Below are 111,520 nucleotides of genomic sequence, written 5' to 3' on the forward strand. Positions count from 1 at the left end.
TCGTTTGCCAACCTTTTTTAAAATGATTCTTGTCCACTAGAGCAGAATGCTGCCACAGACCAGGTGAGAGAGAATGATGGGAGATGGAAGGGAAAGGGGATGGAAAGGGGAGGAGTGCAGGGGGAGGGGATGGGGAGGAGAACGAAAGTGGAAGAGGGGTAACAGTTACATACTTCAGTTAGTCTGAGAAGAAAAGCGTGAAATTTTACAAGCGCAACAGTGAAATATTGATCATAAATGGATTAAAAGTAAGAAAGTTATGAAGATTTAAGAACTCGTGAGTATTTGCAAAAGAGTTGTTGAAGTTTCTGAGTTTTAGACATGAACCTGCAATGGAGTGAGCTCATGATCCAATCACCTCATCCTTTTCCATTCATCATGCATACTATTATGTACAATGGTATGTATATATATATATATATATATATATATATATATATATATATATATATATATATATATATATCTTTATCTATATCTATATATATATATATATATCAAATACATATACATTCATATTTATATGATATATGACAAATATTCAATTCTGCTGCTACTAAGGTGTAAAAGGTAATGTTTCTTTTGGCTGACTTATTTCAGTATACTGATCTGTCAGTTATATAAGGATTTGAGACTGGGGAACAACTGTGATTGAACAAAAAAGGTGGAAATGTCAAGGTTTTATGTAAAAAAATATTATAGAAACCTGTGAGACAATGCCATCATCAGCTTTTCGTAAATTCAAAACGACTATTCGAGACAGTTTTTGTAAAAATTAGCAAAACTTCACGATTTAAGATTTCCCCTCATCCATAGAAATGGTCAAATTTTCACGGTTGTATTTGTAAAAAATTTTACTTTCTCTTTAGATTGATGTTCAACTGGTGTGTGTATGTGTGCGTGTGTGCCATGCGTGCATGTGTGTGTGCATACGTACGTGCGTGCATGTGTGATATGAGGGGGGGGGGGGGGAGTAGGGCTCCAGGGCCCCTTCCTGAACTTCTTCCACTGCTTCGAAAAGGTACGGCTTTCTCCTCTCTTCTGATGGTAATATTTCCTAATACAATACTGGACGAGTCAATACTGGTTGAGTCAATACTGGACGAGTGTAGAACAATGGGAAGATCATATCGCTATGGTTGCAATATCAGAATGTTCTCATTTCTTTCATTGTCTATGGGAACTCTTGAAAGACAACTTCAAATACACACGGACCATAAACACAGACACACATGCGCACACTCATACATTTTCCAATTTCTTCTGCCTTCCTCTCATTCATTTGTGAAAATATCGTCCAAACATAAGCAAGAGGATCTACACAAATCAAACGAGTTCAAAAAGGCTTTACAAGTCACAGATACAACTATTTCTTATTTTAATCCAAGGAGGAAACTTCTGGATTAGACTTTCTGCAAGTTACAAGCCCACGCATCACTTGACAACCAAACAAAAAAAAGACTAAGATCGATTCATGTTGGTCACAGTTTTTAATTGGTTATACCATACACATCTCTGAAAAGTATGACAGAAATTTGATCACAGTTTTGTTGTTGTTGTTGTTGTTATAATTGTTATCAAATATTTTAAAACGAACTGATGGTACCATGTATTTAATACAATGTTCAACTGAAATGGTAATTTAGAGTCATATAAATCACACATACACAAAAAAAAAAGATAAAGGAAGAGGACAAGAGGAAAACTCTGAAGCTCTACTCGGGGGAAGGGGATAAACGTTTGGTTGACATTGATAAGATGCAAGGATGGACCGAGACGAGGGTGAGCTCCTTGTGTAAATTGCATGGTCCAGACAACCCAAGACCCAATATAATCGTAGGTCAAGAGCTCGGGGTCGATAGGTTGGCTGATTATGCACATCTTACAAAAACCTGAGAGAAGGAAATTTCACTAAGAGCTTCGGCTATGGAATGTTTTCAAGACTTGCAAAAAACTTCTGATGGAAGCAGACACTACAGCAATGGATAGAGGTGACTTACAGGTGTGTCAAAATACCATTTCCATGGTAAGGAATGCACGTTTCTCTAAACTGGGGTGAAAGGGAGTATTGGGCAGCAGTCATATTAATGCCGTCATGATAAGTAAACATGTTTCAGATGTCTGCATACAAGCAGTTTGTGGAGGGTGGGTCACAAAAAGGACATACAGTTCTACATGTGTAGTTGACAGAACTGTAAAAGCATAACACGTCAGGCAAGGAGCCACGTTAACTTGTAAAATGTTCACTGAACTATTTGATTCAATTATTGATTAATTATAAAAAGAACCCCCCACAAAAAAACAACAACATTAACAGCGACTTATAATGAGAGGTGGGTACCAGATGAAGGGTTAGGTTTAGGGTTAGAATTTGGACTGGGGTTGGGATCAGGTTCAGGATTATGATTGGGATTAGGGTCAGGGGAAGGGTCTGGGGTTCTTGTCCAGGGAGTCACTGTCTTAGAACCCAACATAATAGCTTCATGAGCTGTATAAGGCTCATCAAGATCTCTGAGGCAACTTTGATTTGGTTACGACACAATAAAAGCAGCTACACTTTTTAATGTAGTTGGACTATATCGCTCCTGTATAACAAAGTTGTCCAGCAATTTTGTAAGGCCCGGACAAAGCTTCATTAGCATCAATACCACTCAAGTTCTACCTATGAAGAGAGAGACCTGCCAATAAAAATTCATACTAAGAAATTTGCATGAAGTAACATTTCAGTTTTGCATATCTCAGATCATCATCGGGAGCACGGCTTGCAATTGATCCTCGTACTGAGATTTCATTTTCAATGAATGAAAAGAGGCACAAGGTGCGATAGGATATTACATACCAAAAACTTATATCTTGCGCAACTCTTGAGGGCAACTGCCACTGCATGTTTCAGTGGGTAAAGCCCCTCCCACAACCCTGATGTTCTTGTGCCTTGGATTAACTTTTGACATCCCACATTTCACTTCTATAATACCAAAAATATGAGAGAATACAGACCAGATGAATGTCATCAGCAATCCCAGTTAGCTTGCTATCCAATACACAGGTGTCATTCTACAAGTATCTCTGTGATTTCTCTTTTTTAATTTCTCAGTACCCTAAATCTCAAGTTTATTTCACTAAAAGTGGCAGAACAGTTGTAGAAACTGTACCACCTTGGTACCAGCAGTCTCTGTGCTTCCTGGAGAAAGCAGCTTCAACATGGTTAGAGGAGGAAAGACCAAGTACAAAACCTTGGCAGGCAATGAATTAGTGCCTACTTTCAGGCAACAGGATGCTTTAATCACTTATGGTAAACCATTGCAAACAGCATCACAGCTCCACAGCAAGGCCCAAAAAGATAAACCATACAGCGCGTATCTGTAACTAACAATGGAAAAAACAATTACACAAGCAATGCATCAATAACACAGCTTTACAGTCAATATTGAATTGAACAAGGGAGGACTTTGTGATTCTCAATGTCCTGCTGAAAGATTTCCCCAATAAAAAGTTGTCCTTTGTACATTTACCTTCACATATGTGTTGAGCAGTTTAAGTTTCTTTTGTTTGTTATTTTATTCTTTATGGGGGAGAATTCCTAGAAATTCCTTCACCTTCAAGACAGCAACAAAACTATTATTAGGTCTACATCACTGTGAATATCAAACCACAGCAGTTCACTTTCCGCATCACATGTAGCAAATGCTATGATCGATTCACAAAATCAAGGATGAACTTTGGGGTGTATTTATGGCTGCTCCGACCCACGCCCAATATCATTGCCAAGTCTGCCACCAGAAGAGGATCAATGGAGTGAAAAAACTATGGCACTGACGTTGGTTGGTTGGTTGGTTGGTTGGCTTCCTTATTTCAGGGAGGCCTTCCGTTCTGCACTTTCAGTAAAGGATAATTGATATTTTATAACATTACACATCACACAGGTCACGACCAGCATGTGACATATGTAATAATGTATATTAATAGACTCGAATTGATCTTGCATTATGAGGGAACATAGATACTGGTAATAACAGCTACAGAAAGTACATTGACGTCGGTGGTAGCCCCGCCACAGAATGACTTCGCAATCTTTGCGAGCCTGACCAGAATTGCTCTCCCACCAAGTATAAGTACCTTCTTGCAGTTCAGATCGAATTTCAAACCTTGTGGTCAAGACTGTATTTCCACACAAAACAAGCTTGTTGCGGGACAGCATAGTTGTTGTTGTTGTTGTTTTTATTGAGCAGTTTACTTTGTTGGAAGCATCTGGTTTGTTTGTACTTTAACCACTGGAGATCGTTTGCCTGCCAAATCCTTCTGTGCGCGGAAAGTTCGATGGCTCACTGATTCCAGTGACCAACTCCTTAATCTTGCGGAAGCCTACTGTAAGTGGAACTCCACAACTGTCATAAATGCATTTGGATCAATGCATCACTGTAACTCAAGATAATCTGTGATGATAATCTTATAAAAAAAAAAAGGATATAAAACCTAAATATACAAGTAGATTGAGTAAATGCAGCAATATCAGTAGAACACATTGGTGAAGTTTGAGGAAAATCAGACAACACATATAAACTAGAAATGTCGCTATGGTGACTGGTATGCCTCCGCCATAATGCATGGTGCTTCGAATAGGTCTTTTGCACAATGTCTTGACAATGTGTGATGACAGTTTCACACAACTGGCAAAATATCAAAATGACAGTTTTGTCGCAAATGCATTGAGTGTTCACTTTCCTTGAACTAGGTTTATTTGGATGAATGGCTATACTGTCTAAGAGTGCAGGTATTTAGGGATTTGAGGATTTGTACCCAACTTTTGACCGTTTTATAAGTTTAAAGACGAAGTGAAATTTAGCACTTTCACTTGACCTTTGACCTTTTGACCTATGACCTTTTGGCAAGAAACTTCTAAGAGAATCTGTATTGAGTAATACATGCATACACTAAGTTTCAAGAAAAAATCCTGCAGGCATTGCATAGATAAGAGAAAAATAATGACATTTTGATGAGTTGACCTTGACCTTTGACCCTGAACTTTGACCCATGACCCCTAAATTCCCTGCATAATCACGGCCAGTCAGTTCATGCATATATACCAAGTTCCATGAAGATACCTTGAAATATATGTGAGATATGGAGAAAAAAGTGAAATTTCAACATTTTTACTTGACCTTTGACCCTTGACCTTTGACCTCATGACCCAAAGCTCTCTCTGGGGAATCTTTATTTGGTAGTTCATGTATACAATAAGAGTCAAGAAAATACCTAAAGGCATTGCATAGATATAGGGGAAATAGTGAAATTTTTGAGCATTTGACCTTGACCTTTTGACCTTGAGCATTTGACCTTGACCTTTCGACCTTGAGCATGCGCTCCCAAAAGTTGATAGGCACAACTTCGCTCCCTCATGCATATACATGCCAAGTTTCATTAGGATACCTCCAACAGTTTTTTAGATATGCTGTCGACAAAATTGATTATGGACAGAAGGACAGACAGACTGACGGACAACCCGAAAACATAATGCTTCCGGCGACACTTCGTGGCGGAGGAATAAAAATGCAAACAGAAGAAACTAACCAGAAATGAAGATAATCTATTAGTGGAAAAATGAGCAAAGAAAATGGGATTACGATGCCGATGGAATCCCATTTTCTTTGCTCATTTTTCCACTAATAAACACATATAAAAGTTATGAATCTGTTAAGTTTCGCTGCAGCCGTTGCTGCATGACAAGACTACTACAGTTTGTGACGTTACATATGAAGAATGATAATTTACAAAGAAAACATTAAAAAAAATAAATCAACAAAGTCTCATTTTTGGTGAAAACTACACATTCCATTAACTTGCTAACCACTGATGTATATCACAGAAAATATTATTCCCCCTGCTTTCTGAAAGCGGCAAGTCAAATGCTCTTTCATTATGTTTGAAAAAAGACGATAATAATTTTTATGTTCTTTATACTTTCTTTACATCATTTTTCATTACGTGATGTCCCAAACTGCAGAAGTCTTCTCATCAAGCCATGGCTGCACCAAAAGCTTAAAAATTAAGACCTTTTGAACGGATTGTCCAATTTTCCTAAAACTTTGACTGATGCATTTTACCAATATTGTTGCATTCACAAAATCCACATTTACATTTGGGTTTCATTCCCCTTTAAAATCATCACAGATACGTGTATGACACTTGTTGGTGGTCTCAGTTGACATTATCATCATTACACATTGTCATCAATGACATTGACATCAATTTGTCATCACCGTCATGTGTGTGCTCAGTAACTATTATCCTCACAGGTACAGACAATAGCAGGCGAACACCATGCAATCTTTATATGACACTTGCAGATGATGTCAAATCTACAAAGCATTGGGCATGAGATCCAAAATTGTACTTCCACTGGTGTGTGTAATGATACTGCGCAAAGCAGAGACATAATCGCTGAAACTGAACATCACAACATCCGGTCCTCACTCAACTGTCATTGGATGGACGGAGATTTACTTTTTCATACAATTGCTTTCACATTAGTCTGTCCACTGATTTTAATAGTCTGTCCAATGATTTGCCCCAAGTTGGTTTGTCTCATTTAGACTGAAGCCAAGTCTCCACCCCTTACTTAATGGGGGATTATTAGATTGCTAAGAGAATAGATTGGAATGCTTACAGCTACAGTGTATATGTACGAGTACATCACAGGAGTAATATGAATTGCAACCCTCATCAAGATCTACTATGTATTACTGGATAGTTAACATTGCCTTTGTCTCCTGAGCTATACAGAATCTGAAATAACATCGCTAAAACCTAAAAATATGAGGGCGGGAGAAATGGAGTTACTTGTTCGCTGCATCCCACTTGCTTTGAGAAGCATCGCAAGGTGTGATGGTGGTGATGGTGGTGGTGGTGGGGGGGGGGGGGGAGGAGGGACACTATTCATCTCAGCATCACAGATGAGGAAGAGACATCACCATGGATACGAAGAGATTGACAATGTCTAGGTGTCATGGTTGCAGTCCACAGCTGTGTGGTAATACTACTCTCAGCTTAAAAAAGAAAGAAAGAAAGAAAAAAAAAAGAGGCATGGAGTTCCCCCGAGTGGCAGTCCTGTGAGATAAATTGGACATATCCTACCACGAAGAGGCGGCATTGCCTGGAAAACCACCCCCGTATCAGTCCATCTTTCCATATCCTTCTGTGGTCGGGAGCTGAACTCTCAGTAATTTGCTTTGCTCCTCTTAGACTGCTTTCGGACATTCTTGGGTGGTGTGCACGAGTTATTTGCAGGAGCATGATTCATGCAATTATTTCACATTGGGGAAAACTTACATCTAATATATCCATGGTTTGCTATGACTTTCTGTCATACTTATTGATTAAGGTGTGTGTGTGTGTGTGTGTGTGTGTGTGTGTGTGTGTATTATTTTCATTTCATCTGGTTATCTATTAAACAAAAGAAACATTTTATTTCTTTCAATTAGGAACCTTAATTTCTACTCCTACTGTGCAAAGATACTGTAAAACCAAAAACTTTCATGAATTTTGCAAGCCAGGATTTGTGAAATCAAAATGCATGCAAAAGTTCTTGTCTAAACTGAATTCATGGAATGCCAGTTGTAATTTGTGAAAATTTCATGCCAATTTGCAAAATTTTTATGTCGGAAATATTTCCAGTTTACTAGTAGTACACAGGAACGGAAATGCTATTGCCTATTGAGACCAAATTATGCAATTTTGTTACTTTGTACAGTAATACGAGCTTGAATTACTATCTATTAATGGCATTTTGAATGGAACTGAATATATCACTGAAAAAAAAAGTGCATGTGAGAATGCGTATACTTTTAACTACATGGAAGTATATGTGTGTGTGTGTGTGTGTGTGTGTGTGAGTGGGGTTGCTTTGGATTAGATTGCCATTCAAATCGTTTGTTATACACTGCAGATATGGCAGTTTACTCATTTCGGTTATGTATTTAATGTCAGTAAAAGAATGAATTATGTTTCTTTTTTATCATAAAATGGCGTAGATTGGTTAAGTGTGTACCTTATTCACTGCACTAATTAATCATGAGCCTGTATAAGATACATGTACTAAGTTTTTATATGATTATGCAGGGCTGCACACTGACCCATTTTTTGTTCTGGTCTGACCTGTCTGTCGGACCAGTAGGTACCCAGTTTTTCCATATTTTACTGGTCTATTCCTTAAAAAGTTCTGGTCCGACAGTGATTTTTACTAGTCAGGGACCATCGGACCAGTGCCAGTGTGCAGCATTGGATTTCGTATAATTTGATTTTGTTAATAAAATCTAATAAAAATCATGGAAAGAAAAGAAGAAAACAAAGCACACCGGTGTACTGCTAGTCATTACTCCAGGTAATTCAATCTTTGGATCCCACTTGTCCGAGATGACTCACATATATCAATGGACAATCTAGACAGAACATGAGAACACAAGGGCGTCAATCATCCGCATATTGTCCATTGATAAAATGCGAGCTAGCCAAGTTTAAAAAAAGCAACGCCTCCAGCCCACGCACCCCAAACAGGCCGACCAGTCCATCAATTGCTTGCCAACTATGACTAACACCTTGGCTCTGTGACACTGTGTATGAGAATGGCTACTTGAAATACCAAGGCCCATCTCTGCTGAATGAGAATGAATCGAGTGACCGCCGAGATTTCAAGGAGATCCATGTGAGACTACGGTCTTGGAGTGGGGAATCATTTCATACACAGCATACAGACATCGAAAGTCCCCCTTCATGTGAGTTTCTGCGTTAACGGTTTCCATTCACATCTTTCCAGATCTCCTCAACCAGCATGTTCATTCAGACCTACCTAACCAAACAAGTGTGATCTAAACAGTTTGGAACCCAGTGTTGATGGAGGGCATGGTGTTACTGAGGACCAAACATCCGCAGCTGCTACTGCACAACACCCAGTCCATGCATTCACAGCCAGAGATAAAAAAAAAAATCAAAATTATCCGATGGATTAAAATGGATGTCTCAGCAGACTGCAAAGTGATGCAATAACAAGGCAAATGTATGATGTTGTAACTAGAAATGTTGTTATGACGCCTAGTGTCCCTCCTCCATATTGCATTATTCTCCCAATAGGTCGGCAGCATATCCTGACAATGCCAAATGACAGCTACGCATGATTGATAAAAAAACAAATAAATGACGTATTGGAAAGTTTGGCACAACCAAAAATGTGTCGTGTTTATATTCCTGGAACCAAGTTGAATATGGATATGGCTAAATTATTTACAAAAGAGCAAGTATTCGGAAATTTGGGCCTTTTCACTTCACCATTGATCCTTGCCCTTTGACCCCATGGCTCACAACTTTCTTAACATAATCACAAGCTGGTAATATCCAATTTTCACAGCAATACTTTGAGCTATTTTCAAAATATTGGAAAAATTTTGACGTTCAACATTTTTACTTGACTTTTGACCCCATGGTCCAAATCTTTCCCAACAGAATAATTGCAATAATGCATGTAGTTTGTATATGCCTACATTGTAGTTTAATCAAGTGTATGCCTTGAGTCATCTTCAAGGTAGGGAGAAAATAGTGTAATTTCAGCAATAAATAGTAGAATGTCATATTTTAACATAAACTTTGACCCTTGACCTTTGACCTATGACCCAAAAATCCAAAGAGAATTATTGTCATGTAGTACTATGCATATGTCCCGAGTTTCTTGAAGATACTTTGAGTCATTTCCAAGATAAGGAGAAAAAAAAAGTTCAATTTTAGCATTTCACTTGTACATCAACCTTTGAACCCATGGTCTAAAACTTTCCTTAGATAATTTGTATCAGGTACAGCTTCATCCACTCATACATACATATGCGATGCTTCATTTGGATACCTCATTAAATGTTCTGAAGTCATGCTGTTCCCAAAATCAATCACAGACAGATGGATTGATGGGCAACTCAAACAACATAATGCCTCCGGCGACACTTTGTGGTAGAGGCATAAAAACTGCTTGCTATGATGATAAAAAAAAAAACAAATCAAAGGATAAAATGTTATTACAAGTCAAATCATCTATATCAAAGTAATGACTACACACATGGAGTACATGTACATTCATATCTGTAGCATGGATGACAAGCCCACCAATACGGCATGCATAAATTATGCCAATTGCGTAATTCATAAAATGCGACTATTGAGGCACGTTTGCCGTCCAGCATTCTTGTGCTGTGCAACATCACAGTCAAGAGGGGCTCGTTAAACGTGGAAACAATGGAGGCAAAATTGCGTAGTTTGAAAAAAAGGTTGAACTCTGTACTAAACTTGTTGAAAAATTGTCAATGTCAAAGAATAGTCAGAACCAGCCAAACCAGACCATTCAAGAGAATTAATCCAGTTCTCCCAGCTTGTAACAAAGTTGTGACAAAATAATGTTTCATTTATGAAATATAATAATGTAGGGTTGGAGGATGTAAATTACATAAAATAAAATATTTAGGTGTTACTATTGATTCACAATTGCTCTTGTCAAAGCATATTCAGTTTACATGTTCCAAAGTGTCACATTCAGTTGGCTGCACTGAACGCATATGACACTTTATTTCGTATGAAGTTCTTATAAAACTATATTATGAATTCATATTACCGTATATAGATTATTGCTGCACTGCGTGGGGTGGGTGTTCAAAAACAAACCTCTTTATGGTACAAAGACTACAAAACAAGTACGCCTGATTAGTTAACTCTGACCGGTTGACGTCAAGATGCTTTCTACTTGCCACTCTCAACTGGCAGTCTGTGGAGCAAAGAATAAAGTATCAACATTGTGTACTCACCTATAAGGCATTAAATAATCTGGCTCCAATATATATTCAGTCAATGATTAAAACTACACCTGTAGTTCATTTCATTATTGTACTTGATGCTCATTGGATAGCCCCTAAACGTACAATATATCCCCGGACTGAATTTAAAAAAAAAAAGTTTGTTCAGCTACATTGGGAGTTCATTATTTAATAAACTTCCAACTTCAGTGCAAACTAGTTACTCACTTCCAACTTTTAAAGAACAAATGCAAAAGTGTAATACACAGTCTGTAATAAATTATGTTAGATTTATTTTGCATTTTGTTTTATCACTAACCTATACAGGGCATACATACCCCCTTTTTAAGGTAGGGCGGAGTGGGGGAGTGAGATTATATTAAGAGGGGAGAAGAGACAGGGACTACAGATGGGGTAAGGGAGTGAGATAAAATGTTGGGGGTGGGGTAAAGTTGTACTAACTGTTGGTTAATCTTTCTTTTTGTAGTTCATTTCTGTGTTGTTTATATGTCACATTCAATTATACTGTGAATTGTTATTCGTGTACTATGCCATATTGTATTTTACTTTGTCTATTTCAGGTTCTTACAGGGCATGCTTGTAAAGCAGTTTCTTAAACTGGATGTACCTACCCTGTCATTTTTTCTTCTTTTACAGAAGACATGAAGAAACTAGAGAGGCACCCTGAGAGCGTAGACCTCCCCCAAGCATGCAGCTCATTTCCATCACTGATCTTGTTCTTCCATAGAGATATCAGTGATTTCCACCCACACGTAATTATACTATAGCATGCTGAAAGCGTTTATAATAGTGTGCTGAAAGTCTCCCGATTTCCCAATATAGAAGCCTTTGTTACGTCATAAACCCTCAGCTGCACAGCGCGCCTCGCCCTAGCAGAAACTAGAGCATGCACTTTAGTGCGCGCATGCAAACCTCAAATATGCGCAGCCTGAACTCCCAAGTTCATTGACCCTACCTCCCAAAATATCAAAAATCCTTCATAAATTCCCAAAAAATTCTCGGATCACTATCAAAAGTTAATCGTTTGTTACTTGTATCATTCTAAACCTTTCCTGCAAGTTTCATCCAAACCCGTTCACTACTTTTGGAGTTATTTTGCACACGGACAAACGAACGAACGAACGAATGAACGAACGAACGAACAAACCAATGGTAATGAAAACATAACCTCCTTCCTTGGCAGAGGTAATAAAATATAAACAAATCACATGAAATTGCCTTCCTTGATTGCAAAGTCCTGTAGTATTCGGCATGTGGAATGGACTACAAGAATAATCTGAATATCTCTACAAAGAATACATGAATGTTGATTTTGAGTCGGGACATTCAAATTGGAACAAGGCAAATTGCAGAATACAAGTCAACTACTGACAAGAGGAAAAAATTCAAAGGGAGGACTCTTTCATTTGCTGACACAATAGACGAGATACAAGGCCATACAGGTGTCCGTGCCGAGTGAGAAAGGGTTAAAAGTAAAGACCACCTCTGACGAAATGATTTAAAGTAGTTGTCATCTAAAACAACAAAAGATTTTGAAGAGCTGGAGCAATGAGGGAACAGACAGATATCTTATTGGCCACAGTGAGGCATGGACAGCCAATCATCTCAAGAGGCTGGTAGTAATCATGACTACCCCCCCCCCCAAAAAAAAAAAAATATGTATATATATAAATCATCACAGTTCTTGCAACCACTAAATGATGATTAAAATGTTATTCAAATTAATGACATTTCATTGATTAATTCAGTGATTTTTATATCATTCTGGGGCAATTTTTCAATCAGTTGCAAAAATCAAAATTTTATCTGTTCAAATATGCTTTCAGATGTCATTTCAAACCAGCATTTTTTTAAAATTCCATTTATTGCAATCTAAACTAAGTTTATCCATTTAATTGATTTGTTAATCATTATCTACCAATTATTTACCTAATTCAGGTTCATTTCTCTATACCTAGTGTCCACAAGTGTAACAATTTCTTCTTTCCTTGATTGAAATTAATCAAACAATGTGACTATTTTACGCATGTTTCATATTGTATCATATTTTGTTTTACTCCTTGCTGGATGGAAAAATAAAAATTGAATTGAATTGAATTGAATTGAATTGAATTGAATTGAATTGAATTGAATTGAATTGAATTGAATTGAACTGAACTGAACTGAATTGAATTGAATTTGACATTGGACTAAATTTTGTTCTTACTTTGAAAATTCTTTAGTTCATTTTTCTTTATAGTTATGCCATTTGTTTCATAATTGTACAGCAAAGTGAAATTTCCCAAGAGATGTAATGTACAGTAGAAGCCTTTTTGCACAGCAGAAGGAGGGACAGAAAGAGGCAGGTGCTAGTTGTTCAGACTACATGATTTGTTGTAGAAGTTCTCAGAGGTGCACCAGTATTTCAACAAAATCTGGGACTTCTTGGAACAGTTCCTTTTTATTCTTTACACTGGTTTCCATCATGTAAAGGGGTCGCACATGTCTGCATGAGAATCAGGGTGGAGAGGACAATAGCACCGCAGTTTCGAGGTTCTTTCAATCAACTCGTGAGAACGCAAAGTTTGAAAACACAGAGTTAACTTTGTGAAAAACTGTTGCCTAAATTCTTTTGATATCCTATAATACTGTGACATGACACTATAAATTGCAATAAATTCCAAACCGAATGATTTCCCGACATACGACCGAGGGCAAAGGCTGTTTGACTGACTGTCATTTCATCCACTGTAACACTGGCTGCAGAGTTCAAATAATTCTGTGATTCTCCCAAAGGTACAGTCAACAGGTATTAACCCTTTGTGCATTATGAGTGTCAATTGGGACAGAAAAACCCACAGCACTGTGCACCCTGTCCAAAGTCTCCGGCACTGGAAAGGTTAAAGACCCACTGACAAAGGGGAGATTGGGCAGGACGTCTCATGACTTGGATGAGGACGAGGGCGGGATGACCGCACACAAAGGATGGACATGAATATGATAAATTACGGGACAAATTGCTCGAACAACACAAAGACTGATGAACTTTGCACTGCCCAGCACACGCCACACATTCGCTCCATTGAGTTCCCGTGGGAGAGGAGTTGGAGGAGATAGTCCAGTCTTCGTATTACATTTACACTTTACAAACGGATCACAAAGACATAATTACTTGTGGGCAATGTTTGCACACTGCCCACAGGCAATCTAAGCTGTAATTTGAAGCGACAGGTTTACGTCTAGTGCCGGAAAAGGACACTAGTGTCCTTAAGAGCTTGAAATAACACCAATGAGCAACTAGACACAGATATTTTTTTTTTCCCCCAATGTAATTCATGATTGAATCGTTGAAAGAAAGATTGTTTTCATTTTGCTTTGCTGGTTGGTGTAAGCACTTTTTTAGGTCAATATATTCATGGAGTAAAAAAAATTCCATATCACCACATGCAACATAAGTGAGGTGACATGTCAATACAAATAGCACACAATCCTGCATGGATATTAAAAACAAACAAACATATGCATGAACATATTCAGAGTTTAATACCAAATTTGAAAAGAATCCCCGATTCCTACAGTTCTTTGAGCTAATGAATGGCATTTTAAATGACTAGAAATTGTATGCGTTCGCTATTTTCTAATTCATTTTCGGGGGGGGGGGCGCAAATTCTTCATCATGTCACTATAGAGAGGACATCCATTATGCTATAATAATAGGTCTTTCTGAGTGATCATTGGGGAGCGTAAAATGATTTGACAAAAGCAGGCTGCTTATTCAGGACAGAATTCTGAAATATCGAAATGAGTCAATACACTTCTATGTAAAGTTAAAGGAAGAAAAAGGCTTCACACCATTTGATTAGTACCACAAGATTGCATCTTTTAAAATTAAAAGTTAAGGAATGCTTTGATCTCTAAAATATGTGTGATACACATAAACACATATTTATATATTTCTATATACTACGAATAGAAAGGGGAAAAAAGCTACGTTTCTCTCATCCCCACTGACCACTGAGAGGGAGAAGCATGTAGACCTGGTATACCAGGTTCCCGTGGCATCAACTGATATACAGGAATCTGGTGTACCAGGTTCCCAAAATGTAGACAAGAGTGTCCGTATTCATGGCCTAAATCCATGCTTATTTGTGTTATGCTGCCCAGGAAAAATGGCTTTGATAGAAAGATCAGAGTTTCTTCCATCAATATCTGTTTAGTTTCTTTATGAAAACTGCATGTATTGCGATATTATTTGACTTTTATTCAATGTATGTCCCACTTGTTTTGCTATAAAACTTGTATGGAGATGTACACTGCAATCAAGCCCAAGCTCAGTAGATTTTTGCATTCACTGACCCCATTCAGGTGCTTCGTCTGTGTAAACAAAAGAGTGTGTGAGCCCATCAGTGCACGCTTTATTCATACCTCGCGCCCGATCAATATTTTCACACTTTGATGGCACATGTAGTTGACCGTGGTAAGGGCATACATGTACTGTTTGACAGCTTTCACACAGGTGGATTACCACGATATCCGTTCTCTGTCAACCTGCAAAAAGAATCGTGTTTGGAGGCACTGAAGGCTCTCGGAGAATTACGGTAGGAACGGGATAACTTTTTAAACGTCTCTCTGGGCAGACAGAAAAACTTAGTCAGCTGCAGTGCACCAGGAAGGGTGGGACTTCCATCGCATTCTACCATGGCTTCTAGTTTTTGGGGTGCAGTGAGAATCAGATTAGTACCCCATCACGCACGCAAGTCTCCTCCGCTCATGGTAGATGGGAATGAAAACATGGAGTAACCCGATCTTAGACTTCCTTATGACCACCATCTTGTCAAACGGGTGAGCTGCCTCGGCCCTCCGCCACAGAGCATCAAGAGTGCCCGGAAATTCCAGCTCCGTTGCCCGAGCTGTCATCAAAAGGAAGTGGCTAACGACCTTCCCATGGCAACAACAACGTTAGAAGAACCAGCGAGCATTTTTTTTTTCTTCTTCTCCCCCCCCCCCCCCCCCCCCCCGTCACAGTTTGAAACAATGCCTCTGTCCAGTAAAGTGCTTGCAGCATCCTATACATTTGCAAACATTCCGTAATCTAACACAAACCCATGTGACTGGACACTGTGAATGAGACTTATACTGACAAATGAGGCTATTACTAACAAATGAAAACAACCTCAGAGAGAATGCGGATTACTGGAAGAGCAGTAGTTCTACAATCAAGCACAGTATCATGTGTTAAGAAAAAAATGAAACAAAACCAATGACCTGTTGACAAGAACAAAGTATAAGACAGCTAATGAAATTCAACACATGTACTCTAGAACTACCATATGAAGCATGTACAGTCCTATCTCCATGCAACATACAATGCAGTCTGAAAATAGAGTCCTTCTAAGTGTTTTCCTTGAGAACAAGGAAATGAGTAAAAGTAATAACAATAACCAATGAAAGTAGGTATCTGGTTACTCTCATTAATAATATTTAAAAAAAATGCATCTGTTATCTGTGAAGAAGTCATGAATTCGGCCTTCATTCGCTTCAACGGTCTTTAGAAAGATAATGGCAGATGAGCTACATACACAGTCTGAAACATGGAAATACCACAAAAAAGAACTGGTGTCTCTGAATTTGATCATGGGAACTGTGGGCAAAGACCAGACAGGCTTCAACTGTGTTTGCCCCAAAATCTGACCAAACAAAAGGGTGACGTGACGTGAAATTTGCTTCTTGTGTTACTAGTAATGTACAGCAATAAATTGTTGTGTTTGACCATGACCTCTGACCTTTGACTTCTTACAAACTTCCTCCTTAATCTAATAAACAGAGAATTCCCTACAAAGAAATTGCATCAAAGTACAAGCATAGTCCTTTGACGTATTATTGCAATAATGGAATTTTATAGATCTAGCTTGACCTTTGACCCTAGACATAATTGAATACTCTCAAAACATTAGTCACTGGATTACTTTGTCACATTTTTATCATATTTTTATCATATGTTTATTATCAGCAAAATAAAAAGCTACCACTGGTGACAGGGCGTTTTTGTATGCTGCACCAAAATTATGGGATCATCTCCCTCTGTTTGTCAGGCAAGCAGCTACAGTTAATGAGTTTAAGACCAGGTTACAAACTCATCTTTTGAACAATGCATTTGTTGTTTGAATTATGTATGTTATGATTATTACTTTGTAATGTGCAGTAGAGTATAATACCTCTTATAGCAGCTGAGTAATATAAATGTCCTTTCATTATTATTATTATTATTATTCAATGATTATTTATTAAGTAAGCTTGTTAAACTGTAATGAAATATTACACAAAATGTGTAATCTGAAGAATGTTAGAAATGACATTGAACTTTGACCTCCAGTCTTACCAAGAATATCAAAGTAGCCTCATTTCTTACTATTGCCCAGTTATGCAGCAGTGTTCTAAAATTAAATGTAGTAAAATCTAAAATCCTTACATGAGTTCTTAAATCATTGCATGAGTAGGGAGTTTTGGAAGATGACTTTTTGACCCCTAACCACTATCAATTTTTCTCAAAATACAACAGTTAAAATGTCCTTTCAGACTTACAAAAAAACACAAACAAACAAACAAACAAAAAGAAATGATGAAGGAAGAAGGACCCATAACTAACATGTTTCAGGCACCCCTATTGTTGACATTTAAAACACAGATGCATACATGAGAAACAAGATGTCAAGGCATTGGTCACACATGGCTGAATAGAGTTTCTCGGTCTTGGTGTTTCTATGTTGCCTTCTTTTCCTGTCTTGAAACATCATCCATGCTAGAGCTAAGGGGTTGTAACTTGATGATAATCATGCTTGGTGATTCCCACATCATTCAAAACAGCATATAAGTTTCTCCTTTCTAGTAGAATGACAGGGAACCACTGAGATATCATTAGCCCTATAGTACAACCAGTGCTCAGGTGCTTACCCCCAGAGAAGGTAAGACTGAGATAGCTTAATTATCAATGTATCAAGATGGGGAAAAAAAATCTCTCAAAAGTAAATCTGCACCTGGGAGGAGAGAATGCTTAGAGACTGGTATCCAGTCTTGTGTTTACACTTATCTCTGAAAACCTCCAGCTTGAGAGGTGAAAATGAGTACCAGTACCTGATGTAATGAATTACAAACTTTTATACAACACCTCAGAATGATGTTGAATTCTGATTGGCCAAGAACATGTCACATGACATTCAATAGAAAATACCTATCAAACTCATTGAGAGTGACAGCCATGCAATAGGCCCCTGGCATGGGCCTATAGCACGGCTCGAAGGTACTATAGCACGGCTTCGCAGGGGGCTACTATTGCACGGTTCGCTTCCGCAGGTACGGCGTGACCTGTACCAGCTTGCGCTTAGCTACGTCCTTTCACATACAGGATGCACGGCCGGGCACCGTATCGCGTAGGCTACGTGTGCAGCTGACCTACATTTTGCGTGGTATGGTTTGCAGACGTACTTGTGTGTACAGAGTAGTTCGTAGTGGGTGTAACGTTAGAACCGAAACGTTAGGCCTATTTGTAGCGTCAAGTTTTAGATCATACCATCTTGTGTTTACGTTAGCGTCCTAACTCTGCAAAATGGCGACCAACTTTGTACTACTAACTGACGAGGAATTAGAAGGTCTTCTGGATTGTGATGCTTCGAACACGAAGAAAGTAATAAGGTATTCACTTAAAAAACTCGAGGAATTTGCCAAATTGGTTGGATATAAATCGATCGACGTTGTGAACAGTTTGACAGTAGTGGAGTTGGACAAATTCTTGTGCAGGTTTTACGCTGGCCTCAGGAAGGATGATGGTACTTTGTATACAAAGAAGAGTATGCAAAGTATCAAGTACGGGATCTCCAAGCATTTCATCTCAAGAGGTGTGGACACTACTTGTTCTGAAAGCTTCCCTGAAAGCCAACAGTGTTTCAAAGCCATGATGAAAAAATTGAAGCAAGAGGGAAAAGGCTGTGTAAAACACAAGAATCCGATCAGTAGGGAAGACATGAAGAAAATAGCTGAAAGTGGACAACTTGATATTGATACACCACTTGGGTTGCAGAACAAAGTTTTCATGGACGTCATGGTCTACTTCGGACAAAGAGGTAGAGAGTACCTCCGAGATATGAAGCCTGATGACTACGTCTTGAACACAGATGAACTCGGAAATTGTTATTTTCAGCGTCGCGACACTTTCACAAAATCCAGAGAGAAAATGAAAACGAAGAGTTTGGAGGTCGGATGTACGAACTCAAAGGTTCTCGTAAATGTCCAGTCAACAGTCTAGTCAAGTACAAGGAACTACTCAACCCATCTTGTACAGCATTCTAGCAGAGACCCAAATCTAAGCCAACAGAAGTGGGTCCGTGGTACGACAACGCTCCTCTTGGAATAAATACAATTGGATCCAAGATGAACAAAATCGCAGTAGGAGCTGGATGCATCACCAAGTATACCAACCACAGTCTGAGAGCCATGACCGTAATTTCGCTGAACAATGCAGGTTTCGAGAGCCGGGATATTATGACCGTCACTGGACATGAGGCCGAATCTTCTCTGAAGCATTACGCCAAGACCAGTGCACTCAGGAAGAGAGAAATGAGTGCCAACATAGCAAAGGGCCTAGCAGAGGGCGGAAACGAAAACGAAAATGCAAGACCAGGGGATGTTGTGTCACATGCGGGAACGGTCGTTTCGGCTGTGTTTGACCTACAGAAAGTCCAAAACCAAGGTGCTGTTGATGCCGACGGCGAAGGACATCTGACACTATCCCAAGAACTGCAGATGCAGTCCAACATGAACATTCAGTCGTCATCTTCATCGACCACCAAAATTGGCAAAAATACGGTCCAGCACTTTCATTTCAACCGGCCAGTGACTTTCATCAACAAAACTTAATTTGGGGCTGAAGGAATTGTGCGTAGTGTACATATGTTGACTTTGTTTTGCTTTCAAGTTTGGATTTCAAAATAACTGTTCATACTTCATATGAACTAGAACTTCAGCTATTAAGATTGAGGTCTAACGTTTGTGGTCTAACGTTAGAAAGACTCTAAATATGTTCAGCATCATCAATATTTTCACATGGATCCTGGATTTTTACTATTGACTTGTTAGATCTTGGATTTTTAGACCCTACTTGGAATTGACTTGACATTGGATCCGCTACATTTATCATGATATGTGGACTCCTAATGGCCCAGTGACCTCAATACCAAGCCTTCGTCAAAAGGTGAGAAACTGATTTGTTTTGTTTTCTAGTCTAAAACCTCTTGTCTATGTTTTCAAATATAAAATCATCGGAAATGGGCTATTAAAAGTCTATAGACGGTGTAGGCCTACACGATCTATTATTTATTTACAGTTAAAGTTAAGTTAGTGTTAACGCTAGTTAGGCCTAGACTACTACTAGAAAAACACTACTAGCAAGTTAGAGTAGGACCCGTCTAGTGCGTTCTCCACTGCACTAACGTTAGAATTTAGAAAGTACAATGTAACAATAGTCTAATAAAGAATGTCGCGGCTAGATCTAACAGACCAGGCTCTATTGATATAGGTCTAATAGAGATAGAGTCTAGACCAACTAATTAAAGAAAAAAAAAAACGGTGGGACAGGACAAAGTGTTGTATAAAACGAATAATTTATGATTTTGTTCGTGCATTGGGGCACGTAATATCGCACTCGGCACGAGATTCGCCACTGGTCTATTCAACGCGGCGCTGCGCGCCTTGTTGAATAGACCAGTGGCTCATCTCGCGCCTCGTGCGATATTCGTGCCCTATGCACTCACAACTCATAAATTATTCGTATAATATTACACAAACAGCCAGACATATTAGTGTTTACGACCTAGAAGGAACACACAGTACTTGAAATGTTTGGACACTTGCCCTCAATCAGAAAAAAAAAAAAAAACTAGAAATGTCGCTTTGGCGACTGGTATGCCTCCGCCATAATGCATGATTTTCCCAATAGGTCTAGATAGTACATGTGGACAATGTGTGATTACATTTTCACAAAATTGGCAAAATATTGAAATGACAAGTTTGTCACAAATGTGTTGAATGTTCACCTTCCTTGACCTAGGTTTAATTGGATGAATAGGAGAGCATGTAACTAGGGATTTAAGGACTTGAACTCGACTTTGATCCATTCATACATTTAGGCAATGAGTAATTTTCAAGGTACAGGTGTGGAGAAAAAGTGCAATTTCTGAATTGAATAGTAAATTGTTACCATTTTCATCTGGCCCTTGACCCTAAAATTCATAAGATAATCACTTTCAGGTAGAACATGCATAATATGTACTAAGTTTCAAGATAACTTGAGCCACTTCCGAGATATGGAGGAAAAAGTTAGTTCAGCACTTTCACTTGATCTTTGACCTTTTGACCTTTGAGGCAAAAAAAGAAGAAAAAAAAAACTTTCCAGAGAATTTCTATTAGGTTACACATGTATGCATGTATACACCAAGTGTAAAAAAAAAAATAACCCTGCTGGCATTGCATGATAGGAGGGAAATAGTAAAATTTTGAAGTGTTGCACTTGACCTTTGACCCCTGACCTTTGACCTCATGAACCCTACATTCTCTAGATAATCACTTTCAGTCAGTATATGTATATACTATGTTCCATGAAGATACCTTGAACAATTTTCCAAGGTATGGAGAAAAAAAAAGAAGTTTTAATATTTTTACTTGACCTTTTGACCTTTGACCTCATGACCCAAACTTTTACCAGAGAATCTTAATTGGGTAATACATGTATACACTAAGTTTCAAGAGAATATCTTCAGGCATTCAATAGATATGGTGGAAATAGTGAAATTTTATGTATTTGACCCTGACCTTTTGACCTTTGACCTTTGACCTCATGACCCAAACTTTCACCAGAGAATCTTAATTGGGTAATACATGTATACACTAAGTTTCAAGAAAATATCTTCCGGCATTCAATAGATGTGGAAATAGTGAAATTTTATGTATTTGACCTTGACCTTTTGACCTTTGACCTTGAGCATGTGCACCCAAAAGTTGATAGGCACAACTTCACCCCCTAATACACATACATGCCAAGTTTCATTAGGATACCTCGACAGGTTTTGATAGTTACCTTGTCCACAAAATTCATTACGGACGGACGGAAGGACGGACGGACGGACGGACGGAAGGACGGACGGACGGACGGAAGGACGGACGGACGGACGGACGGACGGACGGACAACCCGAAAACATAATGCCTCCGGCACCACTTCGTGGCGGAGGCATAAAAATCTACTTGAAAGAGTAATGAGCAGAAATACTCACTAAAGTAATGCACCTAATGTCACCTCTTCAAGATGAGAAATGCTGAAGCTTCCATATTGCCCGCACATGATCACCCCCAACTGCCCCTTGACTACCTCCTAATGTTTGACTCTCACTTGTTATTCTATGCTGACAACTTTGGGATCATCTACGATGTACAGTTCATGCAGTACCACAGATTTCTAGTAAAAATCACACGTTGATGTGTACACCATATTCATATGTTGTAGTGTATTGGTTTTGCGCCCATTTCTAGAGCCGACTGATACTTCCAAAATAAACAACTCGCAAAAAAAAAAAAAAATGTGGCACCTCTGATTGGAAATTTCATGTGTGTAATTTTGAAGGTGGGAGAGCACCAAGTTCTCAGTTGAAAAGGGATATCCATCCCCACTCCTCTTTGGTGGTTCGTGATAGTGAGTTGATCACTTGCAAAATTACCTTTCCAGTCTCCATTCGTGACTTGTGTGACACACAGAGTAATTGCAGTACATGATGTCATTCTGAATTTTCACCCTCTTGTGACGTCATTAACATGTTGAGGACGGGCTGATATTGCTGTAACACGCGTTTCACATAGACACCTGGCCGAGTATACTCGGGACTCGTCTTCAACGGGTTAAAGAGGAAAAATGCACTTCACCTGAGTGATATTATTCCATTTGTCTTATTCAAAATGCCATTTCAGCTCATCACCACAGAATTATTTGGATATAACATGGCATCAGAAGTAAACTGCAGACGGTTTATGACGTCCCAGTGCACTTGGGATTTTCAACATAACAATGAAGAGGAGTGGATACCTGCATTTGGACTACAGAAGATAGCGATGCAACTCACAGATGAGATGGAGAAGGTTCTTGCCCCACATTCCTACACGTACACTCGGATGCAGCCCACACTTAGCAACTCAAAACAAGATTGCAAGCACCCCATAGGCAAACTTCGAGGCACACTGCACGTCCAAGAAGATACGGACTCTTCTGCACTGAAAATCTTCATCATGTACAATGATCGCATGGTGAATCGTATGAGATTGGACGGTGAGTTCTAAGAATACTGCCCGACTGACTTGAGGAGCCTCATTACCAACTGCGAGTTCAGAAAAATTGCCGGTTCTCTCTCGCAAAAACCGAATCATGTCTGGATCAAATGGTAACGTCCTTTGAGAGATGTTCAACGTGATAATCTTGTCCTGCAGTACTACATCGCTGTGTGCGTAGTAACAAAAGTTATTGCAACGACTTATTGCAACAACTTTCCAGACAGACGTATGCATCCAATGATGTCATCTTTGTCAGGAAGGGCCGTAAATCGATGGGAAAACACATGTGCGGGGCAACACCTGCAGACACGTCGGCACGAAAAATGGGGCAGCGACTGAAATCGCATGTAATGCAGCAATGACGAATGATTGAGCCCACATACTACAGTGTGCATGCATTGCACCAACATATGACATGCCCAAAATAGGAACTGTTGATCGCGCGGACAACAGAGGAGACTTCTCGGGAAGCCTGCCAAAAGGGAAGCTGGGTGAGGGCAATGATATCACGACGTCCGAGAAGTCATTGTACGCTCCAGACAGCGATAACCCTTGGATACCGGAGACGAACTAATGGAGGAAAAACACTTAGCACCACACCAAAGATGGCATTAAACTTAACATGATCTATATTGGAACCATCTTTGAGGAAGTGAAGTCCTCAATCGAGTGGATGTAGAAGTGCACCATAATTGATGTCAGGGTAGATTCTAAACTTGACTCTGACTCAAACACAGACAACGTATCTGCACAGATCTTCAAATATGCCAGACCGCCTCGCTACAAAACCGCTAGAACTAGACCTAATCTAAACCTAGTTGTGACATTTCTGTAGAGTAAAATATGCACTGATGCACAGTAAAACTTCTTCTGAAGGCAAAAGAAGAAAATCACAAATATGGTAATTCCAAATTGGGAAGACTGCACATATGAAAGGAATATCAAATCAAGTTTTAGAAAAAAACAAATACTTTATTTGTTTTATCTTATTAATTTATTTACTGTTAGCATCAAGAGACACAGTGTGGCCTACCTACAATTTTGATTTTACAGAAGTACTTGGCAAGTTGAAACTCCACTACTAAAAAAACAAACAAACAAACAAACAAACAAACAAACAAAACAAAACAGAGGGACTACAGTGATGAGAGCACCGATCTGTACATTATGCTGATTATAGCAACACTACAAAAACTTGTGAATATATTTTTCTTTGATGGGGCGGGGCAGGAAAAAGAGGATATTACAGAGGACCCAATTTTTGTCACATTTGTTATCATATAGCAAAAAGTCTAAATTTTATACAAATTTGAACTGTCCATATTCCTTGGCCTATTACTCTACATTCCTCTGTGTAAATGTTCAGATGTAATTTACAGGCATTTGAGTATGCAAACGCTTCATACAGTAACATTCTCTATTTTCAGCAGATGTTCCAATGATTTTGAGACATAAGCTTGCAGTTAAGAAATCAGAATCCTTCTGCAGAATTTTTTTTTTCTGGTTTGTCCAAACATTTTTAATTCTACTTTAATATTTAGCTAATAATTTTATCACAATCCTTTGGCCTAAAATGTAACATTTCATTTTCCATCTGTTCAACTAGTCCCTGGAAGCAAAAAATTTGAAGCAGTGTTTTGTCAATGGGTGAACATTTGCATCTTTCCACTGCTTGGACCTTCACTCGAGCTTGCTGTTAAGAATTCAAAATCCTTCTGGTTTGTCCAAACAATTATAATTTTACTTTAATCTTCAGCTAATCATTTTATCACAATCCTTCGGACTAAAGTTAACATTTCATTTTCCATCTGTTCAACTAGTGCCTGGAAGCACAACATTAGGCAGTGTTTTGTCACTGAGTCAACATTTGCATCTTTCCACTGCTGGGACCTTCACTTTGAGATAGGATCTTTGTCATGTTTCCACTTATTTGCTCTGCGCCTCATGGACTGCAGACTTAACGACAATCAATCATTTCTTTCCAAATCAGAACTTTCTTTCACCTCTGGTTACCATTTCCACATTGTTTCGCCCTCATGCATTTCGCTCGAACTCAGTACGGTCTTATGTTGTGGTATGTCCACAACTTTAATTGCACTGGAAATTGCGATTTTAGTTCTCCATTTCATTGACAAGTAGCAAGTGGTACTTCCATGATCACTTGCTTTCATTCCTTCATGAAATTGTGAGCACACTTGTTTCTTATGTATGACTTTTAAGCAGTATTCTCAGCTCTGCAATGACTGAAAATAATGAGCCGTTTTGTAGGGAAGTAGAAACTCCTGTTATGTCTTACATTCACTGCATATACCATGGCCTCAGCTCTTGTAGATGGATTTTGCCTGTGAAACTGGGAGGAGACCTTGCACAAAAGAAGATTGCCGCTATTCATTTCATGCTGCCTCTCTACTCTTAATGCCAGTCGAGATGCAAAGATCGGTGGATTCCAGCAGGAGTCATGTGTCTGCTCAAGATCCCGTCGTCGTGTCCGATGGCTCCGCACCAGCTCTGCCTCTCTGGGGCGTAAAGAGCCAGTCTTCAGCGAGCACATGTGTCATGGTACCCTCGGGGGAGGAGTCCAAGATTTGGAGGGCTGTGTTGAGGTGATTCAAGATGGGCTTACCCTAGAGGAGAAGAGGAAGGGGGGGGGGGGGGGTAGGGGATGGTGATGCACAAAAAATGTCATTAGTTGCGCTCTATGCCAAACTACACATAGTTTGCTTCCCGATAACTTCCAGAAGTTTGAACACGGAAGTTAAGCAGGAAGTTTCGTTGGTGACTTTTCAAGAAGTTTGTGGTCACACTGCCAAACTTTGCGAGGCAAAATACCACGTAGTGAAACTATGCATACACATAGTTTTGTGTAGTGTGACTGTGCCTATTGTGATTTTTGATCATTTTAAAGAAAAAAAATACTTATTGTCGTAACACATTACAAAACATACATACTGGAATATGGCTGCAGAATCATTTTGAAATTTAATGTTACTCAACAGTTGCTACTCTTTTTTTTTTCTATTTATACCGTTACACTGTGGAGCACTGTGACTGCCATTACTTAGTCAATTGGGATCATTGGGGAATTTCTCGAGTGGTTAAATTTGCAATTGATAACTTTAGTATAGAAATGAGGAATGAGTATTATTCATTTCAGGGGAAATTTATCTGCAGCACATTTGTGCTACAGCAGGCAATATTATTGTCCATCATTGTTATTATTTGTGGTGCTGTAGAAAAGACTCCTGACTCCAAATTGGAGGACCCGAGTTTGATTCCCACCCTGTGCTGATATCCTTGGACAAGATGTTTTTACCCACAATGTCTCTCTCGACCCAGGTGTGTATATATGGGTACCTAGCAATGCTAGGGTAAAAATAATGGCACAGCCCTCTGGCAGAGCAGTGGCAACACTAAAGAGGCTACGAAGAAGACCTTCGCAGCAGCAACAGCAACTACTAAAATACTGTATCATTATTATTGTAAAAGTGGAAATTTTCGCGGTGTTGAAATTTTTGCGCATTTCGCACAACCAGAAACTATCGCAAAAATAAAAGCACGCGAATATTTCTGCTGCTCGTATGTTCCAGTCATTGCTGTCTTGATTAAAAACACGCGAAAATCTTCTTGCCCGGTCGAGCGTGAAAAATTAGTCTCGCGAGAATATCCACTTTTACAGTATTACTTCATATCGGTTGATGACTTGCAAAATTTGAAAAACACAAGATGCTGCAAAATATTTCATTTATTCAGCATTCTTCTGTCTTTTGTGATCTTGGTACCATAAACACAAGGCTTCATAAGAAAGGGATCAAGGAGATCTCTGACTGAGAATTGGGGAAAAAACAAAGAAACAAGGGCATCTGCATACCTTGACATTAAATGAAGTATTGAGAAGGATCTCGTATCCACCATCGTTTCCTTGTCTGCCAACTTCCTCCAGCAGCGAGTGGAACCACGGTTCACCTTCCGGCGAGACCGTCTGCAGTCTGCAAAGCACAGTTTGATTTCCAAGAGTATAACAATGAAGAAAATGACTGGCTTGAGATGGAACATACAGAATGATCCTCAAGACAGGTTGAAATACTGTTACGGGAATTAAAAAAAACACAAAAAAAACACCTCCTTGAAAGAGCACTTAAAGCCCATCAGACATACTGTAAAAGTGGTTTCTTTCACTTACAGAAACTTTCGCGGTTTCCATCGGTGCCGACTTTTTCGCGTGTGTTTGAATTCGCGGTCAGTAATGATGGCGTTGTAACAAGCCACGAGTTCAAAACATTTTCGCGTGATGTTAAATTCGCGGTTCAACCTCAAAGCGCGAAAATAAAACCACCGCGAAAGAAACCACTTATACAGTAGCTCTTATAGCCACAGAGCACTAAAGATTGGACAGGCTCTATTATTCCCTCCAAGACTGCAAAGTCAGAATGTCCTACTAAACAGGTTGGTTAAAGTACTATGAGAGGATGTCAAGTTTTCAACTTGAAAACCTCACAGCAGCCATTTTTGCAGCATCCGGGCACAAAGGGACTAACCTGACCAATGTCACAGGCAATTTAGACTTCATGGTACAGATTTTGTAACTATCAATCAGTGATGACAAAGGGTGCGTTGAAGTGCTCAAACTCTCCAAATCTGGCATGATATCGTACGGTACGCAGTGGTTCGGTTCACTTTTGAGCACTAAAAAAGGCTATAGAGACCTGTTATTATTATTATTATTTATTCGGCAATTCAATATACAATACAAGCTGACATAAAATGCAAACAGAAAATCGTTATTACATGATATAAAAATTGTGGTGGTTCCAGGTGCATGCTGCTGGCTGCCAGGGGAGGAAAAGGCAAACTTAATCACCGAGGCTCGAGACCTTCCTCCCCAACCAGTGCATGCACCCAGAATCAGCTACATGTATATCAATGTAAAACAGATACAAACATTATCAAGAATAATACATTACTACACAAAAATGCTCTGAATTCAAACACAAATATGACTTAAATTATAACTGAATATAACTGATGCTCTACCCTGACCTGATGGTGTTAGCTCATCCAGCAAAACTAGTGATTTGATGTTCTTCCCCCCCCCCAAAAAAAAAACAAACAAACACACAAACAAACAAACAAATGTATCAATGTGATACCATGGCAGCACATTGCCCAAGGATGATCAAAAATATATTCTGCTGATTGTTGATTCTTCAAATACAGAATTCATACCTTGGCATGTAGGAATGGATCTTTCATGAATAAATAAGAACAGGAAAGAAAGTTCACTAAATTTATCACACAGAATTTGGGGGATAATCAGCCACATTTAGCATCTCTTGGGATTTCAAGTGTCTGTGAAGGCACTGCTGCAGATAAATTTACGACATCCTTACCTTGCTGTGCCATCATAGTGGGTAATGGCTGGAAACAGCTTCTGAGCTTCAGCCGTCAGGGGTGGGGCAAATGACATGTAAGGGGAAGCCCCCACCCAGTCCTCTGCAGATGAGCCCCCATCTGCTGGCAGGCAAATCGGTGAGTCCACCGTCTGCACCAAAGGTGACTGGGTTCCGTCCCACTTCAGAGGAATGTCTGAAGATGGGAGGAAAGACAGTGTATTTTGATATCAAAGAATTAGACACTTTGCACAACATCAGGAAGCACATCCACATCATATGCCTCACAATTTGGTGACTGTAAATGGAATCAAGAATCTTATAATACCTCAAAGGAATGGAACTAGTGACAATAAAAATTTTGATGACCATGATGATCTGATATGCATCATTATCACCATCACCCTCAAACAACTGCTACAGTAATGATGATAATATAGTCAATAAGACTTACTTTGACTATGCTAGAAGTATCACTACCAATAATTCTCAGCATGGTGATATTGTAATTATAGGGCTATCTAATTCTCTTTTGGGTAATCATCATTGGTTCATTCCCTGTCAATCTTAAAAGCCGGACAAAGCAAACTAACCGGAGGGCCAAACCCCAAAAAGTCGCTTACTTAACGAGTGAGTTGCACTCTCTCTACAAACTAAGTAGACCATGCTTATTTTCAAGTTTTTATTGTAACAAACAACATTCCACTGGTCTACCTCAAAAAATTTGTTGCGAAAGCCTCCAAATCCAAGATGGCGTCCAAGATGGCCGCCATATTTACTGAATTTGTTATTTGAAAGATAGAGTTTGATTGAAACATCAGATTTCCACAAATGTGATGTCATATGAAAGAGAATAAAATTTTCTACAAGTTGATACCATTTTTGTGGGTTATTGTGATAAGTGGATTGAGATCTTAAGGAAAAAACACTCATTTTTAAATATTTTTCTGAAAAAAGGAAAATCATGAAAATGCTTGATTTAGCATAAATCAGAGAAAGACTAAAGGATTATCTTGAAACGTTTCAAGAATTTTGTTTGACATTTAATTAATATTTGGGGAAAATTAGGGGTCAGTACCAGTTTTGGTTCAGGAGTTATAATGTCTCAAACTTGAAAACTCATTATGTAAAAATGGCCACTTTAGTTGTGACAAGACCTTGTTGGTCGTAAAAAGAGCCTGCGCGCGCCAAGACTACTACACGCACCACTGACACTGGCGCTTGTAGCAGTGCTAGTGGTGCGTGTAGTAGTCTTGGCAAACGCAGACATTTTCTTTGACAAACAAGGGTTTGTGCCTGCAAACTAACTATTCATACCAAGTGGTAGCTCAGGTGACGCTGATTGCTATTATTTCAAAGTAGATTGTTCTGAAGCAGATGAGATGAAGCAAAAATATCTTTCAAATAGAGGTAGAAGCTTGAAACAACCTTGCTATAGAAAGTTTAAAACAAAATCTGGATCAATCACTCAAAAAATTCAAGATTGCAGGCCATCAAAGCTGACATAGTATATTGCGCCAAAGTAAATGTATCATTTCGATTTTGATACAATTTTGTCTGTTTTGCTGTCTATTTATATGGTTTTTATATATTCTGAACATTTTAATGCTATTTCAAACCATCTTAGGTTTTTACGGAGACATTTTTTTCAGAATGCACCATGAATATTTCTCTAAAAAGTTAAAAAAATTAAATTAAAAATGTTTATGAAAACCATGCAGAAATTAACATCTTTCCCATATAATCAATATTTGGAGAAAATTAGAGGTCAGTATTGTATTTGGTTCAGGAGTTATAATGTCTAAAACTTGAAATCCCATTTTACATAATATGTATTTACACGCATCTGTTCCCAAAGACGTCACAGAGGGTCAAATCCAAGATCGTGCTTACTTTTCGAGTTCCACTCTCTCTATAAACAAGACCATACATAATATTAAGCATACTAAGCAATGTTCCGTAAGTACACCTCAATAGATTTGTTGCAAAGACCTCCAAAGTACAGATGCGGTCCAATAGGGCCGCCCTTTTTATTGAAGTTAACATTTCAAACATAAAATTTGATAGAGACATTGGATATTGCAACAAATTTGATGTCATATGAAGGAGAGTAAAACTTCCCAAAAGTTGATACCACTTTAGCTGTGTATTGTGATAAATTGGGGGGGGGGGGGGGTGTTTGCTTCTCTCTTATTTTTTTTTTTTTTTTTTTTGGGGGGGGGGAGGATCCATATTTTTATATTGTTTTGAAAAAAGGAAGAAATGTAAAATTGCATGATTTATTATTTATCAAAGAAGAACTGAAGAATTATTTTGAAACCTGCGACTGAGATTAAGATTTACTGAGATTGAGACATAATTCATATTTCTGGAATTACAGGCAATATCATACACTGTTGACAAGCTCACATCTAAAACTTGAAAAAATTACATTTACGCATTATAAATTTGGCATACAATGTGTTTACATGGTCACATGTAATACTGTAACGGTCTAGTGACATGCAAGTACCTGCAAACTAACTTTTCATGCCAAGTGGTAGGTGACGCTGGTGGCTATTGCTGTAGCATTTCATCATAGTAGATTGTTCTGAGGCAGATAAGATTGAACAGAAAGTATTTTCCAAAAAGAGAAAGGAGCTTGGAATTTGGCACAAATTTTGCCAATGTGTAATATTTAGCGATAAAAATAGTATCCACACAAAATTCAAGATGGCGGTAATTACTCGAGTTGTCGTTCAAGGCATTATTTACCATTAGTGCACATAAAACAAAAACCCAGCTTTACTTAATTCCTCAAACTAGTTCTAAACTGTGAGTTAGGGATAGAGCAACTAATGTACAAACTTAAATCAGTATAATTAATGCTAAATATTGTTAGATATACTAAATAGATCTGATCAGAATGTTTTTATATACTAAATTGTCAACAGTTATAGTTATGGTTTCTTGAAAAGAAATGGCGATATCTCCGTATGTTTTAGGCTTTATTAGAATTTTTTTACATGGTAGAATGTTTTGTAATACAACTAACCTGCACATATAAATCGAATGTGATATCTCTCCCAATGGTAGAATACCTTTAGTGTGTTGCGTCAATAGTTAAATCTCAACTTATTACTTATAATTTGATATATTTTTTCAATCTTCTTATATTACTCTCTATTACATGTTCCTAAACATCTGAACGATATTGTACTAGTGTAAACCATATTGACGGTCTTTTTTTTTGGGGGGGGGGGGTGGAGCTCATTCCAGTGTTTGGGTAAGGCCCAATCTTTGATAAAAAAGAAATGCTTCTGTATCAAAGATATGCTTTTTTACTTGTATGTTACTCTGCTGTTGTAGAAACGTGAATGATGATGGTATATGTGTAATAATGTCTGATCCGTAGATGTCCTTGAAAGCCCTTCTGATCCGAACGCCCCCCCCCCCAAAAAAAAAAAAAAAATCCGACATGGCGGCAATTTCTCAACTTTGTTGTGCGAAATGTGTTGTGCGAAATTACTTTTCAGTATATTGTTCGAATAAAATTGTCCAAATTGATTATTCATGCTGTATATTCACATTTACAAATAAGCATGCTGAAACTATATTTTCTGTTATCAGATTTTTCTTACATTGTTTTTAGGCTGATTTCATGTGGGTTATAGTGTCACAATTGATCTGAGCTTATGCCATTGGTAGATGCTTTCCCATATTAGATATCAGGATCACTCGAGAGTGAAAATGTTCATTTTCATTCATTTTAGAGTGACCTCGGGGATCACTCGAAGAGTGACAAGTGATCCCTAAAGGCGGGGCTCGACACTAACGGTGGTCCGGTGGTCCGGGGCCACCAAATACGCACGTCGGGCCACCAAAATGTCAGAAATGAAGAACATAGGTGGCCTGATCGGGCCACCAAAAAGGTCGGATATTAATTTGCCTTTGGGCCACCAAAAATAAAAGTTAGTGTGGAGCCCTGCCTATTAAGGTCACTCTAAAATGAGTGAAAATAAACATTTTCACTCAAAAGTCACTCCAATTTTACTCTAAATTCACCGTTTTCTTGTTATTCACTCCTCACATCAAAAGTAAAAACTTCCACTCGATTTGTTTTTTTTTTTTTCTTTTTCGGAGAGTAGAATATCACTGGTTTTAAAAATGTGTCCATAAAAACCTAAGACGGTTTAAGATAGCACAACAGACAAAATTGTATCAAAAACGAAATAATACATTTAATTTGGCGCAATACACTATGTCAACTTTGATGGCTGTCATCTTGATTTTTTTTTTGAGCAGTTGATCTAAATTCTGTCTTAAACTATCAATAACAAGATTGGTGCCAAGTTTCAAGCTACTACCTCTATTTGAATTTTTTTTTAGCTTCATCTCATCTGCTTCAGAACAATCTACTTTGAAATAATAGCGATCAGTATCACCTGAGCTACCACTTTGTATGAAAAGTTAGTTTGCAGGCACAAACCCTTGTTTGTCAAAGAAAATGTCTGTATTTGCCAAGACTACTACACGCACAACTGACCCTGCTACAAGCGCATTGCCAGTAGTAGGGCAGATACGTAACAAAAATTGGTCGAAATGCTCACATCCGGCGGAAATTATGAAATTTTGCATATAGGGGTATTTTGGGGCGCTGATTTCAAATATTGCCGGATCCAAGAGATTTGACCACGGGGTCGGCCGCCATTTTGAATTCCAATATGGCCGCCATCACAAAACAAATTCAAAGATCCCTATCTTCAGTTCTGAATGACCTTTTGCACCAAAATTTGGTACACATGAGCGTTTTGACACATTGAATTTGATGACAGATTGATTCGGAGTGTCTGACAAACATCGAATGGCCGCCATTTTGAATTCCAATATGGCCGCCTCGACGAAATATTCAAAATCTCTATCTCGATTTCTAAGTGGTGAGTGACTCTGAAATTAGGTGTAAACAAGTATTTTAACATACTGAGTTAAACTATTAACTGATGTGATGTGTCTGACAAACGCAATGCCTGCTATTTTGAATTCCAATGTGGCTACGAAGACAAACATCACGACTAACATTCACGGGCATGTCAAAAAGTGCAGCAAAAAGGAAGCATAATGCACCTTTCACTGACGTCACAATGTAAATACATCAGCGCGCACTCTATCAGTTACAAACGCGCGCTCAATCAGGTAGCCTAATTTACAAACCCGAGATAGAGATTTTCAACACTCCAACATGGCAAATATGTATTAAATTCAAATTGGCTGCTGTGCAGCTTGTCAGACATATCAAATAAGTCTGTTATTGAAGTCATCATATCTTCATGCTTTTATATATCAAATTCCAATGGCTAATGTCATTCAGAACTGAAGATAGGGATCTTTGACGGCGGCCATTTTGGAATTCAAAATGGCGGCCGACCCCATGATCAGATCTCTTGGATCCGGCAATTTTTGAAATCAGCGCCTCAAAATACCCTTATATGCAAAATTTCATACTTTCCGCCGGATGTGAGCATTTTTTTCACATATCTGCCCCACTACAGTGCCAAATTGAATGGTGTGTGTGTAGTAGTCTTGGTGCGCGCAGACTTTTTTATGACCAACACGGTCTTGGTCACAACTAAAGTGGCCATTTTTACGTAGTGAGTTTACAAGTTTGAGACATTATAACTCCTGAACCAAAACTGGTACTGACCCCTAATTTTCTCCAAATATTAATTATATGTCAAACAAAATTCTTGAAACGTTTCAAGATAATCCGTCAGTCTTTCTCTGATTTATGCTGAATCAAGCATTTTCATGATTTTCCTTTTTTCAGAAAAATATCAAAAAATGAGTGTTTTTTCCTTAAAATCTCAATTCACTTATCACAATAACCCACAAAAATGGTATCAACTTGTAGAAAATTTTATTCTCTTTCATATGACATCACATTTGTGGAAATCTGATGTTTCTATCGAATTCTATCATTTAAATAACAAATTCAGTAAATATGGCGGCCATCTTGGACGCCATCTTGGATTTGGAGGCTTTCGCAACAAATTTTTTGAGGTAGACCAGTGGAATGTTGTTTGTTACGATAAAAACTTGAAAATAAGCATGGTCTACTTAGTTTGTAGAGAGAGTGCAACTCGACCTCTGTTTTTAGCTTTTGGCCCCCCGGTTAAACTGTCCCATGCCACCAAAGATGAACTGAGCACAACCATGAGCAAACACATACTTTTCCCCACATCCAGATATATTACAATTCTACCCAATAACTTTATGTCATGTATACAAGGGTGCCACAAAAGTTGTGCTGTAGGAGAGGAAACTAAATATTCCCTGAATAAAGCAAGACATATTGAAGCAGCACGGTCTGGCTCACTTTGCCATGATACGCCCTGACATGGGATTGCTTCATTTGAGACTAACTGTGGCCAGCGAGTACCATCATCATAGCATGATGAATGATCCCATTTTACTTCGAATAATCCAAGTTATTCCAAGTAGACTTGGCATGCTACTCATGGGGCAGCAGCTGCACGCTGCTTGCTTTGCTCACTTTTCAGCTGCTTCTTTCTCCACTCTCGACTGGACTCCCGGCCCAAGAACATGCGAGCCGCCGACCTCTCGGTGACCGCGGGACAGAGAGGGCGGAACCACTCCCGGGATTTTAGCCTGTTGATCTCTTCCTTCAGGGAGGCCCGATTTGGATAGCACACTAGGGACCGGTGGCCGAGAGCTCTGGGCCCAAACTATGTGGTTAGGAGGAGCAAGACACAGAAAGAGTTTCACTCTCATAAACAGATCAAGGTGTGGCCAAATATGAATAAAAACACAACAGTTGAAAACAAAGAAATGCAAGTATTGTAAGTTCTATAAACCAAATGATGAATATTTCTACCATTTCATTTCAAAATCTTATTAAAGGGAGAAGAAAAAGAGTAGCAGAGGGAACGCTGCACATGAAAAAAAAAAAATTAAACCTTATATCATATATCATACAGATGTAATATGCCTTTTGTAATAGCTTTCATGCTAGAAGATTTTTAGCAAAGCATATAGAAAAGACTGTAATGAAGATATACTGCTCATCCAAATTTCCAAAACAGTTATCTAATGGATTGCATGCTTCCTATTACTTTGGGTAAGATTTTATTTGGGGTCAATACACTTCTTTTACTGGCAATCACCATTTCAAATTGAAAGATTTTAGTGGCCTGGGTGGGCCATCCGAGAGAGAAAAAAAAGTTTGAGTTGATCACTGACATATATAACAACATATATTGGCAGAATGGAAGCCATACTGTAAAACATGATATATTCGCGGCATGAAATTTTCGCGAATTGGAGCCGACAGCCTTTTTCATGGCATGAAATTTTCGCGAATTGCCACTGGCGTTCAATGCATGTAGTGTAGACAAGAACTTTCGCATGCATTTTAATTTCGCGAATTTCGGCGCTCGCGAAATTCGCGAAATGAAAATGCGCACGAAAATTCCTCGTTTTACAGTACCTCTTGTCGACCTTTCACGATTCCTATGATTGCCCCTCGCACTAGCAGCCCCGCAACCTCCTTCATAGATACTTTCCTTGCTCCCCGTTTCTTGGCCGAGGACTCCAGGAGGTTGGCATCAAGGAGGGGTAGACCGGCGTACTGGAGCGGTTCCCTCACGCTGGGACTGTGGGAAGTCCAGACAAAAAGAGGAGCACCATCAGAAGTCAGGGTTCTATAGGGAGTTGCTGTTTCTATTACTCTCCTCACAGAAGTTGAGAAGGAGCTCTGTTGCGATTGAAGTCACTGTTAGATTTACCGCATACACCACTAAACGTCTGTCATCAACCCACTTAAAGTAGAACAAATTTTCATTATCACTATATGAGCTCACTGCAAGATTCCTCTCATCTGAGGTCCCCTCACATTAGTACAGTATTGATAAAAAAAGAGAAATTTGAGAGATAACATCTCATGCAGTTAGGCATATGAATATTTTTGTATGGCTGACTACACAATAAAGTCAAATAATTGTCATATTTTTTCCTGTCCTCTAAATTTTGTCAATATTTCAATAAAATTTCTGTCACTTCTTGTAATACTTTAAAATCATTGGTCACACAGTGAGTCCATGACTTCATTTCATTTCAATTCAATTCAATTCATTCAATTCATTTATTTTTCATTCTTCTTTTTCCAACAAAACATAACGCATAATGAATTTGGAATTACATTATAAACATACACATTCGACTTTGTAAAAGATAAATGATACAGATAAACAAAAGAATGCATACTGGCAAAAAAGTACAAAATTATGCTTCAGTTGAGAAAAAAAAGAACTGAGAGGTCCACTAAAAACAAGCTTGTATGTTGTGAACCACTCAAAAAATGAACAAACTTATGAATTACTTATTTACAAATACTTATCACAGATATAATCAAAGACAGAACGGAACATGACAAGAGAAATACATTTCATTTCATTTATTTCTATGCTTCCTACAAGAACTATACACAATCAAAAACACAACATGATTATCTGAATACGAAGTATTTAAAACATTTACATCTGTATGTAAACTGTATGTGACTTCATCAGTCACATAGCCCACTCTTCATGTCTTACACAATCACTTCTAGCATTTCATTGATAAAATTTGCCCTGAATGGGGGTATCTGTGCTGCTGCCAAAAAAAATTTGCATGCACACACTTACGGTTGGATGCACCAGGCGGCACCAACACTTATACCACAATCATTGGGAGCTGATGCCACGTGGACGGGGTAGCCAAACTGCTCCACCACCATTTGGTTGGCATGAACATTCTAGTAGATAAAGATGAAAATGGATTATTTTGTGGGGAAAGAAATAAATAAAACGCAATGAATTCAAACAAACTGTAACAATGACCACAGTATCGGAACCATACATAAAAAAGAATGTGCTTTCAATGAGTATTGCCTGTACATTTGGAGTCATAAGCCATCTACGAAATTTCCCCCAAGAGCAAATATTCACAATACAGATGTCATGGGTACGGAGTAGCAGGGATGATTTAGAACAGAATCCCTGACAACTGCAATATTGACAATCTAACTGTCGATAGCACACTTTCCATACAAATGTACCCATTACAGAATGAAAGTGCCCATGTTCATTTTGCTGTCAATTCATGCTGCCGCTTCGCTGTTACAATTGTATGTTGTGACCATTTGGTATCTCAATCTTTAAAGACTGCACAGGAAGAATGTTTGACAACTCAAGGGGGAAAAAATGTCACTTCATCTATCAAATACAACATAGTTTCAGTGACAACAGTTACTCTGGTTCTGCAATCAATGATCCAATGAGTAACTACTTTTCATCAACACGTACCATCTCTCAAAATCTTATGCAGAATGCCTGCATTTGTCTAAATTTCACATACTTCTGTAACATCATTATCACAAGATTATAAGATACAATAATCATATTGATAATAATGATGATAATTATAATATATTCTAATCATATAGTACGTAATAAGGGTTGCCTTGGTCAACCTGTCTGTAAAGACCACTTTTGATGTTTCCCCTGAGTATTCTCTATGACAGGGTCGGCTGTATATTGTATGTACATTAGGGCCAACTCTCCTCCTTCGCTCTCCGGCTCATCCCCCCCTCCTCCCTAAAAACAGATTAAAAAGGAAAAAATCAACATTTGAAAAGTCTGGTTAAGCATGATGATCACAAGGGGTATCATGGGCACTAGTTTGGAAAGGCTACTCACTCACCAAGGCACACCCTCCTGTGAGAACAATACCGTCCGGGGCGACATCATTGGACTGGTACTCGTCATTCAAGACTTGAGTCGCCTCGTCGAGAAGGATCTGGGAGAAGACGTACTGGCTGGTCGCTGCTACGTCACGCGCGACTGAATTCTCCAGGGCATTTGGTTCACAGCTCTGCCATCAGAATGAGAGGATAGCACACAAGGGAGCATCAAAACTTCAACACTTTGTCTCATGAAATGACACACTAAGCTGAATGTTCCATTCAGGTATCATAAAGAAAGTAACACATGCTTCGATTCATATCCAAGATGACATAGCTAATGGTTCATCAGTTTTACTGCTTGTTAACTGGATACAATTTCTCATTGATTAAGTTTCAAGACTCATTAGAGTTGTGTTAGACATTAAACTGCTTGGTTGTTCATCACCAATGTAAAAAATTCCTCTCTGAACTGGGGAGAACTAAAACCATTTTTAGGGGCATGAATTGCCATCATCCAGGAAATATCATTTGCCCACAAGAAATTTCAGCTCAGAAACAAACTCTCAGCATGTGTGAAACTGTTTGAGGGGTACTCATATATATAAAAATGATTTCACAAGATTCAAACCTTTATACGGTATCTTGGTGTTACACAACCACTTTCTTTTCTCTCAATTTCTGAAAAGTGTTCCAAATAAAATGCCGCGGAACTTCAGTTACGAGCGGATAGATGAGGTAAGGATCAGCCAAAATTTCCTGCAGAAAGAATGCTGATGTAGATTGTGACCTTCCATTCCTAGTCCAACACTTTGCATCCAGTGTTGGAGATTCTCCCCTTCCATCCCTAGTCCCACACACTACATCCGGTGTCAGAGAACCTACCACTCCAAGCCTCTCGCCCAGGTTGAAGAGTCCCGTCATGGGGATGCCAAATCGGGTGTAGTACTCAAAGAAAGCAGGCACCCAGGCTTCCTGTACGGTTCCCAGAGCAGCGTAACCCATCACCTGTAGACACAGAAACAGAACTCAAGTAGAACGGCAAAGCTGCCTTTACAACCAAAACAAAACAAAAGAAACAATAACATTGGAACTACAAAACTCTGCCGATGTGGATATTGAAAATCATGAGTATTTAACAGTCTTTGTATATATATCAATCTTGCATCAAAACTGTATTGTGATGTATTCTCAATTTGTGCTGAAACTACTGGCCATCTGGGCCCCATTTCATAAAGAGTTTATTTGATGACAATTCTTTGCTGGAATGACTATTGTCATGGTAACAACAAGAATACAGCTTCCTGATTGGCTATTTGCTGTGGAAAGTTGTCATTCCAGCAAAAGTTGTCATCCTAACATCTTTTATGAAATGGGGCCCTGGTGAAGAGATGGCAATTAGACTTTTACATCACCAGGAGCTAGTCTGGAAGCAATCCTATTTTTTTTAAGGAGATGAAAATGCTAACAAATTTTGATTCTTTTGAAGACAGTAGTGCATAATACCAGGTCCATGATAATACAATCACAATTTCAGTCAACATCGATAGACAGGAAATTCAGCTGACAAGTACTAGTCATGAATTTCTATGCCAATCTGAATACAGAAACACCTAGGACATTATAATCAACCCAAAAGATGCTCATTGTTTCATACACAGGCGGCTGATGGGTAAATCAGCAATTCACTTATTTAAAACGACCAACATATTAATCATTTAATCAAAATGGATGCAGAAGCTATGCCTTTTCCCTGGATCATGAGTGATAATCACTTTAATAAAACGCTTTCACACTGATCGATGAGCTTGACTCACGCCCACTTCACTGGCAAGTTTTGGTGCTAACAGTAACAAGCTAAAGGCTAGAGACTAACATGTTGTTATTGGGTGCATACACCTTATCTATTAAAACTCTACAAACAAGGCATGAGTGCCCACTCCATTACCTTTCCAGAAAGGGCTAGGGGCGCATGCCTCATGTAGGAAGTAACAACTTCCGGGTCATGAGGCTCACCTGTGACCTCTGACATTGCCAGGGCAATATTCCTGTATGGTGCTCCCAGATTCAGATCTACCTGTCACATGCAAAACACACACACCAAAAAAAAAACAAGCAAACAATAATCAATAACTTCAAATTGGCTGGCTTATCATCCTACATAGTCCATTACTTATCCTGCAGACATGACGGTTGTGATTTATTTTTATTGGAATGTATGTTTTTATCATCAATTTTCCTACCACATTCCTCAGGAAGGTTCTGGGAGATACTTGTGCATTACATTTGGAATATGATGTATTTCATAAGGTTGCCATGATGGAATTGAGGCATGCTTGTGAGCATGCAACCACCAGACAAACACTTTAATACTCCTGTCTGATGGAATAGGTAATGAGGAAAAAATGCCTCGCCTGGGGCGCAACCGCTGCAGCCCAGGGATTTGAAAAAGGGACCTTATGATTGATAGGCTGTAGTCCTATCCCTCCATCAAGTCACAACAGTTCCTAAGTAGGATATAATGAATCCCAAATCAGAACTAGATATATCGCTACGGCAACTGATATGCCTCCGCCATAATGCATGGTTCTCCTAATAGGTCTATAGTACAGTGTCTTGACAATGTGTGATGACAGTTTCACACAACTGGCAAAATATTAAAATGGCAGGTTTGACACAAATGTGCTGAATGTTCACTTTCCTGGAACTAGGTTCAATTGGATGAATGATTAAAATGTCAGAGTGCAGGTATTTGGGGAACTGATGATTTTTACTTGACTTTTGACCCTTTCATAAGTTTATGCATTGAGTAATTTTCAAGGTATTGAGAAAAAGTATAATTTCAGTATCAAATGGGAAAATAGCATTATCTAAACCTGGCCTTTGACCTTTGACCTCACAGTTCCAAAGAGAATCACTGTTAAGTTGAACATGCATATATATGTAAGTTTCATGACGATACCTTGAGTTACTCTTGAGATATGGAGGAAAAAGTGCAATTCAGCACTTTCACTTGACCTTTGACCGTTTGGCAAGAAACTTCCCACAGAATATATATTGGGTAATACATGTATACATCAAGTAAAAAAAAAAAAAACCTTCAGGCATTGCATACATATAAGGAAAGTAGTGATATTTTGAGGAGTTGACCTTGACCTTTGACCTTTGAACCATGACCCCCAACTTCCCTAGACAATCACTGCCCATTGGAACAAGCATATATACTAAGTTTCATGAAGATACCTTGAACCATTTGCGAGATATGGAGAAAAACATGAATTTTCAACCTTTTTTTTCACAAAATAACCTGTGACCTTTGACCTTTGACCCCGTGACCCTAAAATCCAATCAAAGTATTATCCCCCAAGGATATACCCTCATACCAAATTTGATGTAAAACCACCACACAGTTCTTGAGATATCAACAAAAACAAAACGGGACGGATGTACGGACGGACGGACGACCCGAAAACATAATGCCTCCGGCCACTTCGTTGGCGGAGGCATAAAAATTTATATTCTCTTATCAGGGCATGAAGGAAAGGCCCTTAATCTTTTTTTTTTACTTTTTTTTTTTTTTAAAGAAGGCATTGCAGAGTCAGGGAGACCACAAACACAAACCTCTGCATCGTTCATTTTCAGAGGCATTTTCACACCAGAATTACAACCGAATGTCATAAATACTAAAAAGAAAAGATTGTAAATATATAGTAAATGATACATCAACAAAATATTATTTTTGAGAGAGAAATAATGATATGACAAGTTGTTTCATAACTGAGCTTTAAAACAAAACAATTTATTCAATACAATGCCCTCACATTGAATCCCATTCCAAGCCTCCATGAATGACTTTCTCAGAGAGCACCAGAACAGCCCGCTGCAGAGACCAAATCAAAAGTGAGCGAATCATGGCGCTACCATTGCAGTTCATTACTAGTACCTCTTCTGTATTGAGCACAACATATTTGAACAGGAGAGGGAGAAATTTAATCAAGAGAACTATTTTTTTTTCCTCGAACTCTACTCTTTCTTCGAACATTACAGCCTTGCCTTTTTCAGCAGCTTGATACCCTCGGTCCTGTCGCCATGGTAGATATTGAATGCACCATCGTTTCCTCCCCCGTCATACGATAGGATGAGGGCGCTGTTGAATGGCGAGTCATAGAAGCCTAGTGCGGTGTGACAGTTGTGGTGGTCTACAGCTACCCATCTGAACACAATAAAGGGAAAAACAGCAACAAACACATACTAAAATGCGTTAACATGGAAGTACAAAAAAATGAAGGCTTCTCAACATTTTTTTTAGAAATATGATGAAATAGACTGTACTAGAGTAGACGTGCCAACACCACACTATCCATCTGTTTATTTGAGTTGTTTGGAACTATGATTGCGATCGAAGAGAACTCTTCACTATCACTGTTTTAATAATATCTCAAACTCCTTGCCCTAATCATTGAACTTTGGCCAGACTTTGGCCAGACTTCCTGTAATGATACCTATTGATCAAATGCCTTGACATTATATACAATTGAATGAGTGTCTCTTCTGTAATTTTGCCTTAAAAAAAAAAAAAAAAAAATTACAGACAAATCATAAATCAACTAATGCAACACTTAGAGCATTTTTCTTGCCTCTTCCTGCAGGGAAAAAAAAGACATTTTGACACAGCAAAGGAAAAGATGTTGGCCATTCATCAGTTTGATACTTTTTACTGTAAAAGTGGATATTTTCGCGCGACTAATTTTTCGCGCTTGGCCCAGTGAGAAGAGTTTCGCATGTTTTTAATTCCACGGAATCAAGACATCACGCACAGGAACATATGGCAAGTGAAAATATTCGCTTGCTTTTATTTTCGCGCTAGTTTTTGGTTGCGCGAAATGCGCGAAAATTACAACACCGCGAAAATTTCCACTTTTACAGTATATCAATTCTCATACATTTCAAGAATCATAATTTTACTCATAACTCTGTTGACTGCACTTAGAGTCTAGCTCTGTTTGTTTTTTTCCTTTTGCCAGAATACATCAAACAGACTGATGATGACTGGGATACAATCTCTAACAAATATGTATCTTAAATGGATAGTGCAGTATTGGTTGAGATGAGGATGTAGCTTTTAACTTTGTATGAGATACTTAGAAACCACCTTATTATGAAATGTTAATGAGCACACAATTCTAAAAGGAATTCATAGTTTATTTGATGAAGACTGTTTTGAAATGGCCAAGATATAAAAAAACAAAGTAAAACAAAGCGATCCTAATAAAAGGTGGATCCCACCTTTTATCAGAATCTCTCTGATTTGTATATATCTCAGCCATTTCAAGACCAATTTCATCAAATAAACTTTGAATTCCTCTTAGAATTATATGCTCTTTCATATTTCATAAGATGTTTCTCAGTATCTCACCAAAACAGCTGGAAACCTAAAATCCCATCTCAACCACAACGATACCATCCCTTTAAGGATACATAAACCTCACAGCTGTTTTTTATATCAATGTGCAAAAGGACATGCCATATCCATCTTGAAATATTACAGGATGAAAGTGGTGTGCCAATGCACTATAGTATATCCTTTAAAATTAAAATTGCTCTTTAAATTTGATTGTTCATAAAAGTTAACCTTCAATAGTATCACATTTCTCTTCAACATCAATCACTTCAAGGAGTACTTACTTTTTTGCTTGGACCAAGCTTTGGAGGACTGTCCTCTGTGATGGTAGAACCCTTTAAAGAAATAAATAATGACAGATGTTCAAGATTTGATGTTTAAATATTCAATCACTGCCAAGTCAATATTACGACATAGATGATTTATGGGGAGTATTTACCACACCTCCCCCATCACATTACAGAGTTTTTGAATTTATATGTAATACAACTTGAAATTTTCACTCTAGTTTTGTCAGTCTGAATGCCTGCATACTGATTCATCACATGCATTTTCATCATATATACCACAGGGCACAACATAAACAATGGCCTGGTAGCCTGGGGCCACTAAGGATTGTTGTCGGGCCACCAAATTCATCTTTTGGTGGAAACTAAGATTCAATATAGATTGTTAGTTTTTGCTTTTATTTTGGGCCACTAGATATCTTTTTTCAGGCCCACAAAATTTCAGATTTAAAGATTTTAGTGGCCCGATCAGGACACCAGACTTAAAAGATAAAGTCGAAATCTCTATCCATACCTCAAAAGTATGTGCAAATTCTCTACATGAATATGAATGCCTTTAGAGCTATAGGGCTAAAATCATGTCTATCTGGGTGAAATGACGTAATCTACAGAATTCCTAATAGGTTTCAATGAATAACTTCATAAAACACACATCATCTGGTTCTTTGTTGAGACATTTCTTTCAGTACTTGTAGCTGCAAGCCCTGTTGTGAAATGATTATTGTTCTAGGACAGCAGTTTACTGAGTCAATGACAGCACTCACCAGCTGGTCACACCCACATCAAAGGTTGAAATTCCAGTGTATTTTGTGATGGTATCCACTGCTTTTGTCCACTGTTCTGTAAATAAGGATTTCCTCCTTGAAAAAAAAGAAAAAGAAAAAAAAAAGGCTGAACAATTTTACACATTATCTGATGTCACTCTGTTTTACTAGACTGGTCACAAAATGTTCCAATACAGATATGTAAATCATTTCCATATTTTTTTCCAATTTTTTAACTGTTAAAAGTGAAATGCACAAGCTGTGTGAGAGTGCAACTTCAAAGTTAAAAATCACAAAACGGGTCATTTACAAATACATACAGTGTATTTTGTAATTACCGTGAAACGATACATGAGACATACTTCTTATTTTCTCCCAAGCCCATGGCATATGACAATTTTCAAGGGGATTTTTCTTGCATTTTCTACAGAATCAACTTATCACAGCATTTCTTGTGAGATAACAGGATAAAATAATAGGAGAAATGGTGCCCTAAAATGCAGTCTTGATTGAAAAACATCTCTCTGCCTCCCCTGCTTTTGATTCATCAAACAAGTATACATAAGTTCTTGATTTGAGAACTTCTCACCAATACTTTGACTCTGTTTATAATACCCACTTTACAGATATTCCAAGCTTTTGCTTTCATAGCATTCTGGTTTTCAATTTATAGCACTATGTTGGTTTGCTTTTGTAATGTTTTTGCTTTTGTTTTTGTTTTTGTCTGGGTGTGTATGTGTGTGGAGGCAGGGGTGGTAAGAAGATTAACACTTACTGTGCACTGCAGAAGTACCGTTTTGCAAAGAGCCCTGGGAAAAGACAGGTATAAAATAGACATTGATAGTAAAACAGTTAGTCTCTACATCATGGGGATCTAGCAGTCTGGAGAATGGGGCACACTACTGTTAATTAGATATGATTCAAATCATCAACTGTAGTCTTCCATTAGGCATACAGGTTGCATGGTGAAATCATAAAAACAGAGGAATGCTTAAGATGTTTTCATTATACAAAAACTTAGAGAAAAAAAAAATCTTCTTTGAATATCTTCAGAAAGAAGGGACTGTAAACAACTAACTTTTGCTTTGTTCAGCCCTACACTTACAGTTCAGCAAAAAATATGCAACCACAAAGGTATCTCAGTCACATGATTTACTGGCTGAAAATGGCAAAAGAGTATAAAAATGTGAAATATATTTATCACATCAAGTGAAACTAGCACAGAAAAATGCAACAATCAAAACCTCCTCCTTTGCGCTGTGCAGTAGACTGTGGCTCATGTAGTCGTACCTTATGCCCACTTAAAATGTGGTATCTTTTCCCTTCTGTAGAGCGCTAATAGCATCAATTTGTCTTCTGGGGATTAGCGGAGAAAACAGTGCCATTGTAGTCAACCATACATTTGACTGTTGGCACTGTAAATCTTTTGTAACGATCCATAACTCAGAAAACAGGCTCCAAACTCATGGCCTCTAGTGTTACTGCAGCTGCATAATGGTTCACCCAAAGTCACTTGTTTGATATCTAAAATGGATTACATAGAATGCCTCGAGAGTCAGTAGCATGTACAAGAATGCAATAATTATGTTATTCTCAATGCACACTATCACAGTGTCGAGTTCATGCCACCGTAGTCTTCTCTGTTACTTACTTTCCAATTCAAGAACAGCTAGCAGCTTTCCATCTTCTGTGATGCACACATTGGCATCGTGTAGGGTATGAAAAGCAATGACTGTATGGCCAGGCATTTTCCACAGCACAGCTACCATGCAAATAGGGAGTAAAAAATTGAAAGGTAAGGTTAGAACTGAATACAAAAGCATAGCTGGGATGTATTATGAGAGGTAACAATACACGTCTACAGTTGCTGGAGTGTCTCCATTCATCAGTTGGTGTAGTAATGTCAAACTGCAAAACTCTTTGAAAAATTAGTTGTGATTTTCACGTTAAACTGAGCAACAAGTAAACTTTACTACTACAGCCTACTGAAAATATTTGAAATTGTTTTCACTGATCTGGATTTTATCAAACTATTATCAGTCAATCAAATAATAGTGTAGACAGGGCTGCACACTACTGTAAAAGTGGATATTTTCGCACGACTAATTTTTCGCGCTCGGCCGCATAAGAAGAGTTTTGTGTGTGTTTAATTAAGCGGAATCAAGATATAAACTAAGTACTGGAACATATGTCAAGCAAAAATATTTGTATGCTTTTATTTTCGCACTTGTTTGTGGTTGCACGAAAAGTGTGAAAATTTCAACACCGCGAAAATTCCACTTTTACAGTAACCGAATATTTTTTGTTATTTGTTTGTTTGTTTTTTTTTTTACAAAAGGTACCCAGTTTGTCCATTTTTTACTGGTCTATTCCTGAGTAACTGGTCTGACAGTGATGTTTACTGGTAACTGGACCGTCAAACCAGTGCTAGTGTGCAGCGTAGGTGTAGACATACACACATGCACACAAACATACAGTGTACATAGCACACACACACAGATAATTCAATCACTTAGGGTCTCCTTTTTTTTTTTTTTTAATGAATCATAAAGAGCATTTATCTTACACATTTCAAAACTATATTTTTGCAATCTAATCTCAGCACATGCACCCTCCTCCTGTAACAAACACTGCCTAGAGGCTAGGGCTAAGTTCTGCAAGAAGCTTCTAAGTTTAAAGGAAGCAGAGAAGACCCATTAAGATATGAAAAGATAAATGACGAATACAATAGGCCATAAACAAGATTCAGTGACATTCTTATGCCCCCCCCCCCCCTCCAGCCCCACTGATTTTGCCACAAATGTAGCTACAGTACAGTTAGTGATCTACTTTCGTATCCATGTCCGTGACCATGTCAATGTCAGATGTAACCCTGAGCTGAGGTGCGGGATGAATCATTATGAGAATGTAGATATCTCAGACAAATTCTTATTTTGCGAGATGTTGTCTACATGGTCATGATGGATGATGAAATCATAGATCAGCTATGTAAAACATGTGAGAATATTATTCTGTAACCCGCAAAAGGCAAAACATCAATTGGAATAATTTTGAGGTCAAAACTGTGCGTGGCCAGTATCTCTCATCTAGATGTGAACCCCTGGCCCTGGATTGTTTATTTTGGTATTTTTACTTTACAGTCATCTATTTCTAGTGGCGTAGTGCCCTGCTGATTTTGCCACACCACTCTCGCTCTCGACACTACCCTTCCCTTGCTCGCAGGGATGCACGCACTCACACACACATTTGTTTATTTGGCAAGTAGTAGTGGGGTATGAATCTATGAGTGGGGGACATGAGGAGAGCTCTTGTCACGCTAACTATACACAGCCCTGTCGCTGTACACAAGTGTTGCTAGTGTACGGCGTCTGGTCGGGTTATTGTCACACCAGCCCGACCAGACGCCGTGCGAAGCACGGCCAGCGCCTCTCGCAACACTTGTGTACAGCGACAAGGCAGGGCTATGTATACCTAGTTTAGCGACAGTCACACCACACACAAGACGTAGCACGTGGGACTAGTATCACGCTTCTTCACATTCTGATCATGGCCCCAGTCTAACAATAATGTAGATGTCTGCATTTCTACGCCTGATGCATCACAGGTATTTCATGATCATTTAAGCCTCTTCAACTGTCTCTTGAACAGAATAAAATCAGAATCGTACTTGCAATGCTTACCTCGATCCCGATGGCGGATGCAGGGACACTGCGCAAGAAATAAAGCCTTATTGGAGAAGTGTAAACAGTTGGCTCAGTTGTCAGCTATCTAGCAGCACACACGTGCGTGCAACGAGAATGCAATGCCATAAAAATGATGGATGTTGTATGGATGTGCTGGATGGATGCTAGCACGGAAATAGCATTGTTCATGAAAACAAAGGCGAGAAAACTTGCATTCTAAAGATGATGGACGTGATGTCAATAGTACAGTAGTAATACGATCGGAAGTCGTTTGTGTGTGCTGGGTTCGTGGATACAATCGGATGCGGCAAGAGCCTTAAAGTTCAGAGACGGAGATGAACTGGCTGTCCGCATAGCTCCTAGGCCTCATGAAAGGCGCTATTTAACACCTTAGAAATTTCCAATTGCATCCATGTATTTCATCACAAATCATCCGAGTGGGGCCTGAGGCGGTTGAGGCCGAAATTAATCAAATAACTAATTTGTGTCTTGACAGATCGAGGCCGGACGTGACTTGAGGTGCATGGTTGTGGTGTGTGATGCGGATCATGTGAAAACCAGGCTACTCAACTCTCGGATGTTCACTTATCCCGCCGAACATGGAAAGTCGCCATTTGATTATCCTGCCACCACAGCTAAACTTCATCTTTGATGCTGGTCGGGCCGGATGCTTGACATCTGATTAAACTCAGAGACTCCAACTCTCCCGTTTTCGACGGGAGATCTCCCGCCGAAAACCCATTTTTGCAAAATCTCCCGTTCTTCCGCTTATGATTTAATTTCTCCCGCCCTGGCTCTGTGTCTCCCGTTGGAAAGGATTTCTTACTTATTGCTATCATATGTTGAAAAATAAGCCTTAGCTAGCACTAGAGTCGAGAGCATCTAGAACCTGGGAATTTCGCGCTTCGCACACATCACTTGGAATCTCCCGTCTGCTAGGAGTTTCAGGCGGGAGAATCTCCAGATCAGACTAGGTGCTTTGGGTTGGAGTCTCTGTAAACTGTGTTCGTAAACACTTATACCTTGCCCCGAATGGAGGACTGTATGTTCTACACTTAATTAAGGACTGAATCTCATATTGTGAGATTACAGGATTTGCGGATTGAAGGACAACCTTAGCATCCAGCCATGCAGCAAAGTAATACCTGGTACTGCAAAACACATAAAAAATGGGGATAGCACAAAATGAACGTGAAGTTGACAGTGCAAATCATGAGCTCATCTGTCGCCAGATGCCAATGGTGGCAGCGATGCCATAGATTTTTGCCGGGATCGGACTCCGGAGGTCTTCTGGACTTGCTAGCTGTTACCAGATTCTGCTGGTAGTGAGGCCACATGTGCATTCATTCGGAGGATGGACAGACTTTTCGACTATCTGAACTCAAAGTCAGTAGTAGAATGGGAAGCAGGCCCATGATCGACAGAGACATCTCAATACACGTTGTTCAGGATCTGCGAGATGCAACAAAAAGAGCAAAACTCTGCTTCGGCAAACGCAAAACAGCATGGGTTGGATTAGTGGTAACCATCACGTCAGTGCTTCAAATCTGCTTCGACCTTAAATTCTATTAACCTGTCAAAGAATCCAAACACGTGCTAACATACACTCTACCGTATGTCTCAGGAGCACTTGGAGCCATTTTTCATCAGAATGAGAAGGTGCAACGGCTGGATTCACGAGCCAACTGCAACATTGAACAGACGGTTATGGGTCTACCGTATCCAACGCGCCCCTTCTTCATCTTCCCAGGTTGCTGACAACGAATTGAAGAAATGTGCAGACTGCATGCAGAGCTATAACATTTACTAGTAGTATTCTCAGGGCCTCGGGGAGGTGAGTCTCACCTCCCTGGCATTCTTGAGCAGCCAAGTGAATGTTATGACCACGTGCTGCATTATGGCAGGATATAATCTTGATATTGTCTCACGGCGTGCTCCCTCGCATATTTATAGGCCCAACGCGTATTTTGGGATAAACAATAATGAGACAGATAATAACTACTGGCTATGACTTATTAGCAATGCATGTATTCATCGAAAATGTGTTCATAAAATGATGCCAAAAAATGGTGTATTCTGCACGACGCGTCGTTCCCTGGGCCCCTATGTGATCTTCGTAAGAATTGATGGAATAACAATTGCAGAGTATAAGTAAACATGAGTTTGGTTACAATAGCCAAACATTTCTCGACAAACTGAACAGAGATCCCTCTGGGCCATTGAAAATGTCGGCCCTCCAAACTTCCAAAATGGTTAACTTTGTGACCCGATTGCGCTATACTAAGATCTCAATGAACAAAACATCAAAATGATAATAACCATGCACGTATAAAACGAAAGGACTCTTACTACTCTTTTGTACGTATTGTGGCGAATGTGGCTCTTATTTATTTTTTATTTTTTATTTTTTTTTGGCGACGAGGATAGGATGATCCAGATCACAGTGAAAAAGCCACGTAAGGGGACACTTCGCCTGAGTCGTTTGGTTGTGGAAACAGAATGGTATATGCACGTGGACGGAAAGGAACTTCTGCAAGAGAGGAAGGTGTTAACCCGATACTTTCACCGCGAGCCGTAGGAGAATTTGTTCGACTCTTCATCTGTAAAGAGAATGTAACATAGAGTGTTGGTTATATCAGTATTTTTCTAGTTCAAAATGTATTATAGTGTGTATAGTTATCGTATATATGCACAGGAGTAAAATTATAATAATATTCACAGTATTGTATACAGCGAAATCTGTGAAGTTTTGGAAGAACAGTATACGTGTACTTGCAGGCGCTTTATGTTAGATGAGTAATTATATGGCGGAAGCATCCATGAATGATTAATGCAGATTAGAATGGCATGTGCACGTATATGCGTTAAAAGTCACGTGTACAAACCTGTGTAATGGTTGTAGTTGGGTGGAGCATCCATGAATAGATAGCACAGATTATATGAGTGACAGCAATAAGATTCTGCTTGCAATCCAAGTTGTGAATCAATAGCAGTACAGATAATAACTGTATACATGTACACAAATGTATTTTAACTGATGTGTATACATCTCATGTTACTGTTGTGTATTGTGAGAACATTAACCATTTACTGATATATTCATACAATGTACCACAGATTAAAGGTACAAGGAATTATATGTCATGCAGGACCTCTGCAAGGAATGGATACTGCAAAATGAAGTTTGAAGGATATTTGCACACTCCATGAGACAAACACACATATCAATTTCGAGTGAGGAGTTGATAATCTTACAATGTATAATGTGTTGTGTACATATACACCTACTGTGTAAATAGGGTAGTGTATAATGAGTAAAAAATAATCTATGCGTCCTACGATCGCTGGAACAGCGATTACGTGGAGGGGGACAATGTGGAAAGATGGAGGAGAAGCGAGACAGAGATGACAGAAAGAAGAATGCCAAGACAGAGGAGAGGCGAGACGACAGAAAGAAGGAAGACAAAAGAGCAGAAGAAAGCGGAGGCGGAGAAAGAGAAAGAGAAGGTGGAAAGGCGGAGGAGAAGCGAGACAGAGATGACAGAAAGAAGAATGCCAAGACAGAGGAGAGGCGAGACGACAGAAAGAAGGAAGACAAAAGAGCAGAAGAAAGCGGAGGCGGAGAAAGAGAAAGAGAAGGTGGAAAGGCGGAGGAGAAGCGAGACAGAGATGACAGAAAGAAGAAGCCAAGACAGAGGAGAGGCGAGACGACAGAAAGAAGGAAGACAAAAGAGCAGAAGAAAGCGGAGGCGGAGAAAGAGAAAGAGAAGGTGGAAAGGCGGAGGAGAAGCGAGACAGAGATGACAGAAAGAAGAATGCCAAGACAGAGGAGAGGCGAGACGACAGAAAGAAGGAAGACAAAAGAGCAGAAGAAAGCGGAGGCGGAGAAAGAGAAAGAGAAGGTGGAAAGGCGGAGGAGAAGCGAGACAGAGATGACAGAAAGAAGAATGCCAAGACAGAGGAGAGGCGAGACGACAGAAAGAAGGAAGACAAAAGAGCAGAAGAAAGCGGAGGCGGAGAAAGAGAAAGAGAAGGTGGAAAGGCGGAGGAGAAGCGAGACAGAGATGACAGAAAGAAGAATGCCAAGACAGAGGAGAGGCGAGACGACAGAAAGAAGGAAGACAAAAGAGCAGAAGAAAGCGGAGGCGGAGAAAGAGAAAGAGAAGGTGGAAAGGCGGAGGAGAAACGAGGCAGAGATGACAGAAGGAAGGATGTTAAGATGGAGGAGAAGCGAGAGGACAGGAAGGAGGACAAACGAGCTCAGGAAAAGCAAGGTCGGGAAGGAGAGAAAGACGAAAGGAAGGCTGAGAAGCAGGAGAGCAGAAAGAGAAAAGCTGATGAGATCGATGCTACAAACCTGCCAACCATCAGTCTGGGTCTCGACCATGACGAAAGAAGCCTCTAGAGCCCCAGATACCACACCAGGTTCACCGGCACTGTCAGAGTCGTCGTCTTCCTCATCAAATGCTTCATTTCCAGCATCATCAGTAGGGTCAGTAGTTCCGGGGGGGGGGGGGGCGTTTCATCAACGAGTTCGTCGGAGGTTTTCACCGACAAATTTGCTATCAGCCAATCAGACGCAAGGATTTCAGTACCTTTTAACAGTTGTCGGTGTAAATCACTGACAAAAAGTTTCATGAAACACCCCCCAGATGAGAAGACGTCGGACAGGGACGTAGAGGAGGTGAATGAGGACGGGGTGATCCAGATCACAGTGAAAAAGCCACGTAAGGGGACACTTGGCCTGAGTCGTTTGGTTGTGGAAACAGAATGGTATATGCACGTGGACGGAAAGGAACTTCTTCAAGAGAGGAAGGTGTTAACCCGATACTTTCACCGCGAGCCGTAGGAGAATTTGTTCGACTCTTCATCTGTAAAAAGAATGTAAAATAGAGTGTTGGTTATATCAGTATTGTTCTAGTTCAAAGTGTAATATAGTGTGTATAGTTATCGTATATAGATACAGAAGTAAAACTATATTCACAGTACTCAAAAAAATAAATAAATTAAGAGCCACATTCGCCACAGTATCAACGAGTTATAACGAGATTACGCGTCCTTCGAGTATCAAACTTGAAAATGTAAAAATCTGGAGCGCAGTGACGACTCCATAAAATGTGGCATCTCAGATGACAGACTTAACCGACTGTAACTACAGACAACAATGTAGATTCTGTAAATACGTGTAAATGTTATGGAAATTCTTGATAATTGCGAAATTTTGAGCTGCATGCATGTGTTATCTTATATTTTGGAAGTTGTGAATAAGTTGTAATTAAGTCTATACAAAGCAGTTTCGCACTTGATACGATTCTCATAATCATGTGCATATGATAAAACGATATCTGTATAATTATAATACAATGCATTAATCATCAAGATGATTATCGAAGTGGTAGCAAGATATATTCATATTTCGATAATGATTTATTGTCATCTGTCAGGCTAGCACTAATGATTTTAATTCAAAGTGAAATACAACAAGACAATGCTTGTTTATAAGGCAGCACTTTCAACATTTCAAAATTGACCTTTTTTTTTTTTTTTTTGGGGGGGGGGTCTTTTTGTTTATTTCGCATCATTGCATTTTCCCCGAAATTTTGAATGTTTGTAATCAATTTAAAGGCCCGAATGGACTGCCAGAGAAGAAAAGTTATAAATATAGTGTGGAACCCGGCCATATGCAGTGGCGGATCCAGAGGGGGGCGCAACCGGCGCACGCCTCCCCCTTATTTCCTTTATTTTTCGTTAAAATGAAAGGAAATGAAAAGAAAAAAATAAAAGAAATAAAACCCGGAAGTGGCACTAGAAATATTAGTTGCCCCCCCCCCCCCCCCCTTTACAGAATTCCTGGATCCACCCCTGATATGTGTTAAACTTCCAACTCCGATACCAATGTGTGCATATGTGTATTTTTTTAAACTGCTTATAGTGGTTTTATAGGCCTATAGATATTTAAAGGACACTGTAGGTGTATTTCTATCACATATGCTGCATGGTGATCACACCAACCAGTACGTTGACAGGGCTTTGATAGACTGTACATGCTAAATGAAGAAACATTACACGTTATTTCATCAATAATATTTCCCCTTTTTTTGTAAGTGTTTTCATTCCATTTCATTTATTCAAATGTTAGTATGAAAGATAAAGTGCGGAAAGATCATGATTTTGTTATCAACAGCTTCGGTTGTACAGCGTATAGCTAATGACTGGTTGTTGTTGTTGTTGTTTACAATCTTCTCAGAAGTAACAGCTCTTAAGTGAGCATGAATACATTTTTCCTGCAATGATTTCTGTTTTCTTCCATCATTATTTCCGAGTTTATCTACAGCAGAATGTTTGTACAATGTATCATGTTATGCTTCCGCATGGACGTGGCATAATTGAAATTGCAGCAGATTTGGCGAAACAAATGCATGAAATAAAGTTGCTAAAACGGCATAAGATTAACCGATGATTGAACTGCGTCCTGTCATTAAATTCAATCGCGACTGTTTTCTCTCTCCTCCTCACTTCTCTGTGTTGTTTTTGTTTTGTTTTTGTTTTGTTTTGTTTTTTGTCTATCAGATTCACCTAGGCATATCCCCCCCCCCCATACTAAAACACTGCATTCGAATTTGTGTAATGAAACGCGATAGGTTGACATCTGGTCGACATCATTCTCGTATCTATAACAATATGTTCTCTATGTCAAACACATTAATGAGTAATACAGTATTTTATTCTTGTCACATTTGATATCTATAGGCCTACTGTGCTCCAGCAACGTCACAATAGTCACAATGGTTTAATATTCTTGCAGTCTACTCGACACTACTCTCTAAAAAAATCGAGTGAAAATATTCACTCTTAAAAGAGTGAATACAAAAAAGAGTGAATTTCGAGTGAAATTGGAGTGAATTTCGAGTGAAAATGTTCATTTTCACTCGTTTTGGAGTGACCTCAGGGATCACTCCAAAATCTTCGAGTAATCCCTGAGGCCACTCCAAAATGAGTGAAAATGAACATTTTCACTCAAAATTCACTCCAATTTCACTCTAAATTCACTCTTTTTTGTATTCACTCTTTTAAGAGTGAATATTTTCACTCGATTTTTTTTTAGAGAGTAGGATATAATGTCGAAATGACATAACATTATCGTAAAAACCAATATCTAAACAATAAAACACATTTTGTATCTGAAAAATAAAATGTGGTATAAAAAAAGGAAACCTGATGATTATATGAAAAGATATGACTTGAACGTAAACTGTGATTTAATCCCGGATCAGTCCGTGCGCTCCGTCTTCCAATTTCGGACGTCTCGTTATTTACGCACGCGTGAAAATCTGGCTGCTCATTATCTGTATATAATTATCATGGCAAAATGATTTTACAATCTCTTTGCTGTATGGTTCCTAGCACACGTTCTGCACCTTGGTTGTGCGTGTGGTATGGTATGGTTGTGAGAGATGCTATTTTCATCTTTATTGTAGTTATCCGAGAGCTGTCGGTTGTGTGCATCCACGAGCTCGTTAATTGTTGTTTTTTTTTCTTTGTCTTTATAGTAGTTTTCGTTTTTATGTTGTCCGCTTTCGTTTGTTCGTCTCTTGGCTTTTATAAATGTGTGTAGGCCTTTTCTTCTTTTTCCACCTGCTTTTCGTTTTTTCTTTACTTTGTTTTAGTTTGTTATTTCTGTCTGTTCGGTACATGTATATATTGTTTTATCGTTTTTATATGTTTTGTTTCAAAGGTGTACAGTGCCATGACCCCCACATATATTGTTTTATCGTTTTTATATGTTTTGTTTCAAAGGTGTACAGTGCCATGACCCCCACAGGTGTGAAAGTTATTATCGCCCATGCGCAGTCATTGTTGCACGCCCTCACGCAATATTATTGTAGTCACTCATATACCATGGACCAGGGAGGTGGGAGATGCTCCCTGCATGGACCTACTACTATATAGTAAGTCCATGCTCATACCCAAGTGACAAACTCTGTGTAATTGAGTGCATTAAATATGAAACAAGTGCTCTATACGTAACGTGCAGTGTAATGGCAGCTCTTTTAGATTAACTGACTGGGAATTTCCGGGAAGAGAAGTCCTCTACAGTCTGCTGAGCACAAATCTGATGCGTTTTAAATGAGAGCAGTACAAATAATGTTTCATTTCCCTCTAATAATGTAGGCCCTTCAGGCTTGATGCTCCATGTAAAACTGATCAAACATACAGATGAGTATAATACATACGCCTGTAGCTGTTCAATTACGATCAGACAGAGTTAAAAAGCTGGAAATTATGCAGGATCAAACGAAGAAAATTCTACCTCTTTTAAAGGTCTCCTTTTTATTGTTTGTCAGAACATGAACAGTTATTGAAACTTCTGGCCTGTTTGTGTCATTTTTACTATATATTTCAAAGTAAATTTCAACTTTGAATGACCGATAAGGGCCTATCCATCAATATCCATGCTAGCCATCCCCTCATACACTTGAGATCAAAAGGTAACTATGGAATAGTTTCAAAGAAATTGTGAACTGTATTACACATTCCGCAATTCTAAATACTTGCTGTCGTCAAGTGGAAGGGGAGTGATCATAGTATCCACAACCACTTTGAGGATTGTCGAAGGGAGGCACCGCAGGATCATAAGAATTATGAGAAGCATCCAAACCGCATGCTGGTTACCTTTATCTCCCTCTCAGCTGATTTGGATATATTATACTGTACACCATAAAGTCAAACACGTACACGTCATTCAGCTAGTGCCTTCCAGCTATCTATAGATTATAATATACGTGTATTCGCATATATATACAGGGTGGCCCAAAAAGAACGGAACACCTAAGATCTTTAATTTCAGCAATATTGTTGCAAATATGTCATTGTTTTGCATACTATTAAAGAGGCCATTCTTTTTCCGATACAATGACACCAAGTTCTTTAATTTTGGTTAATGTGTTATGATTTTTTGTCAACCCTTGCAATTTTCAAAATGTGATCATTTTGCACTCTCAGAGATACTGAAACCAGCGACAATTCGGCTTGTCATAGAACCAGTAGCGTTCACAATGTGTGGAATGTGGGGCGGACAATGACAATCACACAGTCCGCCCCACATTCCACACACTGTGAACGCTACTGGTTCTATGACAAGCCGAGTTCTCGCTGGTTTCGATATCTCTGAGAGTGCAAAATGATCACATTTTGAAAATTGCAAGGGTTCACAAAAGTGGTCCTAAAATCATAACACATTAACCAAACTTGATGAATAAACTTGGTGTCATTTTATTGGAAAACGAATGGCCTTTCTATATAGAATGCAAAATAATGACATATTTGCAACAATATTGCTGTAATTAAAAATCTTAGGCGTTCCGTTCTTTTTGGGCCACCCTGTATATATATATACACACACACACGCACACACACACACCCACTATTGTGCTAAAATGGCGTAAAATTATGCAAAATCAATGCATGCTCACGAATCATTCATCAAACCGGATGTTACTCTTATCGTCAAATTTGGGGTTAAACAAAATCAGGTAGGCAACTCGACAGAGAAAAACTATTTATTGCACAAACAGATAGTCCTATATCACAATGATTCACTTTCTCTTATACTAAATCAAAATTAGATAATAAACCAGCTGTATCAAACATGAATCTGAAAATCTATCATTTTTTTTTTTTTAGCTTGATGTTTAAAAACTACACTCATCACGTTCTGTCACATATGAAATAATACCATCTTCCTTCCATGGGCTGGATTTACAAGGTCTCGGGATGAACGCACATCAACTTGAACAATATTCGTTTGCTCTTTTTATATACAATATCCATTATAAGGGCTACACAAGTAGAGAGAGAAAGTGCTGAAAAAAGGAAAGAAAAAAAAACACCTTATACGCATTCATTTTCACTATAGGTCCAAAATATGATTATTATTGTGAAGTCATATCTACCTAGAATATACCTCATCTCAACAATTCCCATGAAAGATGTCTCCATTCCAATAAGATATCAACATTTCTATAAAGTCCGTTCTCTCTACAATTCGATGACGATGAAATGATAAGGATGTGTCCCCAATCCAACAAAGATTATACATATATATATATATATATATATATATATATACCTTTTTCTCATATCGGAGATAATATCTTCACTCACAGTATACTTTTAGCCAGTTGATGGCATCTAAACATTGTAGAACTGATATTTCTAATTTGTGACGACAACGACACCACTGCGTCAGCAAATTACAGGGATGGCATAGTATTGGTAGAGGTGAGAATTGGGCTTTTAACTTTTTTGCGAGATTTCAAGAAACCGTTTGTAAAATAGTACAGAGCGTACCTTTCTAACAGGAATTCAAAGTTTATTTGATGAAAGTCGGTTTTGGAATGGCTGAGACATCCAAAAATAAAGTAAAACAAAGCGATCGTAAGAAAAAGTGGGTCCCACATTTTATTGGAATTGCTCTGTTTCGGGTATCTCAGCCATTTCAAACTCAATTTTCATCAAATAAACATTGAATTTCCTTTGGAATTACATGCTCTTTCATATTTCATAAGAGGTTTCTCGTAATCTCATCCCAAAATGTTAGAAACCCGAGGTTAGGTCTCAACCAAAACTATACGATCCCTTTAACCTAATAAATTTGAAGACTCTAGAGGCGAGAATACGGTATAAATATACAAGTAAGATTGTTAGCGTGACAATTTAAAAAAAAAAGTAATATTTGGTCAAAAAGCGCAGACGCGCTCATGCTTGTTTAAATTTTCACCTGTCCAAAACTAAATGTCTTCGATTGATTGCGGATACGTGAATTAATATTGATTTTCTACAAGCATGTCTATTTATATCCATTGAACTCGTCACGATTCTTGACAGATAATGGACAAAATGATATCAAACCATTTAGTACTGCATAATATTATGCCTAAAACTGTTTTGGAATTAAACCCGAAATTGTTCCAACATTAATGGTCTGAGATTAAAGGTAACAGATAAATTATGAAGAGAGATGCACACTTTATTTGTACTTTTGTTATCAAAACATCGTCACAAATCACTTTGAACCCATTATTATTATCAATAGCTCATCGAAAAATTAAAGATATAGGTACAGTGAAAAGATAGATAAAAAAGACAATTTTGATGCCTTCAGTTTCAAAGCATTATTACAGGCATAATTCTTAGAAGTGAAAACGACTGTTTGTTGTGTGTGTGTGTTTTTTTTTTTTTTGTAAGTACAATGTACATGTAACATATTTGAAAGAGCGTCTACACAGTGTTTTACCCTGATATATATAGTCTCTATGCGTGGGATTGTTACTTTATACTTAAATTTACAGTAGTATAAGGGTCTCTTAAATGAATCCAGACAATCTAACACTTGAAACCTGGCGGAAGTGGCTAATTCAAATTAATCAAGCAAGAAAATTAAGGATGGATGCATGACTGTAGAAGATTTTTGTGAAAACACGGAGTTCATAATAATTTTTCAAACGTTTTAAATGTCCTTCTTGAATCAATGAGAGGCAATTAGGTATTCAAAGAAATTTCAAGATGAGTTTTAAAAAAATGCTAAACTGGGGTCCCTTTCATTAGACGAACCGCTTGCAGCATCATGGCTGGAAAGTGGTGGATTCTACATGTATTTTCATTCTGCGTATTTGAAGGAATTACCAAGATGCAATATCTTATTACATTCTGCTCGATTTATTTCACTTCACACAATTGATTTGATTTATCAATACACAAATTGTCTCATTCGCTAGAGCGGCGTTTAGAATTAATTTGAAAGGGATGCATATTGAATCATACAAGTTTTTATCACGATTATTTTTCTATACTCTTATCTATTCTATTGTTTCTCGTCAACTCGATCCGTGCTCCCCGATTTCCTTAGTTGCTACTTGCCGTGTCGACGCTCAGACTTCGCTGATTTCGTTTGATGCCGAGTACGTGAAGAATTTGATCGAGAGGGACGTGGTGAGAAGGGCTCTCCTGCTTGAAATTCAGCAAAATTTTTCCATCTGACATGGGCAAGGAAAAAAAAAGCATACAAAGACAAACAAATACTCCCAAAATGTAATTGGGCATAATGCATTGTAACAAATATACATTATTAGTAGTATATAGGTAATATATCAGTGCAGATAGTTCGAACAAAGTGTTATATATCAGTTCCTTGTAAATTAACAGTCATCACTTATAAAAATTTACCATATTCAGCCCGGTCTTTCCAGTGACATACTTGCGGGAAAGAGGCTTATTTGCCCAAAACCCCTCCCTCCCCGGTAATGCCGAAACCGTATGTGTAGGAGCAAGTCGGCCTTTAATTGCTTTTCCTTAACAATATTGATAGTGATGATTACATCATCAATAACCTCATAATGTTATTTTAATTTACACAGAAGAGGAGAAGAGAGAAATGAAGATGCTAAAGGAAAAGATTGAGAAGGAAAGGGAAGACATCGAAGAAGAATAGAAGAAAAAAAAATAGGTGAAGAAGGAAAAGAGGATGTGTTTGTTTATCGTATTATGTGTTATTCAGAGTAAGTTTGAGTTGCCTGAACTCCGGATTGAATGTATTATTACTGTAAATTTTTTCTACTCTGAACACAGAGTCAAACATAGAAAGACACAAAGGTGAACACACACATACACACACATATACATGAGTAAAAACGTACACAAACGCAAATGCTTCTTCTTCTTCTTCTTCTTCCTTCTTTTCTTTTCTTCTTGTCTGTTTTTTTTTTCATATTATCATTATCTTTACTATTACTATCGTGTTTTTTTTCAATTTTTTATATTTTATCAGTGTTATCATAATACTATTATTCTAGTTTTCACAAAAAAAAAAATATATCAAAACTTAAAACGCACCCTTTCGGCAGACTGGATTGGGAGTATAAGAGGGGTACTTTGAACGAGTGTTATTCAGTGATTGGCGATGCTGCCCATCCTCCGGTACAACCCAGGGAAAGATGATTTTGTAAGACTGTGAAACTTTGCTCTGATCAAAATATTGATTGTGTTCACGTGTACGGAATGATTACAACTTAATGAGATTAGTAATGTTTAATCACTCTGTTGGTGATGTTTCACAGTATTAACAAGGGTGTGTCTGTGTGTGCTATGAGCAAATGTAAATGATCTTTGAAATACAAATACTTTAACTCTATATTTCAAAGAAAGAAATCAAGAAAAGTATCCCGTTCAAGTAAATATTCTCCAAGAAATAAAGAATAACAGAAATTCTGTATAATATAAGGCTTATTCATTAAGAATTCAAATCATCACACCTTTGTCGACTATGAGCGTTCCACCGATCTGAAGAGAATCTCCGGACAAGTTTCCAACGATACCTTCTTTATGCGCCTGTGAGTGTAGATCAAACAAACAAACAAACACGCTGACGTTTGATGAATAAAGCCCACATTTTCTCAATTAAAGACGAAACAAAAAAAAAAATCATAATTATATAATATGAGAAATTTGGACTCGGCTGAGAGGCTTCTATAGTACTAAATCCTTCGTTGTGTGAATCAGTGTGTCTACGCCTGTGTATGACGCGAGTGTATAGTAATCAAATACAATAGCAGCCATTCGAGGTGTCCACAATGTTGCAAGCAAACAACAATTAGCTGTGCAAAGAAAAATGTTTTACGTAATACATAAATTAAGGCGAGGACACAGTCTTGTAAGAGCCTATAGCTTTCACCTGCGAGACATTAGAGTCTGTACATTTACCAAGCTGAAAACTTAGAGGATATTTCTTTTTCTTCGTTGCTGACAGTGCCTGTTTTAGTAATGACAATTGAAAATGTACCAACAATACCTGCATGTCATAGAATGATAATGATAATGAATAACATTTATATAGCGCTTGATACTGATGTTTCTAAGCGCATATTATTATGCAGGCTATACTGGCAACTTTATCATACCTTAAAAGTCAAATAAAAGATACGAAGTATACTGTATGGTACTGGTTATCATACACCGTATCCACACTCCTTGTATAATGTAACAAGCACAGGTAAGGCATATAGACTTCTATACACAAACATACAAAATATGTTAATTACTCTTTTGTTAAAGCAAGTAATTAGGTAGGAATGTGTGCGTTATCTGCGTCATTGTAATTTGATGTAGCTGCTATAACTTTATGGAGGTGTATGACTAAAACAGTAATTCAAACCTTTATACATTCTTCGATTTGATCCAGGTAGAATTACCCCCCCCCCCCCGAAATCTTGCGATACATGATGAAAGGGGAAATCAAGTCCAAATATAAGTTAGTCTGGTAAGAAAAAGTAAAATATTACGAGTTTGACGATAAAATGTTGATCGAATTGGGTGATGAATAAAGGAGATATGAATCATATGGCAAAATGAGCATAATCCTCTGACAACTTGCCATGTATAGTTTGTACATAAAATTTTGAAATTTCCAGTTTTTCATTCAAGCGCAATAATTATGCCCGAGGCTTAAATCCTGGTATATCTAACTGATCACTGTTCTAAAGCTATTCAACTAGGAATAACATCATGTCTCAGACTTCAATGAGAGAAACATTGAATTTTAGTCATTTTCTTTTTTATTATACGCGATTGATGGAAAATTGTGAGGTTATGACATGTTAGCCTACTCATTTGCATATTCATATCCACTGTACATGAACTGTTTTGCAGAAATTCCCAAACTTCAAAATGTCATAACTTCCTTATTTTTCATCCGATTTTAGTCAAATTTTTATTGTTGAACCCGAAAGACTTTACTCTTTTTTTAATTAATAAACTTTATTCGAATGGATTTCTATTTTAAATCAGAATACCTTAGAAATGGCGTCTACCGTCTCCGGAAGAATAAGAGCGCGCATGATGTTCAGCACATTGTAGCGCTTGAACTTCAGGTCGCTGTAAGTCTTCTTGTGCATGTCAGTATAGAGTTCTGTATGATAACGGGGGAAAAAACGCAGAACAAGAAGACGGGTAATATCAAGTAAATTATCGTCACCATCATCGCTACCCAGCGATTGACCTCCACCAGGCCTTTAGTAGCAATGATAACACCGACAGAGCATTCAATAACTGATGTCAACATTGGATATTACATCAAATGATGATGTCAATATCATTTTATAAATAGCAATATTGGGATAAGCTATGACGATCATAATGAGTACACAGATTGCGATGTAATGTAAATTCAATATATCTAGAATCTAGAAGTCGTTCTGGGATCAACGCCGAACGGTGTCGACCCAGTGATCGCATAATAGCATCACTGCGGGGAACACATTAGCGTGAAACACAATGGCTTCAAGTTGTTACTCAAACAATCTCTTCAAATACCCCCCCCCCCTCCATATATCATGCATCTAGTCCTTGATATTACTGCCTGCGCCGATGACCAAACCGTCGACGTCGTCACTCACCCCCTTTCCAGTAGCCTGTGTTGAGGAACTCCTGGGCACCGAGTTCTTCGTGCCCGATCCCGACCAGGCGGACATTGGCCGAGTCGAGGAGCGGCTTCAAACTGCTCAGGTCTCGGGCGCCCATCCGACACACCGGGCAGCCAAACCGACGCATGAAGTGAATGACACAAGATGTTCCTCCTTCCCATAACGTCGACAACTTCACCGTCTGAGCATTCAAAGATAAAATGGACATTGTGAACATGATAGACACTCTAGCATGTAAAACAATGGAATATCACTCTCTAACACAAAACACAATAACAGCAGCACCTAGAGGGAGGGAGAGAATTGTACGAATCGCCACAATGTAGTGTCGAAAAGTGTAACAAATTTAAAGTTCTCAGAACGTATGCCCATCACGAAAGAAAAATGTTATTTGGCTGGAAAGAATTGCGTTAAAAGTTTAACTAGCAATTGTGAAGCTTTCAGAACAATCTATAATCGGGTTTTTTGTAATCTTACTGTTATCATTATCATCATGATAAACCCAAATTTAGTGTTGGATGAAGTAGTGCAATCGTTATATCATTCTGATGTCGTAATTACATTTTGTAAGGTAGTCACTACTGTCAGTGCAATCACGCGATTTTAATAGGCCTATTTGCTGCGATGTGAGTACTTGAGTATTATTTGATATCAACTTTAACGACGAAAAATAAACATCATGTCATGAGTAGCATTAACGATAATTTTGCTCCTGTATCATTCAATTTTTTTCGACAACAAAATAAGTAAACATTAAATCGGCCTAGAACTTCGGTAATGAACGAAAAGAGGCTAAATGGCGACAATTCAATAGAAGCATGGGCTACTCACCTCGTCGATACGCACGTTTTTGATGAGATTGTTTGCTATTTTGCTGGATGTCTCCATCACTGATTTGCCTTCGCCGATGATCTACGGTTCCCTTTGCACTAAAAGGTCTGAAATATTCGCCACGATACCTACTCAATAATCCGCGGTCTAAGGCGGCCTTCATGCAGTATGGAGCTCTCTGTGCCGAACAGCTCTTATACTAAAAGCATTTTCCCACAAGTTGTTAATTCACATGAAAGCGAGGCGACAGCTTTTAACTCCGTCGTGAAATTAGCGTTACGAAATCCACGAAAAGTAGGCGGGATTTCGTGTTCAACATATTCTTAGTACGGATTGCATTGTCACCGAACTTGCGCACGCATTTTATGGTTGACAGTATACAATGTATCCAGTAATATTATGCGGTGAGGTATTAAAAAAATGCTGCCATGTTCTAACATACAAAGTATTATATAATCAAAGACTTAAACGTAGTTAATGAATGTGCATCTTACCGCAATATCAAGATAAATCAAAATTTGTGGGTGATGAATGTATATTTATTTCGGCAGTAAACTACGACATTTTACTCATTATGTGATGTGTGGTCACTTTTATTCATCAATTCAAGCTTTTGTTGTATCCTTCTCGACGAAACTAAAACAACTGGGGCATGATGAACTCTGGAGATCAGATTAGAAACTAGAGAGAAGATAGCAGATGACGGTCAAATCATGGGACCGAAGGGATGTATGGTATAATTGACTGGGGAGAAATCATCGGACGCCAAACTCGGCTGCGGATCTGGCTGCTTATCGAATTGCTTACAACGTTATTACCATTAGCGCGTCTATTATTTACGTAATAATAGGTCATTTTGATGAGCGCGCAGTTGGGTCTCACTCAAGTCTCACTACGCGACGCCTGTCAGTCTACGTAACAGCCGGTCTATGGCAACCACCACGCCTGCCGTCAGCAGACAACAACAAAAGTATTTAGCTAAGAGTAAACTACACAGTTAGCGTGAATAGCCTTTTGCAATGACATTATGGTATTTTCAGTGTTAGAAGACCACGTAGATATAGCAAAATGAAGAAAAAGAGATGCAAAAAACATCGTGGCGGAGGCAAATCGAGGTTCACGTCAGAGGAAAGGAAAAGTAGAACAAATTCGACCACAGCACATTTCCGCCATAATATCACCAAACTATGTTCTTGCGTTGGTAAGTGAATTACGCAATAATGCTGAGAAACTATCTGCAAACATGTCCAAACCAAATGGCTAGCACGGAACTACTCGTACTTTTCTCAAATCTTTATCAAACAATTAGTGTTCTCCTTGTCCATATATGCATGTTTACATTTTCTCAATTGTTTGAACTAGGCCCTCTACCTGTAAATCATAAGACCTTTTTTTTTTGTTTAGACTGCTATGTTTTAGTTGTTATTTACGTGCACAAATTTGACTCTAATGTGATTGTAACTTATGCTGTTCATTTATTCATTCCCCCTCTATACAAATGGTTAAAGTTCCTATTCAAAGCGCTTGGAGCAAGTCCAAGACAATGAAAGCCATTCGTAGTTGAAATGATGATGATACACCATAAGAACAAAAAGACTGACTAGCTTAGATCGTTTTTACAAAATCGCCATCTTTTTGTAACCCTCGATTATTCACGCACTTACAATGTACTAAGCATTGGCTGTTGCATAAGATGGTGGAGAATAGAAGAAATTGTCGATGGTGATTTGCGCCATTCTGCCTCTGCAATTTGTCTCTAACCATACAGGCAACCAAAAGACGACGAACCCCAGTTCGAGCAGTCAAGACGACAACATGCCAGAGTGTATTTTTAACCTGGATAGACATGAAACGTACGTTGATCACAAGGAGCATACTTCATAACACAGAGCTGTAATGTTACCAGCTGATAACTGCTAAAGTGGTCTGTTTCATCATCTCTTGTGTACGTTTATTCCGCATTCTTATCTCTCCAACTGATCGAGACAAGTGCTGATCCATGTATCCTGTATGTTTGCACTTTGATGTCTTTCTTTTGGTATAGGTATTTAAAAGGGATATGATTTTAAGCCTTATTTCGATTGGGTTGCTATACTCGGTAGTTACAGATGTCGTTAGTTGGGGGCATGTAGAAATTAATGAAGGAAATATATGCAACATGCTTGAAAACACTGACAGGGAGAGTATGTAAACGCTGTTACCATCGACAGCTTGATTACCTGCAAGTCAATGGCATCTGATTTGGCAATCCTGGAGAATCATTTTGAACGTTTAAGTAATCATTGCCATCAGTTGGGTGACTCCATTAGAGTCATTCGACTTTGGAGTCCCTTGTATATCATCTGTTGTCTCGAGACAATCAAGTCTTCTGCTTCTTTTCACTAATATAGAATAATTCTCCAAATATATCACCCAGTCTCTCAGATCTATCCTTCTTCGTAGCTACATACTTTGAAAATCCTCCTCTGTTGTATATTCTCTCTTTCTTTCTCTCTTTTGTTTTCTTCCTTCTCTAATTTTCTGTAAAATATATCTCTTGAAACAATATCATTATAGGATACCATTCTAAATGTGTCAGTTGTAAATGACTAACACATCCAAGACCGCATCAAATCTGTTTGTTTTATCATCAATTGTTAGTTCATTATTCATTAACATTATTACCAATGTTTGTTTTGGTCGTGTGCTCGTCAGTTCCTATGTCAAAAGAGAAGTAAAAGACTAACTGACTTAATTGTCACGAATTTCAGCGTTTACAGAGAGCGCACCGCCGTGTGCTTGCAATCCCGTACCACGGGCGAATCTTCGTCACTCTCACACGATGAAATCCCTTGCTGCGAAAGTGTGACTGCCGACATTCACCAAATCATGTAAGTACACAAAGCTTCATCGATGTAATTATCAAAGTCAACAAACGAACAAGCCATAAGTTACTTACTGTTAAAAAAAAAACAAAAAACAAAAAAACCTGTGTGATTGACCGCGCAGCAAATATAACGAGCAAGAAACAAAATTGGTAATGTCATCCTGCTTCGCAACTCCGGCGAGTTCTTAAAACCTGCAATATTTTCATTCATTACTCGGGCAAAGGAAACTGGCACTGTAAATCTTAATTGATGGTTGCTATGGGGACGTATGCTCCCCCACAGTATCATCGGAGTCCAGTTGAAAGGAAACAAACATAGCTATGTCAACATCAGTTCATGGAAATTAAAGATAATGGCAAGGACAGAAGAGCACTTACACACAAAAGTAATCAATAACTGTTTCGCCATCAAGCGCGGAAAACACACTTCTGTGTTTTGGTTTTAATCGTTCACTAGTAATTGCGATTTGTAGAGTTCATTGTATTCATTAGGAATGGAAACACTTGTCTTTGTATTTCAATTTTGGTACCTAACCTATTTTTGTTGCTGATGTTAATAGGCTTGTAGTCTTAATATTTACATGAAATACTTTAAATGACAACACATTTTAAAAAGTTAAAGGTGCTGCTTCTCTTTCAAATTTGCATCTTTAATTTTCAAAAATGTCCATGTGATCTCTGTGTCTGTGTATTATGTCTTTCAACTTTGTAAGAAAGTATCTATCACTACATCCGTAGTTTATCATATCTATATATATGTATACACAATATATATATATATATATATTTATTTATTTATTTATTTATATATATACACATAAGGTATGAATAGTATGAATGTAAAAAGAGATAAACGACTGTGTTTTTCTTTTTTCTTTTTTCGGTAGGGCTATCATGAAATAGAAAAAAATCTTTGCAGTGAAACATAACGAGAAATGTTTTTGAATTATTGTTTTTAGAATTACTATACACATTTTAATCCAGCAGCCTTAATAAATAGCTGAAATTAATAAAATTGATATTTGTTTTTGCATTTATATTCTTCTTGTATTTGCCATATGTTTTGTGTATATATATATATATATATATATATATATATACATATGTTTTATATACATACATATATAGAGTATACATACATACACAAGTATTTCTTATACCCAAAATATCGTACATGCATTATCTCACAAGGTCTCGGGTGCCGGACTCTGACAACGCTTACCCACCTTTGGTAAGGATCGGTTTATATTCCAGTAAAATTTTTTAGGTGTATTCACGAACATTGTTTTGCATTTTTCGAATTCCATTTAAAATGTCGATTAGAAAATTGGTAATGAAATTACTCTTTTCCTGAATATAATGTCAACAAGGTTGTAGATGCATATGAGATTTGTTCCTGATTACTCGACGAGTTAACTGCGCACAGTGAAGTTTCGAGGCAGCTTCCATTCATGGCAACAATAATTATCAATTAGTGAGAGTCTTGTCCTTGCTTTTTGTGTGTTATAGTTCAGATTTCAGCCTGAATAATTTTAATTGAAAAAATAAATAGTGAAATGAGAGCTAGCAAAAAGCCCTGTTCGCACAAGTACAGCCTGGTACTCAAGTGTGTACACTACATGGGTGTGTAGATATGCCACTGTAACGCGGGAGATACAACGATGGCTCTGATTATGCACACAACACTAAGATTGAGTGGCTAAATCTTCTCTTTGCGGCGAATATCAATACGCCATCTTGTGATCAAAATTGCGATTCTGACGTCCTTTTCTCGTACTGGTATAACCCCTACATGATCAATAATATATAGTGTGTGCATTTATCTTTCAGCAAGAAGCAACAGACGGTAGAGAAGCCCCTTATTTCGCCGCATACCTCCGAGAGTTAACGAAATATCCCGAAGAACCACACTTGAGGCGTAGTTTTGCAGCCGAAGATCACGCCGAAGAACTGGCTCTCCCGCGGATGTCAGCGAGGACTCGAAGCGATGGCTCAATATCTTTGCCAGGGATCATAAATGAGGGAAACGGAGAGGGGACACAAGAAGCATCCAGTCTACGGGATGAAATTGCTGCCGACATAGTCAAGAGTTCCGATTTCTATCAACTGGCCTGCGACGAATACAATGACGATTCGTGGCTAACATCTGCATACGAATGCATGACTTCAGAGGCAAGAGTCGATTTGATAGCAAGAGATGAGTCCTCCCCCTCTGACAACGATGAATTGTATTCTTCTTCCGTTTATGTAGATCTTGACACTAATGAGGCGGGAAGATACAAAGTGTCGCCTAGTAGGGAAAGTGAATCGGAAGACATGGAAACCCGAACTACAGATGACATATCATTTTGCTCAGAGACCGACTTGGCATTCATTGGGCAGAGAGAAAGTGATAGCTGCAGTGAAGAAACTGTTGTGGAAGCTTTTGCAAATGCCACTTGTGGGTCACCAGAAATAGAAAATGAAACAGGTCAAAGTTATGTCGGACGTTCAGACTTAGAGTTTACCAACAGCAGAAATAGAACTAGTGACACCATCACCCGAAACAGCGTAACGGGCATTCGCTTGGTGGACGAAGTGAAGACATTGATCTCAGAATTGATTGAAGTCTGCACCCGGGAGAAAGGGCGCGTCCGGATCCCTGTTGCTGCGCATGGCGACCAACCGCCAGCATCTGCCATCTCCTCGACAGGAACACAGACCGAAATAGAGGAGAGCTCTGTCTGCCGGCCTGCACAAAACGTGCCTGGTGATGGACAGACGTTGGATCATTCAGAGATTAGTGACCATCTCGAATGTATTTTGGAAGAAAACGAAAGCTTAGATGCTGTGAAGGAGGAAAGATTATCTGCAGCAGCTCGGGAGGAGGAACCCGCGATGGCTCTTGAGAAACCACTCATTGCAACATCATCGACATCCACAGAACAAAATGAAGATGACCCGCACGAATCTACATTTTCACCTGATGTCACTGAGAACTTTCCGACTGGGTTTCACACAGAAACTTACGTGGACAGCGACGTTTCTGATACTTATATCACAAATCTAACGTCTTCATGTTCAGAGGAAGAATTATCATCGAATTACGAAGCAGAGCACTGCGGAAGTGTCATTTACACCGATAATTCTGCTGATGATTTTCGCGTACTACAAGAAACTGAACATGCTTCAGCATCTATCGCCAGCGAAAACGGCATCCGCGACACCACCACCCCCAGCAGAACAACAGGTAATAATTTGGTGGACGAAGTAAAAACATTTCTCTCTGACTTGACTGAAATCTGCTCGGTGGAGACAGGGCAGGTTCGGGTCCCTGTCGCCGCACACGGCGACCAATCGCCAGCTTCTGTCATCTCCTCGACAGGAACACAGACCGAAACAGAGGAGTGCCTTGACAATCGGTCTGTAAGAAGTATCCCTTATGATGGACAGCAGTTTGACCAATCAGAATACAGTGACAGTCTCGGCGGCATATCGAAAGAAAATGATACCGTAGACGCCGTGAGCGAGAAGAGATCCTCTGCTGATCTATTGTCCGTATCCACTTCGGAGATGCAACCTGCAACGACGTCTGATGAACCGGTCTTGGTAATATCATCATCAACAGAATCAACGGAAGATGACCGATACCAATATGCATCTTTGCCTGATGTCTACCCAGACCAATATCTGGATGAACGTGTTTCAGAAAACGATAGCAGCGATAGCAGCGACGAAGAATACGAGGAAGTCAGTCCAAACTCGCGGGATGACACAGGAAGATGGCGGATAGTGAAGATTGTCGGAATTGATATTTGGGAGCGGAATGAGCAAGAGAACGACATGACAAAACGCAACTCATTCGAACTTGCTGACGCGAAAGTTATTGCTATCGACCAACAGCTGGCTACAAACGATATGGATATACCCGAGCATACTTCAGTTAACGAAGAAGGGGATTCTACGAAAGAAAACAACGACTATGACGACACCCGAGATAGAACTGAATTCACTTTTGAGTTTGGCGAGGGAGCCATCAACTCTTCGAATATTGACGGAAATGGAGATGATGTCATTACAGGCCCTACTGCTCAGTTAAATAACGAAGACGAATTTGGGGGCGATCAGGCCGTCTCATATGATCTTCAGCCTCCGTATGAAATGCCAAGTATGTTTGATGCAGGTGGAAGAAGAATGACTGAACACACTCCATTCCAGAATGGCGTGATCTTTGACGGTGTCTTGTCTTCCTTAAGCACTTCGCTAAATGATGGAATTGGTGTCACATTGACCTCCGACAACTACATGATAGATCAGTACAGTGAAGGCGGCATTTGCTGCAGTTCCTCTTCTTCTGTAACAGAAAGCTCTTCTGATTTAGTCTTAGAAGATCAGGTTCCCGGTGGTTCTTCACCAGAGGTAGCCAAGAGTGCTGAAGAAACAGGGGCATGGGAACATGATCAAACACTTCCCCAAGATGAACCTGAAAGTGAAGTAACGCCGTCCGAATATGACAGTGCAGATGTCATCGTCAACAGTGTAGTTGTCTCACCAATGCCCTGCTTACTTCAGGAACCCATCAAAGTACAAGTTCCCAAGATCACTGAATATGACGATGGCTTCTACCCATTCCCATCTCCCAGTGATGCTGATGATAACTTGATCAAAAACCTTCTAGACAACATCAACATTTGCGAAAGCAGCCTCAGAAACATAATCGACGAAAATCCATCTCCACCATACGCTAGCAAGAACACCAATAACGATCTTGAGAATCGCAATCCATATCCATCTGCGAAGGGGTCCCTGAAGATTCAGGAGGTTGAAGATATCCCGCGAGACGAGACGTGTAAGCACATATTTTCTAAATCCTACCCTGACGTGCTGCTACAGGAAGAACAATCTTCTCACTGTAGGAGAATCGAAGCAAATACCTCGACGGAAGAAGACGACAGTGAAATGCAATCCACAGAGACTCTTTCTTTCCCTCGGAGAGCAGCCAAATTAGAAGCTGTTGATCAAGAAGACACTGCCGACATTGTCATGTTTTTAATGTCGCTCGCTATCATCTCTACCTTCATTGCTTACAATTACACCTCGAAGATCAAAAATACAATAATGAGATGGTTGTGGGTTTGCCAGCTAGTAGTAGAGTTGCTTTCCGAGGTTTCTGATACATATTTTTGAATCGCTTAAGGAAAACATTCTTGAAATTGTCCAAAGCAATATGCATTCTTGATCTGAATCTTGACAGTAGCTAATGAAACAAGAAATTTGGCAAATACAATGCTAATTCCTACGTAACGTTTCAGGCCAGCCTCAATATCGGTTTACCAGGCTTCCAAAACACACCCACCTTCTTCTTACAATAAGGTGATTTTCACTTATTATAAGCTAACTGGGGGAACTCGTGCTACGCACAAGGAAAACCGAGGCAGGGGAACTAGACATAATTATGATGATACCTATGCCAAACTTTTATAAGTTGGAAGAAAATGCAAATCGATGAATTAAAAGCTAAGTTTTCTATAAAACAAATCCGATACCTCGTGCTTCGTGCTGTTGAGCAATCTGTGCTTCTTGTTGAAATTTGGTCGTACTATGTAAGGCTGGAAATGGTGTAAGTCAGTGGTTGTGGACGATGAGTTTTGGAAGGTGATTGATGTTTTATGTCATCTCCATACTTAAAATATTGAGGTGGAAAGACTCTCAACTTCCCTGCTTGAAATATACACATAATACAAAGATACACATACTCACACACACACACACACACACACACACACATGCACACACATTCATGTACACACGTCATTACCAGTGCGCATACACACGTGTGTATCAGTGAGGTGCATAACATCCAGGATTAAATCCTATTCGCATTCGCAACTTCGTTATTCTGTCATGTCAACAGATAAGTCACAGCATGTCAATATGCAACTTATTTACACGTCTTAAAGAAACACTGTCACTGACACTGACCTAACTGGAATCATTGAAGCAGGAAACACGTCTCATGGGAAGAACAAATACATACGAATTTATTTGTACAAATTTGATACCATTCTTTAAAAAAAAAAGGAGCTTTCACACACATTGATAGCAATACCGTTAACCATTTCAAATAAGTTATTTTGACCCAGTCTTTAACTTCCCACGGACCAAACTCTATTAAATCAGAAGTTGGAAAGGGGTTAACCAGTTACTTGGACGGGAATACACATGAGGTTCGGATAGCATGTCAAAAAATAAACCGTCTCCGAGGAATTTCTCGCAGGGCAACGTTTACTCCTAATTAAACGGAAGCTTCCTCTGAGCCTGGGGTACATGAGTGGCTTGTGGTGGTGAATCTGCTCCCATTATTTCATGAAAGTTCTATTTACACATGACTGAAATCGCGGAAAAATCAGCTGCTGTAACCACGTGATCGTAATTAATCATCACTAAGCTCGGTATAATAACATTGCACATTATTGAGCACTGATATGAAATGTTAAAATGTTGACTAACACGTGTCTATCTTCGGTTTCTTAAATATGAGGTTACTACAAGTCTGTCATCCATCGCAGAAAGAACAGAATACAGGTTGTACACAACTGTAATGTAGAAGGGTACATAACTGTAATCATTGATTTAAGAGAGAGAGAGGTCGTCTCAGGAATTCCATGAAAACGTTCTTCCCAGCAACGCCTCGAGTTGCATGTTGTATGGTCTGTAAAATTCGCGCAATTTTTGCAGCACACTGCTAGTCACCTTCGGGTGCGTTCTACCCTTAGACTCGGCCTGACAGCGACGCACAGGTCTGGCCAGACAGTAGAAACCTTTTATCTCATCGAAGTAAATGTCACTCTGGCTGAAATGACTAGATACACCCAAAAACGATTCAATCGCCTTGAGCTGTGGAAGTGGGTTCCGAACAAATTCTTCTCCGTCGATAATGAAAATTTGTTCGAGAGGAAACAACTTGAGCCATTCTCTTAAATGATATATGTAAATGCCAGTAAAAACAAGAGCATTATCAGTATTGACCTCTCCGTTAATCTTTAAAACACTCTCCTCGAAAGTCTTGTTGATGATGTAATCGATGTTTCTATGGGGATAAACTGGCCTGTCCATGTGGAATTTATGCAAGTCCTCATAAGGTAAATGCGGATACCTCGTAACGACATGAGTGTAGTCCGAGACAGCGCGGGCGACCGGGTCTCTGAGAATGAGTAGAAGCTTCGTGGACGCCGAAAGTTCCCGTGCGATATCCAAGGGCACGCTGTCTGCAACGAAGTAGGCCGGGGATGTTTCCATGGTAACTTGGTACTGAGAAGACACGGACATCATCCTGCGGTACCAAGCCAACCCCTTGGCCTGATGCCTGTCCCAGAAGTGGACCTCTCCTCGAGTACTCGTGACAACGGCGGGATGAGTCTTGAGGAAAAACCTCACCGCACCCGTACCACACTTTTTGGCGCCGATGCAGAGGACTCGAGGAAGACGCCGTCTGCAGTCGAGGGTGACGGTGCCAGTATTGAAGCTACCTGTTTGATTACACTGGATGTTTGGGGGATAAGTGATACGCGATCTCCTTGTCAGATTTTGCTCTGAAACATTCTCGAAATGTCCAGCTTCGTTCGATGATGATCCTTCTCGATCATTCACGTTCTTGTCGTCATTTGCCGCCGGATAAACTCTTGTTCGTGATCGCCAGGGGCCTTGCAGAAAACCGCTCGCAGATATCGTCACCGCAGTTTGACCGGCGAGCAGTATGACTAGTAGAAGCATTGTTGTCATGACACACAGCACAAGAGGGCGACATTCCAGCAATCTTCCTCGAGCTCTCATGATGGACGACTGATAGGATGGGAGGAAGAGAGAGAGAGAGAGAGGGAGAGAGAGAGAGAGAGAGAGAGAGATAAACAGATAGAAAGAATGGTAAACGACATATAAAAAGATGGAATTAAAGAAAGTGGAAAGAGAGAGGACATGTAAAGCCAAGAAAGGTTTGAATTAAGTATGAGAGATGAGCTGGTCTCGTGCTTTCACAAATAACCAATCAAGTTCCAGCAACTCTATATTACATGGCAATGTTCCATACACATTATCTAGTATTTAGTGTGTCATAATTCAACGAAATAAAAAATGCCTAACTTGTAATCGCAAGATTCGAGTTTAATTGGCAACGCATTCTTTGTGCGTGTCTGTGGGGGGGGGGGGGATTCTCTTTCACTGGCATATTGTTGTAGATTTCTTGGAGACGTACAGATTAAATAAATCTAACAAGTTTTCCCTAATCTTTCTCCAATATTAGATAATGTAGGGAATAGCGAAGTATCAAGTTGGTATGGTGACGAGGTGATGATATAGTGAAATGACTTCATAGAGGGATTCAAGAGCCAAAAATATAAAAACAACCCTTGAGTCAACTCAGGCTTTGTTCGTCAGGCAGGCAGTGAACACTCATCAACTGTCTCTCACAGAGGAGTGCATTATTTATTGGTAATTAGAGTGTAATATGGACTGCTGATATGAGAAATGTAGACCCCTTGACAAAAACTTGGCGTCCTTTGCAGGCTTTCTGGGACTATAAGGGAAATAGATTGGACTGCTAATCACCTAAAGAGAGACATTTAATTTTCTCTCGATATGATTATCATTTGCCTATAGTAAACTTTCTACTAGATATAATGATACAAAGGGCAGAGAAATTAGAGTCATAACGGGGAAAGGGATGGAAAGGACTGATGGGGAAGATGAAAATGAATAAGTAAGCTTACATGTATATCATTTTTTGTATGTCTTAAGTCTGGGCAAATATTGTTAAACGACCTAATTATTGTTTAAACTTATTTGCGATAACAGTATTGACATTTCGGGTCTGGCATTTGCACTTTGAAATTTGCACACTCGAAACACAGTGTCGATAATACAAAGTTGCTATGTTACGGTACCAAGTATTGCCCAAGGTGCGGTATTTTTTTTAACATAGTCAAGATCAATAATTCACTTGGTTTTGCAACAGCACTCATGAAAATAAATTTTTCGTCCGAATAGGAAACAGGACCTGTTAATTTGACGATCAACGGGGCAAATTGGGACAGTGTCCATAAAGGTCAAGATTCAGATTGACATCTCATCTTTCATACTAAACTGCAGTGCCTGACCAGATGATTTTTTAAGTAGCCCTCTCTAAATTCGAGGAGTGTACCTGATAGTTATCTAATGTGTCCTCTACTTATCTGCGACGCTCAAGAGCGGGGGCAATGCTTCGAAATCAGGTCATGCGACGCAAGATGGGAATAAGAGCCCAGTTCGAGGCACATACGGAAACTAACAACGAATCTCGAGTTACTTTTGTGATTCGGAAGGTCGTTGCCTGCTAATTGACGACACTCGTTTGCTATTAAAGCTACCATACGAATGCAAAAGAAACAAACAACAACAACAACAACAACAGCAACAACAACAACAACAACAACAACAACAACAACAACAACAACAACAACAAAACCAGTTCAGATGTACGGGGCCTGAAGCGATTTACATGTTAATGATTCATTCTCATTTTTAGTAATTTTTTATCAACAATCACTCTGTTATTTCATGTCACTTCTGTCATTTATAATTACTTGAAAGACAACATTATACAACAAATCTTAATTTGATCACAAAATATTTGCCATAAATCATCTCGTACTCAACGCGAACTATAAAGGGACTTTAGATATTGCACCCCCGTTATAACGGACCCGGTTATAACATAACTATCGTTTCAACAAAGTACAAATTTTAGGTCCAAAAATTATTACCTACAAATCGTTATAATAGTATACTCTTTTGTTATCACGGGAGTCAACTGTATATGTTTCTTGGGAGCTACATTTTATGTGGGACACGGTGGCAGAGAGCATGTGAGTTACACCTCAGGAATAGAGGGGAAGGAGAAGGGGGCGAACAACCAGAGAGGGAGAAAGAAAAAATAGAGGAGGGGGGGGGGGGTAGAGACATTCGGACAACCTGTTGAAAAGTTACGAATATTTACTTTTTCAGTTTATTCCATGTGCCTCCTTCTCTAAAAATGGAATACATGTATTGTACAATAATCTTTGATGCCATAGTAGCAGAACAACTGAAGAAAAGAAAATGAATTTTAGGCTAATTTTCCGATATTCTATGACCTTTCGCTGAGTGTTCAATTACCCTTTTCTGCATTCGCCGAATCCACCTATCATTTTTGAAAATCCCTCTTCAAGAAAGTAAATTCAATAGAACTCAAATTTTGCTCCACTCGATTCCACCGTGGAGCTACAAACTTTAGCTACATGAATAAACAAAGGAGCGGTCTATCATCATGATTCCGACCATGGAGCTACAAGAGCTCCATGGTTTTACCAAGGAGTTTGTTTTCACACGTTGAGAGTGTGCACGCTTCACAAATATGTCTCCTTGACGTCATATAATAAATAATTATTGAGTTAGGAGGCAAGGTACTGATTTAAATACACCGGAGTTATTGTCATGGCAACACTCATAGCAGTTTCGCCCTGATAGCGTGACAAGCAGATATCCAAGAGGGAGACATGAAACTTATTTCCTTGACGTCTATCCATGGGTGACCGAGCGTTCACTCCACCGACAAATATCGCACTTGACATGTTCTCGAATGACAAACAGTCAGGATCGGTTTGAAGGTTAATTGCATGGAATGGAAGATGTGGTGATCGTGATGAAGTGTGGGCCAAAGGCAGGTGCGGGTGTAAAATTGCGGCATATTAATTCTTCTTCCACATCACTTGTCTATAGTTACATAAAGTTTTCCTGACTGCATTTTTTCATAGTATGGGGCTTGAACCAAGCGCATTTTTTTTTTTTTTTTTGGGGGGGGGGGGGGGGGGGGTCGTGCATTTCCTGCGCAATTTTCCGGCGATGCGAAGATAGCACGAGAGTTGGGAATAGCTAAGAATGATCGGTATTGCTAACTTCAATTTTACCGTTGATGTTGGAGCAGTGATTACCGAATATTTTGGAGATCACACCAGCACCAGCATGAGTACGGTATACTTAACGCTCCTGAACCGTGGTACGAATTTTCCCTTGATAGATTGTTATTAGTTTTGTCTCTCCTGTTTTGCTTTCAACACATTCTCGGGTGTGTTTGTGTGTGGTGGTGGTGGTGGTGGGGGGGGGGGGATAACGTTCATTAATTTTGTATATTTATCACATTGGCGATAGCCATGTTTGTATAGAAAATTTGAATATTATTTTTTTTTAAACAAAACCAATATGTACAAACCGGTCACAATTTCGTCCCGGCTCCATGAGGACAAACTCCGGATATGCCAAGTAAAAAATACACACCGACACACCGACACACCGACACACACACACACACACACACACACACAACCAATGTATAAACTTATAGTATTGACTATGATTTCTGATTCTTTATAGAGAAAGAGATTCTCTCTGATTTGCAATACTGGGGAATTCGAAGCGCCTGATGGGGATCACCCAAAGAAGAATCGTACCACATTTAACAGTGGCTTGTACCATGTGGCATACTTGAAACTACACTCACAAACGTACTTTTATACTTATCATTTCTAGTTCTACAGGGAATATATTTTCTAAAGACTCTCAAATTCGGGGGTTCCCAATTGGGCCATATGGTGCCCAAATACATATTCTCTCACCCGATCGAGATAGTAGCCGAGTTTGGCGAAAATTTGAACATGCAGATGAAAATGTGAAATTGGTCCCGATTGGTCCACTAGTCACTGGACACTGAGGGGACGCCCGAGCTGGATCCGCCATGAATTGAACAAACTTGAATCTATGCAGTCACCTTTATATTATCAATAACACTTTCGAGGCTTAGCTTTGTGATATCTGGTTGTGAAGATATATGTATATTATATATATATATATATATATATATATATATATATATATATATATATATATATTATATATATATATATATTATATAATATTGACGAACTTTTAATCTCGGGGATTTTTGTCCATCTGAACAATAATTGAGATCCTGTCACCTTCAGGATGCTACCTGCTAAGTTTGGTAAAAATCAGTCATGCGTCTTTTAAACAGCTGATAATGGAGAATAAACCCACAAAGGACGACGAAAGACGTCCAGACGACGCATGACGAAACAAAAACAAACAAACAAACAAACAAACAAACAAACAAACAAACAAACAAACAAACAAGGAGGAGTATCTAGAGAGCTAAGTAGGTGGTATATATTTCTATACAGGCATCCGGCAATATTTATTGCAGAAATTTCATTTATGGCCCAAGACGGTTCGTATTAATTGACATCGTCTACATGCAGAAGCTATAAAACACACAAGAATGATTAATCTGTATTTTGCAGTACCAAAAACTGTGCGTGGCCCCTATATTATTGCTCGGCGTCGACTAATGCATAGACCCTATAAAACTCCTTGGTAAAATGGATGCATTGGTACTGCCTTCCAACGAATAAAATGTAGGAACTGTAGACTACACTTGTATATAGTTGCGTAATACAGGCGTCACACTATCCCGAAATTGAGCAAATATGGACAGACGATCGTGCAAGTAATGATAAAATCCCCCTCTGATCGTAAACATCCGGTCATTCGCGGTTAAGCCATCGGTGGAGTTTTCCCAGGAACCAACTTTGTGAGCAGAGGCAAAATCTTTTGCAAAGGCGACGAAAAAAAAAAAGAAGAAAAGAAAAGTGCCAATCAAGACTAAGCGGAGTTCACATAGCTATAGTGACACCATCCTAGAAGCGCAACCACACCAGGGAGTCACGAAGATGTGTATATACGAGGAACACCACTTCATGTCACGATCATGCTCTTTGTATCATCATTAATGGTCAATTACCTCGATCAGTACCATTCATACGATTTCCAGAATTTCAAGGAATATTCTGCCATTCTGCTACTTTTTATAATATTTTCACTACGGCTTACAGAAAATAAACTTATTCATTATTGTACGTTATGGACTCTTGCTCCATGACTTCTCTCTCTGTTGCGTCTTTGGTTAAGAGTGATGATATATCACACGTTTATTAATCAATAAAAGTGATAACTGTACTTTCACTTACCTTAATAAGGTGAGGTGTCGTGTGGCGAGAAAATTTTACAGTTCAGTAACGGATGATAAGTGACAAAAAGAGCAAAACAAGATCGGCACTCTAATAGAGTTTGAGTCGATGCCGGGAACGGTCGTCATTTGCTTGCTTCGCCTTCACTAGCATCTTCGTTCGGCAAGAGACAAAATAGCGCGTCGCCCCTCATCGACGAGTTGAGCCGGAGTGACGAGATTCGTGGTGTGTATTCACTGCACGTGCCCACAAGTACACGGCTCGACCCAGGAAGCAACTGAATCGATTAGAGAGGGGGAGGGAGCGGGTGATTCCATCAGCGTGTCTCATATAGCGGGCTGTAAGAACCATTAATATGTACAACCAAACAAGGCGGTAAAGTCTCTCATTGGTTACAACTATGCAACTACATGTATACCACACACATAGACTGGATCACGGACGTCTATAGTAGTAGGGTCCATGATTGGATGTATCCAGAATGTAGGAAAGTGCAAACACACGACTATGTAATAACACAGCCGCAGAATACACGTATTGCTGTCACTTGTGCATGTAATGTACGAATTATAATATTGCGAGGTTTTACCATGTGTTTTGTTGCTCCATGGTTTTACCAAATCAGAGGATGTAAGAAACTATGCACCCACTCCTTCACGCAGCACATACACAATTGCTAAAAAAGAAGAAAATACATTAATTCCACTCAACAGTCCTTATTTGTGATTTTCAAAGTTATGGACATTTATCGTCATCAATCAAGAGTGAGCAAAGGCTTGTGATATCAGGCAGGAAATAAAATGAAAACGTTTGCAAGAATTGTATTGAAACCTTGATCGATAGGTTTACAGACAAACACCGCATTGGGATTTAGTGTTTATTGGAGACCCTGCACCCTGTAAACAAGACTACTCTCTTCTCCCTTATTTGCTCCTTTCTTCCTTGACAAATTATTGCAGTTACTAGTGAGAATTTAGGGGGATATGGTGATAACTATCATTTTTCTTTCATGATAAGTTCAGCCGGAATCCGAAACGGGAGAGCATTTCAATTCAGTATTATATTGTCTCTCTGTGTGTGTGGGGGGGGGGGGGGGGTTGTGACTCGAGTATTCTTCTGTTAGAATAATCAATCTTACTGGCATCTGGGTTTCCCCCGAGTGTTGTGTTTGGTGTAAATTTCTGTGCATACATCCGATGGATTCACAATTGCATACAGTGGCACTATTTCTTGGGGCTTGAGGTTTCCATCTTTTTTATTTTGTAAGAAGATTTTAATTTTCAGATAATGAGAAACCTAGAATACGAAAAAGCACATATATTTCTAAGACGAATTCAAAGTTTATTTGAGGAAAATTGGTTTCGAAATGGCTGAGCTACTAAAAACAATATGATACTAATGAAAGTTGGGACCCACCTTGTATAAGGATCGCTTTGTTTTACTTTGTTTTCGGATATCTCAACCATTTCATTTTTATCAAAAAACTTTTAAGTCCCCTTAGAGTTGAATGCTCGTAACATTTCATAAATTTTTAGGTATCTCACAAAGATTTCAAGGCTGAATCCTCACCTCAACCAATACTAAACCAAACCTTTAATGGCTCGAACAGCCCACCATAGCCTCATCCACTTCAAGTTCCACGACAAATATAACGTGACTCTCTCGCTGCTAATAGAATCTGATGAGTTAGGAATTTCTGTAGATGGAAAGACCCATGCAACGCCTGATCGGAATTCGAATCAGATAAGGGAATGGAAAGCAACATGATTGGCTACAACATGTGCATCAAGCACTTCATTCTATTACATGATTAAACTACCAATACATGATGAACATATCCATGCACGTATAAGAGCGCAGCATGAGCCTAGTAGTGGGGTGGCTTAGTGACAAATATACTGATAATCGTGACACGCCGGACAAAAGTGTCATTTTTTCCTCAGAGATTGGTATATATATGAGGATCAAAATTAGGGGGTGCTCCAAGAAATCCGCTAACAGAAAAAATGAGAAAATGCCCTTAATTTGTACATAACAATAATGTCTGAATTCAAAGACTATACACAGGGCATTCGCCAGGTTTCTGTACAATGCAATGCAATGTACATGGTTGCTAGTCTTAAAATTCAGACCCATAATACGACATATTATGTGCATGTTTACAGTAATACACCATTTTTACTGGTTTTCCTATGGTAACAGGTGGTTAGTCTGTGTTGCAGACCTGAGGGAGGTGTGTTGGAATAGTCCAGTTTTCTTAAGCACCTTTTCATTGAATAATTTCATATAATTTCTTGTAAAGGATTTTTTTAGTACTGTCTACCTCCTGTAGAGAAATGGCAAAGAGTGACATGTGACTCTGGCTCAGATACTTTAAATCTTGGGCAATGACTGAGCCAGGTGTAGGACTATGTCACAGTTCATTTTTTCTCCCAGAACTACTAGTTTACCAGTAGAAGAGCTGCATATTCCATTGAGAACTTAAGGTTTTGGGTATTGCCCTACATATTTCCTAACAAATTTAACCCGTTTCCTCCAAGATTGTGTGAATTCCATAGGTTTGGCGCAGGGATTACCTGGTTCCCGTAAGCAATTTTTATAGTCCGCACCTCCCCTCTTTATATGTTTCTTATTTCTTATGGGGGTTATTCAAATGTTTAAAAAAGTTAAAAGTCTGCTTTCATAGATAAAGTTGAATTTAGACAATTTGAATATTTTTAAAGATATATTGATATTTGTAATTTCACTCATAAAGACTTAAAGCGGTTTGAATATTTTTGGTCTGATAGCTATGTATAGACATGTTATTAAAAAGTAAAAGCAATGTTTGATTGGTTCACATTATCCAAAGAGGGTGGGATGTAGTTGGCTGGTGAACAAAGTCTATGGGGAAGTTTAAAAAGTTGATAGAAATAAAACAAAATCGGCATAGAGCAGAATCTAAATCACAATATGATATGACAAAATTCCCGACCCCAAAGGCGGTTGATTCTATGATGCTTTATGTCAAAATACATTCCACCCAAAAATACATGTGATTGATAGGAGGAAAAAGTATAGCACATTAAAAACAATATAGTTCAACTAACCCCATTAGTCCAGCAGCATAATGAAATGATTGTTAAGTTTTATCGCCTTGTCAATTGAAGATGATGTTACATAATGACAATTATCAAAGTCAGGTAGATCTACTAGTATATCAAGAAACCAAAAAGAAGGGGTGGGGTGGGGAGAGAAGAATGAAGTAAGTTATTAGTATCTGTAGTTTTGGTTTTCAGTATATTCATTTTAATTTCCTTAATTTCCGTTAGGTCATCATGGATTGGAGCATTTGTGTACTAGTAATCTGCCAGGAACAAACACAAGAAAAACTTAAAGGTCCTATATATACACTTTTGGGAGAGTGACTTGAAAAAAATGTTCAGGATATCACATTTTATGCATAATATGTGTAGGTCTGGGGGCATTTCATGAAGCATTTTGTCCGACAAGTTGTCGGACAAATTTGCTCTCTGCCAATCAGATGCAAGGATTTCTGTAGTTTGTAACAGTTTGTCAGAAAAATATCTGACCAAACTGCTTCATGAAATGCCCCCCTGTTGTATCACAAGACATCCTACCATATACAGTTTTTGCAATCAAAGCAAACATATAAAGAGATATCAGTATTTTTCTCATTAAAGCATAAATGCGGACGGTTTAGTCTGGAAACATGTTATCATAGAAATATTGTTCACATTTTGTGTTATTAACAATACTTAACATTGATTATACAGATTCATTTTTTTTTTACAGAGGTTCTTTCTATCCGTAACTCACACTTAAGAATAATTTTCAAGCACTAATTTTGGGTTTTTGCCTTTAATTATCCACAAAAAGGAGGACTCAATGCATAAAAGGTGTATGCTTTATTTTTGGAAAATGTTGAGGAGATCAGGAAAATAATATATATTGATGTAGATTTTGGACCTGAAGGAGCAGTTGAAGCATTTTTAAGAAACAATGCCTTGTGGCATCGTTCTTATCATCAAAAATTAATAATGACAAACTCAAATGAAAATTGGAGGGGGGAAGAAAAGATGAACATAATGACATGAGACAGCTTGGTAAAGATTAAACGCTAAAATAGACAATGCAGCCTCTTTTCTCAGTTCATACTTATCCAGAGTGTGTGCTTTCTTTCCAGTACCGGTATTATTATTTAGATAGGTTAGGGGAATCCCTTTGAATTGTGTGATACATCATTTTAAAGCTTACAGTCTGCTCTTTCAGAATCTGTCCTTAAAGGACAAGTCCACCTTCATGCGCACGTGGATTCAGTGAATACAACAATATTAGTAGGACACATCACAGAAAGCTTGGAAAAAATCGTACAATCCGTTCAAAAGTTATGATTTTTTAAGGTATCTGCACAGTCGCGGCTGGATGAAAAGACTACCACAGTGTATGATGTCACATGCGCACATTCTAAGGAAAATGAAATGAGAATTTCACAAAACCATACTTTTTGAATAAAGTTCACATAGTTTCTTTGACTTGCTAGTGACGTATGTCAAGGGTAATATTATTCCCCCTGCCTTCTGAAAGAGAAGTCGAGTATCCTTTTGTAAGCGAAAATAATTTATGTTGAATTTTCTTTATTCATTCTTTTTATCGTTGTACACATGTGATATTACAAGGTATAGTAGTCTTCTCATCCAGCCTCGACTGCATGAGCAGAAACTTCAAAAATTCATAACTTTAGAACGGATTGTCCAATTTTCCTCAAACTCTCACTGATGTGTTCTACTATTGTTGCTGCATTCACTCAACCCACATGCTATAAAGGTGACAAATCTTTGTCTGGCGACTTTTTTGTTGATCAATAATACCAACCCTGATGGAAATCTCTTCAAATTCATAAGTTCTGAAGTCTCCTTTAAGTTTAACCAAAATCTATATATGTAGTTGCCATGGCAACATACCACTTAACACTAATGAAAAGTATTTCAAACCTCTATACATCCCGTTGATCAGTTGTACCTATTCAAATGGAATCTCTTCCAAACTGGAAAATAGCCTCCTGTAACTAACTTCAATTAAAAACCCTAGTTTTGGGTTGCCATGGCAACGCACAAATCAACAATTATATTTGACCCCTGGTTTATACTCTTGGTACCTTCTATACAACGTTCATATCAAATTTTGTGAAAATTGAATCTTCCTACCTGGAGAAATAAACAAAAACATGATTTTTAGAAAAAGTTCATTGACCTTTGACCTTTGACCTTTGGAAATTTCACCCCAAATTCAATCAAAATATTTTACTTGTTCTCAATATTCTTCCTGCCAAGTTTTATCCAGATTGGATATTCCTGACCTGAGAAATAGCCAAAAAACCTATTTCACAAATAAAGGTCATTGACCTTTGACCTCTAACCTCCTTCCCAGCATCAATTTTCTTGGAGCACCCTATTTTTTGAGAAGGTACATCATGAAGTACCTTTGGTGAAAAAATCATGCTTTTGTCCGCCGTGTCACGATAATTTCACTAAGCCACCCCACTATAGGTGGTACCAGCTCAGGCCTAAATACTATACTTTTTTTTACCGAAGAGACAAAACCAAACACAACGTGGATATTCTAGGAGCTTAGAGATTGCCAGGATGTTATGTAACAAAATCGTCGGATGCGAAGATGCGAGTTCAGCAAGTCGAACCCAAACAAGTCAGGCTGATTCGATCAAGCCAGCAAAAATCCGGATTTGCGGCATCGTAAATGCCTCCTGATAAAAGTTTTGGTGTCATGGAACGTCTTTTATGTGTAGGTTAATGCTGAGTGTATTCGAGAATATGCCACTTTTTATATGGTATTTCTTTTTCTTTCAAATTCATGATCACGGTTATAGGCTGATTGTGATTCTCACGTTTTTAACCTTAATTTTACACTACACGTGTATCAATACACTATCTATAAAGCCGTCCATCCACGTACCCATCTTTTCTTTGTCTTTTTCTTTGTGTTTTTTTTTCTTGCGAGTAATCAAAGTGCAATACACGCTACTGTATCTTCAGATTGATAGCAGAATGATTTCAGAATTTCAATCTTCGTGAGCCTTTATTATGTGCATAGTATTATAATGATATATTATATATAAAAACAATTTGTTTCTCTGGTGGCCCGTTCAGGCCACTCAAATCTTTAGATTTGAAATCTCAGGGGCCCGAAATTTAAGGAAATAAACAAACCATTGTGAATATTAGCTGCCCAATCAGGCCATTGTCGATATGAAGATTCCATCGAGTTATGATATACAACATAATTCCATTGGGCATAGATTATTCAGTAAATCATAACCCTGTCGTCTTGCTGGTGCATCATACTCCACCGTTTCTACAGATTAAAGGAAACCAAAACCCAAAGAGAAATGTGGATTGAGTGAATGCAGCAACATTAGTAGAACACGTCAGTGAAAGTTTGAAAAAGATCGGCCAATCGATGCAAAAGTTATGAACTTTTACAGTTTATGACATCATGTGAAGAAATTTCAAGACACTTTCACTTTTCTAGCTTAATGAAAAAACATTTGACTAGCCTCTTTCAGAAGGCAGTGGGAATAATGTTACCCTTAAAGTGATCGTACAGTTTTGGTTGAGACTTAATTTCAGGTTTCTAACATTTTTTGGTGAGATAATGAGAAACCTCTTATGAAATATGAAAGAGCATGTAATTTCATGAGGAATTCAACGTTTATTTGATGAAAATTGGTTTTGAAATGGCTGAGATATCTAAAAAAGAGCGATTCCAATAAAGTGTGGGACCCACACTTTATTACGATCGCTTTGTTTTACTTTGTTTTTGGATGTTACAGCTATTCCAAACCCGATTTTGATCAAATAAACTTTGATATCCTCTTAAAGTGGTATGCTCTGTACTATATCATAAGTGTTTTCTTGGTATCTCGCAAAAAGTTAAAAGCCCAATTCTCATCTCCACCAATACTGTACCATCCCTTTAACATACGTCAATAACAAGATGATGGAATGTGTATTTTCATGAAAAATTAATTTTTGTGTAATTCTTCATCTATCTTCTTTACATTGTTGTCCAATAAACTCCAGTAGTTCATAACTTTTGCATCGATTGGCCGATTTTTCTCAAACTTTCTCTGATTTGTTCTACTTAAATGTTGCTGCATTCACTCAATCCACATTTCTCTTTGGGTTTTGGTTTCCTTTAATCTGTAGACACGGTGGAGTATGATGCATCAGCAAGACGACAGGGTTATGATTTACTGAATCATCTATATGCCCAATGGAATTATGTTATGTATCATAACTCGATGGAATCTTCATATCAACAATGGCCCGATTGGGCAGCTAACATTCACAATGGTTTGTTTATTTCCTTAAATTTCGGGCCCCTGAGATTTCAAATCTAAAGATTTGAGTGGCCTGAACGGGCCACCAGAGAAACAAATTGTTTTTATATAATATATCATTATAATACTATGCACATAATAAAGGCTCACGAAGATTGAAATTCTGAAATCATTCTGCTATCAATCTGAAGATAACGTAGCGTGTATTGCACTTTGACTACTCGCAACAAAAAAAAAAAACAAACAAAGAAAAAGAAAAAGAAAAGATGGGTACGTGGATGGACGGCTTTATAGATAGTGAATTGATACACGTGTAGTGTAAAATTAAGGTTAAAAACGTGGGAATCACAATCAGCCTATAACCGTGATCATGAATTTGAAAGAAAAAGAAATACCATATTAAAAGTGGCATATTCTCGAATACACTCATGTCATAAACTGAAGTAGTCTCCTTATCCAGTCATACCAAAACTTTGAAAATTCATAACTTTTGCATCGATTGTCTGATTTTTCCTCAAACTTTCACTGATATTGTGTTCTACTAATGTTGCTGTTTTCACTCAATCCACATTTCTCTTTGGGTTTTGGTTTCCTTTAAGTTCTCTGTAGACACGTTGGCGTATAATGAATCAGCAAGACGGTAAGTGATTACTGTCGTCTATGCCAAATGGAATTATACATGCATTATAATACAAGTGTACAATAGAATCTTCATATCGACAATGGCTCGATTGGGCAGCTATAAGATTCAAAATGGTTTGTTATGTTTCCTTAAATTTCGGGCCTATACATTTCTTTTTTAGGGCCCCTGAGATTTCAATTGTAACGATTTGAGTGGCTTACATGGGTCACCAGAGAAACAAAATTGTATATTATCTGAATACCATGTACATAATATAGGACCTACGAAGATTGAAATTCTGAAATCAGTTTACTGAAAATACTTTCCTAAAACTTTCCCTGATGTGCTCTACCAATGTTGCTGCTTTCACTCAATCCACATTGCCCTTTGTGTTTTGATTTCCTTTAAAGGGATGGTACAGTATTGGTGGAGATGAGAATTGCGCTTTTAACTTTTTCCGAGATACCAAGAAAACACTTATGAAATAGTACAGAGCATATCATTTTAAGAGGAATTCAAAGTTTATTTGAAGAAAATCAGGTTTGGTATGACTGAAACATCCAAAAACAAAGTAAAACAAAGCGATCGTAATAAAGTGTGGGTCCCACACTTATTAGAATCGCTCTTTTTTGGATGTCTCAGCCATTTCAAAACCGATTTTCATCAAATAAGCGTTGAATTCCTCATAGAATCACATGCTCTTTCATATTTCATGAGATGTTTCTCACTATCTCACCAAATAATGTTAGAAACCTGAAATTAGGTCTCAACCAAAACTATACGATCCCTTTGATACGAAACCTCAGCTGTATGCTTGTTTATCGATTTCATTCTTAAAATGACGTTTAGTGAAGGTTTGTGTGGAGTTCATTGGGGGGGGGGGGGATTTGTGCACCTTATCACATGAGTGATAGTTGCCATGAAATATCACTTTTTGGTTGAAATAAAAAGTGTGAAATGTGAATAGAAATTTTAACATTCGCTGTTTTGATATTTCGTGGGTATTTCACAGCATTGCGCGTAATGTTGATTACTTTATCTACCTATATATATATATATATGCAGATTTAATTGTGCCTTTTTACTGGCAAGTTCTTTAAAACGTGAAGCCAAATGACTGTTTATCTGTAGATGTACAGCTGTATGATATCAATCTTTTTTCATAGTCTTACACCAATTCCTGATCCATACAACCACCAATCTGTCAATACTGTGATACCTGTCCCATTCTCCTCTCTACTCTTCACCGGTATGTTTCTAGAATCTGTTTCATCTCCATTTCGCCTCCCCTCCTCTGTCTGCCTGTCTGTATCTTTCTATCTCTCTATCTATCTATCTATCTATCTATCTATCTATCTATCTATCTATCTATCAAGCTACCTATCTATCTATGTATAGATTTATAATGATTAGGGCCTATGTGTGTGTTCATACATTGATCCCAACCAGTACGGAAATCGGAAAGGCCTGTCAACAAATCACTACCTCATCCAGTTGCTTCACCAAATACTAACAAATGCTGAAAATTCAAAGGCGATATCAACTATTGTTTTGACCGATTTTTCTAAAGCATTCGATAACATAGACCATAACATCCTCGTACAGAAGTTGCTTGACATGAGTGTAAGACCCTGCCTTGTTTCTTGGATCGTGAGTTTTCTTGAATTTCGTTCTCAGTGTGTTAAGTACCATGGAAAGCTATCGGACTGGAAAAACATAAATGCAGGTGTCCCCCAGGGCACTAAACTTGGGCCAATTTTATTTCTGATAATGACCAATGATGTATGTTCAAATGTTCCAGTCCAGCATTTAAAGTATGTTGATGATATGACTTTGATTGAGAGTAGGAAAATGACTCAACCATCCAACATGCAGCATGCGTTGGATGAAATTAACCAGTGGACCAGACACAACAATATGAAATTGAACCCCTCAAAGTGTGTATCAATGACAATAACTTTTTGTAAAAACCCTCCTCTGCATAATGCTTTGTTCATTGCAGACGTTGAACTAGGTACTGTCACCCAGACAAGGATATTAGGTGTTGTGATTCAATCAAACTTGAAATGGGATGGTCATGTTACTGAGGTCCTAAAAAAGTGCAACAAAAAGTTATACATGCTTCGTTACCTCAAACGTTTCCACCTCCCCACAGCTGATTTAGTTACTGTATACTCAGGATACATACGTCCTGTTCTTGAGTATGGCTGTCCAGTGTTCAGTGGCTCCCTCACAAAGAAACTTGAAAGTCAGTTGGAAATGATTCAGAAAAGAGCCTGCAGAATGATATTAGGCAAAAACTACATATCGTACATTACAGCTCTTGAAACCTGCAAGTTGGGCACTTTAGCTGAAAGGAGAAGACAGCTGAGTCTAGAATTTGCTTGTCGGATGGTTAAAAACCCGCTCGTATCCCACTGGCTACCTGCTAAACACCAAGGGCATCAATACACATTGCGTTCGAACACAAGGTACCAGCAATACAAATGTAAAACAAAACGGTTTCAGGACAGTGCAATTCCATATTTCATTAATCTACTGAATAATAAAGATTAGAAGTTTTTATGCATTTGTATAAGTAGCATTTCAAGTATGATGTTTTCCGGCTGTATGTTCATCAGTCTATTTGCCTGTGTTGTTTTTGATATGGTATTATTTGTAATAGAAAAATATATTGCGGATTTGAGTAAATGACCGGATATTTGGTACATATGAAGTAATAGTGAGAATTTAACTGATCTTATCAGTTTTTGAGCCATAATTTTTATGATTGTTATAGCAGAGACGGGTAGATTTCGCTTTTTTTTTAAATTTCGGATATTGTTTTGTTATAAAGAAAAACAATGAGTGTGGATTGAGTTGATCTCTTTTTCATTTCAGATTTTGATTTGAGATATAGTTTCTTTTTTTCTGATGGATGTAGTTTTTTGATATGTAGGCCTAAAAGATATGTTTTATTTATGTTGAAGGATGAGCTGTCATGATGATAATAATTGTTTAAAAGAAAAGAAAGAAATATTGTTTGTTTTATTGAAATTTGGCACACGTGATTAATGTGATGTGTAGGTGTGATCTTTTTTAAAATCAAAATCAATATATGTAGATGAAATAGTAATGGAAATTTTTTAATGATTAGTTGTGTAATGATATGTTGACAGTGAATTTTTTCCCTTTTCCTCATTTCTTCTTTTTTCGTTTTTCTTTTCTTTTTGAAAAAGTAGTCTGAGTATTGATGGGCTGGTACCCTCACTGATTTTATTATCAGTTGTAATAGTAATGATTTTTTTATTCAGTGTTGAGTAGTGTTGCCATGTTGACAGGATATGTTTTTATCTCCTTTTTTCTTCTCGTTTTTGTAAAAGAAATTTCAGAATTGATTGGGCTGGTACCCTCATAGATTGATCACTTCTTGTGATTTACCACATGTGACCACTGTAATATTTGTTCTTTTTTATGTCATGTCCTTATATCATTGTTTGTACAGAGCACCGAAATAATCTGTCTATTTTTGTAACTATGATTGTAAAACATGTGCAATTCAGCCTTTGGCTGCCAGACATGATTTCTAATAAAACCTGTTCAATTAAAAAAAGTGTCTGTTTGTGGTAGTTTGTGTGAAACACTTAAAATTGTCAAGCTTCGCAAGATTATTACCTTCGTGGTTGTTTTCTGAATGTCGAGCGTTTAATACGTCACGCACCTTTTTTTTTTCACTACAGATATTCACCTAGTTGCATAATACCTATTGTTCTCTATACATATGGTTCTCTTCGAGAGGAGAATAGCAAGCATGTATCGAAGGCATCACTGTTATCATTAGTTGCGACACCTTAGCCTTATGCATCATTGAACATGCTGTGATTAGAGTGTGAATTAATGACTAGGCTGGGGAGCGAACATGCCTTCAGTGAGTAACGCTGTGTTGATGAGGCAATGAAGCGTGATACGACATCGGTCTGGCTGTATATCTTCCTATCGCCACGACGTCCGGAGCCCCTCGGGTCATATACGAATCTCTGGTCGATTTTCGTCGCGCTATAGGGACGACGGTGTCTCGCACATCCGGGGACTCGAAGGAGTAAAATGCTCCCACTGATGAGGCCGTGAACTCCGGCGTCTTTCACTGTCGCCGAGACTCAATAAAAGGGAATGCATTTTTAAGCCACCTATTTACGTACACACTGCGTCGAAGGACAGAAGACTGGTCGCGTCATCAACACTCTACTTGGGTTCATCGCCCTTTTTGAGTCGCCGCACGCTGAGTGATTAACTGATTAGTTGGGGCATACATAGTTAATACAAAACACCTACACAAAGGCATGATAACATCATTAGGTCTATGCACTGCAAGTTAACATCTTTAGGCCTATATGCACTGCAGCTCTGCCCTTATGGGCAGTATCTGTTGTCTTTTTCCACACTTTCTTTATTTATCATGAGTACTAAAAAAATGGTAAGACTAGTCTTATTAAGTGGCAGTGGTAATTTACGCTGGGTATAGTCAGTGAGACGACAAAGCGCAGGTGTCTTTTGTCATTTTTGCTAACACTACATTACATTTTCCTATACATGTATCCTGTATTTTGATTGAGAGATAAGCATCGTTGTGCATTGGTGCCATTTACGGCAAGGATGCCAGACATAATTACAGGAAGTTCATCAGTTCTGATGAAATGTGATGTGTTGGTTGTTTCCGTCTTCTCCAATTGAAACCTTTTCCTGTTGGGATTTGTCACCAGTTCGGTCTAGAATGAATGAAAAAAAAAATGCAGCTGCAATACTACATGCGTACACATACACACACATACAGTGCATTCCCGTTATAATGAACACGGTTATAACGGAGTTCTGGTTACAACGAAATCAAAATTCAGGTCCCAAATCTATCATATGCATAGCTTTATTCACTATAGGCCTACTGTTCGGCTATAAAGAAATTTCGATACAGCGAAAGAAAACCGGCGGTCCCGCGGACTTCGATATAACGAGGACACTGTATTGCATTTTCGCAGGTGATAATGTCATACTGTTATACCACGCTGCAGATCTGTATAACTGTTAAGTTTGTGCATGTGGAAACCGGAAACACATACCAGTATACATCCTGTAATAAGACAAATGCACATCTGTATATCCAGGGAGGTGGGAATTCGAAGAGAACGTGAAAGCATTATCAATGTGTTAGAATTGCTTTTATTGAGTATGATGATGACTATATTGTAGAGTTTGCACATACAGGGTGAGAACAATCAAAGCCTGAAAAAAAAATCACGTGGGTCAAATTATATCAAGGTGTCAACGATATCATACTGAAAGACTAGATAGTACACAGGACTAAAATAATTATCGAACAGAAAATGTGAGAATGTGAAAGTTGCTTGTTGCAAACACGAAGAACACAGCAGGACATCAGCACATTTGCACAAGAAAAAGAATGGCACGCTCATTCCGTCTGAAAATTTGATGAAGTCATTTATTTTCATGTCGAGCAAACACGTCAAAATGTAACCTCAAGCATGATTCGAGAGGCCGTGCTCTCTGAGGAGCTGGCGAGGCACAAAACTGGGGGAGGAACAAACCGTGCACTTTGCGTCTATAGTTCATCAATGAATGGCACTAGAATCTTGGGGCGTTACAGAAACACCTTTCAGATTATAACAAAACCAGACACCCAGCTCAGGCCACATCCAACCAGTTTTACCGGATGGCACAAGGCAGTATGTTACAGTAAATCCAATTCTAAAGCTCACATGTAACCCTTTTGCATCGGGATGTATCTATAATATTGCAATGTCAATCTCTGCAAATTGACACAAACTGTGCATTTCACAATGCAGTCTGAAGATTCAATTAAAAAGATGCAAAGATAGTGTTGGGTCTCTTTTTCGTTTGTTTGTTTGTTTGTTTGTTTGTTTGTTTGTTTATTTCTTTGTTTTATACAGAGTGTGTGTACGTTTTTTTTTTTTCATTCACCAATTCCAAAATAATCGAAATACAGAATGTGTTACGGGGAATAAGACCCATGCAAAGAAATACACGCAGCACCAGGTTTATACATTCACACAGTATACTCACATAAACAAACATGTACCAGTGATCACGAGCCATTCAGGAGCCAAATCCTGTACAAAGACAAAGTTGTAGTCATCTACTTGAACTGATTGACTGAATGAAAGATATTACCATCGCATTAGAAATACTTTACAACAAAATCATCGCCAGTCAAGAGAAGAAGCACGAGTACATCATTCATTACCCAGAGGGTGTTCACGGAGCTATGTGTAGTAGGTCCGGTTAGAGTTCGTTATTCGGAAGGTTCTTTATTCCGAAGGTTCGTTATTCCGAAGGTTCTTTAGTCTGAAGGTTCATTATTCCGAAGGTTCGTTAATCCGAAAATGACTCAAAGCTCGTTATTCCGAAGGTTCGTTACGGACCCTATTTCATTTCGGATCAACGAACCTTCGGAACAACGAACCCTATTTCATTTTCGGATTAACGGACCTTCGGAATAACGAACCATATATTTCATTTTTGGATAAACGAGCCTTCGGAATGTCGAACCCTATTTCATTTTCGGATTAACGAACCTTCGGAATAACGCCACAAATGTTCGGATTAACGAACCCTTTTTCATTTTCGGATTAACGAACCTGTAGGTATAGGGAATTTGTGTGTTTCGGATTAACGAACCTTCGGAATAACGAACCTTCGGAAAAAACGAACCTTCGGAATAACGAACAGCACCCAGTAGGTCCATAGTGTGCTTCATAGATATAGGGAATCTAAGAAGGTTGATGCTTCTCTAAATTGGATTTTGGGTAACATTATTTTGTAATAGATTCATTCAGTAGGCCCTGCGTGCAAAAGAAAATCACCATCAAGGTTTCTGTGTGACTCTCAGAAATCAAAATAAAACATACCGATACGCACACTGAAGGATTACATAATTACTCACGTAGCGAGGTGTGAAAGGGGTCCATGAATAAAAACTTGATAATTGTTAATAATTGGACAGCATAATGATGAAGAGCTTTTAACGATGTTAAGAGTGCAGGAAATAGGTGGTGCGATTATAGGGCGATTGAATAAAGATAACAAAAGGGAAGGGACGGGGGCATCATAAGAGGGCTTGGGGTACGTTTGGGCAATGGACAAAGGGAATAAAGAAAATAAATGCGAGAAAGTCACAATTTTGTTTTCATATAGAAACAGCATAAGTTTGGAGGGCTAGGAGTTCGTGTTTGAGGAAGACGAGTGGTGTTTATTGTCTAGATTACTTTGATTGCACAAGTCAATTTTAGGAACAATACGTGAGAGTAAACTTCCCCGTATTGCAATATATTTTTTATTCTATCAATACAAAGGGTTGGAAGGAATATCAGCGATTTCTCGGTGGAAAGAAAGGAACAAAATGGAGGATATTTGTAAGCGGATCAGTCATATTAGGATTGGTGTCAATAGACCAGTTCGTAATTCCACTTTGCGCATGAGCAGAAAAAAGGTCATTTGTACCAACAGGCATTTTGGTTTATTAATTCACTGACATAAGTATATGTGATGAGATGATTATTCATGTGATCCTTGTTTAAATAGTGCTTGCCAGCACATCCACCTGATAGCAAGCCTGGTATTTGGCAATGTGAAAAGAAAAAGGTTGTTATTGCATTCCATACGAAATAATGAATTAGATGGCTGCTAAAGTGTCAAAGTCGTGTCACACCATTCCGGGCAAGCTAGGCGGGCTTGTGGCGAGGAGGTAGTTTCCAGCACGTAGAAGATTTTCAGCGGGCGAACAAGAATGTTTTGCAATTTTCATTCATGCCTTGTCATACCGTACGGGGGAACTTCTGCGGCTTGACTTGCGGGGAAACAAATTTACTCCCTGGACCTCTCCGCAGTTGACAGTTGACAGTATCTAGCGCGTAGTTACCCGCACGGAGGTGCTCACGCAAGTCCGATTTAACCGCAGCCAAGTTTTGAGCATGACCAAAACTTTTTTCCGGGTGAGTCGCGGGAATGCCCGTAGAGGTCCACGCAGAACGCCAGTAGGATCGAGACCCTTAGCAGCAGTACTTCCCAGGCAATTCCCACGCAGGTACTTCGCAGCCCCGTATACAGCCAAGATAATGAAATTCTGTGAGATTTCAGCCATTCCATTAGAGGAATTCCTTCACTGAGTTGTCAGCCCCCACGCGACTGGTACAAAGGTCACACTGTATACTCGCAATTGTTACGCGTCCAGCAAGTAAGACACATGCGCTGACTCGCACAAATCCTTTTCCGCCCTCAGGAATGTCCGGTATGCTAGAAAATCCCTACACGTAACAAGCCCGAGTTCTAGCTTGCCCGAACACGGTTGCGGGTAAAAAAAATATGCGTGCGCACCTCCGGGCGACTACTTGTGAGATACATGCTAGGTACTGTCATGTGCGGATCATCTACGGGGACCTCCGGGTGGTCAAAATTGTTCTTTGCAAGTCGCACGCAAGGCTGGTGTGACACGGCCTTTAACTGGTATGACGGACTATTCTGTCACCTGTTCTAAACACAAGTTCATGCTTTGTTTGAACACGAATTCCATAAATTGGTATGTCGGACAAGCTTATGCATTATGCCGCTTTAAAATGAGTGAAGTGCCTAACCAACTGAGAAAAAAGAAAGGTCATTTGCACCAAGGTGTACATGAGCTAATTACGAACTGGCTTTAAAAATGCCATGACGGGTAGCAGATTTGAAAGGGGATTATAGTATGAGGCACTGGCGTAGCCGGGGGGGGGGGGGGCGATGGGGGCGGTCCCCCCCCCCTAAGATTTGAACCGGGGATTTGGGAGGCGGAAAAAAATGCGTGTATACTGTATGCATGCACATGAAGCGGGTCTCCTTTGCAACCTTTCATCAAATAAGATATATATATATATTTTTTTTTTTTTATATTTCACTCAAAATGTGCACCAGATCGTTGAATTTTAATTCAAAATATGCAAAATCTCCCGTGCTTGGGAGGGGTATCCCCCTCCCAAACCCTCCCCCTCTCGTATACGAGATATCTCAATTTCAACCTTAAAAAGATAAAAGCTCCATCGGAAGGGAAGGGTGGAGATAACACTCGCCCACGCCTTCTCCCTGCTCGCCCCCCGCCCCCCCCCCCCCCCGCCATGCAAAGAAGTAGACTGTGGCTATACCCAGATCGCTTTATTTCAATTCTAAAAACGCAAAAGCTTCGCGAGCGGGACGGGGAATCCCCCTTCCCCTAAGCTCTACCTCACTAGACTTTATACATACGCACAGATGGTGCACATTCGGAATAAGAGCTAAATTCCGTGATTTTAACACTTCGATGAAAAAGTATTGCACCAAAAATTTGCACCAGACCGCTGAATTTCAGGTCTGAAAACGCAAAATCACCTTCGTGTGGGAGGGGATATGCCCCTATCTACACCCTCGTGTGCATGTTTTTTCTGTTTGATTGATGAACAGACAGCGTTCATGATATTCAGTGTAAGAATTAATACAAGAAGACTAGTGTATTCAAATTATACCATCTTATAGGCGAATTGTTCAGAAATAATCTACACTGAAATATACTGCAACCTTAAACAAGTGGGACTGTTTCAACTCGTTAAAACACGCAAAAACATGCATCAAATTGCACCATTTGCAACATCAAAATGCAAAAAGTTCTTACTGTGGGGGGGGGGGGGGACACCCCCCTCCCACACCCTCCCCTACCCCCTCGCTCGCTCCACTCGCTCGGGTTCAGTCGCGTTCATGATATTCAGTGAAAAGAAATAATACAAGAAGTGTATTTGAATTATACCATTTTATAGGCAAATTGTTCAATAACAATCTGCACTAAAACATACTGCTACCTTAAACAAGTGGGACTGTTTCACGTCGATAAAACGCGCAAAAACATGCATCAAATTGCACCATTTGCAACATCAATATGCAAAAAGTTCTTACCGTGGGAGGGGGGACACCCCCCTCCCTTATTTGAAAAATTACATATGGCGTGAGAGGGATTACTTTGTCATAGTTTAGAAGTTATCTAAGTCATCGAAAACAATACGTTGCATTTAAATCCAGTCATTCGTTCCATTTGAACGTGTCATGTGGTGTCCCTCAGGGATCTATCCTCGGTCCCCTACTTTTTTTTATTTATATTAATGATATCATTAATTCCTCTCCTCGTTTAAACTTCATTTTATTTGCAGACGACACCAATGTTTTTTATTCCCACAAGGATATTGTAACATTGGTTGATACATTTAACATGGAATTAAGTAATATTTCGAAATGGTTTAGAAGTAATAAGCTTTCATTGAATATTGATAAAACATGTTTTATACATTTTCATACGCTTCAATCCCAACCCACCCTTCCTCAAAGTATTTCTATTGATGATATAAACATTGCTGAGAAACATTCAACCAAGTTCCTAGGAGTGACCCTAGATAACAATCTAACTTGGAATACTCATGTCCAGAATATTATAACAGCATTATCTAAAGCAACTGGTGTTTTAAGGAGAACAAAATACATAATTAATGATCAAACTTTAATGATGTTATACAACACCTTACCTCTACCATATGTAATGCACTGTAATATTGTATGGGGCAACTGTAGCAAAACCAAATTGAACACAATTTTTCTTCTTCAGAAAAAGGCTCTTCGTATATGCACACATTCAAAGTTTTTGGCTCACACTGATCCCATATTTTATCGCCTAAAAACTCTAAAGGCCCATGATATACATTCATACCTAACTGCTATATTTATGTATAAACACATTCGAAATTTATTACAATTTTTCCATAATGCCCTAGTAACTAATGATCACATTCACTCATACCCTACCCGTCGTTCCCATGATTTTCATTTAAGTAATCCAAAGCTTTTACTTGCTCAAAAGTCGATTAGACATCACGGTCCGGATACATGGAACACTCTTCCTGAGGAGTTGAAACAGTGCGCCTCCTTGTTTTCATTCAAAGCAAACTTAAAGAAGCATATTTTATCACAGTATACTTCAAATACGAATTAAGCACGAATAATTTATATGACTTATGTTGGTCTCCCGATAGTAGCAACGTCGTAAGTCATTCCCTCTTCCAGCAAACCAATTTTATCATTCCAAATCCCAGCCTATCTGCCCCTGTGCACTCTCAAGCACTCGCACGCACATTCACCACCATCACACATCAGAGTTTATTTTCCCCTGCTATCATCGCAGCAGAATTTGTATTGTTTACCAATTTACCTACCTACCTTTTCCTCGGGCCGGCCATCTTTTCAAGCAATGCTTACAATGGCGGCCCTCTGCATTATCACTTCTTAAATATAATATTGTTATTGTAATCCCAGCTGCATAGACATGCATACTGTAATATCATTAATTTCCTTTTATATCGTTGTTTATGCAAGTCAAACGACTCTGTTTCAAATATACTTTGTATGTTTCCCATGTTCACGATTATTCAATCTATGTATATATTGATTTGCAGAAAATAAAGTATCTATCAAACAAACACCCTCCCCTTCCCCCTCGCTCGCTCCGCTCGCTCGGGTTCAGTCGCGTTCATGATATTCAGTGAAAAGAATTAATAAATTAATTTGCAAAATCAAAATGCAAAAAGTTCTTACCGTGGGCGTTCATGATATTCAGTGAACAGAATTAATACAAGAAGTGTATTTAAATTATACCATTTTATAGGCAAATTGTTCAATAATAATCTACATCAAAATAAACTGCTACCATAAACAAGTGGGACTGTTTCACGGAGGGGGGACACCCCCCTCCCACACCCTCCCCTACCCCCTCGCTCGCTCCGCTCGCTCGGGTTCAGTCGCGTTCATGATATTCAGTGAAAAGAATTAATACAAGAAGTGTATCTAAATCATACAATTTTATAGGCAAATTGTTCAATGATAATCTACATCAAAATAAACTGCTACCATAAACAAGTGGGACTGTTTCACGTCGATAAAACGCGCAGTTCTTACCGTGGGAGGGGGGACACCCCCTCCCACACCCTCCCCTACCCCCTCGCTCGCTCCGCTCGCTCGGGTTCAGTCGCGTTCATGATATTCAGTGAAAAGAATTAATACAAGAAGCGTATCTAAATTATACCATTTAATAGGCAAATTGTTCAATAATAATCTACATCAAAATAAACTGCTACCATAAACAAGTGGGACTGTTTCACGTCGATAAAACGCGCAAAAACAAGCATCAAATTGCACCATTTACAACATCCAAATTCAAAAAGTTCTTACCCTGGGAGGGGGGACACCCCCCTCCCCCCTCCCCCCCCCCCCCCCCCCTCGCTCGCTCCGCTCGCTCGGGCTCGGTCGCTTCACTCCGTCGCAGACTAACCGCCCCCCCCCCCCCCCCCCCCCCCCCAAGATGAAATCCTGGCTACGCCGTTGATATATGTATACGTAGTGGAAAAAAAAGGAAAATAACAAAGAATACACAATTCCAAACGAAAACAGGGAATAGACGAGGGAGGCTATGTGTAATGGGGTGAAGGGAGATTATTTACATAAAACAAGGGTAGGAATGAAGGGAGGGGGTGGAAAGGAAAGATAAAAAAGGGTTATGTGAGACGATAGAATACATACACAAACACACACACCCAACAAAAACAAAAACAAAAAACAAAGCAAAACAAACAAAACAAACAAAACAAAACATAACAAAACAAAACAAAACATGACAAGAAGACAACTGGGTTTCAATAATATTATACATTGATACTTTCTTCTTTTTTTTAAGGGAAGTCTGACATAAAAGTATATGCATCTGTAATGTAACATACAGGACTTACTTTCAGTTATTGACATTAACATTGTTAACATTGTTTTAACGACATCACGCATCAACACAATAAGTATTTAAAAGAAGAGACTTAAGCCTACGCTTGAAGGCTGATTTACTTGAAGTGTGTTTAATGCTTGCATCAAGCGAATTCCAAAACCTGGGTCCAGTATGTACTAGCGTTTTAAGAGTAAATTGTGTCCTTGCACGGGTTAAGTGCAAACCTGAAGCCTGCCTTGTGTTATATCTATGAACATCACTATTTTTCTTAAAACGCTGTGCTAGTGCCAGTGGGAGTTCACCTGCATTAAGATCATACATTAGAGACCCTAACTGCATTAAATAGATACCTTCCACTTTCAAAATTTTATGTTGATGAAAGAGAGCATTAGTGTGAGTACGAAAATGTACATTACAAATTATTCTTATAACTCTCTTCTGGATCAAAAAGAGCTTTTCATTTTGAGATTTCGAAGAATTACCCCACGCTACTATACCATAATTAAGATATGGAATAATTAAAGTAGAATATAGGATAAACAATATTTCTTTGGGAATAACTATTTTTAGTTTGCATATAACACCAGTATTTCGTGATAAGAGCTTACAAATGTTATTCACATGTATTTTCCAATTCAGTTTGTCATCAATATACAGACCAAGAAATTTTGTCGAGTTTACTCTATCTAACGCAACTCCACCAAACAAAACATTTCCTGGTGATATTCTAACAGAATTACTAAAAAGCAAATAATTGGTCTTCTGAAAATTCAATGACAGTTTGTTTGCATGAATCCAAGTTATAATATTACTTAGCTCAATATTAACTGTTTGTAAAAGGACCTGAGGATTCTTGTGTGATAAAAATATGTTTGAGTCGTCTGCAAATAAAATAAATGAGAATACATCAGAGTAATATTGAAAATCATTAATATATATAAGAAATAATAGTGGTCCAAGTAGTGATCCTGGTGGAACTCCACATGTGACATTTTGTAACCCCGATTTTGCATCATTCAGTGAGACAAACTGCCTCCTGTTAGATAAGTAGCTTGTGAACCACTCCAAGGCTTTCCCTCTTACTCCGTAATGAGATAACTTCTGTAATAAAATAGTATGATCAACAGTGTCGAAAGCCTTGGAGTAATCCAGAAAAATACCAACTGTGCGCATGCGATTATCCAATGCCGTAGAAATTTTATCAATAAAATGTAAAATAGCATGACTTGTTGTGTGCTTTTCACGAAAACCAAATTGAAAATTGGAGAAGGTTTGGTTCACATCAAAAAATTTCACCGTCCTGACATAAGTTTTTCAAGGATTTTGGAAAATGTGGATAAAAGAGAAATTGGACGATAATTACTCAATAACTGGGGATCACCTTTTTAAAAAATAGGTATCACCTTCGCTATTTTCATATTCACAGGGACAATACCATCATTCATTGATAGATTAAAAATATGTACAATAGGTTGAACAACCCCTAATATAACATTCTTTATCAAATCATTTGAAATACCGTCATAACCTGCATGACTCTTCCTCTTTTTAAGGGAATTCACATTAAAAAGTTCTTCTTCATTTGTTTGGATTAAAAATAAACTACTTAGGTTTGGTTCCCGTAAATAATCAGAAAACATCTTCTCGCAGTGAGGCACTGCCCTTGACAGATTGGGACCAATACTACAAAAAAAAAAATCATTGAATTTATCAACAATGACATTTTTATTTTTAATTAGTTCACCATTGATTCTAATGCCATGTATATCTGACTTTTTCTGAGTGGGTTTGAATACATTTCTAATAACTTTCCATGTGTCTCTCATATTATTAACAGTTGAATGAAACTGATCAGAATAATACTTCTTCTTTGCAGTGCGCAGAGTAGAAGTCAAAGTGTTTCTACAATCAGCATACTTTCTATACGCAGATTGTGATCCTGATATTTTATTTTTATAATATAATTTATTTTTTCTATTAATTGACCTTAATAATGAGTTAGTGATCCATGGCATTTTAGCAATTTTCTTACGATTTTTACCAGTACTTTGACACAATGGTATGCATTTATTGTACAGCAACAAAAACTTATCCCAAAAATTATCAAAAGCACTTTCAACATTCTCATCAATCAAGACTTGACTCCAATCAGTTTCAATTAAGGCTTCTCTAAGTTTAGCAATATTATAATTCCCGGTCTCCCCCACTCAATTTGATCCACTCTTTGGCACACAACTAAATTTCGTCTATGTTAGGTTTGTCATAGCCGTGAAATTTTCAAACTTCATCGATGCTACATGCATAACGCATCTTAAGTTTCGGCAAAGCAGACGACGTAGACGCGTCGACAAGCTCACAGGGGGTGGCCATTTTGACGCGTAATAGAAATGTAAACAATGATTCTCGATTCGGATTGGATAACATACATCACATGATCGTTCGCCAATGAATATTGTACACGGCAAAGTGTACATATTGCGGCTCCTCAGTGACAAAAAAAAGTTCACTGTTTCCCCCAAAATTACCAGAATACTGCAGGAGGGTTTATGTCGAACTTTTTTCTGTAGCCTCTTTGGTTATTTGTTTACACGTAGCTGTTGAGAAAGTTTAGTGCCGCAGTTGTCGGAACGAAACAAGCGAAAAAACCGGCTCACCCCACGGCCTAATTGGGAGACTTCACTTTGAAGACTTTACTCACACCGCATTGAAGATTTTACCTGGAGTAAAACGAAGTGTAACAATCTGCGTAGAGGTAAACTTCATCGAGTTGGATACCCTCTCTGATTCTACGGATAAAGAGGGACGAATTCATAGTGTGTGTCTGTGTGAGAGAGAGAGAGAGAGAAAGAGAGAGTGATGATCGTGTCATAAAACAAAGCCCAAGAATGTCTCCGGTGGTCTTGTTGATCGCCTGTTTCTTGCTCTACCAGCCGTTGCTCACTTCCTCTTCGGAAAACAACACTAGGCGTAAGTATCATTTTTTCAATTTCTACATTAGTACCTAATGGAAATTCTCATAGATACTCCACGCTTTTGAACTATTCTTATCTGGGTACAAAGTGAAATTAAAAATCAAAATGACACAACGGCTTGCAGCTTTGACTTCTGTGTTCTATTCTTGATTTTTTTCGCAGTAATTGACATGCTGCTATATCTTGTATGGTAGCCCTATATAGCCTATAGTCAAGGCGCAGGGACCCAGAAAAAAATGACTTCGTTCAACCCACCCCGCAGAAAAGGTTTGACTGCATGGGGTGGTCGGCTTAACCCTCTGGAACACCCCTAGGTAGTATGTGATTCCAAATTGTGGTATAAATAAAATTTTACAAGACACTTTAGTTGCGACAAGACTTTTTCTTCGAGAAAGAGTCGACTGCGCCCGCTAAGACTACTACACGTACCACTAGCACTGCTACAGGCGTCAATGCCAGTGGTGCGTGTAGTAGTCTTAGTGCATACAGACTTTTTAGGCGACAAACAAGGGTTTTTGCATGCAAACTAACTTTTCACGCCAAGCTTGGTTCGGTGTAGTGTAGTTTCTAGCCGTTTTTATTCCGTCTTTATTTCTCTGAGTTCAAGCAAGCCGAGTGAGAGCGCATACCCAGTGATTGCGACGCCAGAACCGTTTTTTGTCGCAATCACTGGGTATGCGCCCTCACTCGGCTTAGCGCAATACAGCGGGCTTCTGCACAATACACAAGCTGCAACTCAGAGAAATAAAGACGAAATAAAAACGACTAGAAATTAAGACTAGGGTCGGTGACGCTTGTCGCTATTGGGGCACTGAAAATGACAAACTTATCACAGTTTTTGCATTTATTTCATTAAGAATTCATCAAAACTGCATAAAACTATAAATGTACACGTTGCTAGAGATGTCAGCAATACAGTGGGATTCATTGTAAGTTACAATATTGCGCATGGTTACCATGGTAACCGGATGCCTACAGGTGATTGGTAACCCCCCAAGATATCTGGAATTTAGACAGGTTTGTTTCTTTTGCCTTGCGTGCACATCACCCATTGTAGATCGGATCTTAAAGTACCTACCTCAACGCTGTAAAATTAGCCTGGATAAAAGGAAAAGGACGCCCAAGAGTTTTCCCTCATTCTCTCCTTAGCATTAATTCATTACTGCACGTTTTGATACAAATGAATGAGTTTGCTTGCAAAAACCGGTAAGTCCATATTTGTCAAATGGAGATATTTGCGATTAAAGGTCGAGAAAAATAAAGAGAAGAATAAGAAAATTTTCACTTCTTTTGACCATAACTTCAAAAATATACATGTACCTTCATATGTAGTGACCAATATATCATTTGAAAGGTATTATTCTGTACTTTATGACAGAGACCGTACTTCAAAATCGTCAAAAATGGACTTATCGGTTTTTGCAAACAAACTCTTCAAATATACATATCATGATTTTCCATTTTATTCTATATTTTTTTTTAACAAAAGCTAACGAACACAAAAGTATGCTTAATTCTTTGATGGATAATCCAGCGCACGTGTATATTCCTTCTTTAGAAAGGAATTTATCTGCATTCTTGAATAAACTTCCTTTCCGAACATGAACACTTATTGCTTTCCTCTGCTCTTTTCCAGGATTGTTTTGAATAACCATCTCTCTGTAAATACTCAAATGAGCTAACATTAGAATATAATTGGCTTTGCTTTCTGTATTCACCTACCACATTTTTAAGAGAAATTTGTGTCCATACATTACTAAAAAACTACATTTGCCTATATACTTTGAAGTCAAATTTGTGTTGAAAGTACGACGGATGCAACTTTTTCATGCATTTTACTATTCGAAAATGATATCTTTCTTTCAGTGGCCGTTTATTATGCCTTTGTTTACAAATTTTGCTGTAAGTTGAGAATGCTTCAATATATTCTTCAGATAAGTGGTACACAATGCAGAAGGAAGGACATGCTTATTGAGCTTTTTGAAATTATGGGTTTTAGTTTTTGAGTTATTGACAGCTGAACCCTGATTGGATGATACTGGTTGCCTTGGCAACAGAAGAAAACTTTTTTTCTTTACAATAATCAATAAAAAGTGGTTTTTTTATTGCATCTATAAAATACAAAAAGAATCAAAGTTTGCAGCAGTAGGAGGCATTTGGGGGTTACCAATCACCTGTAGACATCCGGTTACCATGGTAACCATGTACAATATCATAACTTATAATGAATCCCACTGTATTGCTGACATCTTTAGCAACGTGTACATATATAGTTTTATGCAGTTTTGATGAATTCTTCATAAAATAAATGCACTGAAACTGTGATAAGTTTGTCATTTTCAGTGCCCCAATAGCGACAAGCGTCACCGACCCTGGTCTTAATTTCTAGTCGTTTTTATTTCGTCTTTATTTCTCTGAGTTGCAGCTTGTGTATTGTGCAGAAGCCCGCAGTATTGCGCTAAGCCGAGTGAGGGCACATACCCAGTGATTGCGATTCGGGCGTGGCAATCACTGGGTATGCGCTCTCACTCGGCTTGCTTCAACTCGGAGAAATAAAGACGAAATAAAAACGGCTAGAAACTACACTACACCGACCCCAGCTTGGCGTGAAAAGTTAGTGTGCAGGCAAAACCCTTGTTTGTCAAAGAAAAAGTATGTGTGCGCTAAGACTACTACACGCAGCACTGGCACTGGCGCCTGTAGCAGTGCTAGAGGTGCGTGTAATAGTCTTGGCGTGCGCAGACCCTTTTACGTTTATTCCAACAAAATAATGATGAAAAGTGGCCAGTAAAATTCTACTGACACCACAATTTGGAACCACATACTACCTGGGGATGTTCATGGAGGTCCCATCTACCACCCTGTCTGGTCAAACCTTTTCTGCGGGGTGGGTTGAACGAACTCCTTAATTAAGCCTCTTACAGGAATTAGCGCCTTGACTACTACTACATATCGACCACCTTCTTTTAAACCGACCGCGTATAATTGGCGCACTGAACACTTAGTACGCACTTCTCTGCGCTCAGAGCACATAAAAATGGATTGGCTTTGAATGTAGATGAGGATGGTGTGGGAAAACGCGATAATTCACTGTTCATTAATGGTTTTAATCAAGGACAAAATTTCGAATGAATATTTTCACCGAATCGTAATGATAGCACAATGTAATGTCTATGGAAGTTTCTAAAAAGCTTCGTAGACGTTTTCTATACAACACGGTGTTCAATACAACTCGGTTTGCGTGCATTGTCAATGCAAAAACAGCGGTCGATCCTAATAACGAGATTTACCGCGGGGAGCTGAAACGAGGCCACGCTAGTTCGTCGGCGATATTTTTGCACTGAAACTTCGAATCGAAAAGGGAACAACGGCATTTGATAGAGCTAGATTTTCTCAATCACGTAGGTCAAGTTTTTTACGTGAATTTCAGTGTTAATTATTCTTATCAAGCAAATAAACATTAGGCGGTCAATGAGTAGTAGGTCCAACCCTATTTCAGCGTTCTAATCAACTGAGTTAATGACCCATTTCATGTACAAGTACCCCTTCCAAAGACAGCAGAAGTATTAAAACGACAGCAATGAAAACAGACAAGCATAATATTTGACGTTCTTTTCCATGTGTCAGTGGTTGAGAAGTATGGAATGGTTACAGAAGGGTTTAAAAATAACTAGTTAAACCAATGTAATTGACATGTCGTTAGTGCGTGCATGTACCATCAACTTACCTGCTGTCTATGAATACTAGTAGGCGATTGGCAGCCCATTGACGAACTGACGGCGTTGCAAAAGCCAGCTATCACGACTTCTTCCGGTGAGCTTTGTCAATTTACCCCTTTCCGTCTATTGATTCTTCTCAGTAAATCCAATGGTTATTGACAGTATTTTACGATGATAATAGTGACACAGATGTTTCCCTTTCCTTATCTTACCTATATACTTGTAAGCTTCTGAGGCAGTCACAAACCGTATACCTGTTAACGCCAACAGTTGATATTCAGTACCCTAAAGTGATGTGATGGAGATACATCATGTGTGACAAGAGCAGAATGTATAATACCTTTTGTTTTGATATAAACAAAATTGTGCCGCTAGATTACTTACTTTCAAGAAGAAAACTGTGCATACTACCCCAATACTTCGGTCCCTACACTGGCTTCCTGTTGAAAAACGTATTAACTTCAAGATTCTTCTTCTTGTTTACCGTACATTGCGCAAATTTGCCCCTGTCTACCTTCAAAATACTCTTCATCTTCATCAACCACCACGTAATCTACGTTCATCAAACTCGCTAAAATTACAGGTACCTCGAATCAAGCATAATTGGGGGGATCGGGCTTTTTCATATATGGGCCCTAAACTATGGAATGGCCTACCAAAATCTCTTAGAGAAGCATCTTCCATTGATAGTTTCAAAAAGAATCTCAAGACGTATATTTTTAATTTGAATTGACAATATTGTATGCCTGTATGTAATGTATGTGTACGTATATATTGTTTGTTGGTTTATTGTCTTATTATTTTCTGTGATACTTTTGTAACGTGACACAATATGTACTCTGTTCTATAGCGCCTTGAGTATCTTTTTTAGGTAGAAATGTGCGCTCTACAAGAGTCTCACTATTTTTTATTATTATAACCATGGCAACCACTGTATTTCCTTGAGTGCTAGTTGACAAAGTTTGTGCAGCGGTTAGGTATCTATATTTCTATGAAAAGGATTTCTTTTCACTGAAGGTGATTAATTCATTTTCCATCAAAATTGACTTTTTGACAAAAAATATATTAATTTTTGATAGTGTCATATGTGACCGTGCACCTCGAAACGAACATAAAGTCGCACACACTGATTTTGCGTGAGGACTGAAAATAAGTGAAATGGGTCAACCTAGCCGAACTTGACTTTTTCAAATTTTCTGAAAGAACAGGTCTTCTTTTACATTATGCTAAAATTTGGTATCATAAAACGGGCAGGAAAGTGTGTTTTTTTTAGCAGTTTATCTCTAACATTTTTGGTAGAATAGTGTGATTAGGTGTGTCTTTAGAATCCCTTTTTCATTTCTGAAAAATCTTGTCCACACTCTTCACTTTCAAATCTAATAATTTTTGAAAGAATAGTGTTACTGCTTTGAAAGTTGGCATTTATTATGGACAGAATGTGTTAATTGTTGTTACTCTGGTGGTTTACTTTCTGTTTTTTGTCCCATTCAATCAGTGGCGTATCTAGGGGGGGGGCAAGGGGGGCACGTGCCCCGGGCGCCACTTCTTGGGGGCGCAAAAAAACAAAACGAAGAAAAAAGAAAAGGAGAAGAAGAAGAAGAAGAAGAAGAAACTCACCGGAAAGGGGGGGGGGAGAATGGTGGGGGGGGGGGGGGCAGAAAACCAAGTCAAAAAAGCTAAAAACAAAACATAACAATGACTCGGACAAAATGACAATGTTTATTGTGTTCACACGAGAATTCCATGTTATGTAAGCTGAAATATTGTACAACAATTTTCGGCCCGCTCGCTGCGCTCGCTCTCTAAATTGTATATAGAAGAAGAAGGTAAGAACAAAATGTGATGACGCGGACAAAATGACAATGTCTATTGTGTTCACACATGTCATTCTATATTTAGCAGGCAAAATGTTTCACGGAGCAGCGGCTGCAATTTCTTTCGTTCTGAAGCGATCGCCAATTGGATCAAAAGAAGGCGCCAACGGTTTCGAACATACGGGGGGGGGGGGCACTGGCGTAGCCAGGGGGGGGGGGGGGCGATGGGGGCGGTCGCCCCCCCCCCCCCCTAAGATTTGGACCGGGGATTTGGGAGGCGGAAAAAAAAAATGCGTGTATACTATATGCATTCACATGAAGCGGGTATCCTTTGCAACCTTTCATCAAATAAATTATTTTTTGAATATTTCACTCAAAGTGTGCACCAGATCGTTGAATTTCAATTCAAAATATGCAAAATCTCTCGTGCTTGGGAGGGGGTATCCCCCTCCCAAACCCTCCCCCTCTGTGCCTCTTTCCCTAGCTTAGTACACTTTTTAGATTTACCCAAAAAAAAATGAATAATTCTGAGTGCACAACACTTATTACTTATATTTCGAAAACTCAAGGTTCCGTCATGTATAAGGGGAATTTCCCCTTTTAATCGACCCTTTCCTCCCTCATTCCCCCCCCCCCATCAGTTTCTTTTTTTTTGTTTTGTTTTTTTGGTGATTTCCCAAATGTTGATTCCATCAAATATGCGTATACGAGATATCTCAATTTCAACCTTAAAAAGGCAAAAGCTCCATCGGAAGGGAAGGGTGGAGATAACACTCGCTAACGCCTTCTCCCTGCTCGCCCGCCCCTCCCCCCCCCCCCTTCCGCCATGCATAGAAGTAGACTGTGGCTATACCCAGATCGCTTTATTTCAATTCTAAAAACGCAAAAGCTCCGCGAGCGGGAGGGCGAAATCCCCCTTCCCCTAAGCTTTACCTCACTAGACTTTATACATACACACAGATGGTGCACATTCGGAATAAGAGCTAAATTCCGTGATTTTAACACTTCGATGAAAAAGTATTGCACCAAAAATTTGCACCAGATCGCTGAATTTCAGGTCTGAAAACGCAAAATCACCTTCGTGTGGGAGGGGATATGCCCCTATCTACACCCTCGTGTGCATGCTTTTTCTGTTTGATTGCTGAACTGCAGACAGCGTTCATGATATTCAGTGTAAGAATTAATACAAGAAGATTATTTAAATGATACCATTTTATAGGCAAATTGTTCAATAATAATCTACACTAAAATATACTGCAACCTTAAACAAGTGGGACTGTTTCAACTCGTTAAAACGCGCAAAAACATGCATCAAATTGCACCATTTGCAACATCAAAATGCAAAAAGTTCTCACCGTGGAAGGGGGGACACCCCCCTCCCACACCCTCCCCTCCCCCCTCGCTCGCTCCGCTCGCTCGGGTTCAGTCGCGTTCATGATATTCAGTGAAAGGAATTAATACAAGAAGATTATTTAAATGATACCATTTTTATAGGCAAATTGTTCAATAATAATCTACATCA

The 111,520-nt window shown here is 38.7% G+C and overlaps 4 protein-coding genes and 1 pseudogene across 4 annotated transcripts; 1 reads left to right on the forward strand and 4 right to left on the reverse strand.

Moving 5' to 3' along the window:
- Positions 1-18,423: 18,423 nt before the first annotated feature.
- On the forward strand, positions 18,424-19,730 carry LOC139743102 (uncharacterized protein KIAA1958 homolog; annotated as a pseudogene).
- A 5,922-nt stretch (positions 19,731-25,652) lies between these two features.
- Positions 25,653-80,793, reverse strand: LOC139743103 (uncharacterized protein sll1178-like). Its single transcript, XM_071653609.1, has 15 exons — positions 80,689-80,793; positions 46,393-46,503; positions 45,517-45,550; positions 44,742-44,837; positions 43,975-44,025; positions 42,343-42,502; positions 40,238-40,366; positions 39,175-39,297; positions 38,310-38,480; positions 37,253-37,362; positions 36,055-36,220; positions 35,101-35,293; positions 28,572-28,767; positions 27,053-27,170; positions 25,653-25,808 (listed from the first exon to the last, which is right to left on the reverse strand). The coding sequence occupies exons 2-15, from the start codon at positions 46,487-46,489 to the stop codon at positions 25,653-25,655; spliced, it is 1,800 nt and encodes a 599-aa protein (XP_071509710.1). The 5' UTR covers positions 46,490-46,503; positions 80,689-80,793.
- Positions 60,325-64,957, reverse strand: LOC139743097 (prostamide/prostaglandin F synthase-like). Its single transcript, XM_071653605.1, has 5 exons — positions 64,732-64,957; positions 63,874-64,081; positions 63,271-63,386; positions 61,735-61,810; positions 60,325-60,459 (listed from the first exon to the last, which is right to left on the reverse strand). Exons 1-5 carry the CDS (start codon positions 64,786-64,788, stop codon positions 60,329-60,331), a joined length of 588 nt encoding a protein of 195 aa, XP_071509706.1. The 5' UTR covers positions 64,789-64,957; the 3' UTR covers positions 60,325-60,328.
- On the reverse strand, positions 74,231-75,349 carry LOC139743105 (heparan sulfate glucosamine 3-O-sulfotransferase 1-like). Its single transcript, XM_071653610.1, has one exon. The coding sequence runs from the start codon at positions 75,347-75,349 to the stop codon at positions 74,231-74,233; it is 1,119 nt and encodes a 372-aa protein (XP_071509711.1).
- A 20,754-nt stretch (positions 80,794-101,547) lies between the features above and the next one.
- Positions 101,548-103,863, reverse strand: LOC139743106 (uncharacterized). The gene is made up of 3 exons (XM_071653611.1): positions 103,851-103,863; positions 102,232-102,374; positions 101,548-102,129 (listed from the first exon to the last, which is right to left on the reverse strand). The coding sequence occupies exons 1-3, from the start codon at positions 103,861-103,863 to the stop codon at positions 101,548-101,550; spliced, it is 738 nt and encodes a 245-aa protein (XP_071509712.1).
- Positions 103,864-111,520: the final 7,657 nt, after the last annotated feature.

Source organism: Diadema antillarum, unplaced genomic scaffold, assembly GCF_040938485.1.
Source record: "Diadema antillarum isolate AM-2024a unplaced genomic scaffold, OU_Dant_1.0 seq00001048_RagTag, whole genome shotgun sequence".
Lineage (NCBI taxonomy): Eukaryota > Metazoa > Echinodermata > Echinoidea > Diadematoida > Diadematidae > Diadema > Diadema antillarum.

What these genes read in the sequence shown, in the direction of transcription:
- LOC139743106 (XM_071653611.1), bottom strand. An exon ending in CCAATTATTTGCTTTTTAGT is followed by an intron (nt 102,130 to 102,231) that starts AATTCTGTTAGA and finishes GATGACAAACTG; the next exon opens with AATTGGAAAATACATGTGAA.
- LOC139743103 (XM_071653609.1), bottom strand. Translation starts at nt 46,489, where the DNA reads ATGCCTGGCCATACAGTCATTGCTTTTCATACCCTACACGATGCCAAT. An exon ending in AGCTGTTCTTGAATTGGAAA is followed by an intron (nt 45,551 to 46,392) that starts GTAAGTAACAGA and finishes GTCTTTTCCCAG; the next exon opens with GGCTCTTTGCAAAACGGTAC. An exon ending in TCACAGGAGGGTGTGCCTTG is followed by an intron (nt 37,363 to 38,309) that starts GTGAGTGAGTAG and finishes TTTATCTACTAG; the next exon opens with AATGTTCATGCCAACCAAAT.
- LOC139743105 (XM_071653610.1), bottom strand. Translation starts at nt 75,349, where the DNA reads ATGCTTCTACTAGTCATACTGCTCGCCGGTCAAACTGCGGTGACGATA.
- LOC139743097 (XM_071653605.1), bottom strand. Translation starts at nt 64,788, where the DNA reads ATGGAGACATCCAGCAAAATAGCAAACAATCTCATCAAAAACGTGCGT. An exon ending in CGGTAGACGCCATTTCTAAG is followed by an intron (nt 61,811 to 63,270) that starts GTATTCTGATTT and finishes CTACACTCACAG; the next exon opens with GCGCATAAAGAAGGTATCGT. An exon ending in AACGCTCATAGTCGACAAAG is followed by an intron (nt 60,460 to 61,734) that starts GTGTGATGATTT and finishes TGCCCATGTCAG; the next exon opens with ATGGAAAAATTTTGCTGAAT.